This window comes from Pongo pygmaeus, chromosome 23 (assembly GCF_028885625.2).
Source record: "Pongo pygmaeus isolate AG05252 chromosome 23, NHGRI_mPonPyg2-v2.0_pri, whole genome shotgun sequence".
NCBI classification, from domain to species: Eukaryota; Metazoa; Chordata; class Mammalia; order Primates; family Hominidae; genus Pongo; species Pongo pygmaeus.
In genome coordinates, this window is record NC_085931.1 from 61,838,199 (window position 1) to 61,947,458 (window position 109,260).

The 109,260-nt window shown below is 51.9% G+C and overlaps 2 protein-coding genes, 1 long non-coding RNA gene and 1 other non-coding gene across 9 annotated transcripts; 2 read left to right on the plus strand and 2 right to left on the minus strand.

Moving 5' to 3' along the window:
- The first annotated feature begins 23,554 nt into the window (after positions 1-23,554).
- SHANK3 (SH3 and multiple ankyrin repeat domains 3) lies at positions 23,555-80,378 on the plus strand. 6 transcript variants are annotated; one of them, XM_054469675.2, is made up of 23 exons: positions 23,555-23,639; positions 24,870-25,516; positions 25,860-26,063; positions 27,733-27,804; positions 29,659-29,767; positions 29,843-29,994; positions 30,093-30,260; positions 30,386-30,502; positions 31,078-31,155; positions 32,920-32,986; positions 41,622-41,895; positions 44,679-44,872; positions 45,839-45,952; positions 50,953-51,028; positions 51,259-51,341; positions 51,832-51,956; positions 52,058-52,190; positions 53,166-53,246; positions 58,678-58,701; positions 62,274-62,404; positions 63,023-63,107; positions 67,376-69,629; positions 77,911-80,378. In XM_054469675.2, the coding sequence occupies exons 2-23, from the start codon at positions 25,229-25,231 to the stop codon at positions 78,500-78,502; spliced, it is 5,421 nt and encodes a 1,806-aa protein (XP_054325650.2). In that variant the 5' UTR covers positions 23,555-23,639; positions 24,870-25,228; the 3' UTR covers positions 78,503-80,378. The 6 variants fall into 6 exon arrangements, 4 of the variants coding, with proteins under 4 accessions (XP_054325650.2, XP_054325653.2, XP_063519161.1 ...); XR_010125928.1 differs by lacking the exon at positions 23,555-23,639 and having other exon boundaries at positions 25,029-25,516; positions 67,376-75,821; positions 77,911-77,992; positions 78,137-78,154; XM_063663091.1 differs by lacking the exon at positions 23,555-23,639 and having other exon boundaries at positions 25,035-25,516; positions 77,911-77,992; positions 78,137-80,378.
- Positions 38,115-38,218, minus strand: LOC129023744 (U6 spliceosomal RNA). The gene has a single exon (XR_008496893.2). It is a non-coding gene; the product is annotated as a U6 spliceosomal RNA (small nuclear RNA).
- Positions 61,245-67,487, minus strand: LOC129023136 (uncharacterized). The gene is made up of 4 exons (XR_008496690.1): positions 65,530-67,487; positions 65,268-65,419; positions 64,874-65,112; positions 61,245-61,927 (listed from the first exon to the last, which is right to left on the minus strand). It is a non-coding gene; the product is annotated as an uncharacterized LOC129023136 (long non-coding RNA).
- Positions 80,379-85,345: 4,967 nt separating the features above from the next.
- ACR (acrosin) lies at positions 85,346-91,598 on the plus strand. Its single transcript, XM_054469646.2, has 5 exons — positions 85,346-85,472; positions 86,487-86,690; positions 86,910-87,193; positions 90,219-90,364; positions 90,811-91,598. Exons 1-5 carry the CDS (start codon positions 85,396-85,398, stop codon positions 91,327-91,329), a joined length of 1,230 nt encoding a protein of 409 aa, XP_054325621.2. The 5' UTR covers positions 85,346-85,395; the 3' UTR covers positions 91,330-91,598.
- The last annotated feature ends 17,662 nt before the right edge of the window (positions 91,599-109,260 follow it).

The window sequence follows — 109,260 nt, forward strand, 5'->3', positions numbered from 1 at the left end:
AGGCATGAGCCATCGCACCCAGCCTAAAGTTATATTAAATTAAATAATGGATATTTCATTATTTGGGTATTTTCCAATAAAAATATGTTGTAGGAAAACATTCTTTCTAAAAAATGTGTGTCCTTTTTAAAATTGTGAACAATTTTTGCCTAATTGAAAGTGCATTTAAAGGTTATATATAAAACAAGGGAAAAGGAACCAGGAAATAACAGAGATGTAAAGAAAGCTATAAAAATAAAGAGTTTTTTTTGTAAGAAAGCTTAAAGAGAAATAATGTAATATGAGAAAGAATCTTGTATAGTAAATTTAGTCCTATGTACAATGACTGTTTAAGAAAGAGGGATGTTCAAGACAAACCAGAAAGTCCAAGCTTGTCATAAATGGTCTGTGTAAGTCACAATAAGAGGATTTGTAAAAAAAAATAAAAAAATTTTATATGATCAAGTTGTCTATAATTAAAGGGAAATCACATGGTCTTTCTAGAGATTGGGCTTGATGTAAAAAAAATTTACGGCCGGGCACGGTGGCTCACGCCTGTAATCCCAGCACTTTGGAAGGCCAAGGTGGGTGGATCACGAGGTCAGGAGATTGAGACCATCCTGGCTAACATGGTGAAACCCCATCTCTACTAAAAAATACAAAAAATTAGCTGGGTGGTGGGCGCCTGTAGTCCCAGCTACTTGGGAGGCTGAGGCAGGAGAATGGTGTGAACCCAGGAGGCGGAGCTTGCAGTGAGCTGAGATTGAGCCACTGCACTCCAGCCTGGATGACAGAGTGAGACTCTGTCTCAAAAAAAAAAAAATTTATACACTAAATAATTGGATAGAACAATGAAATTTTCTTAAAGGATTAATTGACTCTTAATAAATTATAAGGGATTTAATTTTTTTAATACAAAGTTCAACTTTTATTGCATCTTGCTGTTTTTTGTTTTCTCTCCCCTTTTAAAGGGTGCAAAATAGTAATGCTCTCCTTAAACTCATTTTCAGCTCATATAAGTTTTTTTCCTTGAGTTCTGTTTCTTGTGGCTTGATGCTAACAATGTTTTCTTAAAGGTCTAAAGGAAATGTTTTCTTCCAACATAATATTCTGTGCAGTGCAGAAGGTCTTTTCTTTTACCTTTTGGTAACTGGCCTAACAGATTTTATGGTTTATCAAAACAATTCCTATGCCATTATTATTAAGTTTTGGTTTGCTTAGGAAGAAACAGATTTAAAAAAATTTTTTTAAATTAAGGTTATTACATCTGTGTATCCTTTTGTATGTGGTTTTAAAGTCCTTATGGCATTGAGTTACAGGGCTTTGACTCCTGGGTCTAAAAAGGACACCAAGTCCTGCTAAATCTTAAACACTGACAGCAATTCAAGCCTCATCTTCGGGCCTGGTAGAAGGTGCCAATCAAAATAAACTGCATTCCTGAGACACAGAAACTAAAGCTATTCAACTCCTGAAGGCCCAAGGACGATTGTGGAAGAGGTGGACGTATGAGGTTGTAAGGGCCGATTTGAGAGATAAAATAAGTTCAGTTTCTCTATAAATTAATCATTGCTGTTAAAGGCACACTTATGCAAGACCAGAATATGAGCCCCTGTGTCAGATTAACAAGGTTTTCTTGAAGCATTAACTGACTCCTTAATAAAGGTTATAAAAGGCTTGTGGAAGTTATATCTTATGGTCAATATTAAAATTTTACAGATTGTTTATAAAATTTTGAAAAACAAATTTAATTGGCTTCATGCTGTTTTTATTATGGCTTATTGTTTGGAAAATTAAGCCTTCTCTCTCAAAGAATGAAGGCTTTTGCCTTTTTTTTTTTTAATTCTTGAGCTATCACTTTGGTCAAATGAATTACTTATTTTACAATGCCCTGTGATATCAAGTGTTTTAAACCTTTGATATTTGACAAACTTTCCAAAATCAAATTATAGATTATGTCTTTTTCTGACTGAATTAATCCTTTAAGATATTAAGTTTCCTAAAGTCAAAAGAATGACATAATTTGACTTATTTGGTATAAAAATTATATAGAAAGTATGCTTTCCTTTAAGGAATCAAACTTGACTTATGGAGCCAATAAAAGCCCCATGGGAAAACTGACCTTAGACCTTTTCCACAGTCCCTGTATAGCCTGAAGAATGTAAAGTCGAGTCCCTGTGGTAATTAGACCTCGTCTACAGTCCCTGTACAGTGTAAAGAATGTAAAGTCGAGGCCGGATGCGGTGGCTTACGCCTGTAATCCCAGCACTTTGGGAAGCCGAGGTGGGCAGATCACGCGGTCAGGAGATCGAGACCATCCTGGCTAACACGGTGAAACCCCGTCTCTACTAAAAATACAAAAAATTAGCCGGGCGTGGTGGTGGGTGCCTGTAGTCCCAGCTACTCGGGAGGCTGAGGCAGGAGAATGGCATGAACCCGGGAGGCTGAGCTTGCAGTGAGCTGAGATCACACCACTGCACCCCAGCCTGGGCGACAGAGCAAGACTCTGTCTCAAAAAAAAAAAAAAAAAAGAATGTAAAGTCGAGTCCCTGTGGTAAGTAGACCTTCTCCACAGTCCCTGTACAGGGTAAAGTAAAGAAAATGTAAAGTCGAGTCCCTGTGGTAAGTGAAGAATGTCACGTTCTGGCCGGGCGTGGTGGCTCACGCCTGTAATCCCAGCACTTTGGGAGGCCGAGGCGGGCGGATCACGAAGTCAGGAGATCGAGACCACAGTGAAACCTCGTCTCTACTAAAAATACAAAAAACTAGCTGGGCGTGGGGGCGGGCGCCTGTAGTCCCAGCTACTCGGGAGGCTGAGGCAGGAGAATGGTGCGATCCCGGGAGGCAGAGCTTGCAGTGAGCCGAGATCGCGCCACAGGACTCCAGCCTAGGCGACAGAGCGAGACTCCGTCTCAAAGAAAAAAAGGGAAACTGGAGAGAGAAAAATTATGTTTCAAAACCTATAGTACACCTGTTGTTAGATTCTAGTCTTGCCTAATGTTTTTCAATTTTTATTATTTTCTACAGTTTGGACAGAATTCTAATTTTTCTTGGCTACAAGTCTTCAAAATAATGTTTTCATTTTTTTTCTTCTTTTTTCCCCCTTTTTCTTTCTCTTTTTTTTAGATGGAGTCTCACTCTGTCACCAGGCTGGAGTGCAGTGGCACGATCTTGGCTCACTGCAACCTCGCTTCCCAGGTTCAAGCGATTCCCCTGCCTCAGCCTCCCAAGTAGCTGGGACTACAGGCACCTGCCACCATGCCTGGCTAATTTTTGTTGTATTTTTAGTAGAGACGGGGTTTCACCATGTTGGCCAGGATGGTATCGATCTCTTGACCTTGTGATCCACTCACCTCGGCCTCCCAAAGTGCTGAGATTACAGGCGTGAGCCACTGAGCCTGGCCTCCCCCATTTTTCCTAATTTGAAGTCACTGAAAACTAAGCTATGCTTTCTTAAAGCACTGCGAACTGAAGCTAGACAGCTTAAACTTCAGAAGAAAATAACCCCAACTTATTTACATACATCAGCCACTTTCATACCTTCCTACTGATGTATGGACTTCAGAGTAATGTGGGCTATATTGATCTTCCAGGATTGTTCTTTTGTTTGTTATTGTTTTTCTCCCTTCCTTCCCCTATTTTCTCTTCATAGGACATGAGAGACTTCACAACCTGTTAAAAATGAGCTTTCGTAATAACTCGAGACCTACGTATCTAGGAATAAGCCATCTTAGACCTCACCTGCGGCCAGAGACTCATTTTTCTTATGAAACACTTTCTCTGGAAGATTTTTAAAAAGAAAAAGAGGAAATGTGAAAGGAAAATAAATCTTGGGGCCCCAAAATCACTAAACTAAAGGGAAAAGTCAAGCTGGGAACTGCTTAGGGCAAACCTGCATCCCATTGTATCCAAAGTCACCCCTCTGCTCATTGAGATCAATGCATATCTGATTGCCTCCTTTGGAGAGGCTAGTTAGAAACTCAAAAGAATGCAGCCATTTGTCTCTTCTCTACCCATAACCTGGAAGCCCCCTCCCCGCTTCCAGTTGTCCTGCCCTTGCTTTGAGTTGTTTCTGGACCGAACCACGTTCATCTTACATATATTGACATAATGTCTCATGTCCCCTAAAATGCATACAATGAAACTGTGCTCTGAACACCTTAGGCACATGTCATCAGGACCTCCTGAGGCCATGTCACAAGCACGTGTCAACCTTGGCAAAATAAACTTTCTAAATTAACTGAGACCTGTCTCAGATATTCAGGGTTCACAAGCTGCTGCTCCTCAGCTCCTGGATGGCCGGAGTTAGGCAAGTTCCCATGGATGCTTTCTTACCTGCAAATGTATTACAATAGTACTGTTATCGGAAAGTGGTCCTGATCCAGACCCCAAGAGAGGGTTCTTGGATTTCATGCAAGAAAGAATTTGAGGCAAATCCATAATGTAAAGCGAAAGCGAGTTTATGAAGAAAGTAAAGGAGTAAAGGAATGGCTACTCCATAGACAGCAGCCCTGAGGGCTGCCGGCTGCCCATTTTTATGGTTATTTCTTGATGATATGCTAAACGAGGGGTGGATTGTTCATGCCCCCCTTTTTAGACCGTAGAGCCTAACTTCCAGACATTGCCGTGGCATCTGTAAACTGTCGTGGAGCTGGTGGGAGTGCAGCCGTGAGGATGGCCAGAGGCCAGCCTCATTGCCATCTTGATTTTGGTGGATTTTGGCTGGCTTCTTTGCGGCAAACTGTTTTATCAGCAAGGTCTTCCTGACCTGTATTCTTGTGTCATCTCCTATCTCATCCTGTGACTTAGAATGCCTTATCATCTGGGAATGCAGCCCTGTAGGCCTCAGCCTTATTTTACCCAGCCCCTATTCACGATGGAGTTGCTGTGGTTCAAATGCCTCTGACAGTACCCACTTCACTGTGCTGGTGGGAGGTGTAAATGCATCAACATGAGCAAGATGCTCAGTGAGGGTTGCATGTGGTGTTATTATTATGGTTACTGTCCTTATGCAGTGATGGGTGGTACTGGGCCAGGCCATGAGACCCTCCAGACATGGAGGGTCTGCCAGAGAAGGGGGCATTTAGCTGAGACCTGAGGCCTGATAGGGATTATTTGGGTGAGGAGGCTATAAGACTGCTGAAGACAACTTTTCAGGTGAGCTACGACCAAGGGTCAGGCTTTGTTACAGTCTCACGTGCAAGGTGAAGGCCCTGACAGACCCCTTCGAAGATTCACTCAGGGAAGGAACAGGAACCACCACTGGCCTCGACACAGAAACACTCTGTGGTTACAGGTCACTTGACCTGTGAGTGACAGTTGTCCGCTGGGTGGGTGCCCAAAAGCAAGCCCAGCAGTTCACAAAATTACCATTTTATCAGGAATGCTAATTTCTCTCTCTCTCTCTCTCTTTCTATATTTTGTTTTGGCTGGATGCAGTGGCTCACGCATGGAATCCCAGTACATTGGGAGGCCAAGATGGGTGGATCATTTGAGGTTGGGAGTTCGAGACCAGCCTGACCAACATGGAGAAACCCTGTCTCTGCTAAAAATACGAAATTAGCCAGATGTGGTGGCGCATGCCTGTAATCCCAGCTACTCGGGAGGCTGCGGAGGCAAGTCAAGTGAAACTCCGTCTCAAAAAATATATATATATATTTAATTTTTTTGAGAAAGAGTCTCACTCTGTAACTCAGGCAGGAGTGCAGTGGTGTGATCACAGCTCACTGCAACCTCCGCCTCCTGGGTTCAAGCGATTCTCCTGCCTCAGCTGCACGAGTAGCAGGGACTACAGGTGCATGCCACCACGCCCTGCTAATTTTTACATTTTTAGTAGAGACGGGGTCTCACCATGTTGGCCGGGCTGGTCTGAAACTCCTGTCCTCAAGTGAGCCACCTGCTGTGGCCTCCCAAAGTGCTGGAATTACAGGTGTGAGCCACTGCACCCAGCTTTCCTTTTTTTTGAGACAGGGTCTTGCTGTGTTGCCCAGGCTGGAGTGCAATGGCATAGTCTCAGCTCACTGCAGCCTTGACTTCATGGGCTCAGGAGATCCTCCAATGTCAGCCTCCCAGATAGCTGGGACTGCACAGGTGTGGGCCACCAAGCTCGGTTAATTTTTTGTATTTTTAGTAGAGATGGGGTTTCACCATGTTGGCCAGGGTGATCTCGAACTCCTGGGCTCAAGCCATCTGCCTGCCTCGGCTTCCCAAGGTGCTGGGACTACAGGCTTGAGCCACCTTGCCCAGCCCAGAAATGCCAGTTTCTTCTCAGAAGGAAGCTCTGCCCTGATCATGTTCTTTTCCAGTGGTTTCTTTTCTTTCCTTTTTTTCTTTTTTCTGTTTTTTTTTTTTTTGAGACGGAGTCTCACTCCATTGCCCAGGCAGGAGTGCAGTGGCGTGATCTCAGCTCAGCACAACCTCTGCCTCCTGGGTTCAAGTGATTCTCCTGCCTCAGCCTCCCAAGTAGCTGGGATTACAGGCATGTACCACCATGCCCGGCTAATTTTTGTATTTTAGTGGAGACGGGGTTTCGCCACGTTGGTCAGGCTGGTCTCGAACTCCTGACCTCTTGATCCACCCACCTCGGCCTCTCAAAGTGCTGGGATTACAGGCGTGAGCCACCGCACCCGGCTTTTCCGGTGCTTTCAAGGAACTAGGCGGAGCTCGGAAGGAAGCTCTTCTACAGCAGATCTACGCCCTGAAGTGGCTGCAGAGAGCAGCCTCCAGAACCGGTGTCTGTGGCAGCCAAGACTTCCCCAGTGCAAAGCCCATGGCAGATCTGGCCATGATGAGAGGAGAGGCAGCTATCGTTGCACAGGTCCAAGAGCTCAAGGAATGCACGGTCTGTGGGGTGAACACATAAGCAGGTCAAAGTCCAGGCTTTCAGGGCAGGGCAAGGGCAACTTTAACCCAGGAACAGACAACAGACACCAAACTAGTTGTACGATTTTGCAAATCTCATTCAGCCAAGTCCAGAGGAATGGATACTAGAGGAAAAAGATCCTAAATCAGGTGGAACAGAGGCAATCACCACGGGCCCTGGATTGGAGGGGCTGGTGGGTTGTCTGGGAGAGGACTGCTTGTGCTCTGGTTCTTAAAAACAAGGCCCGTGCAGCCCAGGGGAAGGAAGGTAACATACTAGAAAATCCTCGGTTTACTGGGGAAAAGGCATCCAAAGCCTGAAGGAGACAAGAATGGATCGTGCTTCACCTGCTCTGTTGTCCCCTAACTGTCCCGTGAGATGGCCTGCAGGACAACCCTCACCAAGACGTTAAGGGGCATACTGTGAAGTGGGGAGGGGAGTGACAACACCCTTAGCAAACTCTCGGAAGGCTGCTGGGGACGAAGGGGACAATGCTGCCCGGAAACCAAGTGAGGAGATTCTGGGACGGCTGAGGCCACATGGCCGGCCAGGCAGGCGAGGTCACCATGCTGGGCAAGCAGAGTGGTGTGGTCTCACAGACGTTGGACTCATTTGCCAAGGAGTTGCCCTCCAGGACAAAAGCAGAGGGCAGGATGGGGTGAAGGGACAGCAGTGGTGGAAAAACCCTGGGTCAGGCCTGGGCTTGGTTGCAGGGCAGGGGGGTTGAAGTTCCTCTCGCAATTCCTGGATGTGAGTCACTCCCAGACCCTCTGCTAGAGGGATACATCTGACGGAAACACCCAAGGCTGTGGATGGCTTCCCCCAGGCTCCCCTGAAGGGAGGCAAAGCCCTTGGCAGGATGGCTGTGCCCTGGAGGAAGGGACGCCCAGGCTCTCAGGGATTGCTGGGCACTGGGTCTGAGCTGATGCGACTTCCCAGACACTATGATGTCTCTACAGTCCCTTGGTCGGAGGAGGGCTTTGGGAGTCAAGTGGGACATGCTTTTGGGCCACAGTCCATCGCACGATGGACACCGTGGGGGTGTGTGAATCCATCTTGTGTTAATTTCCCCAGTTGTCTTTTTTCTTTCCTTTCTGAGACAGAGTCCCGCTCTGTCACCCAGACTGGAATGCAGTGACACAGACACGACTCACTGCAGCCTCGACTTTGACCTCAAGCGATCCTCCCACCTCAGTCTCCTGAGTAGCTGGGACTACAGGCACAAACCACACCTAGCTAATTTTTAAATTTTTTATAGAGCCTGTGTTGCTCAGGCTCATCTCATACTCCTGAGCTCAAGCAATCTGCCGACTTTAGCCTCCCGAAGTGCTGGGATTACAGGTGTGAGCCACTGTGCCCGGCCATCTCCCCAGTTCTCAAATATATTATTTGAGTAGAAGTTCTGAGCAGCTGGCCAGCATGCACATGCTCTGCTGACTCAGAGAAGGGCTCTCAAGGTGGGAAGCCCAAGGCAGGCTCCTGGAGCTCCCCTCCTTTATCAGCTGAGGAAACACCAACTACTCCGCAATGTAAAACTCAAAATCTCAGTGGCTTAATATAAAGATGTTTCTTTCTTTCTTTTTTTCAGATAGGGTCACACTCTATCACCCAGGCTGGAGTGCAGTGGCAAAATCACAGTTCACTGCACCCTCTACCTCCCGTGCTCAAGCATTCCTCCCACTTCAGCCTCCTGAGTAGCTGGGACTACAGGCACTCACCACCATGCCTGGCTAATTTTTGTATTTCTGGTAGAGATGGGAGTCTCTTTGTTGTCCAGGCTGGTCTTGAACTCCTGGCCTCAAGCAATCCTCCTCGGCCTTCCAAAGTTCTGGGATCACAGGCTTGAACTGCCATGCCTGAGCCGAACCACTGCTATTTTTGATGTGGATTTAAGGGCCTCGTGGAAGTCCATAGCCAGCCAGCAGGAGGGTGAAGAGAGTGCGTGCAGGTTTGGGCAGGGCATTTTTATGCACCAGGCTTAGGAGTGGTACACATCATTTCTACCCAAATCAATTCCAGAACTCAGTGACATGACCTAGTTGTGAAAGGGACTGGGAAATAGAGGCCTTGGCTGAGAAATGTGTTCTATCTTGAGCCAGTAGTTAGGACATCAGCTTTCCAACTCCTCAGTTTGTCAACTATGGCAGAGCCACCCTCCAGGGGCACCCATCGTGCGGTGTTATTTCTGGGAGGTGTATTTCTAGAAGCTTGTGCTAGACACTTCCCAATGATTCTGTAGGCACCAACTCCCTGTATTAAATCCCTTTCCACTCAAAGTGGCCACACATGGGTCTGTAATCTGTACCTGGACTGTGGCTGTTACAGTCAGTGAGACATTGAGGAACTGCAGCCATGGTGTCAGGGGTCACTTGGAGGGGTGTGGATGATGTCAGCACTCGGAGTGAGCAGGCAACCCGTGACCCAGATGCCAGAACCCTCAGTGAATGACAGGATGTGCGTGGCCAAAACTGCTGTACCCCCAGTGCCTCAACTTCGGGGTGTGTGCATGTGAGATAAACGTTCCTTCTGTTCATTTGTGTCTTCATTGATTATCCATCCAGCATGCAATCATTTAGCATTTATGTGTGCTCAGTGCTGTGGCTGAATAAGAAAAGCAGATTTCCAACAATATAATCTAAAACCCATCTATTGCAATAGATGCTGATTAAAATATAACAGGCATTCTTTTGTTTGTTTCTTTTTTTTTTTTTTTGAGATGGAGTCTCGCGTGTCGCCCAGGCTGGAGTGCAGTGGCATGATCTCGGCTCATTACAACCTCCGCCTCCCAGGTTCAAGCGATTCTCCTGCCTCAGCTTCCCGAGTAGCTGGAATCACAGGTGCCTGCCACCATGTCCGGCTTTTTTTTTTTTTTTTTGTATTTTTAGTAGAGATGGGGTTTCACTATGTTGGCCAGGCTGGTCTTGGGTCTTGAACTCCTGACCTTGTGATCTGCCCGCCTCAGCCTCCCAAAGTGCTGGGATTACAGGTGTGAGCCACTGCACCTGGTCATAAGCATTCTCTCTCTTTTTTTTTTTTTTTGAGATGGAGTTTTGCTCTTGTCGCCCAGGCTGGAATGCAATGGTGCGATCTCGGCTCACTGCAACCTCTGCCTCCCTGGTTCAAGCAATTCTCCTGCCTCAGCCTCCCAAGTGGCTGGGATTACAGGCACCCGCCACCACGCCCGGCTAATTTTTTGTATTTTTAGTAGAGACGGGGTTTCACCATGTTGACCAGGCTAGTCTCGAACTCCTGACCTCATGATCCGGCCAACTCGGCCTTCCAGAGTGCTGGGATTACAGCCGTGAGCTACTGCGCCCAGCCCAGCATTCTTTTGTATACATAGCTGAGCTTGAAAATAAAACAAAGCCGATCCCAAGAGACACAAAATGAAGAGGAAAGTGAAACCAACAGGGTAAATGAGTATGAAATCTGGGGCCTCTCAATACTAGGAACTTAAAGCCTTGGGTTTTAAGGCTGAGTAGGAGGCAAAAGACAGAGACTTGGGCCCATGCAATATAAGAAGATGCTCACATAAAATCAGGACTTTTGAAGACCCACGGTCTTAGTAAGAGGCTAGAAAAACTAGGAAAGAAATCTGCTTTCCAGGAAGGAGAAATGAATTTTTTTTTTTTTTTTTGAGATGGAGTTTCTTGTCGCCCAGGCTGGAGTGCGATGGCGCGATCTTGACTCACTGCAACCTCTGCCTCCCAGGTTCAAGCAATTCTCCTGCCTCAGCCTCTCAAGTAGCTGGGATTACTGGCATGCGCCACGACGCCCAGCTAATTTTTTCTATTTTTAGTAGAGACGGGGTTTCTCCATGTTGGTCGGGCTGGTCTCAAACTCCCGACCTCAGGTGATCCACCCACCTCAGTATCCCAAAGTGCTGGGATTACAGGTGTGAGCCACCACGCCCGGCTGCATTTTTTTTTTTAAGACGGAGTCTCCTTCTATTGCCCAGGCTGGAGTGCAGTGGTAGGATCTTGGCTTACTGCAAACTCTACCTCCCAGGTTCAAGTGATTCTTGTGCTGCAGCCTCCTGAGTAGCTGGGACTAAGGCGTGCATCACCCTGCCTGGCTAATTTTTGTGATTTTTAGTAGAGATAGGGTTTCACCATGTTGGCCAGGCTAGTCTTGAACTCTTGGCCTCAAGCGATCTGGCTGCCTTAGCCTCCCAAAGTGCTGGGATTACAGGCGTAAGCCACCACACCCAGCTGAGAAATGAAATATTTTGTAATGACCTCACCACTAGATAGAAATCAGTGACAATTTATGGCCAGGCGCGGTGGCTCACGCCTGTAATCTCAGCACTGTGGGAGGCCGAGGCGGGCGGATCATGAGATGGTTAGGACATCGAGACCATCCTGGCTAACACGGTGAAACCCCGTCCCTACTAAAAATACAAAAAATTAGCCAGGTGTGGTGGCAGGCGCCTGTAGTCCTAGCTACTTGGGAGGCTGAGGCAGGATAATGGTGTGAACCTCGGAAGCGGAGGTTGCAGTGAGCCGAGACGGTGCCACTGCACTCCAGCCTGGGGGACAGAGCGAGACTCCGTCTCAAAAAAAAAAAAAAAAAAAGAAATCAGTGACAACTTATAGGTATAAACTTGCCTCCAAATGGGCATGGGGTTTAAATACAAAATATCTTGGTGGTTTGGAATTGAGTTGAAGTGTTGCAGGTTGGCTGCACTAAAGCACTTGGCAGGAGCAAATGTAAATCACCTCTGAGGGAGAGCACTTTCAACTTAACTCCTCCAGGTTCCCAGACTAAGATTGGTCAAACATGACATCACATCTAAAAATCACAAAACATGTAAGTATGCTTAAAGTGTTCACAGAGATGAAAGATGCAATTGAAAACATGAACAAGGAATGAGGAAACTATCAGGAAGAATAGGAACTAAAGAACCTGGTAGATTTGAAAAGGAACAATTTATACCTTTTAAAATGAGAAAAATAATTGAAATTTATTTTTTTTCTCTTCTGGAACTATTTTTTTCATCAATCTCATTCTTAAATGAATGAGAACTATAATTCTGAGTTAATGGTTATTCTTCACTCTCTTGACCTTCACTGTTGTTGTCAGTCGAATTATTCCTTTGGGAGATATTTATCTTTTCTTTTGACTGTTTTTTTTTAAATTAACAAATGAAAATTATATATATTTACCATGTGCAACATATTGAGCTAATCAATATATGCATTACCCCACATCATGTTTTATGGTGATAACACTTAAAATATACTTTCTTAACAATTTTCAAATACACTATACATTGTTATTAACTATAGCCAACATGTTGTACAGTAGAGTTCCTGAACTTATTCCTTCTTTTTTTTGTTTTGTTTTGTTTTTTGAGATGGAGTCTCGCTCTGTTGCCCAGGGTGGAGTGCAGTGGCGCAATCTCGGTTTGCTGCAATCATCTCCGCCTCCCAGGTTCACACCATTCTTCTGCCTCAGCCTCCCGAGTAGCTGGGGCTACAGGCGCCCGCCACCACACCCAGCTAGTTTTTTGTGTTTTTAATAGAGATGGGGTTTCACCATGTTAGCCAGGATGGTCTCGATCTCCTGACTTGTGATCCGCCTGCCTTGGCCTCCCAAAGTGCTGGGATTACAGGCGTGAGCCACCGTGCCAGGCCGAACTTATTCTAATTAAAATTTTGAATTCCCTGACCAACATCTCCCCCACAACCCCCTTGCCCCTGATAACCACCATTCCACCCCCTATTTCTGAGTTCTTTTTATGTTCCACATATATGTGAGATTATGCTGCGTTTGTCTTTCTGTGCCTAGCTTATTTCACTTAACATAATCTCCTCCAAGTTCATCCATGTTGTCAAAAATAAGAGACTAACCTGAGTGGATTGCTTGAGTTCAGGAGTTTGAAACCAGCCTGGGCAACATGGTGAGACCTTGTCTCTTAAAAAAAAAAACCTTGGATTACATTATTAAATCGATTTTTAATCCCAGCTACTCAGGAGGCTGAGGCAGGATAATCGCTTGAACCCGGGAGGTGGAGGTTGCAGTGAGCCGAGATTGTGCCACTGCACTCCAGCCTGGGTGACAGTGTGAAACTCCGAACTCAAAAAAAAAAAAAAAAAAAAAAGCTACTAGAACTAAGCAATTTAACAAGGTCACAGGCTACAAAGTTTATATGCAAAAGATAGTTGTGTGACAGGTTGACGTGGGTGGATCCCTTGAGCTCAGGAGTTGGAGACCACCCTGGGCAACATGGTGAAAACCTGTGTATTTGTGTTTCTCTACTAAAAATACAAACATTAGCTGGGCATGGTGGTGTGTGCCTGTAGTCCTAGCTACTCAGGAGACTGAGGTGGGAGGATAGCTTGAGCCTGGGAAGTTAAGGCTGCGGTGAGCCAAGATCATACCACTGCACTCCATCCTGGGCAACAGAGTGAGACCCTGTCTCAAAAAAAAAAAAAAAAAAAAAAAAAAAAAAAGAGGTGATTTTCTATGCTATCAACAATTAGAAAATGAGGCTGGGCACAGTGGCGCATGCCTGTAATCCCAGCATTCTGGGAGGCCGAGGCAGGTGGATCACCTGTCAAGAGTTCACGACCAGCCTGGCCAACATGGTGAAACCCTGTCTCTACTAAAAATACAAAAAATTAGCTGGTGTGGTGGCGGATGCCTGTAATTCCAGCTACTCGAGAAGCTGAGGCAGGAGAATCACTTGAACCCGGGGGGCAGAGGTTGCAGTGAGCCAAGATCACGCCATTGTACTGTAGCCTGGGCAACAAGAGCGAAACTCTGTCTCAAAAAAAAAATTAGAAAATGAAATTAAAATTATATTAAAATTTTTATTTGTGATACATGAAATAACACAAAATTTTTAGGAATGAATTTAGCAAAAATGTGTAAGAACGCTACACTGAAAGCTACTAAACATTGCTGAGATAAATTAAAGAGGACCAAAATATGTGGGAGGCTGAGGCAGGAGGATTGCTTGAAGCCAGGAGTTTGAGACCAGCCTCGGCAATAAAGCAAGACCCTGCCCCTACAAAATAAATATACAAATAAATACATGAGGGAATATACTATGTTCATATAATAGAAAACTCAATATTATTACGATGTCTATTTTCTCAATATATTTACAGATTCAATGCAATACCAGTCAAATTCCCAGCAGGCTTTCTTGGGGAGTTAGAAATTGACAAGTTGATCCTAAAATTTATATATAAATAAAAATGACCTAGAATAGCCAACAAATTAAAAAAGAACAAAGTTACAGGACTTATCTGCTTTCAAGACTTACTATAAAGTTACAGAAATTAAACAGTATGGAATTGAAGAAAGTTATAAATATAGATCAAAGGAAAAGAATAGAGACAGACTCCAGAAATAGACCCACACATATGTGGACAACCGATTTTCAACAAAAGTGCAAAGGCAATTCAGTGGAAAAGGAAGTCTTTTTAAAAATGGTGCTGAGAGGTCCCTAGAATAGTCAAATACATTGAGACAGAAAGCAGAACTGTGGTTCTAAGAGCTGGGTGGAAAGGAGACTAGAGGAATTATTGTTCAGTGAGTATAGTTTAATACGGGGTGATGAAAATGTCCTGAAGATGGTGGTGAATTCACTTAATGCCACAAAATTGTACACTTAAAAACTGTTAAAATGGTAAATTTTATTATATATATTTTACCACAATAAAAACTAAATTTAAAAATCTTAAAAATGGTTCTGAAACAACTGGACATGCTCCCCCAAACAAAATATGAACAGCTACCTTTTCTTGACACCAAAAACAAAAATTAACTTGAAATGTAAATGCTAAATGTAAATGCTAAAACTACACAGCCTGGGCAACATGGTGAGACCCCCATCTCTTTTTTTTTTTTTGTCTTTTTTTTTGGACGAATTCTCGCTCTGTAGCCCAGGCTGGAGTGCAGTGGCATAATCTCGGCTCACTGCAACCTCTGCCTCCCGGGTTCAAGTGATCCTCCTGCTGTAACGCAGGCGTGCACCAACGTGCCCACCTAATTTTTGTATTTTTAGTGGAGACGGGATTTTGTCATGTTAGCCAGGCTGGTCTCGAACTCCTGACCTCAGGTGATCCATGCGCCTTGGCCTCCCAGGAATTACAGGTATGAGCCACCATGCCTGGCCCCCCATCTCTTAAAAAAAATGAAATAAAATAAAACTATAAAACACAGGAAAATATTTTTGTGCTCTTGTGGTAGGCAAAGGTTTTTTAGAGTGAACCCAAAGAATATGAAAATGATTAAACAAAAAAGATAAATTGAATTCTATAATAATGGAAGACTTTTGTTCTTTGAAAGAGTCTATTACAAAAATGAAAAGGCAAGCCAAGAAATTAGAGAACTTTTGCAATACGTATATCTTATAAAAACTTGTATCCAGGGCCGGGCGCGGTAGCTCACACCTGTAATCCCAGCACTTTGGGAGGCCGAGGTGGGCGGATCACGAGGTCAGGAGATCACGACCATCCTGGCTAACACGGTGAAACCCCGTCTCTACTAAAGATACAAAAAAATTAGGTGGGTGTGGTGGCAGGCCACTGTAGTCCCAACTACTCGGGAGGCTGAGGCAGGAGAATGGCGTGAACCCAGGAGGCTGAGCTTGCAGTGAGCTGAGATCACACCACTGCACTCCAGCCTGGGCAACAGAGCGAGACTCCGTCTCAAAACAACAACAACAACAAAAAGCTTCTATCCAGATTATATAAGGAGCTCCTAAATTTTAATAACTCAAACCACTCAGTTTTTAAAAATGGCAATAGACTAGAACGGACACTTCACGAAAGAAGCTATGTGAATGCCAATAAGCCATTCTCCAGCAGCCCGAACATCCTTCTTGTGGTATGGCCGACTCTCTGGCTTTTGCTGGCTTCTTCATCTCTGATCCCATCTGCGTCATTCCAATCATAACCCATTTGATGGTTCTAACACAAGGATGGATTTATTATTTAAAAATATACATAGTTCTAGGGCCAGGTGTGGTGACTCACACCCGTAATCCCAGCAATTTGGGAGGCGAAGGTGGGTGGATCACTTGAGGCCAGGAGTTTGAGACCAGCCTGGCCAATATGGTGAAAACCTATCTCTACTAAAAATACAAAAATTAGCTAGGCATGGTGGTGCATACCTATAGTCCCAGCTACTAGGGAGGCTGAGGTATGATAATTGCTTGAACCTGGGAGGCAGAGGTTGCAGTGAGCCAGGATCGTGCCATTGCACTCCAGCCTGGGCGACAGAATGAGACTCTGTATCAAAAAAAAAAAAATATATATATATATATAGATAGATAGATAGATAGATAGATAGATATACTTTTTTAAATTTTAATCTTTAATTTTATAAGACTAGTCAAGCACAACACTGATAAGGGGAAAACAGCAGAACAAGGAATTCATTCTTTTTGTCTCTCCTGTGCTGTACTCTTGAACATGGTTATGATGGTAAACTGCATGTTATGTGCTTTTCACTACAATAAAAATAGGTACATAGATCCTAAATTGTCAGTGGCCTTTGAGAGAGTGGAGAGGTAAACACAGGCAAAACACATCGTCTTGAATGAAAAGATACTCGGAATCCTAAATGTGAAATTAACTAGACAAATATTTCTCACTTTTAATTTCACATGTTTTTTTTTTCCTTTGAGACAGGGTCTCACTCTGTCTCCCAGGCAGGAGTGCAGTGGTGTGATCATAGCTCACTGCAGCCTTGACCTCCCAGGCTCAGGTGATCCTCCTGCCTCAGCCTCCCAAGTAGCTGGGACCACAGGCATGTGCCACCACGTCTGGCAAATTTTTGTAATTTTGTAGAGACGGGGTCTCACTTTGTTGCTCAGGTTGTTCTTAAACGTCTGAGCTCAAGTGATCTGCTCACCTTGGCTTCCCAAGGTGCTGGGATTACAGGTGTGAACCACCTTGGCCAGCTAATTCCACATTTCAATGTTAAAATAGTATTTTAAATTTAACACTCTTTCTAAGAATATACAACAAAGATCAGCCATCCCTTTACGCTGCTGTTTTGCTGCTAGATATGGAGAACACACTCATTAGAATACACTCCAAAATCTGAACTGGCTTTTGATGATGATAAAATTTAGAGTGTTTACCAGGTACTCGGCATGTGCTAAGCATTGTACACACACTCACCTCATCTCATCCACACAATGGCCCAGGAGGCTGAGAACTGACCTGTGAGCCTCTGAAGGCAGACACCTCGCATCTCAACCAGGCCTGCCATCTGGCCAGAATGAATGAGGACATCAAACAGTTTGTACTATTGTCCCCAGCTTAGCTGAGCGCATAGGAAGGCTAGGAAGCTTCCCTAGGCCACCTGGGGATTTGGTGGCTGAGCTGGGCATTTGCTCCAAGTCCAGCTCTTAACCTTCTCGGGGAAATGTATTGTTCCTTGAAACCAAACTGCAGAAGTGCTATCAGATTTCAGGGACTAAAATCAGAAACTCAGCCCCCTGCAGAACCTTCCCTGTCTCCCAATCTCTATTTCTTCCAGTGTGACCTTCTTCTCCAGCCTGCTTAGCTTTGGATGTAAGGTGCGTTCAGGGTGGTAGGGCCCCAGACGCCGGCCATAGCGTGGCTTTCTTCTCAAGGCTATGACTCGGTCACCAGCAGCTCCTGAGTTCACAGCTCTCCTATAGATCCCAAGAGTGGAACCAGTCTCCTCATTTTAAGAGACGTACTATCTCAGAACAGGATTCACACTGGCCCCGCTCGGGCTACATGACCACCGGCTTCTCTACTGACTGGCCACAGTGACCCCGGAAGGTTAAGTTACCGTTTATTAAATGAGGACGGTAACAGTGGTTCCCTGAGTGACTTTGTGATGATCGAATGAGTTGATATGTGTAATACACTTAGAATGGCATGTATGTGCTCAAAAACCTTAGTGAACAATCCATTTTCATAATTCTCACTGCACATTTCTTTTTCATTTAAACATTTGTCATAAATCTTTGTGGTGGTTCCAAGCAAAAAAAGTTTTTCTGTGAAACTGTCAGTATTGCCAGCTTTGGAGTTTGAATTATATGACCCTTTGTGGTCCTGGCCACAAAGCCAAGGCGCTGACATAAAAGAAGTGCTGGGCTAGTGGTACAAGGGAGATATCCAGGTTATTCAGGTTCTTACATAGATCCAGGCCCAACATGAGCTCATAATTCCTGGTCATAAAATTCTCACAGAAACAATCCACCAAGTGTAAGAATCAGTCCATGCCACAAAAAGCAGAATCAGACCATCCAAAAGTTCACATAATGAAACTATTGACTAGAAACTTAAAAATAAATATTTCTGAAACGATTAAAAACAAAGAAGAGACTTGTCGCAGTGGCTCATGCCTGTAATCCCAGCACTTTGGGAGGCTGAGGCAGGTGGATTGCTTGAGTGTCAGGAGTTCGAGACCAGCCTGGGCAACGTGGGGAAACCCTGTCTTTACAAAAAATTTTAAAAATTATCTGGGCATGGTGTTGCACGCCTGTAATCCCAGATACTTGGGAGGCTGAGGCAGGAGAATCGCTTAAACCCAGGAGGCAAAGAGTGTAGTGAGCCAAGATTGCAACACTGCAACACTGCACCCTAGCCTGGGCGACAGAGCGAGACCCTGTCTCAATAATAAATAAATAAATAAATAAAGTCTAAAGGATGTACTTAGGAAAAAGAAAATTGAACCTAGAAGGAAAGAATGAGAGGCAAGAAGGCCGGGCACAGTGGCTCACACCTGCAATACCAGCACTTTGGGAGGCTGAGGCGGGTGGATCACCTGGGGTCAGGAGTTTGAATCCAGTCCGGCCAACATGGTGAAACCCCATCTCTACTAAAAATGCAAAAATTAGCAGGGTGTGGTGGCGAGTGCCTGTAATCTCAGCTACTTGGGAGGCTGAGGCAGGAGAATTCCTTGAACCTGGGAGGCGGAAGTTGCAGTGAGCTGAGACCCAGCCATTGCACTTCAGCCTGGGCAACAAGAGTGAAACTGGGACGCAAAAACAAAACAAAACAAAACTGGTTAACATGTAACTAAGTCTAAACAACCATTTATTTTCCGACAGGGTTAGTAATAACAGAGATGACTAATTTGGAGATAACAACATGGACAAAAACCTATAGGATGAGAGGAGCGATTGGAGGTTAAGTATTCTAAATTCTTTTTATTACACAGAAGGAAGATAGAGATACTAATTAACTTTAGACTTTGTTAATTACGCATGTGCAAAGTTTAAGTGTATTTATAAAAATGACAGAAAGAGACTGCATAACTTCTAAACCAATGGGAGTTGGAGAATAAAGAAAACTTGATCAATCCAATAGAGGCAGAAAGAGAAAAAAGAAGCAGAGAAAAAAAGTACAAATGGCATGAAATAAGATGGTAAAAATCAGTTAAAGTATATCATTAATCACAATATACATACTTTTAAAGATTAAAAATTGTCAGGCTGGGTTTAAAAAAAATCTAGCTGTACATACTATTTAGGAAGCACACTGAATATAAAGACAGAAAGGATAAAAGGAAAATGATGGAAAGAGCTATGAGGCCATGAAGAAGTGTGTTGTAGCTATATTAACTGTCGGAAAAAATAAAATTAAGACAAAAAGCTCAATTAGAGATGAAGAATGGTCTCACATAATGATAAAAAGATGAATTTATCAGGAAGCTGTAATAATTTTAAACTTGTTAGCATTTAATGACAAAGCCATAAAGTATATGAAACCAAAATTGGCAAAATTTCAAGAAGAGACTGACAAAGCCACTGTCACAGCAGAGATTTGAACACATCTGTCCCAGTGATTTATAAATCAAACAGACAAAACATCAGAAAGTACACAGAACATGTGAATAAAATAAACAAACTTGACCTAATGGAGTTATATGTGAATATAATGAATATATATGAATTAATATGTACCATAGATATGAATTATTGATTCATATATATGAACCAATACATATGATATAGATGATATCAATATATATGATAAGAATAGATATACCTGTATCCAACAATTCCTACTGAATAAATAGGAAAATTTACAAAAATGGACCATGTAGAAGGATACAAAGGGTCTTCATAGACCCTCAAAATATCAGTATTATCCAGATCCTTCTCTGACCATATATAATAAAATATCAATAACCAAGGGTTAGTGTTCTCCCAACAAAAAACAATATGCATTTGAAAATATAAATAAGCATACTTTTCAGCAATTCCCAAGCCAAAATAGATAATTGGTATTAGAAAATCAGAACAAAATGGCCAGGTGCAGTGGCTCATGCCTGTAATCCCAGCAGTTTGGGATGCTGAGGCGGGTGGATTACCTGAGGTCAGGAGTTCAGGACCAGCCTGGCCAACACGGTGAAACCATCTCTACTAAAAAATACAAAAATTAGCTGGGCATGGTGGTGGGCACCTGTAATCCCAGCTACTCGGGAGGCTGAGACAGAATTGTTTGAACTCAGGAGACAGAGGTTGCAGTGAGCCGAGATCGCACCACTGCACTCCAGCCTGGGCGACAGAACGAGGCTCCATCTCAAAAAAAAAAAAAAAAAAAGAAAGAAATTCAGAACAAAACTAAATGAAAATACTACTTATCAAGAATTAAGAAAACAGGTGTGTGACTGTAGTCTCGACTACTTGGGAGGCTGAGACAGGAGGACAGCTTGAACCCAGGAGTGGGAGAGTGGGAGGCTGCAGTGAGCTATGATCCTACCAGCCTAGGCAACAGAGTGATACTGTGTCCAAAAATAAAAAATAAATAAAAAGGCTGGTGCGAGTACAGTGGCGTTTATAGCTAATTGATCACAACCAGCCAGTTACTTGTTCCTTCTTCACTCTCACTGTTTCACTTGACTAGTTTTAAAAAAGTAAAAAAAAAATTTTTAAAGGAAAGCTTAAGGGACATAACGAAAGTGGTACTTGGAAATTCACAGATTTATGAAGAAACACTGAAAAAAAGACAAAAGAGAAACACTGAAAATTAGCATCCAGCTCAATTTAGAAAAAGAATCAGGCTGGGCGTGGTGGCTCACGCCTGTAATCCCAGCACTTTGGGAGGCCAGGACAGGCAGATCGTGAGGTCAGGAGTTCGAGACCAGCCTGACCAACATAGTGAAACCCCCGTCTCTACTGAAAATACAAAAATTAACAGGGTGTGATCATGGGTGCCTGTAATCTCAGCTACTCAGGAGGCTCAGGCAGGCGAATCGCTTGAACCCGGGAGGTGGAGGTTGCAGTGAGCCGAGATTGCACCACTGCACTCCAGCCTGGACGACAGAGTGAGACTCCGTCTCAACAAAAAAAAAAAAGAAAAAGAAAAAGAAAAATAATCATAAAAACTCAAAAAAGTAAAGAAACTTAAGAACAGAATAAAATAGAAAACAGAGATGATCAAAAAATGAAAAGCTAATTATTTAGAAATAGATTTGTATTCCTAGAAAAATAAAACTTAAGATTCAAGATAAAATGGAACCTAAATATACCTATTGATATTCAATAACTAGATGCAATAAAAACTCTACTCCCTGCAAATACTGTGTATTCAAGGATGGCTGCCTTACACAAGCCGGTCTGGAGTCTGGGAGAGGGACTGATCTGCAGAGGGGAAGTTGGGTGTGGACTTGCAGATGGAGGCTGGTGTGTGACCCGGCACACAGCGGGAGCACTGCCATGCATCAGGCTGTGCCAGGGGCTTGGACACTTCAGTGAACCAAACCAGCAAAGGTCTCTCTCCACTGGGTGCCTACATTTTGGCAGGGAAAGAAAGACACTAAAGCACAAATAAGTGAGTCAGAGTATGCTAGAAGGGCCTCAGGAGGAAGGCAGGGGACCAGAGTGAGGCAGTGGAGCAGTGTGGGGCCAGGCAGGCCCACCTGGGAGAGGAAGGTGGAGGGGATGGCCTGGGAGCAGAGGGTCCTCTCCCCTGAGGTGTGGAAACCAAGGGAGGTGAAGGTTCTGGGGAAGTCAGGTGGGACAGGACAGAAACGTGCCTGCAGGGTGAGCAGCACAGGTGCTGGTGTCACCTTTGGGAATCTTTTCCAGGGAAGTGGTCACCCAGGGTTTGTGGGCTGAGCGAGAGGGAGGGTATGGAGTGAGTGAGAGGGGCTGGGGGAGCGATAGTGAGGGGTCGGGAGGGGACAGCTCTGAGTGCAGCTGAAGTGAGGCCAACAGCTCCGATAAGAGAGAAGCCAGCAGTGGGCAAACCCAGGCCCACCCGAGGTCCTGAAGGTGGGTGGGGGCGTGAGCCCCCTCGATGGAGAGTGTATTAAGACAGGAGGGCCGAGGTTTGGGAGGTATCACAGTAAGTGCTGAGACAGGGAGGGCCCTTGCAGTGGCCTCAGCCTGGGGGTGGCAGCGGGGCAGTGGGCTGGGGTCTATCCAGGGGTTGGTTTGCACCCAGCACTATTCTGGGTGCTTTGCCCACATGAGCTCTCCCAGACCTTGTGAGGCCTATTTGTGTCTAAATGTGTGTGGGGGCAGGCGGGGAAGAAGTGGGGATGGTGAGGACAGATCTTTCCAGAATTTTGGCCCTGTTGGAAGGAAGGGAAACCCTAGGGGCCATGGTGTCCTGTAAATCCCCACCTTCCAGGTCAGAGATGGGAGAGAAGAGGGGGTAGACCTGGGCCCAGGGTGGCCCTGCCTGGCAGGTGGGGTCTGGTGGGCCTGAGGGAGGGTCCTCAGGAAGCTTGGGGAGGCCGTGGGGAACCTGGGGATTATTCTCAACAAAGTAAGGGGCAAAGACATCCCGTGTCCCTTGGCTTCCTCTCCAGGAACCCCCCCGGAGCCCGGAGGACGTCATGTGTGTGAGTGCTTGTGGGTATTGTTATTTTTGCTGTTTGCCGGGGTGGCGGTGGAGCTGGGGAGTGACTCAGGCTTGGACTCTGTTCACGATGTGAGCATCATGCGTGCCAGGCACTGTGCAGAACCCAGGCTCAGGGTGGCACTGGGCAGGGGCTATGGTGTTGCCCCAGGCAGTGGGTCTTTGACCCAGCTGAGTCTGGGGACCATCAATCTGTGGGCTGCTGGTTGGTGAAGATGTGAGATTTTCTCTCGAAATGCTCAGTGGCCACAGCCCCAGTGCTGGCCTGGGGTGGCTGGATTCACCTGGGCTGGTGGGTTGGCAGGAGGCGGCTGGCGGGGCCCAGAGGTCCAGTCTAAGGGTCGGAGGAGTGCCGGCCAGGGTCTCTGGGTCCATCCAGCCGAGGGCAGGCTTGCAGGGAGAGACCAACGGAGAGGGGGGAGGCCCAGGGCTGTGGAAGACCTGGCTGTGGAGAGTCCATCACTGGTGGACTCGGAGGCCCCATCCACCACCTTCTGCTGGCCACAGTGGGATAAGGGCCGGCACCCGGGAGCAAAGGCAGGTGGAGGTTGTGGTGGGAGGCACGGCAAGGAGGGTTAGGGTTAGGGCTGAAGGAGGGGTTGGGAGGGAGTTGGGGGCCTGGGTGACAGGGGTGGGAGAGACATGGGCAGGAAGACGGTGGAGACACGAGGTGGGCCGGGAAGCACTGGTTTCCTCTCTCCAGGGCTGGACCACAGGAAATCCAGCCCTCGTGCCTTCCAAGGTGCTTCCTGCCGATACGGGAGCCTCCAGGGCCCCTTCCTGCTCCCTGCTCCCGGGACCCCCACCCCTCCCATCCTGCCCCCTCCCCTGGGAGACCCTCAGCTGCACCACTCAGGCCAGGCCAGTGGCCTTGGGAGGGGCCTGTGATGCTGGGACCACAGTTCCTGGGCAGGGAGCAACCGTCTAGGCGTGGGGAGAACGCAGGACGTGACCCACACACCGCACTGGAGGCTCCGCTCTGCCGGGTCAGTGGCGTCCTGGGGAGGCGGGAGGAGGAAGCCAAACTGGTCCCAGGGAAGAGAGGCCCTGCTCTGGGGTTGACCAGAGGCTGTTTTGAGGCGAGAGGGCTCATCAGAAACACTCTGTATGGGGTCAGGGGTGCTCTGGGGTGAGCAGGTGGTGGTCGAGGTGGATCTGTTGGGGAGTGGGGGCTGTCCTTGGAAGGAGTGCCAAGCTCTGTTCTGTGTGGGTCAGGGTGTTTAGGATGGTCCAGGTTGCCACGCGGGGAGGGTAGGGAGGTTTTTCTGCGTGTATGGGGGCCGGAGCAGTTCAAGGTTATTCCTGGGAGGCTCAGGCAAAATCCGTTTTGTGGGTGATCTGGAGCTGCTCTTGGGGAGGCTGGGGGTTAGAGGCTGTTTTCCTCCTTAGGCAGAGGGGTTCCCCAGGCCGGGTTCTTCTGTGAACGTTCTCAAGCTCTGCCCTCAGGGGGCCAGCGGCTCCTCTAGGAGGATCTGGGGCTGCTTGGGGGCGGAGGAGGGGGGTGGGGAACGCCAGGCAAAGCGGGTTGGGAGAGTTCTGCAGGAGTCGGAACTATTTCGACTTAGGGGCTGCTCTTGGGGGCACAGGGGCTCGCAGTGCTGGACAGTTCCGAGAGGCCGCTCAGGGCTGGGGGGCCTGGTGCACCCCGATGGGGCGGCGGTGCCTGAGCTAGTTTCTTTACTGAGCTCCCCCCTCCTCCGCCCACTCATCACCCCCTCCCGCGTTGCCACGACAACGCGTAAAACTAAAATTCACTTCCCAGTCGCAGGTGGAGACTAGTAGCGCCCCCTCCCCTAGGCCCTTCCCCGTAGGTCGCGCCCCCATCCCGTCGTCGCTAAGGTGACGGGGAGGGGGCGACAGGCGTTGGATCCAGACCGGCCGGGGGGTCCTTGGGGGGAAGTCCGGAGCAAACTCCCCAAACTAGGCTGGCGTGGGGGAGCCGCGCTGAACACGCCAGGGCGTGGTCGAAAGGGTTAATCGGAGGGCCTCTCGCCAAGGCGGTGGGAAGGGCCCCGGACCCTCCCCGGTCTGGAGGTCACCGTGGTCCGACCCCCAGGCCTGGGGCAGGGGGGGGTCCCCGCCATCTCCTCCAGGCCCGAAGCTGGGGGGGTCGGTGGAGTGGGGGGGAGAAGCCGCCACCTCCGGAAATTAATTGTTTTTCTTTCCCCTTCTCGCCCTACCTTGGTCTTCGTGCCCCAACGCGACCCCCACCCCAGCTCCGGGACCCCTTCCTCCGCCGCACCCTCCCCGGTGGTCCGCGGATGCCCGCCCGCTGCGGAAGGGCGGCGCGGCCCTTGCTGCTCAGCCACTCCCCCCCCACCGAGGCCTAGGACTCCCCCCCACCCCGTCACAGCCCCCCGGGCCCCCCGCCCCGTGGCCCGGCCCCCGCCCTCCGCACACACCTCCCACCCCCACCTGGGACCCCGCAAGTAACCCCCCACACTGGCCCTGGGCCCTCCCGGCCCCCGCCTCCGGCGCAGCCCCCTCGCCACCCCCGCTTCCCTCCCGTCTCGGGCCCCCTCCCCCCGCCGCCCCCGCCCCCGGGGAAGGCAGGCGCCGAGCTGAGCCGGGGCCGATGCAGCTGAGCCGCGCCGCCGCCGCCGCCGCCGCCGCCCCTGCGGAGCCCCCGGAGCCGCTGTCCCCCGCGCCGGCCCCGGCCCCGGCCCCCCCCGGCCCCCTCCCGCGCAGCGCGGCCGACGGGGCTCCGGCGGGGGGGAAGGGGGGGCCGGGGCGCCGCGCGGAGTCCCCGGGCGCTCCGTTCCCCGGCGCGAGCGGCCCCGGCCCGGGCCCCGGCGCGGGGATGGACGGCCCCGGGGCCAGCGCCGTGGTCGTGCGCGTCGGCATCCCGGACCTGCAGCAGACGGTGAGCCCCGCCGCCCTGGGCCCGGCCGTGCCCCTGCGCTCCCCGCCCGGGATTCACCCACCCCCGCCGGGCGCGCCCGGCGCCTGGGACCCCCGGCCCCCGGCTACTCACCCCTCCCCCGCCGCCTCCGCCGGGACCCTCCCCATCGCCGGGGCGGGGCCCCGGGAAGCCCGGCCCCTGGGGCGGGGCTTCGACCGCGGTTCGCGGAGGCGCGGGGTCCCGGGCGCCGGCTCCCGAGCCCCGGACTCCGTCGGCGGGGGCCCGGGGCTCGGCACCCGGCATGGGGCCGGCGGGGCGGGTCCGCGCTCCCGGGACCTGAGCTCACGAGCCCGCTCCGCTGCAGAAGTGCCTGCGCCTGGACCCGGCCGCGCCCGTGTGGGCCGCCAAGCAGCGCGTGCTCTGCGCCCTCAACCACAGCCTCCAGGACGCGCTCAACTATGGGCTTTTCCAGCCGCCCTCCCGGGGCCGCGCCGGCAAGTTCCTGGATGAGGAGCGGCTCCTGCAGGAGTACCCGCCCAACCTGGACACGCCCCTGCCCTACCTGGAGGTAAGTGGCCGGCGCGGGGGTGAGCTGAGGAGCGCGCAGGGTGGATCACCAAGCTCCGTGGCGGGACTAGTGAAGGGCACGGCAGTGGGGAAACACAAGTGGGAGGGGTAAGGGTGGAGGCTGTGTGTGTGTGTGGTGCTGTGTGCAGAGTGCAGTGAGCGTGTACGGTGTGCAGCGAGCGGACACGGTGTGCAATGAGTAGGCACGGTGTGTGCAGCGAGTGGGCAGGGTGAGCAGTGAGGATGTGCAGTGTGAGCAGTGTGCAGTGTGAGCAGTGAAGCAGGCACAGTGTGTGCGGTGAGCAGGCAGTGTGCCCAGTGAGGATGTACAGTATGGGCAGTGTGCAGTGTGTGCAGTGAAGCAGGCACAGTGTGTGCAGCGAGTGGGCACAGTGTGTGCGGTGAGTGGGCAGTGTGAGCAGTGAGGATGTGCAGTGTGAGCAGTGTGCAGTGTGAGCAGTGAAGCAGGCACAGTGTGTGCGGTGAGCAGGCAGTGTGCCCAGTGAGGATGTGCAGTGTGAGCAGTGTGCAGTGTGAGCAGTGAAGCAGGCACAGTGTGTTCAGCAAGTGGGCACAGTGTGTGCAGTGAGTGGGCAGCGTGAGCAGTGTGCAGTGTGTGCAGTGAGCAGGCAGTGTGCTCACTAAGGATGTAGAGTATGGGCAGTGTGCAGTGTGTGCAGTGAGCGGGCAAGGTGTGCACAGTACGTACAGTGTGAGCAGTGAGCATGTGTAGTGAGCAGGCAGTGTGTGCAGTTAGCAGGCACAGTGTGTGCCGTGAGTGTGTACCCTGCATGCAGTGAGCAGTGTGTACAGCATTGCAGTGTCGGGCAGTGAGTGCAGTGTGAGTGATGTGATTGTGGTAAGCAGGATGTGCAGTATACAGTGAACAGTGTGCACAGTGTGTGCAGTGTGGGCTGTGTGCCACACAGTCAGTGTGGTGTGTGTAGTTTGAACAGTGTGTGCATTGAGCAGCATGGGTGGTGTGGACGCTGAGCATTGTTCTCCAGGGAGGAGTGTGAGCAGGAGTGAGTGCCAGAGGGGTGTGTGGTGTGAGCAGGGCTATCTGTGTGCACGTTTGTTCCTTTCTCCAGCTGTGAAGTCTTGTGAAGGCCAACCAAGTCCCCTCCTTTGCTCACCCATGCATGGTGTGAAGATGTATTGAGTGCCTTGCTAGGCATGGGGACACAGATGGGGTCAGTCCTGTGGAAGGTCTTGGAGTTTGACAGGGTGGAGGGGGGTGCCCAACTGCAGTGGGCATTGAATAAAGATTTTGTGAGCTGAGCTCAAAGTTGGGCGGGCCTCCGTGGTGGCACAGGAAAGTGGGGTCAGTTCTACCTGGAGAGTGGAGGGGGATGTCTAGGATGGTAAGCCTGGAATCAGGCCTTCAGAGAGGAGTGGGATTTTTCCGAGAATCCTGGGGATGGGAAGGCGAGGGGACAGTGCAGGCTGCGGGCAGCTAGGCACGTGCCTTCCATCGTGCTGCATCATGCCTGAGTGTGGTGGGTGCATGGCAGCTGTTGGCTCTGTCCACTGTGGTAGTATGACTGATGGTGTGTACAGGAGGGCAGTGAGGGGTGCGGTGTGGCCAGCATGAGCGGGACGGGGTTTGTGCATGGACTCCCTTGCTCAGCCGGGGTGGGGGCATTTTCTCTACCTTTTTATCTGAGCAGTTTCGATACAAGCGGCGAGTTTATGCCCAGAACCTCATCGATGATAAGCAGTTTGCAAAGCTTCACACAAAGGTAAAGGATCACAGGGAGGGGGCTCCTGAGGTTCCCTCCTGCCTCCCTGTGGCTGCTGTCCCCCACCCCAGCTTGGGGCTGACCACAGTCCCCCAGCTTCAGCTCAGTCTATTTCCCCATCATCAGGGGCCCAGAGCCTGTACTGGGTGTGGCTGGAGGGCTGGGCACAGATTCCTGGCCCCATCGTTGGGGTCAGGTGGTACAGTGATGTGTTCCAGTTGGATCAGACTTTTGCCGAACCCCCTGGCTTAGGGGCTGGAGTGTCCTGTGAGAAGCTGGGTGGGAGAGGGAATGGACAAGCATCTGATGTGATGGCTGTCGGGACAAGGCACCCAGCATTGAGTGGTCGACCAGTGCTGGGCATTTGTAATTAGACCTCTCATTAATCCTCTTCCAGAGGGACTATTATAACCCTATTTCACAGATGGGGACACAGAGGGCCCGACTGTGTAGACAGTGAAGCTGGGGCTGAACCCAGATCTGTCTGATTCCAGGCCCTGTGCCAGGCCTGTGAGGTGTCTACTGCTGGGTGCCACCCCCAACTGGGCCTGACCCCAAATGCTCTTGAGGGGAGCACCTTACTATTTCCCGCTGAATGTCAGAGGGGCAGGGTGGGTGCCACAGCCCCTCCCCAGGGCTTCCACCCCCAGCTCACAGTCCAGGGGGCACTTGCTTGCTGGATACTTTATGGGCGGTCTCTGGAGCCCAGGAGAGGGGTCAGAACTGTCACCCCTGTGCCCTAATGGTCCCATCAGTGACTTTGGAGCCTCAGGCTTCTGTGCCAGACTTTTCTGCTACCCCAGGTCAGGCGATGGTCAACGGCCTTGGCACTATGGCTGGGCAGAGTCCACTGTGGAAAGGTCCCCCTCTCCTGCCACTGGCCCTCACTTGACCTTGTCAGCCTGGGTTCCTCCCCTATGGCCACCCCTCCCTCCAGATCTCTCTTCAGTGACCAACAAGACATGAGTGACTCACTCTGCAGTAGGTCTCGTTTGTTTTTAGGATGAGCCTAAACTTCTTACATAGCCCCGTGTTTCTGCCTGCCTGGGCTCCAGCTGGCCTTTCCCTCTCCCCTGGTAGTGAGCACTTCTCCTCTTTCACTGCCTGGGCCTCCTGAGGAGGTTGCCTCCCAAGGCAGGGGTCCCCTATGGCACCCTCTCCTATTTCTGAGGTACATTGGGTGTTTATGGAGGGGCCCCGGCCTTTGGCCAGGGCACCTTGCCTCGTGTGTGTGGTGTCCGTAGTGCCGGCCGGGGAAGTGAGGTCTTGTGGGGCGAGTGGATAAACTGGGTGAATGAGTACAAGGCCATCAAAGTCATGTCACAGGAGGGGTCCCTGGGGTGGGGGTCTGCGGTGGGGTGAGCTGGAGAGGAACATGGGTCGAAGAAGGAGCAGGTTGTCTCAGGGTGCTGAGGATTCAGGGCTGCTGTGGGGCTGGTTCCTGCCTGGGTGGACCTCGGGCTCTTCTAGGCCAGGCAGGTTGGGGGAGCAGGGCCGGAGAGACGGAGCCAGGGCAGTGACTGAGCCTGGAGTGGGGGACTTGCTTGGGGCCCGACCAGGGTGACCTGGCCTTGGTGAGGGGCTACTTGGGTGCAAGCTGACAGTCGTGACTGGTTTGGCTATCAGGGCACAAGGAAGGGCTTTGAGCCTTGCATGGGCCCACCCGAGTGGGAATTGGGGCCGTGGTGGGAGTGCAGGACTGTGGGTGACAACTGTGATGTCAGGTGACAGGTCAGACTGGTAGGGATGTGGTGGGGGATGCCTGAAGGAGGCCTGAGGCTTGCCGGAGGAAGGCGGGTGATGTTCAGATGATGGAGGCCTTGGTGCCAGGCTGACTGATGACCGGTGTTCCAGGCGAACCTGAAGAAGTTCATGGACTATGTCCAGCTGCATAGCACGGACAAGGTGGCCCGCCTGCTGGACAAGGGGCTGGACCCCAACTTCCATGACCCTGACTCAGGAGGTGAGGAGCAGAGTAGGGGAGGGGCGTGGCCTTTGCGCGGCTGGGAGCCTGACCCTTATCTGTCTGTGAACCCAGAGTGCCCCCTGAGCCTCGCAGCCCAGCTGGATAACGCCACGGACCTGCTAAAGGTGCTGAAGAATGGCGGCGCCCACCTGGACTTCCGCACTCGCGACGGGCTCACTGCTGTGCACTGTGCCACGCGCCAGCGGAATGCGGCAGCACTGACGGTCAGTGAGGGCGGGGCCTGGCCTGGAGGGGCTCTCGCCTGGTGATGGGGCTGGGGGCAGCTGGGCCTGGTGTGGATACTGAGGCTGCTCACCCTCAGACCCTGCTGGACCTGGGGGCTTCACCTGACTACAAGGACAGCCGTGGCTTGACACCCCTCTACCACAGCGCCCTGGGGGGTGGGGATGCCCTCTGCTGTGAGCTGCTTCTCCATGACCACGCTCAGCTGGGGACCACCGACGAGAATGGCTGGCAGGAGATCCACCAGGTGTGCAGGGAGCTGAGGTGGGGTCCCGGCCTCTGTGTGCTGGGTGGGGGGTCCTGGCTCTGTCTGTAGGGGTGGGGGCCCTGGCCTCTGCCCAGGGACCCTATAGCACCTTGCTCTTCCCCCAGGCCTGCCGCTTTGGGCACGTGCAGCACCTGGAGCACCTGCTGTTCTATGGGGCAGACATGGGGGCCCAGAACGCCTCGGGGAACACAGCCCTGCACATCTGTGCCCTCTACAACCAGGTGCGACTGTGTGTGTTGCACATGCCTGCACCAGCGAGTATGGATATACTTGCCTGTTCTGGGGGTGTACGTGTGTGTGTGCTTCAGGTGACCCTGTACAGTGATTGTATGCATGTACCAGCGAGTGTGGATATACTTGCCTGTTCTGGGGGTGTACACGTGTGTGTGCACACAAGTGACCCTGTACAGTGATTGTGTATGTGCATCCCCGCCTGTGTGCCATGGGATATATATGTGCTCTGTGTCCTGCAGTGAGCTGTGGCTGCAGCACAGGCCTATGTGTGCACATTTGTTCTCTGAACACACATGGGTTTCACATGTGTGCACGTGTGTTCTGAATAACCAGGTATGAATTGGGTACATTTAGGCCCTCTGAGCCAGGTGAGACCTAAGCGTGTATACCTACTGGCTTGTCCCTGTGCAACTCAGGTATACATGGAACAAATAGGTGTGAGTCCGTGTGTGTGAGCCTGTGCCCTGCGCACACCATGTGTGCATTCCTGTGTGCACGTGTGCTGTTGTGCTCGGATGGTCTCTCCAGCCACCCAGCTGTGATTCCCTCTTCCCCACAACAGGAGAGCTGTGCTCGTGTCCTGCTCTTCCGTGGAGCTAACAGGGATGTCCGCAACTACAACAGCCAGACAGCCTTCCAGGTACACCGGTGGTTTACAGGAGTGCAAGGCTGCCCCAGAGGTGTCTGTCTCTGTGTCCATGTGACTTGACTTCTCTGAACCTTGGTTCTTCCCTGGAAGGCCCTAAGGGAGCACCTCCCCCAGGACTGCCCACAGGAGGTGTGGGGGGACGAGCCCAGCACGTGAGGGGTGTTTGGTGTCGATGTTCCCTTCGTCACCCTGCTAGGGAGAGAGGAGGGTCAGCAGGGCTCTGGGGCAGGGGGATGGGGAGAATGAGAAGACTGGGGTGACAGGTGTGGGTCTGACTCCCCCACCCCGAGGGACCAGCAGGGGTGCAGAAGCCAAACTGCAGAGGGGGTGAAGAGGGGGGCGTTGGAGGGGGGGTGGTGGAGAGGGGTGTGGTGGAGAGGGGGGTGGTGGAGACGGGGGTGGTGGAGAGGGGGTTGGTGGAGACGGGGTTGGTGGAGACGGGGGTGGTGGAGAGGGGGTGATGGAGAGGGGGTGTGGTGGAGAGGGGGTGTGGTGGAGAGGGGGTTGGTGGAGAGGGGGTTGGTGGAGAGGGGGGTGGTGGAGAGGGGGTGGTGGAGAGGGGGTGGTGGAGAGGGGGTGGTGGAGAGGGGGGTGGTGGAGAGGGGGGTGGTGGAGAGGGGGGTGGTGGAGAACGGGTGGTGGAGAGGGGGGTGGTGGAGAGGGGGTGGTGGAGAGGGGGGTGGTGGAGAGGGGGTTGGTGGAGAGGGGGTTGGTGGAGACGGGGTTGGTGGAGAGGGGGTGATGGAGGGGGGTGTGGTGGAGAGGGGGTGTGGTGGAGAGGGGGTGTGGTGGAGAGGGGGTGTGGTGGAGAGGGGGTTGGTGGAGAGGGGGGTGGTGGAGAGGGGGGTGGTGGAGAGGGGGTGGTGGAGAAGGGGTGGTGGAGAGGGGGTGGTGGAGAGGGGGTGGTGGAGAAGGGGTGGTGGAGAAGGGGTGGTGAAGAGGGTGGTAGTGGAGAGGGGGTGGTGGAGAAGGGGTGGTGGAGAGGGGGGTGGTGGAGAAGGGGTGGTGGAGAGGGGGTGGTGGAGAAGGGGTGGTGGAGAAGGGGTGGTGGAGAGGGGTGTGATCCCAGCCGCTGATGTAATTCAGGCGAGGTTTCCGGGCCCTTTCTCTGGCCAGGTTGGTTGGCACTGATGACCAGGTGGACGTGGTCTCTGTGACTTGGAGTTTGTTGGGGAGTCGGGAATATCGTGGGGGTTTGTGGACCAGGAACAGAGCCAGAACTCCTCTGTTTTCAGTAGGAGTGAGATGTGGGAAGAGTGGTCGGGCTGCTGAGGTTGTGGTCATAGAAGGTGGAGGCAGCAGTGGGCTGCCAGGTGGGTTTGGGCACATTGGGAAGCAGATACGCCGGGGCCTGTTGGGTGACAGGAAGGGGAGGATGAGCTTGGCAGCTTGGGCAGCGGCGGGGCCTTGGCTGAGATGGGAAACATGGCTGCATGTTGGGACAGACCAGTGTGCCCGTTTGCTTGGGACGGCTGGTTTTAGCTCTGAACTTCTCCTGTCCAGGTAGCCCCTCAGTCCCAGGCAGACAGAGGGCGGGTCACTCCAGTTATGGGGTGTGCCTGTGGCATCCCAGGTATAGACAGGAGTGTGTATCACTAGAGAAGAGGAACGGGCTGGGGTCTCCGGGGCCCCCAACCAAGGAAGACTCCACACAGGAACTGGAGAAGGAGCAGCTGGGGCTGGCTGGGGAGGCAAAGCTGGTGCTGCTCAGCCCCCTCCCTGCTCCTCCACTCCTTGACCTCCCCTTTCCCTCAGGTGGCCATCATCGCAGGGAACTTTGAGCTTGCAGAGGTCATCAAGACCCACAAAGACTCGGATGTTGGTGAGTTCTGTCCACCTGGGCGACCCTGTTGAATGTAGATTTGTGTGGTTTTCTGGGGCCCAGCAGATGTGGGGGTTAGTGGTGGCATAACAAAGGGGCCCACACCCCACATCTACACTGTGTGGCCAGTGGTCTCTGAGTGGCCACTGCGGGCCTGAGGAACGGGCCACAGGGCCTGTGTTGAGTGAATGTTGTTTTTGGTCTGGGAGAAGAGCATGGTGAGGTTTGGGCTGTGGGCCGGGGCTAGCATTCAGCTTAGGGGGCAGCATAGGTTGAGAGTGGGGTTGAAGTTAGGGTCAGAGTCCCTGTTTCCCGTTAAATTGTAGAAAGAGCCGGCAGGAGACATGGGGGTGGTGGACCTCACTTCACCCTGGAGCAAGCATGAGTCTAGGTGGTCCGTAGCAAGCTCTCAGCATGAAAAGATCACATAAACGACACATAAGGAAAACAAAACAGTGATGGGAAAGCAGAATGGGACTGGGAATAGTGCCATAGCCATCCTCAGGGCATGGAACTCTGAGCCCCCTGCTGCCTGCGAGTAGAGGAAAGCCTGCTGTGTGCGTGACTCACGGTCCTGGAAGGAAAACCAGGAGACACACACGTGGCCTCAGCCAGGACACCCGAGCCCCTGGGAGGTCTCTGGTGGGTGTGGTGCCAGGCCGAGACCGTCCTGTTGTAGCTGCCGGAGTCCCCTCTGGGAGAGTTGCTGCTGGCCAGGCTGGGACCATCGTGTTGAGGCCCCTTCTGGCCACCTGGCTGCACAGGAGCTCCTTTGCAGATCCCTCCATGTCCTGGGTGGTTCAGGCTTTTCTGCCTGTGCCTCTCTCTGGAATACAGACTCCTAGGACCCCCTTCCTGCCATGAGTGTTTACTTGTGGGTGTCCCCATTTCTTGTTTTTGTTTTAATTTAAAGTGACAGTGGGCAGCAAACATTTGGAGCAGAGGTTAGGGTTGAACTCTCACTTGGTTCTAATGGGAGGTTATGGTCAGGGCTGGAGTTGAATTTTGGACTGGGGTTAAGATTAAGGTCGGTTTCATGTTTAAGGGCCCTTCTGTAGAGTTCCCCCGGAACATCCCCCTGTAAAGCTTGGTTATGAGCCCCTCCACCCCAGGCTGTGTCAGTTGAACCATCTGAGGCTGCAGCAGACCCTCAGTGAGTGCCACAGCTGCTCTCAAGGCCACTGCAGGGAAGTGTGTGTTGAGGAAGTAACTGGGCCAGTGGGATGGGTAGGATCGGAGTCCAGGGTCAGGTCAGGGAGAACTGTGGTAAGGTTTGGGTTTGCATAAGGGGCAACAGATAGTTACTTCTGGTTTGGGCTCGTGTTTTGGAGGTGGCCCTTAGTGTTGAAGGGCCCTGGTTTGTGCACGTGTGGGGTCTCCTCCTCTTTTTTTTTTTGAGACAGAGTCTGCCTGTGTAGCCCAGGCTGGAGTATAGTGGCGCGATCTCGGCTCACTGCAAGCTCCGCCTCCCGGGTTCTCACTATTCTCCTGCCTCAGCTTCCCGAGTAGCTGGGATTACAGGTGCCCACCATCACGCCCGGCTAATTTTCTGTATTTTTAGTAGAGACGGGGTTTCACCGTGTTGGCCAGGATGGTCTTGATCTCCTGACCTCGTGATCCACCCGCCTCGGCCTCCCAAAGTGCTGGGATTACAGGTGTGAGCCACCGCGCCCGGCCGGGGCCTCCTCTTCTGCCTGTAATTGTCTTAACCGTGGGAAAGCTGTCTAGGACCTCTGCGCCTCAGTTTCCCTTAAGTGAAACCTGGTCTCTTATGGTCATTTGCATCCCCTTCCCCCTGTGGCCTCCTGTGGCATTTGATCCTGGGTGGGGCTGGACTCTTGCTGGTGGCCTTGGTCTAGTTGCTTGGAGGGAGGGTGGGAAGGCCCCATCTGCCCCTCATCTGTGTGCTGTGGACAGATACCCCAGGGCTCTTGGAGTCACCATAGTTGCGACTTACTGGCCATCCAACCCAGGTGTGCTTGCTTGGTTGGGGTTAGACACACATCCCTCAGTGGTAGGGAGCAGGCACCTGTGTCAGTTCATCCTGATGTGGTCGTCGGCTCCATGGGCCAACAACACCCTTACCTGATCAGGTGCCACACACAGACACTAGGGTGACACCACCAGATTTCCCTGAGTACAGGCAGCATATTTGTCAGGATTTAATACAAACCCCTTATCTCAATTTGCCCTCTCAACAACCCCCTAAGGAGTGATTAGACTGTTTTACAGAGAAGGAAACTGAGGCACAGAGGGGGTTAATTCAGACCTGATTGATTCAGGGTCTGCCTTTGTCACTCTCATGCCCTCCGTACACATTTGCTCCAAGGACATGACAGTCATGACTTGCTACATCCTATCCCCACTGGGGTCCCAGAGTGGGGCCTGTACACAAAAGAGGAACTGGAAGGAGGTGCCGCCTTCTCTGGTGGGCAGGTGCCACCTGGTGGGATCTGGTAGACTGGGACCTGTGTAACCCTTCAGGCAACAGGATAACTTGCTGCCTCTTGACAGCCCTGCTTGCCCCCTCTAGACTGACAGGCCTTGGGTGGGGTCCCTGGCCTGGGCGTGGAATTGGCATCCCACAGTGCTTTTGGTGAGTACCTTGGGGAAATGCTTCTCCAGGGTGCTGTCATGCTCATGAGAACACACCTGTGCCTGGGAGTGTGTGCCTGAGAGAGGATAAGAGACAATGTGGACCCAAAGAGTGACCCGACATGACAGAGGCAAGGAAGCAGAGGTGACCACTTCTAGGCCAGAATGATTCAGTAGCATTCTGTATATTCACAGTGTTGTGCAGCCAATTCTATTGAATTCCAAAACATTTTCATCACCACAAAAGAAGACCCTGGACACATTAAGCAATAATTCTGCATCAATTACCCTCTCCCTCCAACTCTGTCAGCCATTAACACACTTTCGTCTCCGTGGACTATAGATTTACCTATTCTTGATATTTCATGTCAATGGAATCATATAATATGTGACACTTAGTGTCTGGCTGCTTTTACTCAGCATGTTTTTGAGCTTCACCTTGTAGGATATATCACTGCTTCATTCCTTCTTATGGCTGAATAATATTTCACTGTTGGTATAAATGACATTTTGTTTATGCATTCATCTGTCAATGGATATGTGGGTTTCTACCTTTTGACTGTTTTGAATATTGCTGCTATCAACATGTGTGTACATGTACTTGTTTGAATACCTATTTTCAATCCCTTAGGTATATACCTAGGAATGGAATTTTGGAATCATATGATAATTCTATGTTTAACTTCTTGAGGAATTGCCAAACTGTTTTCCACCATTTTGCATTCCCACCAGTGATGTATGAGGCTTCCAGTTTCTTCACATCTTCACCAACGGTTGTTACTATCTTTTTTTTTTTTTTGACTGTAGCCATCCTAGTAAGTGTGAAATGGTATTTCATTGTGGTTTTGACTTGTATTTCCCTAGAGACTAATGATGTTTCGCATCTTTTCGTGTGCTTATTGGGCATTTGTATATCTTCTTTGGAGAAAAGTCAAGTCCTTTGTCCATTTTTAAATTGGGTCATTTATTTTTGTTGTTGTTGAGTTGTAAGGGTTCTTTATATATTCTGAATACTAAACTGGTATGGAATATGTGATTGTAAATATTTTCTCTGTAGAATAGGAGATCCTTGTCACTTTTTTGATAATGTCCTTTGATGTACAAGAATTTTTAATTTTGATAAAGTTCAAGGTATCTATTTTTTTCTTTTGTTGTTCATGCTTTTGGTGTCATAGGTCACGAGGGTTTATCCTCTAGGTTTTCTTCTAAGAATTTTACGGTTTTCACTCTTATATTTAGGTCACTGGTCCATTTTAAGTTTTAACTTTTGTTTATGGTGTGAGGTAGGGAGCCATCTTCATTATTTTGCATATGAATATCCAATTGTCCAGCACCATTTGTTGAAGAGACTATTCCCATTGAATGGTCTTGGCACCCTTGTTGAAAATGAATTGATCCTAGATATGTGGGTTTATTTGGACTCTCAATTCTATCCCAGTGGTCTACATGTATATTCTTATGCCAGTACCACATGGTTTTGATTACTGCAGCTTTGTAGTAACTTTTTATTTTTATTTTTTTGGAGATGGAATTTTGCTTTTGTCACCCAGGCTGGAGTGCAATGGCACAATCTCAGCTCACTGCAACCTCCGCCTCCCAGGTTCAAGCAATTCTCCTGCCTCAGCCTCCAAAGTAGCCGGGATTACAGGTTTGTGCCACCATGCCCAGCTAAGTTTTGTATTATTAGTAGAGATGGAGTTTTACCATGTTGGCCAGGCTGGTCTCAAACTCTTGACCTCAGGTGATCCACCCGCCTCTGTCTCTCAAAGTGTTGGGATTACAGGCATGAGCCACTGCACCCAGCGTGTAGTAACTTTTGAAATCAGGACGTTTGAGTGCTTCAACTTTGTTCTTCTTATTTGTTATTGTTTTGGCTAATCAGGGCCCTTTGCAATTCCATATAGACTTGAACATTGCTTTTCTGTTTGTGCAAAAAGGGACATTGGAATTTTGCATTGAATCTGTCAATCACTCTGGGTGACATTAACATTTTAACACCATTGTCTTCCAATTAATGAACATGGGATGTCCTTTTATTTATTTAGGTCATCTCTAAGCAGTGTTATGTCATTTTCAGTATATAGATTTTTTTACTTCCTTAGTTAAATTTATTCTTGATTATTTTCTTCTTCTGGATGCTATTATAAATGGAATTATTTTCTTAATTTCCTTTTTGGATTGTTCATTGCTGGTGTGTAAAAACAAGTGATTTTTGTGTGCTGATCTTGTGCCCTACAACTTTGCTGAATTTGTTTATTAGCTCTAGTAGCTCTTTTGGTGTATTCTTTGGGATTTTCTATATATAGGATCATGCCATCTGCAAATAGAGATAGTTTTACTTCTTCCTTCCCAATTTGGGTGCCTTTTTTTTAATTTTTATTTTTGCCTGTCTAGAACTTTCAGTACAGTGTTGAATACCAGTAGTAAAACCAGGCGTCTTTGCCTTGTTCCTGATCTTAGGGGGAAAGCATTCAATCTTTCACCATTGTGTATGGTGCTATCTATGTGTGTTTTTTTGTTTGTTTTTTGTTTTTTAAATATGGAATGCTTCATTAATTTGCATGTCATCCTTGTGCAGGGGACATGCTAATCTCTGAATCATTCCAATTTTAGTATATGTGCTGCAGAAGCAAGCACTTTGGATTTTTAATAAATTTCCTTTATTATGTTGAGGAAGTTACTAGCCTCTATTACTAGTTTCCTGAGTGTTTTTATAATGAAAGAGTGTTGGATTATGGCAGATGCTTTTTATGCATCAATTGAAATGATCATTTTTTCCCCCTTTGTTCTATTAATGTGATGTATTATATTGATTACATTAGTCTGTAGATTTCTTTTCCTGTAATGCTCTTGTCTGGCTTTGGTATCAGGGTAATACTGGCCTCATGAAATGAGGGAGTATTCCCTCCTCTTCTGTTTTTTGGAAGAGTTTCAGAATTTGTGTCAATTCTTTAAATTTCTAGTAGAGTGCACCAGTGATGCCATCTGGTGGTGGACTTTTCTTCGTTGGGAGGCTTGTGGTTAAGGATTCAATCTCTTTGCTTATTATAGGTCTGTTTAAATTTTCTGTTTCTTCTTGAGTCAGTTTTGGTAATTTGTGTTTTTCTAGGAATTTTCTACCTCATCTAGCTTTTCTGTTTGTTGGCATATAATTGTTCATAGTATTATATTCCTTTTTAACTTCCGTAACACTGGTAGTAAGTCCCCAAATTTCATTTGTGATTTTAGTTATTTCTGTCCATCTTCTCTCCTTACTAGTCAATCTAGCTAAAGGTTTGTCAATTATGTTGATATTGTCAAAGAAACAACCTTTTATTTCCTTGATTCTCCACTGTTTTTCTATTTTGTTTATCTCTGCTCTAATCTTACTGTTTCCTTCCTTCTGCTAGCTTTTCTTTTGCTAGTTTGGTTTGCTCTTCTTTCTCTTGTTTGTTTGTTTGTTTCTTTTTGGTCTTCTTTCTCTAGTCCGTCCGTCCCTCCCTCCCTCCCTCTCTTGCTTCCTTCCTCTTTCTTTTGTTTGCTCTTCTTTCTCTAGTTTCTTCTTTTCTTTCTTTTTTTTTTTTTTTGGAGATGGAGTTTCGCTCTTGTTGCCCAGGCTGGAGTGCAATGGTGCGATCTCAGCTCACTGCAACCTCCGCCAACTGGGTTTAAGCGATTCTCCTGCCTCAGCCTCCCGAGTAGCTGGGATTACAGGCACCCGCCACCATGCCTGGCTAATTTTGTATTTTTTAGAGGCAGAGTTTCTTCATGTTGGTCAGGCTGGTCTCGAACTCCCGACCTCAGGTGATCTGCCCGCCTCGGCCTCCCAAGTGCTGGGATTACAGGCATGAGCCACCACGCCCGGCCTCTTTTCTTTTCTTTTATTAGTTCATTCATACAGACAAGGTCTCACTATGTTGTTAGGCTGGTCTTGAGCTCCTGGGCTCAAGTGATGCTCCCGCTTTGGCCTCCCAAAATGCTGGGATTACAGGCATGAGCCACTGAGCCTCGCCTTCTTGTTTCTCTTTTGTTTCTTTTTTTTTTTTTCCTGAGATGGAGTTTCACTCTTGGTGCCCAGGCTGGAGTGCAATGGCGCAATCTTGGCTCACCGCCACCTCCGCCTCCCGGGTTCAAGCAATTCTCATGCTTCAGCCTCCTGAGGAGCTGGGATTACAGGCATGCACCACCACACTCGGCCAATTTTTGTATTATTAGTAGAGATGGGGTTTCTCCATGTTGGTCAGGCTGGTTTCGAACTCCCGACCTCAGGTGATCTGCCTGCCTTGGCCTCCCAAAGTGCTAGGATTACAGGAGTGAGCCACCGAACCCGGCCTTCTCTTGTTTCTTAAGATGTATAATTAGGTTATTGATTTGAGATTGTTTTCCTTTTTAAAAGTAAGTGTTTACAGCGTGAAGTTTCCCTTTAAGTACTGCTTTTGCTCCATATGTTGTATTTTTGTTCTTGTTTGTCTTAAAGTGTTTTCTAATTTTCCTTATGATTTCTTTTTTTTTTTTTAGAGATGGGGTCTCACTCTATGGCCCAGGCTGGAGTGCCCTGGCTTGATCTTGGCTCACTGCAGCCTCAACCTCCTGGTCTCAAGCCATCCTCCCACCTTAGCTTCCTGAGTAGCTGGAACTACAGGGTGCAGCACCACACTTGGCTTTTTCTGTTTTTTATAGAGATGGAGGTGTCACTGTGTTGTCCAGGCTGGTCTCAAACTCCTGGCTTCAAGTGGTCCTCCTGCCTTGACCTCCCAAAGTGCTGGGATTACAGGCTTGAGCCACCATTTCTTTTTTGAGTCTGATTTCTTTTTTGACACATTGGTTGTTTAGGAGTATGGTGTTTAATTTCCACATATTTGTGAATTTTCCAGTTTTCTTTCACTTCTCGATTTCTAGCTTTGTTTCATTGTGATTGAAAAAGATAGTTTGTATGATTTCAGTCTTTTAAAACTTTATTGAGACTTGTTTTGCGGCCAAACATACAGTCTGTCTGGGAGAATGTTCCATGTGTACTCGAGAAGAATTCTTGAATATATTCTGTTCTTGTTGGGTGGCATGTTCTATATGTATCATTAAGTCTAATTGGTTTAAGTCTTCTATGTCCTTACTGATCTCTCCAGATGTTCTACCCACTATTGAAAGTAAGGTATTAAAGTCTCTTACTATTATTGTGGAACTGTCTGTTTCTCTCTTAAATTGTGTTATTTGTATCATATTTTGATGTTCTGTTGTTTGGTGTGTGTATGTTAATAATTGTTAATCAACATATAATGTCCTTCTCTATCTCTTGTTACAGTTTTTATCTTAAAGTTTATTTTGTATGATGTTAATATAACCACCCAGCTCTCTTTTGGTTACTATTTACATTAGATTGCTTTTTTTATCCTTTCAGTTTGAACCTATTTGTGTCTTTGGGTTTAAAGTGATTATTCTGTAAGTAGCATATAGTTGGATCATACTTTTTAATCACTATCTGCTTTTGAAGTAGAATTCTATTGGAACACAAACACACCTGTCTGCTTATATGTTGTTTGTGGTGGTTTCATGCTCTGTGGTGGCAGAGTTGAGGCATCGTAACACAGACCACATAGCTTGCAAAGCCTTAAGTAGTTACCGTCCAATTCTTTCCAGAAAAGGTTTGCTGATCCCTGGACTAGAATGTCTTTTATAGTTTCCCTGGTTATAGTTAACTGCAAATGGTCCTGTTCAGCAGTAGTCTGGTGAGATTCGTCACGTGTAGCCTGTTTTGTCTCTCCTGAAGCTTGTGAAATGCAGTTCTTAGAGCATATCTGAGCATCCTCAAGGCCTCATTTGGCTGAGAGGAGAAGCAGGCTTCTACCTCTGAAGTTAGGGTGAGAGGTGAGAGGCAGTTTGACTGGGATGTGGCCCCTTAATGGTAGCTTCGTTCGTAGGGTGGCCAACTCTTTTGGTTTGCCTGGAACCAAGGCAGTTCCTGGAACATAGGAATTAGTTTTAACATCTGGAAAGCCTGGGCAAACTGGACATGTTGGTCACCCAGCTGGCTGTTCAGAGTCTTACCTATGCCCCCTTACCCCAGTACCATTCAGGGAAACCCCCAGCTATGCGAAGCGGCGGCGACTGGCTGGCCCCAGTGGCTTGGCATCCCCTCGGCCTCTGCAGCGCTCAGCCAGCGATATCAACCTGAAGGGGGAGGCACAGCCAGCAGCTTCTCCTGGACCCTCACTGAGAAGCCTCCCCCACCAGCTGCTGCTCCAGCGGCTGCAAGAGGAGAAAGATCGTGACCGGGATGCCGACCAGGAGAGCAACATCAGTGGCCCTTTAGCAGTCAGGGGCAGCCAGAGCAAGATCAGGTAGGAGGGGGCTGGGAGGCCCTGGAGGGGTTGGGAGGGTGGGGTGCTGGGACCTGAGCCAGGAGGAGCCAGCACCGGGAGGCAGAGAGAGGCCTGGTGGTGCCTGGTACCTGTGTAGTGATGGGCTAGGGCTTCCTGGTTGGGGAAGGGAAGAAGGCATCTCTGGAGGTGGGGACAGGCACATGCACGCTGATTTCCGGTTGGAGCTGGGCTTGCCATGAGGACAGTGGGCAGTTGAGGGAGTGTGTTAGGTGGAGAGGGTATGTTCCTGCCTGTGATTTAGAAAACACACTGCAGTGTCAGGCATGGCTGGGAAGAGTCAGGGCTGGTGGCCTGTGGTAAGGGGGTCAGGGATGGAGTTGCCACTCCAGTAGGGCTCAAAACCTACAGGTAAGCCCCAGCCCTGCCCCCAGGGTATACTCATGGTTTCCCCCAGCCCTGGCGCACCTACAGGACGCTGTGGCTTCTATTCTTTACCCTCACCCTGAGGCCTGGGTCCCTGAGGCAGGGATGCCTGGACGGGAGCCCACTGGCCTCTCTGGGCTGTGCAGTGGGTGCTGAGGTGGGTGCACTGGCTCTCAGCCACTTTGTGCCTGGGCTTCTCATCAGTAAGTGGGAATAGTCCTACCCAAGTCATTGTCTTTGGGAAGCCTTCCAGAATGCCCTGGGCAGGTGAGGGATCACCTGGCAGAGTCTGGCAACTGCCGGTGAAAGCACCTGCCCTCCCTGTGCCTTGAAGGCAGGCACCATCTTTGTCGTTTCCTAGTTTCATCAGAGCCGGGCACTGAGGAGGGTGTTTGGCAGACATTGTTGAGTGAAAGAGTTACATAAACAGTATGTCGTTGTCAGGATGGCCGCCGGCCTTTACAGTTCTGTCAGTCCATGCCCGCTGCTGGGATGAATGGCATGTGTATACTAGCTCCTTTAACCTTGACGACGTACATGTTCATGCTCTATTAATACCATGTTACAGATGAGCGTCCTGGTACTCAGGTGGGGCCTGTGACGGGTCCAGGGCCACAGAGCTAGGGATCAGCTTCACTGGGCCCCAGGTAGACCCAATCCCCAACTTTCTAAGCCTGAGTGTTCAGCAGAGGGCTCAGGGTGCAGCAGGGCCTATCGAAGTGGCCCCTTCCTGTGCTGCTGCCTCTGCTCTGCAGCCTGGTCTCAGCGAGGTCTCCGTGTCTGTCTCTTTGCCTGGACTTGTTGGACTCGCAAGGCTGCCTGTACTGCCCCAAATCTCAATTCTCCCCGAAGCTTTTTTATAGACCCGCGGATTTTCTAAGGGCTGAGTGGCCCAGTGGCTGAAAGAACACATTCTGCATTCCGGATGTTTCCATCCCGCAGAAAGGCTGCTCCTGAGCTGGAGGCACGCGTTGCCACAGGCCCCTCCCTGCATTCGTTTTTTGTATGTGTTCATTCATCCTTTCAGCAGACACAAAACTAAGACCTGCTGTGTGAGGGGCTCCAGCTCACCTGCTCTGTGGGGATGGCAGAATTCTGTTTTTTCCTTCCTCGCAAACATTTATTAGGTGCCTGGTGCGTCAGAGGTGGTGGGTCTCAGGAGGTTGACAGCCGAGGGCCCGGGCTAAGCAGCAGTTAGGTGGGCAGTGATCCCCTTATGGGGCTGCCCTGGTGAGTGGACGAGGGTCTGCGGCTCTCGGGAGGGGCTGAGGAAGTTCGGTGCCCCGAGGAGAGAGGTCACCTCCGGGGGAGGCCAGGCTGCGCCCTGCACCGCGCGGGTCTCAGGCGGCGGCGGCCCCGCAGCGCCCTCTGTCGGCTGAGCCGGAGCCGGGACCCGACCCCCAGCAGCCCCCCAGTATCACACGGGGCGCGGTGGGGCGAGTTTGGGCTGAGAGCCCGTCACTTAACAGCTGGCCCAGGGGTCAGGATTTTAGAGTAGTTCAGGTGTTGGCAACAGCGTGATGGACAGCCCACAGGAGGGGAAGGAAAGGTGCCCCTCTGTGACTAGAGCGTAGCAAATTGCCAAGCCCCAGGGAGCCTGGCTCTTGGAAGAGCGTGTGGCTCTGGCCTGCCTGGGTACTAGGGAGCCAGTGCAGGCTTCTGAGCAGAGCCTCAGTGGAGGAGCGAGAGCTCAGGCTCTAGCCCAGTCTGGGAGTGGTCTGGGGAAGGTGGGCATCAGGCAGTGGGCGTGGGCAGGGGCCGGTGTCCAGGACGAGGGGACACAGGCCTAGACGGGGACTGGGCACCCAGCGATCCGGGCCCTGGACCTGGAGGGGTGGGGGGGCGCCCCTCCCTCCCTCCCGTTCGCCGGCTCCAGGCGGCTTTGCTGGTGCCCGAAGCCCCCGCCCCATCCCCCGCTCCCACTAGGCTGCCCGGACCACCGTCCCGCGTCCGCGTCCGAACTCCCCCTCCCAGGGGTCGGCGGCGAGGGGAGGGCGGGAGGGAGGGCGCGAGGGCCGCCGGCACCGCCCGCAGAGGGAGGAGCCCGGCCATGGAGGAGGCGGGGCGCGGGGCGGCCGCGGCATGGAGCGAGCCTGGCGCGCCCAGGAGCGCAGCCCCGCGGCCCCGGAGCCCTGAGCGGGCGCGGCTCGTGCGCTGGCGGGAGCGGGCCGGGCGCGGCGGCACGGCCCATGGAGCGGCCCCGGGCCGGGCCCCCGGCGGGCAGGCGGGCGGCGGGCGGCGGGCGGCGGGCGCTGCGGCGGCGGCTGCGGTGAGGCCGGCGGCGGGGCCGGGCCGCGCGCCATGGAGGCCCCGGGCGCCGGCTTCGCGTGCCCGCTGCCCCCCGGCATCGCGTCCGTCACCTACGTGTTCGTCTACAGCCCGAGCGGGCCCGGCGGCCCCGGCCCCGCGCCCGGCCCCGGCCCCGCGCCCCCTGCGCCCCCCGCACCGCCGCCCCGGGGCCCGAAGCGGAAACTTTACAGCGCCGTCCCCGGCCGCAAGTTCATCGCCGTGAAGGCGCACAACCCGCAGGGTGAAGGCGAGATCCCGCTGCACCGCGGCGAGGCCGTGAAGGGTGAGGGGCGCGGGGGGGGGCGGGCCCGGCGCGGGGAGGGGGCGGCGCCGCGCGCGGTGCTGGCCGGGCCGGGGCAGTGGCTCTGGGGTCTCCTCTGCCGGGGCGGCCCTGGGCCCTCGTGGGATCCCTGGTGTCACAGTGAAGGGCTCTGCCTGGGGAAGGTTCCTGCCGTGCGGGTCCCTCCGGTGCTCTGTCGTTCCGGGCTCCCTGTGTCACCACGGAGGCTCCTCTCTCGCCATGGGCGTTTCTGTGTCCCCGGGGGTCTCTGCCTGAGGGACCCTGTCCCATTACAGAGCTTCCTAGCCTTGCGGGGTTCCCGTGGCACTTCTGCAGCTTCTCCATTGGAGGCCCCTGCGATGTGGGGGACCCTTGCCGTCGTGGGGTGTCTGTGACCGTCATGTGGGTGTTTGTGTTATGCAGGCTTCTGTCACTGGGGCTTCCTGTGTTCTGGGGGGATCGCGTGCCATGACAAACCCCTCTCATTATGGGGGTCTCGGGGCCATCACCGGGCTCCTAGCCTCAGGGCCGGCTGAGGTGGAAACAGCCCAGCTGGTGCATCACGTGGCCTCACCCACTGGCCACAGCACGATGACCCCGAGCTCTTGGCAGTGACCCCTGGGTGGGTGACAGAGCCAGGATGGGGGTCGGTTGAAGGGGCTGGGGAAGCATGGTCAGCTGTGGGTGGGGGCAGCAGCAGGAGTGTGGCCCCTGCCCCTGCCTGCGCCCCTCCCCGAGTGTGTCCATCTGTGTGTCTCTCTGTCCCCCACATGTCCACCCTGTGCCGAGCCCATCTGTTCCTTTCTCTCTTCTGCGTGGATCCCAAAATCTTCCCAGGGAAAAAGCTGGGAGAAAGTGGGAAGGGAAGGAGGGAAAGGGCAGGGGGTGGGTGGGCAGAACCTGCTCCTGAGGTGGGGTAGGCGCCCAGCTCTGCTCCCCACTGACGGCCTGTCTGGCTTCTTCCTCCAGTGCTCAGCATTGGGGAGGGCGGTTTCTGGGAGGGAACCGTGAAAGGCCGCACGGGCTGGTTCCCGGCTGACTGCGTGGAGGAAGTGCAGATGAGGCAGCATGACACACGGCCTGGTGAGTGACCCCACGGCCCCCCGGGCAGCTCCCAAGGGGACCACCCCTTCCAGTTTCCTTTTGGTCTCTCTTGGTGCTACATCCACATGGATATTCGTAGAGAAAAGACTAGAGGTAAACTCAAACAAACACTCAAAGTAGACGCAAACTTGTGTACATGACACAGACACGTGTGCACACACTCTGCATATACTTGGGAACGTGCGTGTATGTAACCTGACACTTCACGTGCAGTGGAGACACATATGACCTGTGTGACGGGGCCTCTGTCTGTGTGATCCCACATTGACTCCCAGTGACTTGCACCCCACCAGCACAGTCCTTCGGAAACACCAGGTGTGTGGAACGCATGATTCCTGCGTAGCTGGCAGACATGTAAGGAGGTCAGTGTGAGAAAAGAGGCGTTTTTCCAAAGTGGACAGATTGTCCAAGTGGGCAGAGCAGGGAGGCCCGGAGCAGCCAAGAGGAAATGAGGCCAGTTGGGTCTGGAGGTGCCCTGGTGAGTGCCCTGGGGCAGGGATGGTCTGAGGGCAGCAGGTGAGGGTAGGCTGGTCCTCAGCCTGCAGGGAGGATGTGAAGGTGAGGGCTGCAGCTCGTGGGGTTGGTGAGTGGCTGCTGTCCAGCCCTGCTGACCATCTGGTCCTTTGGGGGCCCCCGGGCTGGAGCTGGGTGCATGTCTTGGGGGTGCCCTTGCAAGGAACCCTCAGGGGTCCCGGGAGGCCCCCAGATCCATGCGTGTGCTTCTGTCCTGGAGAGCTGGTGGGCCAAGCAAACCTCTCCTGAGTGATGGTCACTGGGGGTCATCGGTGGTGTGTCTGGATCAAGGGTGCATGCACCCTCCCTGTGCATGTGAAGGGCTCAGGCCTGGGGTTACTGTGTCCCCATCTCTGGGATGAGAGTTTCCCAGAGACTCCACCCCTGTACGGCCTGGACCCCTGCCCTGTGCTGAGCTCAGCAGAGGCCCAGGGAGGCGGGAGCTTGGCCACTGACCCTTTCCTGGGCCGGTGCCCTTTCCTCCTTCCTTGGCCTTGTTCTTCCTTGCTCTGGCGGCTCTCCTGGTGGCTTAGAGTGTGGAAGGGACTTGGCCCCCTGTTCTCAGCCCGTGGAGGGTGGATAGCGCAGGATCCAGATGGGAAATGGTTTCAGAGATTTGGGCCCTGGTTCAGAAAGTATGGGAGAGGGGAGGGGAAGGAGAGGTAGGGGGATCCACACCTGTGGCGGGAGCGGGTCTTGAGCTCCCCCACGTGGTGGTGAGGAAGGTTCTGGTTTGAGGACTGTGTGGAGTGAAGGGCATTTGGACCTAAGTCTGAAGCTGACGGGGAGGTAGGGAGGTTTAGGCTGGAGTCAGAATTGGAGAGCAGCAAATGTTTTTTAGGTGTTTGTCATGTGCTGGGCCCTGTGCTGGGAGCCGGGATCACGGAGGCTCAGCTGGAAGCCTTGTGGGAGCATGGCTGTGATGGGGGCTGTGTGAGCGTGGGAGCTCCCTGGGCTGGCCCGAAGGAGTCAGAGCGGGTCTCAAAGCAGAGGCATTGTCTGAGCTGAGTCCTCTAGGTGGTCACGGATGGGGCTGAGGGGACAGCCGTGCGTGCAGGGTCCGGGTGGCGCTGTACAGCTGTGTGTGTCAGCACGGCCTGCTCTGAGTGCCTGGCACAGTTTTAGCACCTTCTACACGTAGAAGTCGTTGACTCATCCCAGCAGTCCCGAGAGGTGGGGCCACTTGTTATTATTCCATTTCTAGGGGGTCACACGGCCCTGAGGGGCAAAGTCTTGTTTGCAACGTAGGCAGCAAGTTCTATGTGAGTGAAACGCTGCGTGGGGTGAGGGGCAAGGCTGGCGTGGGGACCACGAGAGTGGCCAGGTGGCCATGGAGTCAAGGGACAGCGTGGCATCATGGTGGAGGGAACCCAGCAGCAGCGTCTGATTGTGCAGGTTGTGTAGGATCAAAGCCCAGGCTAGGCAGAGCAGAGCAGTGGAGAGGAGGGTTCGGGTCTGGGCTCAGCCAGCAGCTGTGGCGTGTGTGACCTGGGGAGTGAGTGTCAGAGGTCCCGGGGTAGTCGGGAGTATTTCATGAGTGGGCAGCGGGAGAGGGACCTGCGGAGGCTGCCTGTGAAGGGCAGGGAGTGGGAGCAGTGACAGTGCCCTCTGACTTCTGCTACAGGCCCGGCTGGCCACGCTGCGCAGAGCCTCTGCTCTGGGATCCCGGGGCCGAGTTCTGCCAGAGGCCAGAGTGCAGCCCAGGAACAGGAACCTGCTTCCAACAGGCCCAGATCCGCTCCCCCCATCCCCCCAAAAAAATCCATTTCTGGGACTGGAGTGGGGACAGAAAAGGACTTAAAGGTCAGGGAGGGGACACAGTCCCTGTGCATGCAGGGGCTGGTGCCCAGGGCCTGTGCCTGCTGTGGGATCGGGAGGCGAGTCCTGGCCACTTACCGAGCAGAGAGCAGTCTCCCACGGCACCTCCTGGCAGGCAGAGGGTGGAGCTGTGAGGGAGGGAATGGAGAAGCGAGGTCAGGTGTGTTCTGGAGGCCCAGCATGAGCAGGGCCCTGTGCCTTCCCTCCCTTCCCTCCTTCCCTTTCTTTGCAGTAAGGTCAGCACTTGGGTGGGTAGTGGGGGATGGCTGTGTTGGGCATTTTCTCTTCAGCTGGCTTTTATGTGTCTTATTAACAAAACTGGAAAAATGAATTTGTGTTATGTAATACATACAATTTGTTTGATTGACAACATCTGAAAACAGGAGCTGGTCAAGTGCAAGTTTGGTGGGTTCTTTAGCAGGCAGCACCATGACACTTCTGTGGCTCTGTTGACGTGGAGAAGGGTGTGATGGAGGAAAGGAGGGGTCTGATGTCCTACCTGAGTGGTGATGAGGCTTGGCCTGAGCTGGCCTTAGGTTCAGTGGGATGAGGGGTGCAGGTGTGGTCGGGGAATGCCAGAATAAGATATAGGTCATCAGAACCAAGGGGATCCTCCAAGTTGGATTTTTCTATTCTATATGGGCAGGCTTAGAGGGGACTGTTGTCTTACTGAGAGTCACACAAGTTAGTAGCTGGGACCTGGAATCCAGCCCAATACTTTTTTGATATCTGTGTCTTCTGATAGGAATAGGCACTCTTTCCTCTTTCCCTCCGGCCACTGCTCCACCTATGTTTACAGCCATCTATCCTTTGACTCACCCACCCATCCCACCATCATCTTCTTATCTGTTGACTCACCAGCCAACCCAATCCACCACCCCTCCCTTCCTCCATCCATCCACCTCTCCATCTACCTGTCTACACACCCAGTCCATCCATCCATCTACCCATGTGTCTGTCTGCTCTTTGACCTATCTACCCATTGCCCTCTCCTTCCCTCCGTCCATCCACTGGTCCACTGGCTTTCGATCCACCCTTCTGTCCATCTATCTCAGATGCACCTGTCCACCATTTACTCTCCTAGTCAGCAGAATGCCTGTGACATGCCAGGTGCTGTGCTGGGTGCTAGGATCACAGAAATAAAGAACATGTGGCCCTTACCCTCAAGGAGCTCACAATTAGTGGGGGAAACAGGTCATCGAAAGCTGCAGGTTCTCTTTCTGATCTCATTTCCTGCCACTCTCTCTAGCTCCCTCTGCTCCAGCTGCACAGGCTCTGAACTCCCTCAAATGTTGCAGGCTGATGCCTGCCGTGGGCTTCCCCCGACCACCCCCGCTCCTGGGAAGCCCTTTGCCCACATATCCACAGGCTGCTCCCCATCCTCGGCCTCTGCTCAGCCCTCCCGTGGGGGTGAGGCCTTTGCGGGCCTTTCTCTGCCCTCCCTGATCTGCTCGCTGGTCTCCTGAGCACTTGCCAGCATTCACATGCTATGTCTTTATCCTCTGTTTATCCTGTCTCCCTGAACAGATTATAAACCCCACGAGTGCAGAGACTTTGTTCTCTTCTCTGCTGTATTTGCAGAGCTGGTACACAGTAGGAGCTCAATAAATACTTGCTGAAGGAAAACATGGATCTTGAGAAACGCTACCAAGAGAGGAAATGAGGAAGGTGCTGAGGGATGAAATCCAGGCAGTGGTGGTGCTGCCCCTGAGGCCTTTGTGGTCCTGGAGAGTGGAGCTGCGGGGCCGGGAAGGCTGGCGGGTGGGGCTCGCAGGCAGCTGGAGGAGCCCGTGGGAGCAGAGAGGTCATGGCTGGAGGTGTGGCTCGAACCTTCAGGTCAGTGAGGGTGGAGAGGTAGGCAGACAGCTGGCTAGCTTGGTGCTGGCCATGTGGGACTTTGAGATCAAGAGGACAGTTGGGGACCAAGCTCTGTGGGATGCACTGAGGTCAGGGCAGGGGACCCAGCCCCCACACCTGGATCCCCTGCCCCACTCAGAGGCAGTCCGAAGCAAGGGACCCCATGAGGTTGAGCATCAAGGAGCTATTGTGAAGAAGTTGGTGAAGACAGAGTGCAGCTTCCATGCCAGCGCATATAGGCATATAGCACGGCATTTGTACATGAGTGTGGGTACTGCAGATTCAGATGTGCACACGCACATGCATGAACACACGTCACACATGCACATGACAGCAGGTCACACAGACACACGGGCACGGCACTTGTACACAGTGGGCTCATACAGAGACACACGCATGAGCACAGCATCTACACATGACCACGGATCTCACACACACACATGTATGTGCACACCCCCCTCTTTGCTCGCAGCCTTGGGGCTCACTTACGCTCTGTGGACGGCTCTGGCCTTGTTTGGACTCCTGTGTTCAGCAGCTACTTAGGAAAGAGATGAGCTGCTGCCACCTCTTGGACCCTGACCCACAGAGGTCAGAATTCCCTACATCATCCCCTCAGCCTTCTTACCTCTGGACCCAGGACTCCAGGATTTGGGGCCCCCTACTTCCATCTGGACACAACCAGGCCAAGGGGGTGTGTGTGGGCAGAGACTGGTGACCAGCATGGGTGAGGGCAGTTGAGGCAGGCCAGCTGGAGGCCACGACTGTCCATCAGCTCCTGATACTCCCTTCAGAAACACGGGAGGACCGGACGAAGCGGCTCTTTCGGCACTACACAGTGGGCTCCTACGACAGCCTCACCTCACACAGGTACATGCAGGGACGCTGGCTGGCGGGAGCATGCATGTGGGACGTGGGGCAGGACCCGCAGTGTAGAGGGAGGCCAGGTATGAAGAGGTCAGAGGAGGGTTAGGGAAGGTGCCTGGCCGACCTCTCTTCTGCTGCCTGGCCTGTCAGTCCCGGGGTGACTGCACGGTGGACTGCGGCCGGCCAACCTCGAGGCAGGGCTTACCTCACTCCTCCCTGCTTTCCTTCATCAGCGATTATGTCATTGATGACAAAGTGGCTGTCCTGCAGAAACGGGACCATGAGGGCTTTGGTTTTGTGCTCCGGGGAGCCAAAGGTAATGGGGAGTGGGTGTCCAGGGGTCAGGCAGGCAGGGGCTGCACACTGCTCAGGGATGTCTTCAGCTTCGTGCTTCTGCCTCCCACTCTGCTCTACCCCACACTCCCTCCCTGCCTTGCCCCTGCACCTTCCGCTTTTGGCCCTGGCTTTCCTGGCTCCTCTGCTGCGGTCGTGACCGTCGTGGTTTGCGATGTCCCGGCCCAGGTGGCAATGCCTTCCCTTCGTTGTTTTCCACTGTCTTTGGTCTAGAGTCTAACCGAGTGGGAGCCTTTGTGGCGTGGGCAAAGGGAGTTTTACAGAGGGTCACATCTAGGATCCCTGGGCCGGCTCGTCCGTGTGCTGTGGCTCCCCGTGGCCCTCCCCCAGCCCGGGGTCACTGCCCCCCGCAGTCATCTCTTTCCTGTGCTGAGCCACTCGGAGGTTGCTGTGTGGCAGCCGCCCCCACCTGAACCTAGCTGGTGAAGCACCTTCCTAATTGCCCCCCGCAGCAGAGACCCCCATCGAGGAGTTCACGCCCACGCCAGCCTTCCCGGCGCTGCAGTATCTTGAGTCGGTGGACGTGGAGGGTGTGGCCTGGAGGGCCGGGCTGCGCACGGGAGACTTCCTCATCGAGGTGAGGCCGTTCTGGCCGGCACTGCCCAGTGGGATGCTGACCCCTGAGCCCTGTGGTGGACGTGCCTGGGGCGTCCCCACCCAGCTGCCTGTCTATCCCAGGTGAACGGGGTGAACGTGGTGAAGGTCGGACACAAGCAGGTGGTGGCTCTGATTCGCCAGGGTGGCAACCGCCTCGTCATGAAGGTTGTGTCTGTGACAAGGAAGCCAGAAGAGGACGGGGCTCGGCGCAGAGGTGAGGGGTCACGCTTCAGGCCTCTGTGCCCAAACTTTCCCCTGACCTTAGACCTTTGACTTCAGGCCCACATTCCTCTTCCCATCCCTGACCCCCAACTGCTGACATCAGATTCCTGAACCTCAATGAACCACCCACACGTGTGGGCTGGGACCCCTCCCAATCCCTGGTGTTAGACTGCCAGTCCTGTCCCCTGGCCTAAGGCCTTTGACCCCTGACCCCGACCTCAGGCTGCCCCTCCTCAGATCCCTGCCCCCTCCTTCCCGGCGTTCCCCCAGCCCCTGGCGTGGCAGAACCCTCCTTCCCTACACCGCCAGCAGCTGCCTGGAGGCCGGGGTTGCCATAGCAACTGTGAGGTTGACGCTGCCGCGCTGCTTATTGTCGGAGGGAAGGGGGAGGCGGCACCTGAGGGAAGAGGAAAAGCGTCTTCTCCCCGCGACGACGCGGCACAGCCTGGGCCCAGGAGGCTTTGCCGGCCAGGCCCAGTCCAGGCCGGTGGCTTGGCTGACCACACCCTGGCCCCACAAGGGGCAGTGGCCACCCGGGCCTGGGGGAGCCCTGGAGCAGCAGGAGCCCCGCCCGCAAGGAGACCCCTCCCAGCCCCCACCTCATGGCTCTGGTGCCCCCTTGCTTAGCCCTCGGAACCTGCAGGGTGGGTGCTCAGGCCAGAGCCAGCCGGCACCGTGACCCCCACCAGCACCCTTGATCGCCTCCTGAGGCCCTGGCTCTGGGGGTTCCCAGGGCCCCTGAGGCCCTGACCGCCCGGCCCCCCCCCCCCCCCCACTCCCTGAGCTCCTTGAGCCATGAAGAAGTTTGCGTCCAGCCGTAGCCTGAACAAGATCCTGGCACAGTGCGACTCATCCTCGCGGGAGTACGAGGAGATCCAGGCAGTGGAGCGCAAGTGGCACCTGCACCTGGCCACGCCGCGCCGCCTGCTGCTGGACAGGAGGTCCAAGGCCTCCCTCTTCTTTGCAGCCCCACCGCCCCCCAAGAGGGCCCCCAGCACCACACTGACCCTGCGCTCCAAGTCCATGACAGCTGAGCTCGAGGAACTCGGTGAGTGGTGGGGGTGGCAGTGGAGGTGGACGCAGGTGGACAGTCCATGATGGGCAGACAGGGCCGGGAGACACAGGTAGTGTGGGAGAGCAGGGGGTCAAGCCAGAGGGGAAGAAGGACAGGTGGATATAAGAGCAGGTCAGAGGAGAATGGGTGGGTGCTGGCGCGATGGGGACGTTTGGTGCTTGTGGGGTGAGGAGAGGGTGGCATGTGGAAGGGGTGAGATGTGAGGGGCTGGGGATGGACAGTGGGGTGTCCAGGACAGATGACGGGGAGCAGGGCCTGGCTCACCAGTATGTTTGCATGTGTGTGCATGTGTGTGCGTGTGCTGCCTCTGGTTTTCCACGTCTCCACTTTGACTTTACTCTTGCATTTCATCCAAGTGAGGAGAGAGCAGTAGTGAGGTGACCAGGGTCTGCTGCTGGTTCTGCCAGGCACTGGTTGTGTCAGCTTTGTGTTTATTTTACCCTCTGGGTGACTGTGCACTCATTGACAGGTGGTCCTGCTGACCCCACAGGCCACAGGGGTTCTGTTGCTGGGACGATGGGGCAGGGCCTCGAGCGCGGCAGGAGGGGAGCAGGAGTGTGTTGGGCTTTGATGGGGCACGTTCTGGGCACAAGCCCTGGTTGACCATCAACAGCCTCTTCATGGGCAGGTCTTGTATATGTGTCCATTAACAACCTTGTCATGCGCACATCCAGATATACTTGATCATGTCCTCACATGTGACCGTCAGTAGCCTCTCCATGGGCATGTCCCGTTACGTGTGACCATTGTCCTCACTGTGGGTATGTGCTACACATGTGGCCATCAACAGCCTCGTCATGGGCATGTCCCACTATACGTGACAGTTGACAGGCTCTTTCTTTCTTTCTTTTTTTTTTTTTTTTTGGAGACAGTTTCACTCTTGTTGCCCAGGCTGGAGTGCAATGACACGTTCTCGGCTCACTGCAACCTCCACCTCTTGGGTTCAAGTGATTCTCCTGCCTCAGCCTCCCGAGTAGCTGGGATTACAGGCGCCCGCCACCACGCCAGGCTAATTTTTTTTTTTTTTTGTATTTTTAGTAGAGGCGGGGTTTCACCATGTTGGCAAGGCTGGTCTCGAACTCCTGACCTCAGGTAATCTGCCTGCCTCGGCCTCCGAAAGTGCTGGGATTACAGGCGTGAGGCTCTTTCTTTCTGTGATCTGAGCCCAGTTCCGTTCCCAGACTTTACTCTGCCTCTGGTCATAGAAGGAACCCCAACTGTGGTCCTAAACTGAACCCTGAAGTCCTGGCCACAGGAAGGGACCTCATTCTGGTTCTAGGCTGAGCCCCATCCCTGGCTTCAGTCTTGGTTCTACCCCAGCCATAGAAGGAACCCTTTTCCTGGTCCCCAGAATTATCCCTGACCTCACTCATGAACCGAGCCCTGACCCTGTCCTGGCCACAGGCTGAGCTGCCCCATGCCAAGCAGGTGGTCTTAACTGCAGTTTAGTTCAGTATGGAGAACAGTTACCAACGCCCGTTGGGCTGACATGGTCAGAATTTTCATCATAGCTATTCCAAACAAAATAAAACCCAAAGAAAAAAACAAAATACCCCATATAGATAATTCAAAATGAAAAGGAGAGAAACCAAAGCCAGAGGCTTCCATAGCTCATTATCTAGTACCCAGGGGCAAGGGGTTGGGGTCCTGAGGCCCCCACAAGGCTGGGAGATGTGGCTGGACCTGTGAGAAGCGGGAAGGTTAAAAACCAAGCCCAGCCACTGGAATTAGCATCGAAAGAACTGGAAATCAGAGAAGAATATGAAAAACATTAAAATAAAGTAAATTGTCACAAAGATTAAAAGAACTAACAGAACTAATGAGAGAATAGGACAGAACAAACAAGCAAAAAAAGAATAAGCACATTTTAGAATGATTCTTTTTTTTTTTTTTTTTTTTGAGACTGAGTCTTGTTCTGTTACTGGCTGGAGTGCAGTGGCGTGATCTCGGCTCGCTGCATCCTCCGCCTCCCGGGTTCAAGTGATTCTCTTGCCTCAGCCTCCCGAGTAGCTGGGATTACAGGCGCACAACACCATACCCAGCTAATTTTTTGTATTTTTAGTAGAGATGGGGTTTCACCATGTTGGCCAGGCTGGTCTCGAACTGCTGACCTTGTGATCCACCCACCTCAGCCTCCCAAAGTGCTGGGATTACAGGCGTGAGCCACCGCGCCCAGCCAGAAGGATTCTTAAAGAACTGTTATTGAAACAAAAAGTATAGTCACTGAGATAAAACAGAAAGCCATGGCTGGGATAAACAGTACACTAGACCCAGGTGAAGAAAGAAACAGCAAGTTAGAAGATAAACCTGAGGTTACCCAGAATATAGCACAGAAATATAAGGAGATACAAAATATCAAAGAGCAGTTAGGAGACACACAAAAAAAATCACATAGATAATTCAGTGGGATTATTGGGAAAATCCCAGCATCTACCTAATGCAAGTCCTGGAAGCAAAAATAAAATCTTGCCTGGAGGCAATATTTGGAGATGAGATGGCTTAAGAATTTCCCAGAGTTGAACAAAGACATGGGTCTTCAGTTTAAAGAAATATAAGTCTCAGCAAGGAAATAAAAACAAATCTGTATCCACATCTTTCATAGTAAAACTGTAGAATGCAGTGAACAAGCAGAAATCTTTAAAACAAAGAGGCTGGGTGCGGTGGCTCATGCCTGTACTCTCAGCACTTTGGGAGGCCAAGACAGGTGGATCACTTGAGTCTAGGAGTTTGAGACCAGCCTGGGGAACATAGCGAAACCCTATCTCTACTAAAAATACAAAAATTATCCTGGCATGGTGGTGTGTGCCCGTGGTCCCAGCTACTCAGGAGGCTGAGGTGGAGGATTGCTTAAGCCTGGGAGGTGGAGGTTGCAGTGAGCCAAGATCATGCCAGTGCACTCCAGCCTGGGCAACAGAGCGAGACCCTGTCTCAAAACAAAACAAAGCAAAAAATGATGGGAGAGAGAGAGATGGGCTGCTGGATGTCTTAGACGGGAGCAGTGGTCCAACTGACAACAGACTTCTCATCAGCAATAGCAGATGACAGTAGATGATGGAAGAAGAGCTTCAAAGTGTGGAGTCAAAATTCTTTTCCACCTAGAATTCTATACCCCAATAATCCTACTCATTCAGGAGTGAGGCAGAGAGGCTAATCCCAGATTTCTGGACCTAGGGTCATAAGCGTCCAAGGTCAGTCACGGGGAGCTGACCTGTCAATTGAAGATCCAAACTGATGAATAAGCCAGCACCAGTAGGCAGCTGGGTCCCAGGATTCTCCTGCCAGAGGCTGTCACATAGCCACAGTCAGCTGCATGTTCAGAAGGGACTCTTCTATTCAGCACCACGAGGCTTTTGGGCAGCCTGAGATCTGTAATCCTGGGACCCAGGGACTCTGTCCTGTGAAAACGAAAGGACTGCGCTTTGCTCTCTGGGCTTTTCTGCCTGAAGAAACTGATGGATGAAGACGCTCTTTCTCCTCTGGGCTGGGTGTTCCCTCTTCTGCGTCAAGCCTCAGGACAGGTTGCTGGAGTCACTCTGCAGACCCCAGTCTTCCAGAGGAGTTGCTCACAGCTTCAGGCCACCATAATTTTCCAGGCTTTTTCCTGAGCAGAGTCTGGGGGAGGATGAAGGGACAGCTTAGCGCAGAGCCTCTACCCACACTTCTGGAGCTCAGGAAGCCAACCTGTCCCCAGAAGACAGCTGTCCTGGGAAGCCAGCAGGGCTTCTGGAAGTCCCCTCTGGAAATGCCTGATTTGAGGAAGCCATGCCAGCATCAGGGTTTCCCCAGGTACCTAAGGGACCATCCCACAACCCAGTGTTTTTGCTTTCAGAAGATAGAAATGAGGCCTGTTGGTCACTGCTGGCATGAACACATCAGAACTGCCTCACACTGTCAAAAGCTATTAGAGCCCTTTAGGATCCATAGTCTATCGAGAAGGTGCCTGAACCACCTAAAAAGAAAATAAAGTGAGGTGTCAGAGAAAGCAGGTGCAAGGCGGAGGCTCCTGTCCAGGTGGCTGTTTGCTGCTCAGAGGATGTGGGAGAGGCATGGCCCTGCTGGAGGAAGGGGAGGGAAGGGGTATCCTCTGGGGGAATGGGGTGAGCAAAGGCTGGTGCCTGGAAAATGAAGGGTTGCAGAGATGGGAGTGAGAGGAAGGGGCTGGGTGAGGACCCTCCTGAGACAGGTGGTGAGAGAGAGAAGAGGGCAGAGCACCCCTCCTCCCCTCAGCACTGGGGGCTCCTCATGGTCGCCACGTGCATGTCTGCTCGGCTTGTGCCAGGAATGTGCTGGGGCCGCAGGTCAGTGGAGACCCAGGCCAGGGAAGGCCCTGGCGGGTCCAAGCCCTTCCTGTGTATTCACGTTCCCGGGAGAAATCTGGACTTCCTGTAATTTCTGGGCCCCTTTTTCTTTTGTGATGAGAACATCAGGGTAGGTGCCACACCCAGCATCTGTGTGAGTGGCCTTGTCCTGGAAAAGGTTTCTGTGCCAAACACACTTGCCCTGCGTTTTAAGACCGACTTTGAACAGAACACAGAGGTGACCACCTTGGTTTTCAGCGACACCTGAACTTGTTTTCTATGGGGTTTTGCCTTTTTTTTTGAACAAACGTTTGACTGAGCCAAGCATGATGGAGTTGTGCATATCTCCGTGTGTGTGCATGTCTGTGTGTGGGTGAGTGGACATGCGCTGTGCGCGCCTGCATGCGTGTGACACACGTCTGTGCGTGGGTGAGCGGACACGGCGCTGTGTGCACCTGCATGCGTGTGGCACACATGTCTGCGTGGGTGAGTGGACACGTGCTGTGTGCACCTGCATGTGTGTGGCACACGTCTGCGCGTGGGTGAGTGGACATGCTGTGTGCGCCTGCATGTGTGTGGCACACGTTTGCACGTGGGTGAGTGGACACACGCTGTGTGCGCCTGCATGCTTGTGGCACACATGTCTGCGTGGGTGAGTGGACATGCTGTGTGCGCCTGCATGCGTGTGGCACACGTTTGCGCGTGGGTGAGTGGACACGCGCTGTGTGCGCCTGCATGCGTGTGGCACACATGTCTGCGTGGGTGAGTGGACATGCGCTGTGTGCGCCTGCATGCGTGTGGCACACATGTCTGCGTGGGTGAGTGGACATGCTGTGTGCGCCTGCATGCGTGTGGCACACACACAAGTCCCTGCTTGCGGTTGTTTCCTCCTTGGATTTCAAGGCATGCACCAACTGACTCTGGATTTGGGCAAATTTGCTATTCATGGTCTGATAAAGAGGTGTAGGCTGGGGGCAGATTTGGGAGGTCATGGTTTTTGGGGGAGGTGGTGGTGAGAGGGATGGGGTGGGGAAATGAGTGTGGATAATGGGGCCTGGGTGCCGAGCCTGCCTCTTACTCCCTTTACTCTGTTTCTTGATTCCAAGCCTCCATTCGGAGAAGAAAAGGGGGTGAGTCATCTGCCTGTGTCCCCAGGGCCTTGGCTTTGCCTGACCCCTGTCTGGGGGAGTGCTGGTGTGTGAGGAGGCTCCAGCGCAAGTCAGGGTGGCCCGGAAGCCTGGGCTGCACCCTCCTGTTGGCCTTCTCCCTGGGCATCTGGTAGGGGCATGAGAGAAGGGCCTGCGAGGATGGATGGGGAGTTCCCAGGGGTGTGACCCTCTGGGACTGTGATGGCCTTGGGGGCTCAGGTGAGCCTGGGGCCTGTGAGCTGTGCAGATAGCCTGATGGAGGCAGCCCGTGGGGAGGAGCTGGGAGAGCCCCGTGGAGGCCACTGCATGTGCCATGGCCCGGAGAGCAGGAGGGAAAGGGCTCCGAGGGTCCCAGAGGGGGAGCTCTAGGGAGCAGGGAGACTGGGCCTTGTTGGCGTGTGCATTGCGTCTTTCTGCTGGTCCTCTCGGGGCCTGTGCTTGGGTTGTGGGACCTACTCCCGTGCTGGTTGGTTGTAGGGCCAAGCCCAGAGCTGATGGTCCCTTCAGAGCAGGGGTCTGAGTCCCACAGCACTGGGGAAGGAGCCTGGAGCTCCCCTGACCAAAGACCCCAGGCTGTTGACTACCCTCCAGAACCCCCGTTCAGGCCTCCCTCTACCCTTTGGGGCTGCTCCCTGTATGTCCTGTATGTTCAGTCTGGCTGCAGAGGAGGGAGCATTCAGGTGGGGACAGTCACCTGGGCCTCGGTACTGAGGTCCACTGTCTGGTGAAGTCCTGGGACCCGGCTTCCAGCAGCCTCCTCTGCCTCTCGGGTGGATGGGAATCAGGGCCCAGACAGAGGCTTGAGGTGGCTTTCTCCACCCAGGCCTGAATATTTGCTCCACGTCCGTGTACCTGATGGCCATCCCTCTCTCTCTCTCTCGACCCACTGGGCTTTCCCTGGGTGAGAACACATCTGCCAGGCCCTTGGCCCAGCCCTCTTGAGGTCCCCTTGCTGCGTCTTGCCCCAGCCCAGGTGAAGGGCTTCCCCAGTGTCTTCACAGGTATTAAAAACAGGTGACAAGGTCTCCTCCAGTGACCTTTTCTGCATGCCTTTGGGGCAGACATACAAGCTATTTCTGGAATCTTCTGGCTCTGCCCTCTAGCTCATTAGTGGGGCTCCCAGGGTGCCGTGTTGCAGCCCGGGTGCTGCTCCAGTTGTGGAAGAAGTGATGGCTGGTTGATCATCCCGCAGGCTGGGGCCCTGTTGATCAAACAGCTGCAAACCCAGCTGTGCCCTGCCGTGCACCCAGAGGGCCCTGGGAGTGAGCGGGTCCACTTGGTTCCTGATGGGCTTCATTTCCCTTAATTATCTAAAATAATTTATTTAAGAATATATTCTCTGGCCGGGCGCGGTGGCTCACGCCTGTAATCCCAGCACTTTGGGAGGCCGAGGCAGGTGGATCACGAGGTCAGGAGATCGAGACCATCCTGTCTAACATGGTGAAACCCTGCCTCTACTAAAAACACAAAAAATTAGCCGGGCGTGGTGGCGGGCGCCTGTAATCCCAGCTACTCGGGAGGCTGAGGCAGGAGAATGGCGTGAACCCGGGGGGCGGAGCCTGCAGTGAGCCAAGATCATGCCACTGCACTCCAGCCTGGGGGATAGCGAGACTCTGTCTCAAAAAACAAACAAACAAACAAACAACAACAAAAAAGAATATATTCTCTAATATTGGGGGGAGATTTATGTCAACCTCATCAGTTTGTAATTTGCAGAATTCTTGATTAATCCTTTCCCTTTTGAAAACACTTCTCACCTGGCTCCAGCACCATCACCCGATGACCAGAAACAGCTGCCTCACTAAATGTTATGTGCGTCCCGCTGTGGGTCTCTGGGATGGGTCTTCCGGACCTAGAGAGACAGCCTCTCCTAGCCCGTGGCTCAGGTGGCAACGTGTCTGCCATGATGCTGAGCCGTGTGTGCCTCACGGAGTTTTCTCTCCATTCATGTCTTTACTTCTGCAGTTTCTGGGGAGTATGGCGCTTAAGTCTCATCTCTTACTTCCTAGTCAGAGATCTGTGGCAGTTTCTCTCTCTGAGCTTCAGTTTGCTCCTGGGTCGGATAAGGGTGATGATAAAATCCTCGTGTAGTTGTGGGATGAGAGGAGTGGTTTGCATAAAGTCCCGCATACTCTAGAAATCACCAAGAACTTAACAAATGGTGGCGATGGTGACTTCAACTCCCAAAAAGAAATCATTCACTTCATGACAAAAGCAAATGAGAAGTCCCCTCAAACCAGCAACCCCTGGTCTGTACCTGGGCCCGTTACCTGGTGGCACTGGGAGCTGTGCACAGGCCCAGATACCTGCAGTTGGAGCCTGTTTTGCCGGTAAACTCTTGTATCGTTCAGGACACAGGCTGGGCGCTGATGGAACACAGAGAATGGTATTTGCTCTCTCCTGCAGACCCACAAGCTGTCTGGGGAGATGAGGCACACAGACATGAATTGTACTGAATTGTGTCCAGTGCCAGCACAGTTGTAAGCCTTTCTTCTGTGCTAATTCTTACTAGAGACACGTGAGCTAGCGCTGTTTTTATGCCTGTTTTATTGATGAGGACACAGAGGTCACAAAGAGGTTAGGTCAGGACAGAGTCAGTGTACAGGGTGGGTCTGGTCTGGGTTGGGTACAGGACAGTCTTGGGGAGTTATTTACTTCCTTCTAGCAATGCGAAGCAGATCGCAGAGGTAGAACCAGCAGGTGCTGTGAACAGCTGCAGATTGGAGTTGGAAGGAGTAGGAGGTGTCCAGTCTGACCACTGAAATTCTCCAACAAGGAGCCAAGACAAGAGTGAAAGGTGCCAAGACAAGTGTGACCAGACAGTCGTCCCTCTAGGGTTGGCATAGCCCCAAAGAGTGGAGAAGGGCCTGGGGTTGGGTGGAGCCTGAGTGATGGGTGGGGTGCAGTGGGGCTGCTGAATGAGAGGGCGGGTGCAGCAGCCAGGTGGACATGAGGGCTGCCCCAGCCCTGGCTGCATGCTCCACGCACTGGTCCTCAGTGGACCCACAGGGGGCGAGAGCTACTGATGTCCTGGGGGAGCCATCCAGCCAGAGCTCTGATGGTCCTTAGATATACGTATTAGTTTAACAGAGTTTCCAAGTCACTTTGATATTTTGTGGAAGCCTGCTTGTACATCGGGGTCTGTCCTCGGGCTGTGAACAGCTTCCCTTCCAGTGCGGTACATGTAGCCAAGAGTGGCCTGTATGTGCTGAGAACAGTGACAGGACGAAGGGAAATGGAGGGAAATCCAGGGAGACTGTGGTCTCTGAATTGTCTGTCTGTCCCCTGCCCTGCTTCTCCCTCATGGTCAGAGTGGCCTTTCCTTAAGTGAGGTCCACAGGGTCACCTGGAGTCTCCTTGAGGATAGAGAGGCTGCCTGGGGTGGGGTCTGAGTTCTGGGGTGAGGGCCTTGTCTTGGGGGCCTGGGGTGGGAGCTTAAGGAGGGAGGGGAGTGGTGGCCTCTGTCAGCATCATGGGTGGCTGGGTTGGGGAGGACATGGCAGTGGGGCAGGAGGTGGCCCAGGCAGCTGAGATGGAGCGTCCTTGCTGTGCAGAGAAGCTGGACGAGATGCTGGCAGCCGCTGCAGAGCCAACGCTGAGGCCAGACATCGCGGACGCAGACTCCAGAGCTGCCACCGTCAAACAGAGGCCCACCAGTCGGAGGATCACACCCGCCGAGATTAGCGTAAGGGCCACGGGTGGCTGGGAGCACTGGGCCGGGCAGGCATGGGGGTCAGACTGTCCTGGGCCCTCTTGACTGAGGTGAGAGCCTGTCATGTGGACCCCTCTCCAGAGGGGTGTGTGCACCCCGTGGCCTCTCTCAGAGACTCTTGGGGCTGTCTCTGCCCCTTCAATGGCCACAGCTCAGCACCTGCTGGGTTTACCCTTGTGGCTTTTGGTGCCTCTGCCTTCAGGCAGTCCCTGTCTCACGCCTGAGACCACCAAGCTACCCCAGCTCCGCTGAGAACACGACAAAGCATGTCTCTGTTCCCTGCCCACTTGCCGACCCGGCGCCTTTTAGGCTCCTCCCCCACCCTCACCCAGGGTCTGCCAGGGTCTGCACCCACCCTGCCCAACACTGTCTGCACTGTCCCACCATCTGCACTGCCCACACAGCCCAGGCTCCAATGGGCTGCATCCCCTGCTCCCTGAGGGCAGAGTCCAGACATAATTTCTGGGTCCAGGCACCCACAGGCACCAGTGCCATTAGAGTGAGAGCATGGGGTGTCTCACTTCTGGCTTAGGAGGACTGAGGGCCCCCAGTGCCCTGGAACCTCCATATTCCCCTCCCTGACCCCCACAGTCATTGTTTGAACGCCAGGGCCTCCCAGGCCCAGAGAAGCTGCCAGGCTCCTTGCGGAAGGGGATTCCACGGACCAAGTCTGTAGGTATGGCTGGGCTGTGGGGCTGCATGGGCGGGGAGGGACGGGGCTGGGGCTGGCAGGGTGGACTTGGGTTTGAAGGACACTCCCTCTCCCTGCTGGTAACTGGGGCCCCAGCTGAAGGGTCTCATATGTTGACGGACGTGTGGGGATTAGGCCTTCCCCAACCCAGAGATTTCCCCCGGCAGCCGACACTCCCTGGCCAGTGGGCACCGCCCCCCCCCCATCGCCTCATCCCTCCCATGGGCAGTCTCACCCCTGTCCCCAGCTCAGCTGCCTCCATCGCGGTTGCTCCCCCGAGTTTCTGACCCTCAAACCCCCTGGACTTGCCTCTCCCCTACTCCTCTGTGTATTGCTGTCTCCCCCCTTCACAGCCAGTTTTCCCCCAAAAGTCACCCCTACCTGCTGTCTGTCTCCCGTCCCCCACCTGCTCCTCAGCCTGCGGCAGACTTGCTCTCTCCATACCCAAATTGAAACTGCTTCCACCAGGGTCACCGGTGGCCTCCAGGGCCTTCCTCCCCATGGACGCATGGCCAGCACTCCTGCTGGCCTCAGCTGGCATTTGGTTTCTTTGCTCCTTCTTCCATGAAACGCTCCTCCCCGGAGTTTTAGGACAACACTTACTGGTTTTCCCCTCCTTTCTCAGGTGGCACCTGTTTCAACCCTGCCGCCCCAGCCTCTCAAATATGGGACCTTTTCAAGGCTGTGTCTTCAGCCTCCTTCCCCTCTGTGCCTCACCACTCCCCAGCCACCATCACACCCCACACTCACCGTCTCCTTTCCTGACCCAGATGGGGACATCTAACAAGCCCTGCCCACTGTGCATCCCTCCAGACATCCACTCTCCTGTCCCCTGCCCACCTGTGCATCTGTCCACCCACACACCTGCCCACTTGACCGTCCGTTGTCCATACAAACCCCAGCACACCCCCCGTCTGTTACACATAGGAGTAAACCTCTCAGCACTTACTATGGGCTGGACACTGAGCATTTAATAGTTAGAATAACCGTATTGAGGTTGAGACCACTAGAACCTCCATTTTACCAATGGGGAAACTGAAGCAAGGAGGGTAAATGACCTGCCCAAGATCACACAGCTGCCCAAACTCTGATTCCTCACCTGCCTCAGGACCCTGCCAACTGGTGTTCACACAAGGCCCATCCTGGGCCAAGTCTGGGGCTTGGTTGGGGAATGTGACGTGTGCAGAGAGCTCCGCGGGCACATGGTGGGTGTCGGGGCTCACGGACCAGTGGAGCCCACTGGGGGGCTCCAAGCACACCTGGTGTCACAGAAGGCTGTGTGTGTTGGGGTGGGGGTACTTTTGAGCTAAGATGTGCAAGATAAATGGGAGTTTCTGGGGGATAATGGGGTGAACTGACCAGTGTGGAAAAGGCATATGGGTGTGTGACCTGGTCCCTCGGAGACTGCCAAGAGTTATTTCTGTAGGTGGGATTGTGGGGAAGAAGGCTGGTGAGGCTGCAGCTACTTTGCAGCTGAGAAGCGCTCTTCTCTGCTCTCCCTGGCCTAAGCCCTGAGTGTCTTCCATGGTTACTTTCTTACCCTCTGCTTCACCTGACGTGTCAGGGTGGGTGGCCTCACAGCCCTGCCCTGCACAGGTCTCATCACCTTGCAGCTGGACCCTGGCTTTGTTCTCGTGACTGCCTGCCCTGGCTCTGCCCTCTAGTCCATCCCTCTGGCCAAATGAGGCTTTCCGCAGAGCTGCTATCACCCCATATCCATCCAGCTTGACCCTCTGTGTACTCCTCATTACCTTGGGGCCCTGGAGATTGGCCCCAGTGCTCTCCTGCTTCATCTGGAAACATCTGTCTCTGCCTCCCTTGACCTGGGTCTTCTGACTCTTGCTGTTCCTGGGCCCGACCCTGCAGGCCTTGAGCCACTCTCCTAGGACTGCCCGTTCTGCACTGGTCCCTCAGGCATCCTCTTGCACTCGGTTGATGGATGGGTGGACAGGTGCTCCTTTTTGGCTCCTCTTGGCCTGCTGGGCCTCAGCTGCCGGCATGCACATTGGTTGGGTTGTCAGACTCCCCAGGCCCCTGCCCCATGCCCCATGCCCCATGCCCTGGCTCTGTTGCTCTGGGCACACGATGCAGCCCTTGAAACATCAGGATTTTGATCCATAAACATGGAGACCACCTATTACCCACCTCCAAGGACCACTCTGAGGCTCGCCCGGTAGGCGGCACTCACGGACCATGTGGCATGCTGGGAGTGCTCAGCAGCCAGTCGCCAGTGTTAGACGTAGATGCTGCTTCTTGAGGTTGGCACACGGTGCTCGAGAAATGCTCTCTGCTATGACCTAGGCAGACAAAGAGGATCTACCTTTGCCCCCAAGGGGTCCCACCCCTGCCCCAGATGGTATCAGAACAGATTCCCCATTCCATGCTGAGGCAAGTGACTTTTCTTTACCCTAAGTCAGAACTTGGCATGCTATTAGCATTAAATTTCCCCTTATTTCATCTTTGCACGTCACTCCCGCCTTCTACATCCTCAAGGTGCGCTTGTTCTGTGTCGCTCCATCTAACACATAGGCTTGTGGGTGTTCACTGCGCGTTCATACACAGTGCAGGGAATGCAGCAGGAGACCCAGGACGAACTGGGCACAATTTCTCTGTCCAGCGGTTGGGGATGGGGGGAAGGCAGACCTAAAAATCACGATGATGATGACCTCGGCCCCCTTCCCCCATTCCCAGGATACTGCTGCAGTTCAGCCCTGTACTGTAAAGGTGAAATTGCCTCACAATAGTTGCAGGCTGTCCTCTTGACATGAGGAAACTGAAGTTCCTAGAAGCTTCTGAAGTTCCTGGCAGATCTAAAATTCAAGCCTAGGTCTGTACACAAAAGCCCACCCTTGGTACCTTGGCTACAAAGAGATATTATGCCCAGCAAGAAGCAGTGTAGTATTGGAGGCCTCATTAGCACTGCGGTGGCTGGAGGAGGATGCGATCAGGAACAGGCAGTCTGTATTTTAGCGAGTTCATAAAAATGTTGACCAATCTGAGTGAGGCTGGGAACAGGAGCATCACGAGACCTGGGTGTGTGGGTGTGGGGCCATCTGCCCCCTGCAGCCTCACTGAACACACCTGCAGCACGTGTATCCACATCATGATGTCCACAGGGGTGCTCAGGAGGTTGTGTCAGGTTCTGGCTGGACAGCAGGATCATGAGGGCCCTGAGCACTCCAGCCCTTGCACAGGATCCTAACAATGACGTCTGAGCAAGGCATGCAGAGGGGAGTTCATTTTAAGCCTGTTTTGACCATGAAAGAACTGAAGCTCAAAGGGGCTCAGGGCCTGGCCTGGGGTCACGCTGCCAGTAGGGGTTAAAATGAAACGTGCTGGGTGCTCAGCCTGCAGTTCCATTTTAATTCATCCATCCATTCTTCCCTTCACCCACTCACCCAACCTTACTGAATTTCAGCCACTGTGTTTGCATCACCCACCCATGTGGGTCTCTGGGAGGAGCCTCTCAAGGCTTCTTCCACAGAGCACCTCCTTACCTGGGTGGGCCTTAGGTCTTTCTCTGCCGGAGGCCTGGCTCCAGTGGCCACAGCCCTGCTGCCCCTCACCCTGCCGGTGTGTCCCTCCTGCTCATTTCCGACCATCTTCCTCTCGCCTCTGGTTGCCTCCCGGGCTGGTACTTCTGCGTCGGACTTGTTCATTCTGGGGTGGGGAGCCCTGTACTGGCCCCTCCAAGCCCCTCAGCAGTTCTGTCCCCATGTCTTGCAGGGCTGTCCCTGCCTTCCTGGGATATCTTCTCAGGGCCTGCTTGATGACCCTGGGTTTGGGCAGGTCTTGGCCCCAACCCAGGTCGTCAGAGTTTGTGTCCTTTCTCGGGGGTCCCCGGTGGGGCCCTCCTCCATCCTGTAACTGAACGCACACCTCTCTCCTGTCCTCTTCACAAGAGCCCTCCCCGTGCAGCCCTGGGCCTGGGGCACAGAGCTTGGGCATCCAGGGACCAACCCAGACCAGGGTCTGCCTCGGAGCCCGTGCTCTGGGCTCCCTGTTTCTCCCCTGCCCTCCATTTCCCGGCCACCACTGGCCCCAACCCCATTTTCCCGAGCATTCTAGCTCCTCGCGCCGGGTTCTGCCGCGGGCGTCCATTGTGTCCGGACGGTGGCTTCCCCGGGGTGGAGTCGGGGCAAGGCTGGCCTCTGCGGGAGGGGGTGCCGGGGTCCCCAGGAGCCTCTCCGAAGGCAGCACCACCCCTCCCCGCCCAGCGCCCTGGCTGGTCTCACCGGCCCTTCCGTCCGCAGGGGAGGACGAGAAGCTGGCGTCCCTGCTGGAAGGGCGCTTCCCGCGGAGCACCTCGATGCAAGACCCGGTGCGCGAGGGTCGCGGCATCCCGCCCCCGCCGCAGACCGCGCCGCCTCCCCCGCCCGCGCCCTACTACTTCGACTCGGGGCCGCCCCCAGCCTTCTCGCCGCCGCCCCCGCCGGGCCGCGCCTACGACACGGTGCGCTCCAGCTTCAAGCCCGGCTTGGAGGCGCGCCTGGGCGCGGGCGCTGCCGGCCTGTACGAGCCGGGCGCGGCCCTCGGCCCGCTGCCCTATCCCGAGCGGCAGAAGCGCGCGCGCTCCATGATCATCCTGCAGGACTCGGCGCCCGAGTCGGGCGACGCCCCTCGACCCCCGCCCGCGGCCACCCCGCCCGAGCGACCCAAGCGCCGGCCGCGGCCGCCCGGCCCCGACAGTCCCTACGCCAACCTGGGCGCCTTCAGCGCCAGCCTCTTCGCTCCGTCCAAGCCGCAGCGCCGCAAGAGCCCCCTGGTGAAGCAGCTGCAGGTGGAGGATGCGCAGGAGCGCGCGGCCCTGGCCGTGGGCAGCCCCGGTCCCGGCGGCGGCAGCTTCGCCCGCGAGCCCTCCCCGACCCACCGCGGGCCGCGCCCGGGCGGCCTCGACTACGGCGCGGGCGATGGCCCGGGGCTCGCGTTCGGCGGCCCGGGCCCGGCCAAGGACCGGCGGCTGGAGGAGCGGCGCCGCTCCACTGTGTTCCTGTCCGTGGGTGCCATCGAGGGCAGCGCCCCCAGCGCGGATCTGCCATCCCTCCAGCCCTCCCGCTCCATCGACGAGCGCCTCCTGGGGACCGGCCCCACCGCCGGCCGCGACCTGCTGCTGCCCTCCCCGGTGTCTGCTCTGAAGCCATTGGTCAGCGGCCCGAGCCTTGGGCCCTCGGGCTCCACCTTCATCCACCCACTCACCGGCAAACCCCTGGACCCCAGCTCACCCCTGGCCCTTGCCCTGGCTGCCCGAGAGCGAGCTCTGGCCTCCCAGGCGCCCTCCCGGTCCCCCACACCCGTGCACAGTCCCGACGCCGACCGCCCCGGACCCCTGTTTGTGGATGTACAGGCCCGGGACCCAGAGCGAGGGTCCCTGGCTTCCCCAGCTTTCTCCCCACGGAGCCCGGCCTGGATTCCTGTGCCTGCTCGCAGGGAGGCAGAGAAGGTCCCCCGGGAGGAGCGGAAGTCGCCCGAGGATAAGAAGTCCATGATCCTCAGCGTCCTGGACACATCCCTGCAGCGGCCAGCTGGCCTCATTGTTGTGCACGCCACCAGCAACGGGCAGGAGCCCAGCAGGCTGGGGGGGGCCGAAGAGGAGCGCCCGGGCACCCCGGAGTTGGCCCCGGCCCCCATGCAGTCAGCGGCTGTGGCAGAGCCCCTGCCCAGCCCCCGGGCCCAGCCCCCTGGTGGCACCCCGGCAGACGCTGGGCCAGGCCAGGGCAGCTCAGAGGAAGAGCCAGAGCTGGTGTTCGCTGTGAACCTGCCACCCGCCCAGCTGTCGTCCAGCGATGAGGAGACCAGGGAGGAGCTGGCCCGAATTGGGTTGGTGCCACCCCCTGAAGAGTTTGCCAACGGGGTCCTGCTGGCCACCCCACTTGCTGGCCCGGGCCCCTCGCCCACCACGGTGCCCAGCCCGGCCTCAGGGAAGCCCAGCAGTGAGCCACCCCCTGCCCCTGAGTCTGCAGCCGACTCTGGGGTGGAGGAGGCTGACACACGCAGCTCCAGCGACCCGCACCTGGAGACCACAAGCACCATCTCCACGGTGTCCAGCATGTCCACCTTGAGCTCGGAGAGCGGGGAACTCACTGACACCCACACCTCCTTCGCTGACGGACACACTTTTCTACTAGAGAAGCCACCAGTGCCTCCCAAGCCCAAGCTCAAGTCCCCGCTGGGGAAGGGGCCGGTGACCTTCAGGGACCCGCTGCTGAAACAGTCCTCGGACAGCGAGCTCATGGCCCAGCAGCACCATGCCGCCTCTGCCGGGCTGGCCTCTGCCGCCGGGCCTGCCCGCCCTCGCTACCTCTTCCAGAGAAGGTCCAAGCTATGGGGGGACCCCGTGGAGAGCCGGGGACTCCCTGGGCCTGAAGACGACAAACCAACTGTGATCAGTGAGCTCAGCTCCCGCCTGCAGCAGCTGAACAAAGACACGCGTTCCCTGGGGGAGGAACCAGTTGGTGGCCTGGGCAGCCTGCTGGACCCTGCCAAGAAGTCGCCCATCGCAGCAGCTCGGTGAGCAGGGCAGTGCGGGGAGGGATCCGTGCCTTGTCCGTGGCCCCCTCTGTTCTTCCTCTTGTCTGTTCTCTGGCTCTTCTGTTCCTCCTTGTTCTGTTCCATTCCTTCTGTGGCAACCCCCAACCCGCTCCCGCCATCCACCTCTGAATCCAGTCTTGCTTGGCCTACCTGAGAGAGGAGGCTCTTCTGGGCGTCTGACACATCAGGGTTGCTGCTCACTGTGTCCCTGTTGGTGCCAGAAGTGGGAGCTGGGCTCCCCTCAGAGACTCAGGTTGGGCATGAGCGCCTCCATGGCCCTCCTGGAGGCTCTTGGCCCCAGGGATTCCTGTGGGTTCTCTCTCTCGCTCCCAACGCAGGCTGTCTTTACCATCAAGGGTTGTTTCGTGTTTTACTTTGGAGGTACGCCTCCCTCCTCCCATCCTGTCTGTGGCCATGTGGCTGCCCAGCGTGGCTGATACCCTCTGCCTTAGAGCTGCCTCCTGCCTTGCTTCCTTTGGCAGCTTGGAGCACACTGACTCCTCTTCTTCTGGGGGATCTGCCACTAACTTCCTATTTCCCATCCCAGAAACATTTGTCTCTTGGCACCACCTTAGAATCCCGTAAACATGGGTTCCCGTGTGTCATTTCTAAAGTGCAGTAAGAAGGTAGATGGAAGTCACGCCATCTCCCTGCACTCCATCTGCCCTCTTGCCTTCTCCCCACCACTTCCCCCTCTGTCCTGCCCCTACCCAGAAGGATCTGAGCAGGGGCCTGGCTTGCTGCTGAGGCTGTCACAGCTGCCAGAGCCCTGGGCTGATCCCATAGGTCTTTCCTTGACGACCCGACTCCCAAGGCTCCTTCCAAAGAGGAGCCCTTCAGGCCCGTGGGCTGCATGGATGCTGGTGGCAGAGCTGGTCATCCCCCACCCGCCCCCTTGTCTGCCTTTTTAAAGCTGCTTTTGCCTTCTGTGCCCCAGGTCTCCCCTCTCCTCTCTGGGTCTGGGGGGGTGGTACGTGGGTGCCGCCTCTTGACACCTCCTTCTTGCTGCCAGGGAGACCAACCTAGTGGGCCCTGTACTGTCAGCCTCGGAGGACAGAGTTCACAGCGTAGCAACGTGTTCAGAACTTAAGGACTTTGCAGGTCTTACAAAGGCCTGGCCATTCTACCTTCTTTAGTTCAGGATTCAAAAGACAGGAGCTTGGGAAGCTCACGAGGCCTCTCCCAAGGTCCCGGGATGCTGCCTCCAGCTCCTGTCATCCTGGGGAATTGCTCTGGGGTCCTCTCCCCTTTTTGCCTTTTCCAACTCCCAGCCAAACTGGAAAGCCCTCTTCCCAGCAGTGCAGTGTTGAAGGTGCCCGTAGAATGGGTGTTATAATCAGAGTGAGCAGCCTGGTCCTAGGCCTCTGTACAGGACCAGGCCCTGAGGCTGGGGTCTCCTGACCCACACCTGACCAGCCCCCATCTTCCCTCTCTGCTTCTCCCTCCGCTCCTCTTTGCCTCTTGGTCTTGATGAAAATCAAAGCCATTTTAAAAAGTGCATAGCACAGTGCCTGGCCTGGTTCAGGCCCTCAATAAACATTTCTTAAATGGATGAAAGAACAAAGCAAAATGCAAATGCTGTCTTTTGTGATTTGAGATCTAGGGAGGTGGCTTAGGACAAAAACCCACAGAAGGACTTACTCAGCGTTCAGACTCATCAGGTGTCAATCCCCCATGGTCGGGCTCAGGTGGGCCCAGGTCTCGTCATTGGCCCTGTCCTCTCCTGTGAGGCAGCTGCAGCAGTTGGAGAGCAGGGTCAGGGGATTCCTCAGCCGGAACCTCTGGCACTTCCCCCTTCTCTGAGTTCATCCTCCCACAGAGCTCTTTAGCGTTCTGTCTTGATCAGGGTACGGTTCTCTTAGCCTTGGCTCTGGCTTTCACCAGGACTCTGTTTGTTTTTCTTTCTCAGATGTGGGATGGGGAAGGACAAGACCGGCAGCCCTGACCCTTACGTGATGTCTGTTCTTTTACTCAGTAGTTCCTGCAAAATTCTGATCTCTGATTGGGTTCATGTGGGTCCTCTGCTTTTCTCTGACTGATCACTGGGGTCTGGGGACATAGGGCTTTCATCAGCCAGGCTTGAGTCCTCTGTTCTCCCAGGAGCCAGGGGGATGGGTCCGCCCACCTAGCAAGCAGGTGCTGAGAGTGAGGGGAGGGGGCTCTCCAGATGGAAGTCCAGTGCTGTCCCTGGAGTAACCAGATGCTGGACAGCCTGTAACAACCAATGTTCTGTGACACGGCCCCCACTGGCATCAGCAACTCACTTCCTTGCTGGTCGTTGGCTTGGAGCCATCAGAGGGCCCTGATGTCGGTGCTCAGCAGGTCACAGCTTAGTGCTGTATCCCTCCCCCGTGCAGTGTATTACAGTGAGCCGACTGCACAGGCTATCGCGAGGCTGCACACGGCATCACCTGTGAAGCACCCAGTAGGCCCAGGGCTGGGGCCTGTGGACCCTCACTGGTGTGAGCTGCCATTGTCTCTGCTGTCACTGACACCCAGGCACTCAGACACCTAGGTGAGGTCTTAGAGTCCTTTGTGGGAAAACAAGCCTGTTGGATGCAGCATTGGAGATGGTCCTGCCATATCAGTTTGTCTTCACACCATTCCATTAGACGGACCCTAACAGGATCGTCATGTTCCAGACAATGAAACTGAGGTACCAGAGAGTTTCCTTGCAGACAGAAAGCGGTGGTCTGCCTGACCATAAGCCCTGCTCTCTGGCTGCCGTAATCGAGGGCCGCTGTTGTTAAACCCCTTCTGATGACACACAATGGGCTTTCGCCCAATAATCCCCGTCCACAGAAGTGGCAGGTGTGTGCATCGCACAGACTCACCCCCTCTGTTTACTGGTCATGTTTGTCATAAGTAGCACCTGGTGCCACCTGAGTGGCTTACCCGGGCCTGCTTTTCCTTCTCAGTTTGCCTGTGTGTTACCTTCTGTTCCAGCTCACTCTTCCTTTCACCCTCTTGTGCTCCTTCTTGCCCTCAGACCTGGGCTAAACTACAGCCATCTGGAGGGGGCCCCACTGCCCACCCTGGGCCCTTAACTTCTGGTGCTTCTGGCTGCAGGCAGCGGGGCGGAGCACAGGACACTTGGTGATGTCTGAGTCCAGTCCTGTTTCAGATCTGGTCCTTTGTGTGCCCACCGTGGCTGTTGTCAGCTCTTGTCCTGCAGCCCCTAATAGCTGGAGTCCAGTACTCACTCCTCACTTAGGGATAAAACTGCTGGTGGAACTGTCTAAAGTGTGGGAGGTTCTGACATCCAGGTATGGCTGCTTCCTTCCCAGGGCCAGTCCTGGCAGAGGCACTAGGTCACCCTCAGGGCCATACCCTGAGCTGTGTCTCCAGCCCCTTGTGTTCCACAGTGTTTGTCTCCCAGGCCCATCCTTCTCCCTGACTGACACCATGAGGAAGGGAATGCCCCACCCACCTTCTCCACAGATGGCTCATTCCTGATGTGCTTTAGCCACAAGGTATTGTGTGGCCTGAGAGCTTTCTGGGCAAGTTAAGCTGTCCTGTATGCCATGGAACCAAAGCTCGGTAACCTGTGGAAAAATGATGAGCTCTCGGGCCACCTTTGATTTTCAGGGGAACCTGGAGGATGTGGCACTCTCATGCTGCCTCTGGAAGGTCCAGGACCTTTGGCCTTTGGAATCCTTGATCCCAGATTGTCCACCTGCTCTGTGCTCCCAGCTCCAAGTCTAGCTCTGCTGGACAGACCATTCATCTGCCCAGAGCCCCTCCTCGGTCTCTGGGCCCCACACCTGACTCTGAGGCTGCATTTGGGCATGATTCAGACCTGACTCCGAGCCCCACAACTGGCCACAGGCACCCCATCTGTCTGAGGCTCACACTTGTCTCTGAGACCCTGGCTCCACACCTGGCTCTAAACTCCATTTGTCTTCCAGGCCCCATGCTCGGATCTGAATCCCATGTGGGGTCTGAGGTCCATAGCAAGGCTCACGTCTGCCTTGGCACTTAGATTTACATGGGACTCTCACATCTGGTTTTGTAGGTAAAGTTCATGGCAAAATAGCTTTGGAAACACAAAAAGAGGTTCTTTGCTGCAGTACTTCTGGTGCCTTTGACAAGCTTGTGTGGAGGAGGGCACTGTGTGCCATGGTCTCCAGACCTGTTAGAGTCAGTTCCTAGATCTCCCAGAAGACCCACATTCCTCAAAATGGTCAAGAAACCCTGCCCTGGTGGCCTGCTGCAGACCCTGCCTGCTAATATATTTGTCAGGGCTCTGGACAAAGCACTGTGTGCTTGGTGGATCACACTGGTAAGCAGGGCCAAGGCCAGCAGGGCCTGCTCTTTTGAAACCCAGACTGAATGTGTCACATACCTGCCAGTGGGGGCCCCTGCAGGCCACATGCAGCTGGGGCAGGTGTGTTCCCAGGATCCCTGAACCCTGTTCGGGGAGTAGGAAGGAGGTACAGAGGAGGGGATATAGGACACTGGGGCCCATCAGAGCTGGAGCTGGGAACAGGCGGGGTGCTGAGGAGCAAGATGTGTTACCGCAGAGGATGCACTGGAAGCTTCAGAGCCCATGTCTGGTTTTGTGCTCCTCTGAGAATTAGTTCCCTTAATGAGGCCCCTAGTTTACAAAAGGCCACAGGCCTAGACCGGCCCCATGTGAGTGCACCTTAATGAGGCCCCTAGTTTGCAAAAGGCCACAGGCCTAGACCGGCCCCACGTGAGTGCAGTGGCAGAAGACCCGAGGCAGTATCCAGGGCCTGAGTGTGGACATTTTCCTGCTTGTTGGCCCCAGTGGGCTGACTGAGTTGGGCACGCCTGGCAGGGACATGTCATCCTATTTTTGCATTTCGTTAGTGCATCTCGTATTCCTGGCTTTGTGCTAGGTACCAGGAGGCAAGGAGAACTGGTAAGAAGTGGGGTGAAGGGCCTGAGACCATGAACGGTCTGGATCCAGAAATGGCTAGGGGTAAAGAGAAGGTCTGGGTTGATATTAGGAGTTAGTCATTGGCTGTAGGGTAAAAAGAGGAGCTGATGGTGGCTCCCAGGCTCTGTGTGTGGCAATGACAGGGTGCCGTTCACTGAGTTGGGGATGGAGGGACATGTGTGGATACTCCAGTAGAGGTGCTGGACTCATCAGAGACTGTCTGGGTCTCACATGCAGCATTCCTGGGCACACTGGCCATAGCAAAGGGTCTGAGTGGATAATGTTGCCCAGGAGAAACTGCAAACTAAGAGGGGAGCTCCGAAAATCCATCTAGGAAGGAAGAGGCCTGGGAAAGAATGTCTCGAAGGGAAACATGAACAGGTCAGCAGCAGGGTCTTGCTGACGGCCTGGGCAACTGCGGGGCAGAGGGCGGCGTGGGGAGGGTGTGGCAAGGCCAGTCCTCTCTCACTGGCTGAGAGTCACTGGGAAACAGCGAGACGGTGCAGGATTCAAATGTAGGTGGAAAGATGTGGGGCCGTGGGGCCCTCAGCATGATCTGGACTCAGCCTCTTCAGGGCGGCTGCTGGAGGTGTTCGTGGGTGATGGTGCCTGGTGAAGTATCATGTGTTAGAGGGTGGGTGGCCCAGAAGCTCTTTGGGAGGCTGGCAGGTGCTGTGATGTGGCTGTTTGGCGGCCGGAGCCTGGCCAGGGAGGTGGCCAGACAGTGGCTGAGAGTGACGGTGGGTGTGCAGAGAGGCTACGGAAACATGGAAGTCAGACATGGACACTGCTTGGATTTGTGCCCTGGGGATTGTGTGGGCAGTACCCTGTTCCCCAAGAGAAAGAGGAGAAGCAGACACCTGGGCCGTGGGTGACCCCAGACCCCTCCCTCCTGTGCCCTGGGGACTTTGGCGGGCACAGCCTTCCTTGGGCGTTTTCTCTTGGCCTCCTGACATCTCCAACATGCTCTGGGAGGCGGGAGCAATGTGACTGGCTCTCCTCACATCTCTTGCCCTCGGGCCCCTGGCTCCGTGGGTGCCTCTGGAGCCAGCCTGCCCTCTGCCCAGGTCTCCAGCTCAGCCCCTGCCAGTACTACCCAGACAGGCACAACTCTGCTCTGCCCAGCTCGGACCTTCTGGAGCCCAGACCCTGCTCTGGGCTCCGGCCGAGCCTCCCGGCTGCGCTGCCCGCGCCTGCCCTGTGCCTCTGCCTTCACTGCTGTGGTCCTGCAACTCATCAGTGTGCTTCAGTCACACCTGAGACTCCAGGTACACCTGCCATCACAACTCCATTGAAAGCTAAGCCTTGGGGCAGGGGCAGGGCCAGGGTAGGTGTCCATCCTGTGAGACAGGTCCCCAGGCCAGGGCCACTGTGTCGGAGCTGGTGGGTGGAGGTCAGGTGCATATTCCTGGTCCTGCTCCTCTCCGGGTGTCCACAGTCAGGTCCCTCTGAGTGATTCTCTTGGAGTCTCCTCTGGCAAGCCCCTCCAGCAGTCACCACCACCTGGCACCCACCCCCAGGGGACCCCCCGACCCAACACCACCTGGCACCTCCCCTCGGGAACCCCCCAACCCTGGCTGCCTCCCCACTTTGCCCCACTGTGCAGGTGGATCCATGGAGGCCAGGTCCAGTGGAAGCAAAGACAGCTTATTCTGGTGGTTGGTGCCTGTGCTGAGGCCCACCTCAGGTGTTCTTGAAGCCCCTTTCTGTTTGGGGGCACAGTGTGGCCTCTTCAGGAAGTTCTGCTCTGGATCTGAGCAGCTGGGAGGAGGCAGTAGGGACAGAGGCTGAGGAGAGGAGAGAAATGAGGTCCCATGGGAGAGACAGAGCTCAGCTCTCCACAGAGGGTTGGCCTCTCACAGGTGGGGGACAAAAGACGAAACCTGCTTTAAGGGGAGCCCCATGCCTGTGTGGGGCAGGCACTGGGGATGCTGTGTGGTGAGGACAGCACAGAGGTTGGGGTGGGGGGACTCAGCCTGGGCAGGGGCAGGGAGAGGGGGTGGGAGGGCCACTGGAGAGGGGCCCGGCCAAAGAGGATGTCAGGGGCTCAGCACCCCCAGGCGCCAGGCACCTGCCGAGCACTGCAGCCACGCTTGTGGTCCACCTGCACTTGGAGACTCTCGCACAGGCGCCTCTCCTCCACCAGCAGCTCCAGCTTTGTCCCTCCCACAGCAGCTGGGCCCTCTGCACCTGAGTTCCTCCCTCCACACCTGGCTGCCCGTTGTGTGGCTGCAGCTGTGGGTCGCGTGGGCCTGGCCGGCTAACTCTCTCTCTCATTGCTCTCTCCTGCCCATCTGCATGTGGCTGCTCTGTCGAGCTGCGCCGCGGTCCCGAGCGCCGGCTGTGTAAGTGAGCATGCCCATCCCATGCCTCTTGCCGTCCACACGCTGTGCCTGTCTGCCTGGGTCTCTGCTCTGCGTGGCTGTGAGAGGCTCTGGTGCCACTGACAGCCCCTTGAGGCTTCCCCTGACACAGTGGGGATAGGGATGGGAATGGGAGGACATGGGAATGGGTTTTCTCTGGAGCTATCACCCCAGGTAGGCCTCCCACCACAGCAGAACCAAGGAGGGGCTAGAGCTCTAGGGTCCTGTCAGGTGAGGCTGGGAAGTGAGCTGCCACCGGTTCTTGGGTGTGTGCGTGCGTGCATGTGTGCGTGTTGCGTGTCTGCGTGTGTGTGCTGCTGCCACTGCAGCACGTCCGTAACGCGTGTGGGCACCGTTGCTGCTGTTGTGTGCTGTCTGTGCAGGAGGCTGCCTTGTGTTGTGGGTGTGCACGGCCTCACACCTGCCCTGCATGTGCTGCTGCTCCATACGGGTACGAGCCCTGCCTAGTGTCTGTCTCCTGTGTCACGGACCTGTTCAACCTCGTGCTGCTGCCAGCCTTTATCACGACTCAGCTGTCCCAGGAACCTGCCCAGGATCCCCTGGGTCTTCTCATGAGAGCAGAGCTGTGTGGGGGGTGGGCGGTGAAGGGTACTGCCCAAGTCTTACCGTCCCGGGTATCTGTGGATCCCGCCATGCCCAGAGCCGGTGTCGGAGGCTGGCAGGAAGGAGAAGCCAGCCCTTTGCCATGAGAGGCTGTCTTTTCTTTGGTTGGGCTGCACTTGGAGCCTGGATGGAGTGGAGGGGGCCACCAGTCATTCCTCATATTCCAGCCAGTCACTGGCTCTGGTCCCAGGGGCCAGAGAAAAGGGCCAGGGTAACCATAGGATCCCACCCTTTATTTCTTCCTCTGGCCGGGCTACTCCCGCCAGCCCCAGCCCCAGCCCCTTTCCTCCTGGACCCTGCCTGCTCCCCTCCGCCCGTCCCCCCTTGGCTGTGCGCCCCTCACCTGGCGCTGACCCCTCTCCCTCCGCAGGCTCTTCAGCAGCCTCGGTGAGCTGAGCTCCATTTCAGCGCAGCGCAGCCCCGGGGGCCCGGGCGGCGGGGCCTCGTACTCGGTGAGGCCCAGTGGCCGCTACCCCGTGGCGCGACGCGCCCCGAGCCCGGTGAAGCCCGCGTCGCTGGAGCGGGTGGAGGGGCTGGGGGCGGGCGCGGGGGGCGCAGGGCGGCCCTTCGGCCTCACGCCCCCCACCATCCTCAAGTCGTCCAGCCTCTCCATCCCGCACGAGCCCAAGGAGGTGCGCTTCGTGGTGCGCAGCGTGAGCGCGCGCAGTCGCTCCCCCTCGCCGTCGCCGCTGCCCTCGCCCGCGTCCGGCCCTGGCCCCGGCGCCCCCGGCCCACGCCGACCCTTCCAGCAGAAGCCGCTGCAGCTCTGGAGCAAGTTCGACGTGGGCGACTGGCTGGAGAGCATCCACCTAGGCGAGCACCGCGACCGCTTCGAGGACCATGAGATAGAAGGCGCGCACCTACCCGCGCTAACCAAGGACGACTTCGTGGAGCTGGGCGTCACGCGCGTGGGCCACCGCATGAACATCGAGCGCGCGCTCAGGCAGCTGGACGGCAGCTGACGCCCCACCCCCGCCCCCGCCCCGGCCGCGCCCTGCCGGCAGGGCCCCCCTAACCCCCACCCCGGGCCGCGGGCTCGGCCTGCCCCTTACGACGGCGCCCGGGCCAGGAATGTTGCATGAATCGTCCTGTTTGCTGTTGCTCGGAGACTCGCCCTGTACATTGCTTAGTGCCCTCACCGGCCGCCCAGCCCACCCAGCACACAGTCAGGAAGGGCGTGGACCAGGGAGGCTGGGGCGGGAGGTGCCGGGGGCGGGGTGCTCTGGCCTGACCACCTCCTTCACAGCTCCTGGTGGCCATTCTCCCAGAGGGGGAACCTAGTCCAGCATGCGAGGTCAGGACCCGCCTTGGTGACTCGGGGGGAGGGGGGAGACATTGGGATTCTCGATGGGGGCCGAGGAGCCCCCCTGTTTTGCATATTTTAATCCACTCTATATTTGGAACGAGAAAAGGAACAAATATCTCTGTCCGTAATAGTTTCCTCTCCCCTCCCTTCTACTTTCACTGGTCCCACTGCAGCTGCCCAGTCTTCCATCTCCGGCCCCTCACTGCCACTGCCACCCCACAACGGGGCAGGGGACGCTCCAGCTGGTCTGGGGTTGGCCAGGGCCCTAGTGGCCCGCCCTGGGGCCCCGGCTCGGCCCCTCCCCTCGCTGAGCTCTAGTGTGCCCCACCGACCCTTCAGGTGCTGCTCGTGGGGGGTCCTGCTGTGCACCCGCGGGACCAGCCGGCCTGGGAGACCATCGGCCGGGGGGATGAGGGCAGGGCCCTGCCGCTCCACCGCAGCCATCTTCCTCACAGGGTCTCTCCCCAAGGAGGGGGCCAGCTTGGTCCCCATGCTCTTGGGCAACTACAGCAGAGAAGCCTCCCTGCCTTGGACCCCAAAGTCTCCTGTCCTGCCCTTTATGTGTGTGGGTGAAACTGGGTGCGTCTGAGCACGTGGGAGCCATGTGTGTGCCTGATTACTGAGTGGCCCAGGGGCCGCTCTGGACTAGCGTGGGGCTGTGGAGGCGTGCAGTGTGCATGCGTGGGGTGTGCCTGTGAAAGCACCCTGTCTCCTCTTCCAAAGAAAGTCAGAGGCCATCCTGCACCCTGGGTCCAGCTGTTTGCCCAGCCTGTCCTTCCAGAGCCTCACCCAGCCTGAGCGGGGTTCCCTGGTGAATCCCTGCTGCTTGGGGAGGCCCCAAGGGCCCCTTGGAGGCAGCGCCCCCACCTTGGGCTTCTGAGGGCATCATGGGGGACCCCTAGAGTCAGTTCACCGCAGGCCCTGGGGAGAGTCAAAGACCCCCGAGGGTGCCCAGCTCCCCACACTGTGACTCCTCACACTCAGCAATGACCTGTGGGGTGGGGGCCCTGGGACGTTTTTAAACCTAGGGTTTGGAGTCTGGACTAAGCTCCATCCACGTCACTCACAAGTTTCTGTTTATATTTCTAGCTTTTTTTAATAAAATAAAAAAAAAAAGAAAACAGAAGTTTTCACAACCCAGGGGCCTGGCACGCCGGTCTGTGCCTGCCCGCCCCGCCCTGGCCCACCGGCCCCACTCCCTGGGCACAGAGTCACACCCACTCACCCTTCCGCCAACAGTCCAGGTCACACAGCAGCAGTCACTGTAACAGACTGCCACATACACACTCGGTCTCACACTCACCTGTGGGTTTTGGTTCCGTTCAATTTGGGTTTTTAACTTTACAGGGTCAGTTCCGCTTCACCTCCTTTTGTATGGAGTTCCATCCGGGGGGTTTCACCCCCTGCTCCAGTCCTGAGGCCTCCTGACCCTGACGTTGTGATACGCCCCACAGAGATCTATGTTTCTTATATTATTATTATTGATAATAATTATTATAATATTATTATGTAATAAATTTATAAGAAATGAAGCCATGGCTCAGCTGCCTGCTTGAGGGGATATTTGTGTCTGTCCCTCATACCTGTCGCACAAACCTCCTCAGACTGGACCACGTGCACGGATGACTCCTAGATCCCTATCTTTGACCTCCATGCCTAGGCACCTGGCATCTTCCAGCATCTTCTCCGAGTCTGCTGGAACTCAGCCCATGCCTTCTGCACCGAAGGCTTTTCTCTGTTCACCAACCAACTGAGTAGCACCTCCTAAGCTGGAGGCCACTTGTCCTCCATGACCCCTGCCAGGTTTTAAGCCTAGGGTTTAAGACTTGCTCCCGCCAGCGTCCAGTTGTTTTTAAATTCTGCTGCTCCTGTCTTGGAACCCCCTCACATCTCTCGCAACTGTCCTACCCCATGGCTGCAGACCAGATTTAGCCCTCACTCCTTCCCTGCTGATTCACTGGTTTTCTGTTTCCATTTCTGCCCTCTGCTCACAAACACCAGCCTGTCTGTAAATGCAGCTGATGGATGGACCCCGTGAGCCAGTCCGGTCCAGCCAGTGCTGCCGTGACCCTGCCAGCATCCCCTGCTCCCTCCCCATGCACACATGCTGCTCGCCAGTCTCCCCTCACCTCCTGCAGTCCCTGAGCCACTATGACGCTCCAGGGCTCTGTCTCACACATGCCCTCGTCCTTCTGCCTGGATCACCCATCGTTCGCCTGCATCAAGCATACATAGCTTGGAGGCTGATCTCTGGATCCTGTCTTCCAGGACGTTTTCTCTGACCCGCCCTCCCTGGAGTCCCAGTTAGATGTTAGGCTCTGCATCTGCACAGCCCTGGTGCTATCTCAAATTAGAGCAAGTTGGTGCTTCCCACCTTGGGTTGTCTGCCCAGTTGGATGTGAGGTTTCCTTTTTGCTCCCACCCTGAGCACCAGAGACAAGACATTGTCCTTCAGGAGCGCACAGGCAGTCATGTAAGCAGCTGATAATGTGGCAAAAAAGACACGTCCTGGGTGGCACCTGGTGGGGGTGGCCAGCCAACAGGAGGGACAGAGACCCCTCGCTGAGTTGAAGGAGGTGGTGAGCTACGTCTTGAAGGGCAGACAGTAAGGCAAGTGGGCAAAGGCAATCAAGAGGGAGCTGTGAGAAAGTAGAGGGCACAGGACCCAGCACTGAGACCAGGGGCTGCAGAGATGTGACGTTCCCGGGGGGAGGGTTGCTTACAGGAGGGGCAGTGGTTTCAGAGCCTGGACACACTGGGTTGAGGTGGCATGTGAATATGACAGCATGACAATCACATACCTTGGCTCTGTGGTTAACCCTAGCCAGGGGTGGGGCCGGTGGCACCGTGGAGAAGTGCCACTAGCCCCAGCCTCCGAGTCCCCATGGAGGCCTGGGGCTCCATGTGCAGCCCAGGGAGACCCACCCTCCCGATGCCACACACTCAGGCCCAGAGCGAGTCAGGGGCCCCCTGCTCCCACACTCAGACCCTTGCAGGGACCCCCTCCTTGACTTCCTGTGCAGCCCTTTCCTTATGATGGCCTCAGTTTCTAATCTGAAAATGAGATGAAGATTAGGAAATGTTGAAAATTTGAAATTGTGTGGCCTCTGCTCTTCCTGTGGGCTGGCACCCCCCAGCCACTCCCAAGACCTGTGGACAACTTTGGGGCAGGGCCAGGACACGGAGGCTGCTTTTGTTTTGTTTTGAGACAAGGTCTCACCCTGTCACCCAGGCTGGAGTGCAGTGGCAAGATCATGGCTCACTGTAGCCTCAACCTCCTGGAATTGAGCTATCCTCCTGCCTCAGCCTCCCGAGTAGCTGGGACCACAAGTGTGGGCCATCACACCTAATTTTTTTTTTATTTTTTGTAGAGATGGGGGCCTCATTTTGCTGCCCAGGCTGGTCTAGAACTCCTGGCTTCAATCGATCCACCCTCCTTAGCCTTCCAAAGTGCTTCGATTACAGGTGTGGGCCACCTTGCCCAGCCTGAGGCTGGTTTTCAAGCTGTCACCATCCATAGCCTCAAAGGGCCTTTGTCCTTCTCCATGGCGCCACCCAGACCCTCACCTGCTTGCTTAAACCACCCCTGAGGCACCTGCTTCCCCTGGGTGAAGACCTGAAACCTACCCCTTTTCGGCCCTCAAGGTTTCACTGTGTCAACCATTCTTACTCCCTCTGGGATCTTCTTGCCGTCCCGGCTGGCTGGACATTGAGGATGGATGGTTTAAGGTTTCTGCTCCTCAGAGGGTGGTGGGGACAGGAATGGAAAAGGAGGGGATTGGGGGCTGGAAGGGATTGGAGATCAGGGTGAGAAAAACTGCGGTGGAAGTTGGATTGCCCAGGATGGGGACAGAAGTGGGCATGGCTGGTGAAGGCAGCGGGTGGTTGGGGTGAGCAGGAGCAGCGAGAATGGCTGGGATGAGCTGGAGGGGTGCTTGGGTTAGGGTGGAAGCAGAGAACAGGGAGGAGTTTGAGGGGGAGATGGGGAGCCCCCGTCCTGCCCCCTGTGCTGAGCACTCTGACTCAGCCTGAGCCACGCCCTCGGATGGGCCCCCACCCTCTGGCCCCAGACCTGTCACCCATCTCTCCTTTGCTCTTGGAACAGCATGAAGAAGGTCAGACAAAGTCACTCTGAGTTGAGATGTTTGTTGCTTCCATTAGATTAAATGACAAAAATAAATGGGCTGGGCCAGGTACTTTTTCTGCAACCATCACTATAGCCAGGGGCAGGCACGATGACTGGCAGCCCCTTCTAGAATCAGAGGTGGGTAAGCTTTGCAGAGTCAAACCATAATGGTCTTCTAGAATCTAGACACTGACATTGGGTCTTCAGACTTTTTTATTGATACCTCCTAAATATTTGTAAAGAAATAGGTGCTATCCATTAAAAACACCTGAATAATATTTTCTTTAACAGTCAAAACTTTAATCTTTTTTTTTTGAGACAGGGTTTCACTCCCATTGCCCAAGCTTGAGTGCAATGGTGCGATCTCGGCTCACTGCAACTTCTGCCTTCCGGGTTCAAATGATTCTCCTGCCTCAGCTTCCTGAGTAGCTGGGACGCAGGTGCCACTGCACCTGGTTAATTTTTGTATTTTTTGTAGAGACGGGGTTTTGCCGTGTTGCCCAGGCTGGTCTGGGACTCCTGAGCTCAAGTGATCTGTCTGCCTCACCCTGTCAAAGTGCTGGGATTACAGGCATGAGCCTCTGCACTTGGGCCCACTTCTTCAGTTCTCTTCTTGCCATTTCTTGAACTATATTTCCAAAGTCTTTTCCTGGTTATTTATGAGACACAACTTGATGCTCAGTTAAAATAAGTGAGGTCTCCTAACACTCAGTAGTGGAGCTGAAACCTATTAACATTCAAGTCATGAAATAGGACTTGTATGCCCTTCAGCTAGAGGAAGTGAGGCTACCTGACATAAAGGTAGAAAAATCTCCTGACACTTGGAGGAGATAAAGTGTCATGACTCAGATAGGGCATATAGGAGATAGGAGGTTTCATGACTCTCAGGTAAGGAAGATGAGACCTCCAGACAACCAGGAAGAGGTGAGAATACCTCCAGACCTCAGGGGGTTGAGATGAGAACTTTGGACACCCAGAATGGAGGAGATCTCATGATACTCTGGCAGAGGAGATGAAAGCTCCATGCCATTTAGACAGGGATATGAGACTATATTCAAGTAGAGGGTAGGACATGCCCTGGCACCCAGATGGGGGCAATGAGATCTCCCAGCACTCCAGTATACCGGTGGAGACTTCAGAATATTCGTATAGGTAAAATACAACCTCTTGACATTCAGCTAGAAGATGTAAGACCTCTTGATTTTCAGGTGAAGAAAATGTGACAGGGTGACACTTGGGTGGTGGAGATGAGAATTCTTAACGTGTAGGTGGAGGCAATGAGGACCTCTGGCATTGAAGTGGAAAAACAGAGTTGTTGTTGCTTTCAAAGAAGGAGGTGATCACTCCCTGATACTAGGTAAGATATATGAGACTTATTGAACATTGATTTGAGGATGTCATAAGTATGACATTCAGTTAGAGAAAATAGATAAATCAAGATCATCTGATAATCTGAAAACTCAACACTCAGGAATAGGAGATGAGATGTCTTGACACTCAGGTTGGAGGCATGGGACCTTCTGACACCCACTTAGATGATGTGCAACCTATTGACCCTCAGGCTGGTTGAGATCTTACATTCAGGTAGAAGAGGTAAGGCTGCCCTCATGCAGGTAAGAGTGTGACCTCCTGACATTTGCAGGCGATGGGAAATGTTTTAACATTCAGGTGTTTACAATAAGCATTTGTCACACTCTGGTAGGTGAGATGCTAGTTCCTGACAATCAGATGGGAAAAATGATGCTTCATGATGTTCAGGTAGCTGTATGAAAATTCTTGACATTCAAGTATAGGAGAAAACACCTTGCTCCACCTCAGTCACAGAAAGGCGATCTGGAGACATTCAGGATAACAGGAGACCTTATGATATTCAGCAATGGACAGGAAGGTGGGCTTTGCAGTTGTAAATTAGGGAAATTCAAAATGACTCTTGGAAAAGTGTGTTGATAGCATGCACTTGGAAGAGGAAAAGAAAACTTCCCCAACAACAATTAAGGATCAGTTAATCTGCTGACCCCGACTCCTCTGATCCACAAACGTGTTGCACCTTCTCATCACTGCAGGGCTGAGCCGCTCCTCAGTCTGTGAGTCTGCAGCGGTTACAGCATGTATGAGAGGCAGACTCCGAACCTGCACAAAGCCAGAGCCTTGGGTGATGTGGGGACCTCGCAAGAATTACTGGGAATGGAGATCCTGGCCTTGGACAGAGGGAGTGGGGCTGCACAGGAGTCCCCCATCATCCTGGTGGTGGGTGAGCCTATGCAGGAAGTCAGGAAGTCTCTTCAGCAAAAACCAGTTAAGGCGAAGGGCCCTTACCTGGCCTGACTGCTGGGGGTGGGGTGGGGGTCACCCCTGCTGATTGGCCAGGCAGCCACAGAGCTTTGTGAGGTCACTAGGCTTGCAGGCCAGGCAGCGCCAGGAGTATGGTCGAGATGCTACCAACTGCCATTCTGCTGGTCTTGGCGGTGTCCGTAGTTGCTAAAGATAACGCCACGTGTGAGTAAGTGTCGGGGCTCCTTGGTGGGGGAAGGATCTTCTGAGGGGCACGTCCTACCCCGACTCCCTCTGTTCAGGGTTAGGGAAAAGGAGGCTGGGCTTGGGCCTTAGCAGTCCCTGGGTCTCACAGCTCCTGTGACCCACATCCCTAACCTGGATGCCCCTGCTCCCAGAATCAGCAGCCTGGAGCCCCCAGACCCTCAGCTTTCGTGGCTTCCTCCAGAGATGGACCCCTCAGCACCTCAGGCTCCTTGTGCCTCTCCCACTCCCCCAGGGACCGACCCCACTGCCTTGAAGACATGAAGTCCTGATTTTGGGAGCCCTTATCCCCCTCCAGACAGCTGAGATGTCCTAACCCGTGGTTGCCCCCAACAGCCCCAGGATATCATCGCTTCACACCGCTTGCACCCCTATCCCCCAGTAGACTCTCTCACTCCAAGGTATCCCGAAACACCAACACCTCCCAAGCTATATGTGGCCTCCCACCTGTGACACAGTTCCCAGAGCCTCCACCTCTAGACCTCCACTGCTCTCAGTGTGCCCCCTACACCTGTGGGCCACAGTATCTGCCCCTGGCTGCTAACCCTCCTCCCATCACTGTCAACGACCCCCTTCATCACCTGACTCTTCCTTGAGTCTCCCACCCAAGATTGGTTATAAAGACCTCAGGCCATTACACCCCTCTGTCCCCAGGCCCCGCACCCCCACCTCTATCTACCCTCCTGTTCTGCCCAGGGACAGGCCATCCCTCAGGGCCCATACAGCCTGACCTGGCTTCCCGTGGCCTCCTCTTTCTCCATCTGTGACTGCACCCACAAGACGTGAGAAGTCGTGGCCCCAGAACCATTTCCTAGAGCTTGCAGCTTCCTACATAGCCCAGGCTGCCCCTGCTTTCCCAGAACCCGGAAGCTCTTCCCCACTTTTCCGAACCCCGTGACCCTGCCTCCCCTCAGTTGTGGAGTTACAAGGACAGGCTGTGCTCATGCTAGGTTTGAACTGTGCCCTGGTCTCTCCCCAGTGGCCCCTGTGGGTTACGGTTCAGGCAGAACCCACAAGGTGGTGTCCGCATCGTCGGCGGGAAGGCTGCACAGCATGGGGCCTGGCCCTGGATGGTCAGCCTCCAGATCTTCACGTACAACAGCCACAGGTACCACGCATGTGGAGGCAGCTTGCTGAATTCACGATGGGTGCTCACTGCTGCTCACTGCTTCGTTGGCAAAAAGTACGTGTAGGGATGCACTGAGGGAGGTCTTCAGAACGGCTCTTCTCAGAGAGGGGCGTTCCCCAGGGACGCCGTGCAGCGTCTCCCTGGGGCTCTGGGTCAAGTGGCTGCGAGACTCCGGGGGCTGGTCCAGACCTTTGCTAGGGGAAGGCCCTGAGGGTTGCTGTCACCAGGCTTTTCTCCAGCCAGTTGTGACCTGGCTTACCTTTGTGCCCACAGTAAAGTGCATGACTGGAGACTGGTTTTCGGAGCAAAGGAAATTACGTATGGGAACAATAAACCAGTAAAGGCGCCTGTGCAAGAGAGATATGTGGAGAAAATCATCATTCATGAAAAATACAACTCTGCGACAGAGGGAGATGACATTGCCCTCGTGAAGATCACCCCTCCCATTTCGTGTGGGAGCTTCATTGGGCTGGGCTGCCTGCCCCACTTTAAGGCAGGCCTCCCCAGAGGCTCCCAGAGCTGCTGGGTGGCTGGCTGGGGATATATAGAAGAGAAAGGTGAGTATGGGAGCGCCTCCAAGGGGGGGACGCTGCTGGCCGTTCTCCTGGTGGTCACGTGTTGACACCCAGCCAAGCAACTTTCATCCTCCTCACGGCGCTATACGTAGAGCCATCACTGTTGCCTTCCACAGTCCCCTGTGCCAGGTCACATGATGGGTGACATGTCTGGCTGTCTACGGGAGGGCTGATGGCAGGTGCAGGGAGAGCTGCAGCATTGCTTAGAATGGGGTTGAGGCTGTGTCTGTATTTGGCACCCGGGGCCCAAGCTGCTGGATCCTGGAAACAAGGAGCAACCCTGAAACAGCCTTTGGAGAAGAGCTCCAGATAAGCTTATGTGGCTGTATGACAGTGCCTTCCACTCTCTGGGCCTCGGTTTCCTCATGTGTAAATGGAAGGGCTGGATCAGATGGTCTCCAAGCTGACCATTTCCCAACACCTGTGATTCCAGGGCCCAGCCTTCCTGCTTCCAGGCTGTCTTTGTCACCATCAGCAGCCACCTCTGGTACAGTCATGGCACCAAATCTACCCTCTCCATCCGAGTTACTTGACATTTGCTCTGTAGACTGGGAAGGGGACAGGTGGTTGGTGTGGCTTTCTGTGGGTCATAGGCATCCCTGTATTTCAGGCTTCCTGGAGTGTTCGGCAGGTACCTCTCCATTCAAGACGGGTGTAGCTGCCACTCTAGAGCTCCGTCCATAACCAAGCTGTCTCTCTCCCCTGTCCCCTGGCTCCCAGAAGATCTCTTGCCCATCCAACACTACCGAACACACTTGACACCAGATGAGTTCTAGAAGAGTAGGGGGAATTACTTCCGTACCAGACCAGGCTCATGGAGGGCCCCAGCTGTGACCTAGAACAAATTGTCATTACCGACTCCATGGTCAGAGAGGCCCAGACGCCTCTCCCTACATACTAGGACCACTAGAGATACCGTTTATCCCAGAAGCAACAGGTGACCCCATTAAATGGCAGCAGTGAGCAGCAAGGTTTTGCCAGCAGGACAAGACCCAGTAGGACTTGATCTCTGCGTGTGACCTATACTTCCAGCTTTCCGTAAGTGGTGCCTCCTTATCCAGTCACAGTAGAGCTGTGAAGATGTGACTGAAATTAACTTAGCTCTCAATCTCTTTTTTTCTTGATAATGGATAATGAGGCTTCTTAATTCAAGGCAATTCAGTCATATGAGTTTAAAACGCAGCCTTTTTTGGGTAACAACAACAAAAAATCAATAATTTGAGGATTCTTCCTTTAACTCTTATTTCCTTCTCTGAGGGGGCGGTCTAAGTTTCTGACAGGTTTGTCACCTCTCCTGTCCCTCAGGGAAGGGAGTTTCATCCCAGCTGTCCTTGTTCTCACTGGCCTCACTTGACACGTGGCCATCCCTTTCTGGCCTGGAGTGACAGCCTCTATTCCAGCTGCCGATACCCATGGCTCTGCCCTGGCCTCTATCCAGCCGCCTAGCCTGCCATGCTCTGTCTGATGATGTCCACAGCTCTTGGGGGTCCCTATGTTCCTGGGAGGCTGATCTCAGGGTCCCCACTGCCAACCGCTGCTGTCCTATTCTATTACTCAGAAGGATTGTAGTCTCCTAGCTACATCTTGGATGCCATGCAAAACCTTTTTTGTTCTGGAATTCCCATAAACCTAATAGGATCGCTCTCTTTCTGTTTGGGGTGTTTTTGTTTTTCATTTTTGCAAACACATCCTGTACCCATAAGGCCAAGTCTTAAAGAAACCCCCAGGCTCCAACTCCTGTGATCCCTTCAAACCTTCCGTGTTTTACCACCTCCTTCAACTCATCTGCTTTGGGGCTGGAAGGGATACCCTTGGGTATTGCTTCTTTCCCATTGGGTTTTGAGTCCCTGCAGACTTTTAAGCATTTGTTATTTAAAGCCCAGGTGTCGGCTGGGTGCAGTTGCTCATTCCTGTAATTTACCCAGTACTTTGGGAGGCCGAGGGGGGTGGATCACCTGAGGTCAGGAGTTTGAGACCAGCCTGGCCAACATGGTGAAACCCAATCTCTACTAAAAATATAAAACATTAGCAGGGTGTGGTGGTGGATGCCTGTCGTCCCAGCTACTCGGGAGGCTGAGGCAGGAGAATCACTTGAACCCGGGAGGTAAAGGTTGCAGTGAGCCAAGATCGCACCACTGCATTCCAGCCTGGGTAACAAGAGAAAAACTTCATCTCAAAAAAAACCCGCCAAGGTGTTGGGATTTAGAAAACCCTTTTCTGTTTCAGGACACCTAGCTCTTCACAATAAAACCTATGGCTTTCAAGACTATGGGCTCTGCCATAGATTTAAAAAGTCATCTTGGCTGGGCACGGTGGCTCACACCTGTAATCCCAGCACTTTGGGAGGCCAAGGTGGGTGGATCACAAGGTCATGAGATCGAGACCATCCTGGCTAACACGGTGAAACCTCATTTCTACTAAAAATACAGAAAATTAGCCGGGCATGGTGGCAGGCGCCTGTAGTATCAGCTACTCCGGAGGCTGAGGCAGGAGAATGGCATGAACCTGGGAGGCGGAGCTTGCAGTGAGCTGAGATGGCACCACTGCACTCCAGCCTGGGCGGCAGAGCAAGACTCCATCTCAAAAAAAAAAAAAAAAAAGTCGTCTTAATGGCTAATAAGCCAGGATTGTTGTCATTGTTGTTTCAATGTCACCCTTACCCCAAGGGTAGTCCATGTACAAAACTCTCACTGTTGGTAATACTGCAACTAACCTCCATAATCCATCGTTAATATGCACACCCACCCTCCATCCACCTGTCCATGGGCCTCCACCCTTCCTTCCTCTCTTCCTCTCTCCTCTGGCCTTGATTTGGATAACATTTCCCCACCTCCTCCCACCACCTCTCGTCTGCTCTTTCTGGTGTATAAGGAGAGTTCGGGGCATCGACTGGATGGGTCTTAGGTTTAACTGGAGCATCACAGAGGATGGGGTTCGGTGGGGCAAGGAGGCAGGGCTTTTGTCCGTGTCTCCCATGATCACTGACCACTGAGTGGTCTGACTGTAGCCCCCAGGCCATCATCTATGCTGATGGAGGCACGTGTGGATCTCATCGACCTGGACTTGTGTAACTCGACCCAGTGGTACAATGGGCGCGTTCAGCCAACCAATATGTGCGCGGGCTATCCTGTAGGCAAGATCGACACCTGCCAGGTAACCTTCCTTCTGGCTTCTGGGCCCCTGGGTCCCTCCAGGACTCTCCCAGCCCCTGAGAACATCCTCCTTTTGGATCCCCAAGCTCCACTATCTCCACTGCTCTGCCCAGGGCCCTTCTCTAGTGACTGCTTCCCTGGTCCCTTTTCTAGCACCTACAGTCACAGTGGGGATGAGAGGTGACAGCCACTGGCTGCCCCTGCCATGTGCCCCTGTGGACACGTGGGCTTGCTTATCTCACTGCAAGGAAAGCCCTGACAATTCACACCCTCCTCACATCCCAAATGAAGCCCCTGATACCCCCACAAACTTTACCACAACCACTTGTGTTTACGGCAGCAGGAGACCATGTGACTGTGGAAATTGTCCTCCCAGAGCCTTCTGACCACTCTGGGCAGGGGAAGAGTGGCTCAGGCAGATAGTGACCTCTGTGTCCTTCTGGGCAGGGGGACAGCGGCGGGCCTCTCATGTGCAAAGACAGCAAGGAAAGCGCCTATGTGGTCGTGGGAATCACAAGCTGGGGGGTAGGCTGTGCCCGTGCCAAGCGCCCCGGAATCTACACGGCCACCTGGCCCTATCTGAACTGGATCGCCTCCAAGATTGGTTCTAATGCTCTGCATATGATTCAACCGGCCACCCCTCCACCTCCCACCACTCGACCGCCCCCGATTCAACCCCCCTTCTCCCACCCTATCTCTGCTCACCTTCCTTGGTATTTCCAACCGCCCCCTCGACCACTTGCCCAGCCCCGACCCCCACCTCCACCCCCGCCCCCACCCCCACCCCCACCCCCACCCCCACCCCTACCCCCACCCTCATCTACCACAACACTTCCCCAAGGACTTTCTTTTGCCAAGCGCCTACAGCAGCTCATAGAGGTCTTGAAGGGGAAGACCTATTCCGACGGAAAGAACTATTATGACATGGAGACCACAGAGCTCCCAGAACTGACCTTGACCTCCTGATCTGACCTGGTTCTCAACAGACCCAGTGAGCCCTTCACTCCTGAGAAAAAGGAAAGATGAAATAAATAAATAAGCATATATATATATACACACACACATATCTGTATGTATACATGCATATACATCAAGAGATGCTTTCTGGACTTCTTCCTATCCCCCCTCCCAACCCAAATTTACACTATAAAATCTACCCTCTCTCTTTCACCCTACAATAAGGCGGAATTGCTTGTATATTAGTGCCAATCGTGTTTTTTAAAATCTTGATTTTTAATGCTGGAATAAGGTGACCTGGGGCTGTAGACCAGGGATGGTCTTTATTTCACACTTAGGGAAAACGACAAATGGTGAAAATAAAAGAGCCATCTCTGCATGTGCGAGTCAAAGGGGGTGGACCCCCAAAGCAGCAGCTGTGAGTGAGCTGACTGGGAAAGAGGGGGTGTGGGTCCAAGTCTTCTGTCAGGAGGCTGGTGGTATTGACACCCACAGAGAAGATTCTGCATGAAGGTTGAACTCCCCAGAACACAAAGGCTAAGGAGACCGCTAGGCCACCAAAACAAGTGTCTACTACCAAACACAATTTTGCTTGTGGCTTGTTGGTGTCAACTGGACACCAACAAGCCTGTCCATTACTTGCCTGTAGTTAAATCTTATTAGTTCCTGGATTTGAGCAAATTAAAAAATGTATTCTTTGCTAGAGCTTTCCAGGAATTGCAATGGGGAATACTTTTTGGATGCCCCTGAGTGAGCTTTGAATGGCTTCCTTAGGATTTGGGGTTATTTATTTTAAGACCTTCCATTGCAAGGAACAGAAACCAGTTAGAGCCATTTAAGTGATAAGGATGCAAAGATGTCAGACAGTACCAATAGGAAAGGCCAGAAGCAGACACCAAGAATGGTTAGGAACCCAGGCAAGGCATGACCCTGGTCTGCATAGAGTACCTGCCCCACCCTGCCCCATGCTGGGGGCAGCTGTCACCTGGAACTGTTCACATCTATTTGCAAAATCCTGGGGAAGAAATCCTCCAGCCTGACCAATATGGTGAAACTCCATCTCTACTAAAAACACAGAAAAATTAGCCAGGTGAGGTGGCGGTGCCTGTAATCCCAGCTACTTGGGAGGCTGAGGCAGGAGAATTGCTTGAACCTGGGAGGCAGAGGTTGCAGTAAGTCGAGATCACGCCACTGCCCTCCAGCCTTGGTGACAGAGTGAGACTCCATCTCAAAAAAAAAAAAGGAAATCCTGATAGGTTCAGGCCAACTGCCCACTCTGATCAGGGAGTAAAAATGCAAAACTTGACTGCTGGTTTAACCCCTTGTGAGACTGAAGATGGCAGGTCTCAGAAAGAGAGAAAACCTTGGCATCTGGCTGAGTAGTCGTTGCAACAAGCTTTTACTCATATGTGTGTCCACCTAGCTGCTTGTGTGAGTCAAGCACAAGGTGGTCCCATGCCCCGGTCACCAAGACAGGTGGCAGAGAGAAGGTGCCATGGCAGGTGGGAGGAACCCTGGCTGAGAAAGCTCAAAGGACCAGTCATTTTCCTGCTGGAGCTGGAACCTGGACTGATGGAGCAGCTGTGAATCTTCATCTTCAAAATGTATTGGTCTACTTGGGTTCAAGCAAATACCCTGCTCCACCCCTCATAAGCTCTGTGCTCTGGGGAAGATGTGCCAGAGGGCTGTGTGACTATGAAATAAGGACAGATGCGGAGCATTAAAGCAGGGCTTGACACACCAGAAACGCCCATGAATGTGGGCTGTCATTCATGGGCCAGCTGGTGGTGACTGCTGGTGCATAATCTTATGCTTATCTGCAGGGGCACTTTGGTGCCTGCCATTTTCCTCTTATGACCCTGAAATGCTTTGGCCACGTAGGAGGGCTTGTGTATCGAGTCGAATGGCCCATAGCTCTGTAGGATAGTAACAGTTGATCACACTTAAAACATTCTATCTGCCTTGGCTAAGAGCTGGTGCTGCTGAAGTTGGAGTTGGTAATTCATTTTGTTGACTTTTAGGCTCTGTCTCCTAAAGCCAGTTTCTTAACCTCCCTTTGTACCCTGGTGCCAGACACTTGACATTCTCTAAATACTAAGCATACAAAATGCAAGGCCCCATACAGAAGCCGTAACAGCGGCAGCTTGGGATTCACCCTCAATGATCCTGAGCCAGACACAGAGCCAGGTGGGCTAGCACGTAGAAGTATGGGGCAAGGTGTGCTGTGGTCACGAAGGGGTTTTGGACAAGTTGGGGTGGAGCTACAGTAGCAGCAGCTTTTTTCTACCCTAGAGACTTCACTGCTTCTCTTCTGGGCTTTCTGGGATCCAGAGTTGATTTTCTTGGTTCTCTCTCCCCATAAATGCTCCTTGTCCTTAGTTTCTTCTCTCCCCAGTGATGGAGAAAATCTTACCCTGGGCCTATCATCTATAGCTGACATCTGGGTCTCCTTGGAGAGACAGGGCCTACTCTCAAGGAACACTCTATGAGAGGCCATAGACTGGGTGGAGAATTCAAGCCGTGATTCCTGGAAACTTCACATGCACATTAATATGGTGACATATCACATAGTCTCCTGATCTTTCACCATTCATACTACTCTATGACTTGCTTTTCCATTTAGCAAATATAGAGATATTTCTATGTTAGAGACATCTTATGTCTCTAAATTGATCTTCCACAATAGGGATACTTATAAGACGAAGTGCCACAGTTCTTTCCTAGGAAGGAATGTTTAGACTTCCATGCATGAGAGTGCCCATTTCCCTACATCTGAGGCAACACTGTTCTTATCAAATGTGTCTATCTTTACCAATGTAATAGATGTTCCAATTTTCATTTTTAAAATTGATGCTCTTTGATCTGCCTTCATGTTCCTATGGATAGTTTAACCCTGAAAAGGTTAAACTTTCAGATCATGAAGCAGGTGTCTCCTGCTCTTAGTGACAGGAGAAACGGAAAAATGACCAGCTGTGTGAGAAACCAAAACTCCAGGGACCTAGACATTCAAGGGGTGTGCCCACCTACACATCTGAGGGATGTGCCCACCTAGACATCCGAGGGGTGTGCCCACCTAGACATCCGAGGGGTGTGCACACTTAGATATCTGAGGGATGTGCTCACTGTTTTCTCATGGGACGGCTAAGCAAATGAAAAGTATTTGTAAAAACTGAATTCATAATGAAGCTTAGTGATAGGAACAATAAAAGAAAATGGTTTGACAGTGGCTAAACTGTACAGGGCAAGACTCTTGATGCCAGAACAGTGGGCACGGCAGGGATCATGCACAATATTGACACAGAGGCAGAGGTCCTCGTTGTGCCTCTCATCAATATATGAAATCTTACAATATTTGCAAGGGAAAACATTCTAGTGAATCCAATCTTAGCAAATTTACAATGGAAATGTGAAAAAATGAAAATGGTTCATCTTTAATACATAGAAAACTGACCAAGAAACAGAAGTTAGCTTAATGGAGTTTACTCCAGAAACTCTATTCTTGGTAAAGAATCATCAGTGATCTAATTCTGGACACTATACATGGGTTTTTGCATGGGCGTGTGCTTTCATGTCTCTCGGGTAAATACTTAGGGGTGGAATGGCTGGATCATATGGTAGGTGTAAGTTTTGACATACAAATGCATCCCCGAAGCAATCACCACAACCCAGAGAGTGAACACGTCCGTCACTCCCTAAAGTTTCCTTGTGGCACTTTGCAATCCCTCCAGCCTGTCCCCTCTCCCGCCCCAGGCAATGTCTAGTCTGCTTTGTCTCACTATCAATTTGCTTTTCTCATAATTTTATATAAATGAAACTCTATAGCAAGCCCTTTTTAAAATCAATCTTCTTTCGCTCAGCATAATCATTCTGAGATTCATTTTGTGTATCAGTGATTTATCTCTTTCCGTTGCTGAGTATGTCATCACACGGCTATACCACAGTTTGTTTTCCTGTCTACCTGTTGATGGACATTGGGTTGTTTCCAGGCTGGGCTGTTCCAAATGAAGCAGCCATGTGCACTCAAATACAAGGATTTGTATGGGCACACATGTTCATATCTCTTGGCTAACCATGTATGTGAGGAATGGCTGGTAGGTGTATGTTAAAAAGCACTTTTTAAAAAACATCGAGTGTTTTTTCAAAGTGATTGCAACATTTCACAGTCCCACTAGCAGTGTATGAGTTCCGACTCTTCCACATCCTTGACAAGATTTGGTATGGTCAGTCTTTTTTTAATTTAATTTTATTATTATTATACTTTAAGTTTTAGGGTACATGTGCACAATGTGCAGGTTTGTTACATATGTATACATGTGCCATGTTGGTGTGCTGCACCCATTAACTCGTCATTTAGCATTAGGTATATCTCCTAATGCTATCCCTCCCCGCTCCCCCTATCCCACAACAGTCCCCGGAGTGTGATGTTCCCCTTCCTGTGTCCATGTGTTCTCATTGTTCAGTTCCCACCTATGAGTGAGAACATGCGGTGTTTGGTTTTTTGTCCTTGCGATAGTTTGCTGAGAATGATGGTTTCCAGTTTCATCCATGTCCCTACAAAGGACATGAACTCTTCATTTTTTATGGCTGCATAGTATTCCATGGTGTATATGTGCCACATTTTCTTACTCCAGTCTATCGTTATTGGACATTTGGGTTGGTTCCAAGTCTTTGCTGTTGTGAATAGTGCTGCAATAAACATACATGTGCATATGTCTTTATAGCAGCATGATTTATGATCCTTTGTGTATATACCCAGTAATGGGATGGCTGGGTCAAATGGTATTTCTAGTTCTGGATCCCTGAGGAATCGCCACACTGACTTCCACAATGGTTGAACTAGTTTACAGTCCCACCAACAGTGTAAAAGTGTTCCTATTTCTCCACATCCTCTCCAGCACCTGTTGTTTCCTGACTTTTTAATGATCGCCATTCTAACTGGTGTGAGATGGTATCTCATTGTGATTTTGATTTGCATTTCTCTGATGGCCAGTGATGATGAGCATTTTTTCATGTGTTTTTTGGCTGTATAAATGTCTTCTTTTGAGAAGTGTCTGTTCATATCCTTTGCCCACTTTTTGATGGGGTTGTTTGTTTTTTTCTTGTAAATTTGTTTGAGTTCATTGTAGATTCTGGATATTAGCCCCTTGTCAGATGATTAGGTTGCAAAAATTTTCTCCCATTTTGTAGGTTGCCTGTTCACTCTGATGGTAGTTTCTTTTGCTGTGCAGAAGCTCTTTAGTTTAATTAGATCCCATTTGTCAATTTTGGCTTTTGTTGCCATTGCTTTTGGTGTTTTAGACATGAAGTCCTTGCCCATGCCTATGTCCTGAATAGTATTGCCTAGGTTTTCTTCTAGGGTTTTTATGGTTTTAGGTCTAACATGTAAGTCTTTAATCCATCTTGAATTAATTTTTGTATAAGGTGTAAGGAAGGGATCCAGTTTCAGCTTTCTACATATGGCTAGCCAGGTTTCCCAGCACCATTTATTAAATAGGGAATCCTTTCCCCATTGCTTGTTTTTGTCAGGTTTGTCAAAGATCAGATGGTTGTAGATAAGCGGCATTATTTCTGAGGGCTCTGTTCTGTTCCATTGATCTATATCTCTGTTTTGGTACCAGTACCATGCTGTTTTGGTTACTGTAGGCTTGTAGTATAGTTTGAAGTCAGGCAGCATGATGCCTCCGGCGTTGTTCTTTTGGCTTAGGATTGACTTGGCGATGCATACTCTTTTTTGGTTCGATGTGAACTTTAAAGTAGTTTTTTCCAATTCTGTGAAGAAAGTCATTGGTAGCTTGATGGGGATGGCATTGAATCTATAAATTACCTTGGGCAGTATGGCCATTTTCACAATATTGATTCTTCCTACCCATGAGCATGGAATGTTCTTCCATTTGTTTGTATCCTCTTTTATTTCATTGAGCAGTGGTTTGTAGTTCTCCTTGAAGAGGTTCTTCACATCCCTTGTAAGTTGGATTCCTAGGTATTTTATTCTCTTTGAAGCAATTGTGAATGGGAGTTCACTCATGATTTGGCTCACTGTTTGTCTGTTATTGGTGTATAAGAATGCTTGTGATTTTTGTACATTGATTTTGTATCCTGAGACTGCTGAAGTTGCTTATCAGCTTAAGGAGATTTTGGAGTTTTCTAGATATACAATCATGTCATCTGCCAACAGGGACAATATGACTTCCTCTTTTCCTAATTGAATACCCTTTATTTCCTTCTCCTGCCTAATTGCCCTGGCCAGAACTTCCAACACTATGTTGAATAGGAGTGGTGAGAGAGGGCATCCCTGTCTTGTGTCCGTTTTCAAAGGGAATGCTTCCAGTTTTTGCCCATTCAGTATGATATTGGCTGTGGGTTTGTCATAGATAGCTCTTATTATTTTGAGATACGTCCCATCAATATCTAATTTATTGAGAGTTTTTAGCATAAAGCATTGTTGAATTTTGTCAAAGGCCTTTTGTGCATCTATTGAGATAATCATGTGGTTTTTGTCTTTGGTTCTGTTTATATACTGGATTACATGTATTGATTTGTGTATGTTGAACCAGCCTTGCACCCCAGGGATGAAGCCCACTTGATCATGGTGGATAAGCTTTTTGATGTGCTGCTGGATTCAGTTTGCCAGTATTTTATTCAGGATTTTTGCATCAATGTTCATCAAGGATATTGGTCTAAAATTCTCTTTTTTGGTTGTGTCTCTGCCAGGCTTTGGTATCAGGATGATGCTGGCCTCATAAAATGAGTTAGGGAGGATTCCTTCTTTTTCTATTGATTGGAATAGTATCAGAAGGAAGGGTACCAGCTCCTCCTTGTACCTCTGGTAGAATTCGGCTGTGAATCCATCTGGTCCTGGACTTTTTTTGGTTGGTAAGCTATTGATTATTGCCACAATTTCAGCTCCTGTTATTGGTCTATTCAGAGATTCAACTTCTTCCTGGTTTAGTCTTGGGAGGGTGTATGTGTCGAGGAATTTATCCATTTCTTCTAGATTTTCTAGTTTATTTGTGTAGAGGTGTTTGTAGTATTCTCTGATGGTAGTTTGTATTTCTGTGGGATCGGTGGTGATATCCCCTTTATCATTTTTTATTGCGTCTATTTGATTCTTCTCTCTTTTCTTCTTTATTAGTCTTGTTAGTGGTCTATCGATTTTGTTGATCTTTTCAAAAAACCAGCTCCTGGATTCATTAATTTTTTGAAGGGTTTTTTGTGTCTGTATTTCCTTCAGTTCTGCTCTGATTTTAGTTATTTCTTGCCTTCTGCTAGCTTTTGAATGTGTTTGCTCTTGCTTTTCTAGTTCTTTTAAGTGTGACGTTAGGGTGTCAATTTTGGATCTTTCCTGCTTTCTCTTGTGGCCATTTAGTGCTATAAATTTCCCTCTATACACTGCTTTGAATGTGTCCCAGAGATTCTGGTATGTTGTATCTTTGTTCTCATTGGTTTCAAAGAACATCTTTATTTCTGCCTTCATTTCGTTATGTACCCAGTAGTCATTCAGGAGCAGGTTGTTCAGTTTCCATGTAGTTGAGCGGTTTTGAGTGAGTTTCTTAGTCCTGAGTTCTAGTTTGATTGCACTGTGCTCTGAGAGACAGTTTGTTATAATTTCTGTTCTCTTACATTTGCTGAGGAGTGCTTTACTTCCAACTATGTGGTCAATTTTGGCACAGGTGTGGTGTGGTGCTGAAAAAAATATATATTCTGTTGATTTGGGGTGGAGAGTTCTGTAGATGTCTATTAGGTCCGCTTGGTGCAGAGCTGAGTTCAATTCCTGGGTATCCTTGTTAACTTTCTGTCTCGTTGATCTGTCTAATGTTGACAGTGGGTTGTTAAAGTCTCCCATTATTATTGTGTGGGAGTCTAAGTCTCTTTGTAGGTCACTAAGGACTTGCTTTATGGGTGCTCCTGTATTGGATGCATATATAGTTACGATAGTTAGCTCTTCTTGTTGAATTGATCCCTTTACCATTATGTAATGGGCCTTCTTTGTCTCTTTTGATCTTTGTTGGTTTAAAGTCTGTTTTATCAGAGACTAGGATTGCAACCCCTGCCTTTTTTTGTTTTCCATTTGCTTGGTAGATCTTCCTCCATCCCTTTATTTTGAGCCTATGTGTGTCTCTGCATGTGAGATGGGTTTCCTGAATATAGCACACTGATGGTTCTTGACTCTATCCAATTTGCCAGTCTGTGTCTTTTAATTGGAGCATTCAGCCCATTTACATTTAAAGTTAATATTGTTATGTGTGTATTTGGTCCTGTCATTATGATGTTAGCTGGTTATTTTGCTTGTTAGTTGGGGCAGTTTCTTCCTAGCCTTGATGGTCTTTACATTTTGGCATGTTTTTGCAGTGGCTGGTACCGGTTGTTCCTTTCCATGTTTAGTGCTTCCTTCAGGAGCTCTTTTAGGGCAGGCCTGGTGGTGACAAAATCTCTCAGCATTTGCTCGTCTGTAAAGTATTTTATTTCTCCTTCACTTATGAAGCTTAGTTTGGCTGGATATGAAATTCTGGGTTGAAAATTCTTTTCTTTAAGAATGTTGAATATTGGCCCCCACTCTCTTCTGGCTTGTAGAGTTTCTGCGGAGAGATCAGCTGTTAGTCTGATGGGCTTCCCTTTATGGGTAACCCGACCTTTCTCTCTGGCTGCCCTTAACATTTTTTCCTTCATTTCAACTTTGGTGAATCTGACAATTATGTGTCTTGGAGTTGCTCTTCTCGAGGAGTATCTTTGTGGTGTTCTCTGCATTTCCTGAATCTGAATGTTGGCCTGCGTTGCTAGATTGGGGAAGTTCTCCTGGCTAATATCCTGCAGAGTGTTTTCCAACTTGGTTCCATTTTCCCCGTCACTTTCTGGTACACCAATCAGATGTAGATTTGGTCTTTTCACATAGTCCCATATTTCTTGGAGGGTTTGTTTGTTTCTTTTTATTCTTTTTTCTCTAAACTTCCCTTCTCGCTTCATTTCATTCATTTCGTCTTCCATCACTGATACCCTTTCTTCCAGTTGATCGCATCGGCTCCTGAGGCTTCTGCACTCTTCACGTAGTTCTCAAGCCTTGGCTTTCAGCTCCATCAGCTCCTTTAAGGACTTCTCTGCATTGGATATTCTAGTTATCCATTTGTCTAATTTTTTTTCACAGTTTTTAACTTCTTTGCCATTGGTTTGAATTTCCTCCTGTAGCTTGGAGTAGTTTGATCGTCTGAAGCCTTCTTCTCTCAGCTCGTCAAAGTCATTCTCCGTCCAGCTTTGTTCCGTTGCTGGTGAGGAGCTACGTTCCTTTGGAGGAGGAGAGGCGCTCTGCTTTTTAGAGTTTCCAGTTTTTCTGCTCTGTTTTTTCCCCATCTTTGTGGTTTTATCTACTTTTGGTCTTTGATGATGGTGATGTAGAGAAGGGTTTTTGGTGTGGATGTCCTTTCTGTTTGTTAGTTTTCCTTCTAACAGACAGGACCCTCAGCTGCAGGTCTGTTGGAGTTTGCTAGAGGTCCACTCCAGACCCTGTTTGCCTGGGTATCAACAGCGGTGGCTGCAGAACAGCGGTGGCTGTAGAACAGTGGATCTTGGTGAACCGCAAATGCTGCTGCCTGATTGTTCCTGGGGAAGTTTTGTCTCAGAGGAGTACCTGGCCGTGTGAGGTGTCAGTCTGCCCCTACTGGGGGGTGCCTCCCAGTTAGGCTGCTCGGGGGTCAAGCACCCACTTGAGGAGGCAGTCTGCCCGTTTTCAGATCTCCAGCTGCGTGCTAGGAGAACCACTACTCTCTTCAAAGCTGTCAGACAGGGACATTTAAGTCTGCAGAGGTTACTGCTGTCTTTTTGTTTCTCTGTGCCCTGCCCCCAGAGGCGGAGCCTACAGAGGCAGGCAGGCTTCCTTGAGCTGTGGTGGGCTCCACCCAGTTCGAGCTTCCCGGCTGTTTTGCTTACCTAATCAAGCGTGGGCAATGGCAGGCGCCCCTCCCGCAGCCTCGCTGCCGCCTTGCAGTTTGATCTCAGACTGCTGTGCTAGCAATCAGCGAGACTCCGTGGGCGTAGGACCCTCCGAGCCAGGTGTGGGATATAATCTCCTGGTGTGCCATTTTTTAAGCCCGTTGGAAAAGCGCAGTATTAGGGTGGGAGTGACCCGATTTTCCAGGTGCCGTCTGTCACCCCTTTCTTTGACTAGGAAAGGGAACTCCCTGACCCCTTGCGCTTCCCGAGTGAGGCAATGCCTCGCCCTGCTTCGGCTCGCGCACGGTGCGCTGCACCCACTGACCTGCACCCACTGTCTGGCACTCCCTAGTGAGATGAACCCTCAGATGGAAATGCAGAAATCACCCGTCTTCTGCGTCGCTCAGCTGGGAGCTGTAGACCGGAGCTGTTCCTATTGGGCCATCTTGGCTCCACCCCCATGGTCAGTCTTTTTAATTTTAGTCATTTAGATAGGTGTGTGATAATATTTCATTGTGGTTTTAATTTGCATTTGCTTAATGACTGGTGATGTTAAGCATATTTCGTGTGCTCATTGTCATCAATATATCTTCTTTGGGGAAGCGTCTGTTCAAATCTTTTGCCTATTTAAAAACTTCTGTTGTCATCTTTTTATAGAGTTTTGGGAGTTCTTTTTACATGCTGAATGTAAGTTCTTTGTCAGTTGTATGCATTGTAAATGTCTTCTCCAAGTCAGAGCTTGCTTTTTAATTCTCTAAACGGTGTCTTTTGGAGCTCAGCAGTTTTAAACTTTGAGGGAGTACAACTAATCACTTTATTCTTTATTGTTATATATTATTTGGTATATCTATTCATTTATTTAGGACTTCCTCAGTTCTCTCAGCAATGTTTTATAGTTTTGAGTGTGCAGGTTTTTCACATATTTTGTCAGAATTATTTATAAGTATTTCATATTCTGATAATTGTTGATTGCTAGTATACAGAAATACAATTGATTTTTGTGTGGTTATCCTGTATCTTGAAATCATGGATCATGCTTTTGGTGTATGATCTAAGAGATTTTTGCTTAACCCAAGGTCACAAAAATGTTCTTTTATGTTTTATTCTAGAAATGTTAGAATTTTAGGCTTTTCACTTAGGTTTATGACCCATTTTGAGTTAATTTTTGTATTTGGTATGAACTTGGATTGAATTTTTTTTTTTTTTTTTTTCTGAGACAGAGTTTCACTCTTGTTGCCCAGGCTGGAGTGCAGTGGCACGATCTCAGCTCACTGCAACCTCTGCCTCCCGGGTTCAAGTGATTCTCCTGCCTCAACCACCCGAGTAGCTGTGATTACAGGCACTCACCACCACGCCTGGCTAATTTTTTTGTATTTTTAGTAGAGATGCGGTTTCACCATGTTGGCTAGGCTGGTCTTGAAATCCTGACCTCAGGTGATCTGCCTCCCAGAGTGCTGGGGATTATAGGCATGAGCCATTGTGCCCGGCTGAAAATTCTTTGGTATATGATGTCCAATTGCTGCAGCACTATATGTTGAAAAGATTCTCCTTTTTCCATTGAAATGCCTTTGTACCTCTGAAGAAAATCAGTCGTTCATATATGTCTGGCTCTGCTTTTGAGCTGTCTTGTTTCTTTCATGTATTTGTTTATCTTGACACCAATACCATACCATCTTACTGCAAATGGGTTTATAATAAGTCTGGAAATCAGGTAGTATACATCTTCCAACTTTTGTGTTTTCTTAAAGCTGTTTTGACAAGTTTAGGTCCTTTGTATTTCCATATGAATTTTAGCATCGGTCTGTTGATTTCTACAATAAAAATTCTGGCCGGGCTCAGTGGCTCACGCCTGTAATCCCAGCACTTTGGGAGGCCAAGGCAGGCGGATCATGAGGTCAGGCGATTGAGACCATCCTGGCTAACAAGGTGAAACCGCGTCTCTACTAAAAATACAAAAATTAGCTGGGCATGATGGTGCACGCCTGCAATCACAGCTACTCAGGAGGCTGAGGCAGGAGAATGGCGTGAACCCGGGAGGCAGAGCTTGCAGTGAGCCAAGATTGTGCTGCTGCACTCCAGACTGGACAACAGAGCGAGATTCTGTCTCAAAAAAAAAAAAAAAAATTCTGCTGAGATTCAGCAATCCCATTACTGGGTATACATCTAAAGGAATATAGATTTTAACATGAAATCAGTATGTTAAAGAAATATTTGCATTCCCATGTTCATTGCAGCACTGCTAACAATAGCCAAGATATGGCATCAACCTAAGCATCCATCAACAAGATGAATGGATCAAGAAAATGTGATATATATACACAGTGGAATACTACATAGCCATCAAAAAGGAGATTTTATTATTTGTGAAAATATGGATGAACTGGAGGACATTAAGTGAAATAAGCCAGATACAGAAAGATACATGCTGCATGATGTCACTTATATGTGGAGTGTAGTAAAGTCTAAGTCATAGAAACAGAGTAAAATGGTGGTTTCCAGAGGCTGGGGGGTGGGAAGATTGGGGAGACTTTGGTCAAAGGACACAAAATTTTAGTTATTCAGGAGTAGTAAGTTCAAGACATGTATTACACATCATGGTTCCTATAGTTAATAACAATATATTGTACACATAAAAATTGCCAAGGGAGTGGATTTTAAGTGTTCTTACTATAAAGAAAATGAAATGATAATTAAATGAGATAATGTTAAACAGCTTGATCTAGCCATTCCACAATGTATACATATATCAAAACATCATGTTGTATATCATAAATATATACAATTTTTGCTTGCCAATTGAAAGAATTAACTTGAAAGAATTAACTTAAAAGAATCTGCTGATGTTTTCATTGTGATTATGTTGAATTTGCAGATCAATTTGGGAAGACATGACACCCTAACAATACTGCATCCTCTGAATCATGAATTCAGTGTGTCTATTCATTTATTTAGGGTACTGTGTCTTCTGAATCATGAACTCAGTGTGTCTATTCATTTATTTAGGGCTGCTTCAAATTCTCTCAGCAATGTTTTGTAATTTTGAGTGTGCAGGTTTTTCACATATTTTGTCAGAATTATTTCTAAATATTTCATATTCTGATACTCAATTGTTGACTGCCAGTATACAGAAATACAATTGATTTTTGTGTGGTTACCATGTATCTTGAAACCATGCCAAGTTCATTTATTAATTCTGGTGCTCTGTTTGTAGCTGCCACTGGATTTCAACATAGTCAATCAAGTCTTCTGTGAATAAAGACAGTGTTATTTCTTTCTTTCTTTATTTTTGAGATGGAGTCTCGCTCTGTGTTCCAGGCTGGAGTGCAGTGGCACAATCTTGGCTCACTGAAACTTCTGCCTCCCAGGTTCAAGTGATTCTCCTACCTCAGTCTCACGAGTAGCTGGGACTACAGGCATGTGCCAGCACACCTGGCTAATTTTTGTATTTTTAGTAGAGATGGGGTTTCACCATGTTGGCCAGGCTGGTCTCGAACTCCTGACCTCAGGTGAACCACCCAACTCGGCCTCCCAAAGTGCTGGGGTTACAGGTGTGAGCCACCACGCCCAACCTTATTTATTTATGTTTTTCTATCTGAAAGCCCTTGTTTTTCTTGCCTTATTTCACAGTACAATGCTGAATGGAAGTGGTGAGAGTGGACATTCTTGTTCCTGAGCTTAAGCATGAAAAGCTTCAGTCTGTTGCCATTAAGTGTGATGTTACCTGTGGGTTTTTCACAAATACCATTTATTAGGCTGAGGATATTTTATTATCTAAGTAAAATATAGAGATTTATATTTTTGCTAAGACGTTTAGATTTTTATTTTTTACACAGTAATGAGTGTTGAATTTTGCCAGCTTTTCCTACATTTATTGAGATGATCATGTAATTTTTCTGTTTTACTTTGTTAATTTGGTGTATTAAAAAAACTATTTTAGAATAACTTTAGATTTTTAGTAGTCACAGATTGTTACAGATCTACTCCTCTAGTTTGAGACTATTTCTCAGTCTTTCTTTGCTCTTATATGACCTTGACAATTTTGAGGGATAGTTAGGTATTTTGTGGAATATCCCTCCATTTGAATTTGTGTAATATTTTTCTCATGATTATATTGGGATTATGAATTTTGGGAAGGAGTCTCAAAGAGACAAATTATCCTCATCACATCCTGTCAGGAGTCTACAACATACATATGACAACAGTGATGACATTAACCTTAATCCGTTGGTCAGGGCAGTGTTTTCTGGGTTTCGTCGCTGTTCGCTTTCCATAAGTGCTTCTTTAGAAGTGAGCCACTCAGTCCAGTCCACTGTCTGTAGTGATGGTGGTTGGGGGTGTCGGCTCCACCCCCTGCAGATGGCAGAAGTTACATATAGTATTTTTAATTTTTCTGTATGAAAGATTTGTCTCTTATTATTCATCTATTCATTATATTAGTATAGAGCCCTAATGTATATTTATTTTATACAGTGGACTATAAACCAGTATGACATTATATAATTTGTTGCTCACATTTTTCCAGCTTTGCCCATTGGGAGCCCTTTCATATTGGCTCTTGAGTCCTTTTGACATGCCTCCATCATTTTTTAAATTAAAAAAATATTACTAATTTATTTTTATTTTATAGAGATAGGTTCTTGCTATGTTACAGCCCAGGCTGGTGTGGTCTTGAACTCCTGGCCTCAAGCAATCCTCCTGCTTCGGCCTTCCAAAGTGCTGGGATTACAGGCGTGAGCCACCGTGCCCAGCCCCATTAAATTTTTTTTTTGTTTTGAGACGGAGTCTCACTCTGTCACCCGGGCTGGAGTGCAGTGGCGCGATCTCAGCTCACTGCAAGCTCTGCCTCCCGGGTTCACGCCATTCTCCTGCCTCAGCCTCCTGAGTAGCTGGGACTACAGGTGCCCGCCACCACGCCCAGCTAATTTTTTTTGTATTTTGTAGTAGAGACGGGCTTTCACCGTGTTAGCCAGGATGGTCTCGATCTCCTGCCCTCGTGATCCGCCCGCCTCGGCCTCCCAAAGTGCTGGGATTACAGGCGTGAGCCACCGCGCCTGGCCCCATTAAATAATTTTTAAATGTTTAACTGACACTGCACTTCTGGGATAAACTCTACTTTAGTCATGTGTGTTATCCTTTTAAGGTGCTGCTGGACTTCTCTTATTTATTTATGTATTTATTTTATTTAGAGGCAGGGTCTCATTCTGTCCTCCAGGCTGGAGTGTAGTGGTGCAATCATAGCTCACTGCAGCCTTGAACTCTTGGGCTCAAGCGATCCTTTCATCTCAGCCTCCCCAGTAACTGGGACTACAGCCATGTGCCGCCACACCCAGCTAATTTTAGGGTTTTTAGTAAAGACGGGGTTTTGCCGTGTTGGCCATGCTGGTCTTGAATTCCTGACCTCGTGATCTGTCCGCCTCGGCCTCCCAAAGTGCTGAGATTACAGGTGTGAGCCACTGCACCCACCCACAATTAATTTTAAAGTGTTCTTTTTACTTGAAAAAGAAAATCTGTACCCTTAGCTTCCTGGCCCCCACCAAATTCCTTCCCAACTTCACTTGCAACCCCCCACCCTAAACAACCACTAATCTATTATTTTTGTCTGTAATCTTTCTGTTCACTAGTCTTTCTGTCTTTGTAGATTTGCCTATTCTGAACATTTCATATTAATGAAATTGCACAACCTGTGGTGCTTTATATGTGGCATCTTTCATTCAGCATACTTTTTTTCAGTTTCATTCATGTTGTAGCATGTATTAGCACTTCATTTGTTTGTATTTTTGAGTAATATTTCATCGTGTGGATATACCACATTTTATGGATATTTGGATTATTTCCAGCTTTTTGGTTATTATGGATAGTGCTGCTATGCCCACTCATATACAAGCTTGTCTGTGAGCACATGTTCTCATTTCTCCTGAGTGTATACCTAGGAGTAGATCTGCAGGATCATATGGTTAACTCGATGTTTCACCATTCCAGGACTGCTAAACTGTTTTCCAAAGTGCCTGCACTATTTTACTTCCTCCTCAGCAGTGTATAAGGGTTCCGATTTCTCCATAGCCTCATTAACACTTGCTATTATCTTTTTCATTATCAGTAAGTGGCATCTCATTCTGGTTTTGATTTGCATTTCTCTCATGACTAATGATGTTGAGCATCTTTTCATGTACTTATCGGCCATTTGTATATTTTCTTTGGAGAAATGTGCATTTGCTTCATGTATTTTTAAAAACCATTTTATCAATATACATATTTAAGGTATACAACTTGATGAGTTTGAAATAAGTATATACCCATAAAAATGTCACCACAGTGAATGCCATAAACATATTCATCACTTCAAAAAGTTTGCTCCCTCTCTCTTCATTTCTAATTCTTATGTTTTGTGATAAGGACACTTAACGTAAGATCTATTTCCAGTAAATCTTTAAGGGTGTAATACAGTGTTGTTAACTGTAGTCACTACGCTGTACAGGAGGTCTCTAGGACTTATCCCTCCGGCATAACTGAAGCTTTGCACCCAATGAGCAATGCCTGCTTGTTTCCTCCTCCCCAGAGCCCTTGGCAACCACCATTCTACTCTCTGCTTCTCAGTTGAATATTTAGATTCCTCATGTACGTGAGATTATGTGTATTTGTCCTACTGTGTCTGGCTTCTTTAACTTAGTATATTTGCTGCAAATGGAAGGATTTCCTTTTTATTTTATTTTATTTTAATTTTTTTCGAGACTGAGTCTCGCTCTGTTGCCCAGGCTGGAGTGCAGTGGCGCGATCTAGGCTCACCGCAAGCTCCGCCTCCTGGGTTCACACCATTCTCCTGCCTCAGCCTCCCAAGTAGCTGGGACTACAGATGTCCGCCACCGCGCCCGGCTGATTTTTTTTTTTTTGTATTTTTAGTAGAGACGGGGTTTCACCGTAGCCAGGATGGTCTCGATCTCCTGACCTCGTGATCCGCCGGCCTCGGCCTTCCAAAGTGCTGGGATTACAGGCGTAAGCCACCACGTCAGGCCAGGATTTCCTTTATTAAAAAGGCTGAATGATGTTCCATTGTACGTATCTGCCACATTTTCTTTATGTACTCATCCGTGGTTGAAAAAAAAATTTTTTTTAAGCATCTCTTTCAATCTTTGCAGATTGGCTTTGTGCTGGGGCATTCCTTCAACAGCTAACCAGGATATTAACAACTCTGTCTTAGCCTTCACTTCTTGATAACCCTGGACCTAGAGATCTTCCAAAGGAAAAAGCTTAGGGTCTTCTCAGATCTTTCCCAAATGCGTGACCGGCCCTGGGTATGTGCATGACATTTGAAATCCCCAATAAACACAAGTATTTTTTGAATGCCCTAATTTCCCAAAGAAACTCTCCCAGATTTTCCTCCCAGGCTTTATGTAATATATTGTATGTCTGAACCAAAACTTTTTGTCCCAGGGAGCTGTGGGTTTTTTGGTCATCTCAGAATGTTTTCAAGCAATGCCTGCCACTTTTCTACCTTGAGTGGATTCAGACTTGGGCAAGACAGACAAATGCCTCATTTTAGTCTTTCAGATCGTTTCTGACCGGTTAGAACAGAGAATTGAAGTCATTTGTGAATAAGGTCTGCCTTGCTCCCTCTGGAACCTGGGACCTGGGTCCTAAACTGGGAAAGTGGACTACTGCCTTCAAGATCACCATCAAGCTGATGAAGGGGTGGGGCAAGGGCAACACCACTCTTCTGTCACTTTGAAGTTGCCCTTTCCTCATTTCAGTGCTTTCCTGACTGATGTAAGTCTTTTACTGTTTTCCAGAGTTCTGGCAAAGTTTCTGCTGCTTTTTCTCCATGTTTCCATAGAGGGACAGGAGTTTGGAGCTGTCTACTCTGCCATTTTCCTGATGTCACTCCACTTCTGAGTCTTTCCTATCTTTGTGGATAGGAGAGATGTCGATCTCGGATATGATACCCTCTAAGGATGGGGTCCTTCATGATGTGATATACAACTTAATATTCATTATATGGTTTTATGTCCCCAACATGTCTAGTAA

Coding starts and splice junctions, on each gene's coding strand:
- SHANK3 (XM_054469675.2), top strand. CDS start 25,229: ATGCAGCTGAGCCGCGCCGCCGCCGCCGCCGCCGCCGCCCCTGCGGAG. Junction 41,896..44,678: donor GGCAGCCAGAGCAAGATCAG/GTAGGAGGGGGC, acceptor GTTCGTCTACAG/CCCGAGCGGGCCCGGCGGCC. Junction 63,108..67,375: donor TCCACGGACCAAGTCTGTAG/GTATGGCTGGGC, acceptor TTCCGTCCGCAG/GGGAGGACGAGAAGCTGGCG.
- ACR (XM_054469646.2), top strand. CDS start 85,396: ATGGTCGAGATGCTACCAACTGCCATTCTGCTGGTCTTGGCGGTGTCC. Junction 86,691..86,909: donor CACTGCTTCGTTGGCAAAAA/GTACGTGTAGGG, acceptor TTGTGCCCACAG/TAAAGTGCATGACTGGAGAC. Junction 87,194..90,218: donor GGGATATATAGAAGAGAAAG/GTGAGTATGGGA, acceptor GTCTGACTGTAG/CCCCCAGGCCATCATCTATG.